The sequence below is a fragment of the Pezoporus occidentalis genome, unplaced genomic scaffold (genome assembly GCF_034315485.1).
Source record: "Pezoporus occidentalis ecotype Australia unplaced genomic scaffold, CSIRO_AGI_Poc_V1 ctg199, whole genome shotgun sequence".
NCBI classification, from domain to species: Eukaryota; Metazoa; Chordata; class Aves; order Psittaciformes; family Psittacidae; genus Pezoporus; species Pezoporus occidentalis.
Window position 1 is genome coordinate 520,613 of NW_026913844.1, and position 121,896 is coordinate 642,508.

The window sequence follows — 121,896 nt, forward strand, 5'->3', positions numbered from 1 at the left end:
CTTGAGAAGCTAACTTACAGTGGAGTTCTTGCTTCTGCAGGAGCACAGCCCCTTTACAGCTAGATAAATAACTCCCTTTGGACCATTTTGCTTCACCGACTTCATGGCCCATGCCAACGTACTCACACACAAGAAAGGATCATCGTGTTAATTGCAATCCTCTTGTTATGCAAAGTCATCAGCAGCCTAATGTCCTGTGTTATTACCAGGAGCTGCAGACACCTCAATTCGAACAGAAGCCAGGATGTGTGCAGAAGACAGACCTGAGGCCTACGGCTGGCTGGCAAGCTGGCTCAGCTCTGTGTGTGCTTTGGGAAGGCAGGCAACCCTCTCATGTTATTGTTGGAGTTAGTGACGGTGATGTGTTTCTTGTGGTCCAGGGTCAAGAGTGCCCCTGGCCCCTTTGCTCGCACATCCTGCCTCTTTCACACGTGTATCTCTTCGTGTCTCCTATTCTCTGAGCCTCCCGTATCTTTTGTCTTTAAGCTGTAGTGGCAGGAGTTGGGTTGCGGGAACCTTCAATTTCCTATTCAGTTCACCACGGAGCAGTAATTTTCTGCACTTCCATAATTAGGGGAATTTTAAGCAAACTACCCTGCGGATGATTACAGCCGGATTCAATTTATCTTGCTTTGATCACCAAAGGACGAAGACGCCACTTGAATATTTGGTTGTGCGCTCTGCCTAAAGAAGAACCTCACACCAGCTGCTTCCTTCCTGTCTTCTCCCTCCACTTCTCCCTTTTCAGCCCCCATCACCCCTCCCTACCAACTGGGAGATTGTCTTTCTGCTGCTTCTTTAGCTCGAGTGGAAGTAAATGCCCCTTCCTGAAAGATGAAGCTCTATTTAAATCAGGATGTTTTCCCAGCTCAAAGGCAGCGTGATCTGATTTTTCGAGCAGGGCATAAGGAAAAAAGCATACTCAGGGAATTTAATTTCCAGGTGTGTCCCTTGGTTTCCTCATCTATAAAGTGGTGGGGCAGAGGAACAGGGCGTTCATTTGCTGTTCTGTTTTGGAAAGGCTCCTATAGGCAGTGTCGCAAGGACAAACTGTAAGCCTGATTTCTTGGGTCTGCAAGATGGTTTGGGAAACCCTATGACATCAAGGTGTCTTTGAAGTGATAATTGGTTCTTCCTGGTTTTATCAGCTTTAACACCCACGAATAAACACAAGACCTTTAGCCATCACCTTTTTGCTTTAGCTACGCTTTAGCTATCTCCCTGATCATCTGCTTTCCGCTCCAGGGCTGGGAATTCATCCATGAGAGAGCAGTCCATTGCAGCATTTAATCCTCTCTAGTTCCAGAGAGGCGAAAATGACAGAGCACTGCTGAAGCGGCTGAGGACACCCTGTGTGTTTCCCGAGCCTCAATGTCTAGTGCAGGCTGCAGTGAGTGGGAAGGATGAGTGACAGGAGACATAGGGAGATGCAATTCAGGATTGCAGAAGAGGACAACACAGCAACTTCAGGTTATGGCAGGAGGTGCACCAGACCTGCCACAGGCCTTCCCAGCATAGGGGAAGATCAGACCATACCTTTCACAGGGAGCTATTCTCAATGGGAGACCACACTTCAAGGGGTTCTGCCTTCCTGTTCCCAAACGTGAGCATGATGGGCTGTCAGCTCCGGTATATTAATAGACTGTTAATGCTTCCAAGTTTCCTGAGCCACGTGTATGGGTTTTCGATAGGTTAATTAGGCCATATTTCAGGATAATTACAGCTGTATATTTCTACACTAATTAAGTGGCTTTAAAACATACCCACAATGCGGCTCAGTGAATCATAATTAAACTTCCTCTGCCTCCTGCTATACGCTCTGGAACTAGGACCCATAAAAGACCCAAGCGCTGCTCCTTGCCAGCAGCAAATTAGAGCTCACAAAAATGATCTTATGGAATGTATCTTTTTTTATAGAATCATGTACAAATTAATTCAAAATGAATATTACATGAGTCATCAAAATGCTTCAGCTGCCTTCTCTTTATTTATATTTATCCTCCCACTTGAACCGTCACCTGGTGGAGACAGTGGGGAACCAGGGTGAAGGCAGAGTGACTCATCCATGCAACGTTTCCCGACAGTGATGTGCTTTGATTTTCCCTCCCTTTGAGCTGGGGAAGGTATAAGGTCCATGGGAAAACTGACTGTGAAATCCACACTTATTTCTTCCACTTCCATGGAAGCCACAGCAAAGCACAGGCTGTGGTTAGGTGCTGGTGGGGTCAAGGAGGCCGGTACTGGGTGCTGTGGGTCTGTCTGTTGCTGCCCCTCAGGTGAAGCAGGTTGTGTGGAGCAGACAGAGCTTACCCAGCCAGCATCAGCCCAAAGGAGGTGAGGAATGCTCTGGCACATCTGGGAAATGAATGGCCAGGGATGCAGGCAGCCCCAGTGGCACTGGCCCGTGGCTGATGTGACCAGTGTGGTCCTCTCTGTGTGCCATCATCTTCTCCAGTATAGAAAGCATCATCTGGTGGCCCTGATGACAAAGAACCTCTTTCTTCTTTCTGGCCTAACTGTAGTCACAGATGTTTTTCTCTGTTTGCCCTCCTTCTTTGTTATTGTTTGTCTGGAGGACTGAAGTTCCCTCCTCTTTCCTTTGCTGTTTATAGCCGCAGGCATCAAATGCTCTTTCAGCCTCCACTTTTGTTAGACAAAAATGCCAGCCCCTTCTCTTTGAGGTTTATCACTCCCTAAAAGATCCCAGTAATACTTTATCTGTACTGGTTTCTTTTGTGTTTCGCAAGACGAGATCTATCCTTTTCTTTGTGCCTCGTCTCAAGTTATTATCACTGCCTCCTGCCTACTGGAAAGCTGCTGCTGAGCCATTCTAGTCTTTTCACTGCCTGCTTGTAGGCACAGTGTCCTGACACTTGGCTCCGGGCACCCACTCTCCTGCAATACAAATAATAACCATCTTTTTCTTCCTTATATCAGATTTTTCCATTTCCAGTAGAACCTGAGCAGGTTCAAACTTACACTTTTCATTCTCCCCGGATTTGTGAACGTTGTGCAGCAGTTTTAAAGGGCCTGGAAAACTGGGATTGGATACAGAGAACTGGCTAGCAGATTTCAGACAATACCTGTCTGCATTTTGAACTGGTTTACTCCAGTTGTATCTACATGCCTTTGATGTGAGCTTGCAGCAAACATTCTAGTGGACGAATTAATAAGTAGATGGTGCAGTGATGGGTGCTCTAGAAACAAAATTAGACAGATAGACAGACAGATCAGTCTGACTGAGGGAAGTGAATTTTAAGCGGTGTTACAGAACATTAAAGGAAATCAAATGTGATATTCTTATTCATCCTGGAAACCCATTCCAGGGGGTGAGTTCAGCTACTCGGGAGATAGACACAACGCCGTGTGAGCAGCATAGCCAATCCAAACCAGCTCTCACTCTGAGTCCTGAATAACTCCTGCTGCAAAGCAAAGCAAGCTCAGGACTTCCACTAGGACCAGGGATTCCACACCCTCTGCCATTGTGTGTGTCACCTCACCTAATGAATAGATTCTGGGAGAGACATCTTCATGCAGAGAGCTCACAGATGCGAATGGAAACCAAATTGGTGGGATTATTCAGCCATCTCTGCCTGTTGACACTGACATGTGAGTCAGGAGCTTCATGCCCTGAGGCACCGCGTTCACTGTGGGAGTAGGAATCCAGGAATGCTGGTTTATCATCAACATACTGCATAAATGCATCTTACTTGTGCAAATCAATTTACTCCCGGTCTCAGGCCTTAGCCTCATCTGCCTCCTACTTGGGAACAAAGAATTGAGTTCTGGGTGGGGCTCATTCCCTATGGTTCATGCCAAAAGCTTTTACTGAGGCAGGAAAACTGCTTGGTTCATTAGTTATTGGTAATGAATGGGAGAGGGAAAAACGCAATGAGACGATTCAGGTGTGGTATAAGGAAAAGCCTTCTGATTATGGTAGGAGCAAGGCATGGGAACAAGTTATCCAGGAGAGTCACTGAACCTCCTCCCTCAGAGACTTTTAAAGGTGGGCAAGGACGTGTTGGATGCGAACGATTCTGTGTCAGGGAAGGAGGGAGGGATGCGATGCTCTCCTGATGTCCCTCCCACCTGTACATGTCTAAGGCAGAAAGGAAGGAAATGAAATTACAGGTCAGCTGAGGCAGGCTTCAGCTGCGATGAAGATGTTTCAAAGACATCACTGAGCGTGGAGAACGTGAGCCTTGGCAATATGCAGGTTCCCCAGGATGGGTGGTACCTGCCTTAATTCAAGACACAGACCCATCGGGCTTCAACCATCACCAGTGCTGAAGGTGGATTTTTAAAGCTGTTTGGAAGCTTTGGGTACCCTGTTCAGAAGAAAGGGAGTCAACCTTCCCCTCTGCTGCCCATCCAGGTTCCTGGGCAATGCTTGCCACATGCCATTAACCCAGCTTTCACATCGCATTGCCCAAGGGGCTGTTTTTCTGGCTCTGGAGGAAACAAGGTTCTGTATTTTGATGCAACCTCCTAAGTGCCCTGCACTGCTTAGACTGGAAGGCACTGTATAAAACGTTAAGCATTATCATTAAGCACTCCTCTATGTTGATGCTGACTTTTATGTGGCAGGCACTGCAGTCTATAACAAGCTACTGTCACTGTAAAAATATCCCTGTGCATTTGTGGCTGGGCTGGAGGGCAAATCAGGAGAAAGGGAGCAAGCATTTGCAGCTGCTGAGAGGGATGAAAGGGGTTGATGCCTCGCAGGGGTTGGCAGGGAAGAGGCAAGGCTGGATGCAGCAGCTTCAGTAGGGCTGCGGCTGTACCAGTGCTTCCAGCAGGAGTTACAGTTTGCTGCAGTAACTCCATCCCTGAGTGCAAACACAAGGATGTTGTCTCTCTGAATACAAATGGACTTTTTTGGCTGTGGGGACAGCCTGAGGAAGATCAGGCACTTCTTTTCCTGCAGTTTGGACAGCAATAGCGTGCCTGTGGTGACTTCCAGGAAAATTCTGGATCAGGGAGTGTAATGGGGTGTTTGGCACTTGATTTTGAGGACTGAAGGAATCCTGCCATGGGGCAGTTGAGGACTCCCATTCAAGGGGACTCATGGGACAGGAGAGGGCTGTTAGTTCAGGGCAGGGGTGCTGGGAGTGCATCAAGATTGTCATGGAAGAGCTAGAAAAAAGGAGGATGCAATGGAAGGAGGAATATATTATAAGGAAGAAGGTCTTTACTGTAAGGGTGCTGAGGTGCTGGAATGGGTTGCCCAGGGAAGTTGTGGATGCTCCATCCCTGGCAGTGTTCAAGGCCAGGTTGGACAGAGCCTTGGGTGACATGGTTTAGTGTGAGGTGTCGCTGCCCATGGCAGGGGGGTTGGAACTGGATGATCTTAAGGTCCTTTCCAACACAAACCATTCTATGATTCTAATGGGGTACCTTTTGTTGTGCAGAAAGCAGAGCATCCCTGCTAGGCAGGGCTGAGGGTCCAGGCTGCAGTAGAGTGCATCCCTGGGCACTCAGTGCACACTACAGAAGAGCTCTTGAAGTGTGGGTGAGATCAACAGCTCAATAATGTCCAAGACAGAAGAGGATCTGACAACTGCACCTTCTTTCAGAGACAGCCCTTCCTGGCAGACACCTCCTCTGTGTTGGAGGGCATGGAACTGGGGCTTGGCTACACCCGGTGCTCCCATCTCCTGCTGCTGAAAGGGGGTGTGATCCCCCCAACAAGCCACAGCCACTTGCCTTGCCTTTTGCCAATAAGGCTGGTAAAAGATTAAAGGAGAGAGCAGCGGATTTGTTCTAGAAGCAATGCTATCACCTCGGGCAGTTTTAATAAACCGATAATCAAATAAAGACCAGACTACAATAAATTAACATCTTTTACCAGGAGCAAGGCAAGGCTATCCTTTTAAAGCCATTGTCAGCGTTGTAAGCAGTGAGAAGGAGGAGGGAGGAGAGATGAAGGAGCAGCCGAGGGGAAAAGCAGGGGGAAAAGAAAAAGGCATTTAACCCTGCTTGTTAGACATGTGAATCCCACGTCCAATTTCCAGCGGCCTTACACCATGTGTGAGCGCTGATAAGGCCCTGTGTGAAATTGACAGCTCGGTCTGAGGCGTCTATCTGCCATACACCATTTCTTTATTGCACAGATAAAGGAGCGAGGCTGGCTGAGCATGACTGCGCGATTAAACTTCCCATCCCAGGAAGGAGAGGTGAAGAAAGAAACACGTTCCTATTAGGGCCGCTATTAGTTAATGAGCAAGTGTGCGTGTGTGCGTGATGATAGAGTGTTTGCACACCCATACCTGGTCCCAGGTTGTGTGTGAGTGGAGCAGAATGAGGGTGGAAAGGCAGGATGGGGAGCGGAGGGAGTAGAGGCAGTGCAAGCACCGTGCAATGCAGGTGGGCTTGGAGATGTGTGTGAGAAGCAGGTAAACAGGGAGCAAAACCATGTTTTGCAGTGTTTGTGAGGACAGGAGGCGCTGGAGGAGTGGACCATGCTGCTGCCTGATGGATCGGCTGCCTGAGCTCAGCTCTGGAGCTCTGCATTTTGGGTACTGAAGCTTCAACAGCTTTGCTGAGTAGTGTTACACTGCCTGGCACGTTTCCTGAGGGTGTTATCCCTGCGCTTGTGATGCTGCTTTACTTACATCTCTGTCACTGGTGCAGTCCCCAGCTAAAAACACTGCTGATCAGTAGGGCGATCAAAGGGGAGAGATATACAGCCCTCAGGCTCTTGGATTCCTTGACTCCTTTCCCCAGCCAGGGAAGGTCTGTTCTCTGTGCCTGGACAGTGGACTAACATGGCACTATGTGGCAGGCAGTGATATGGCCCCTGCTCTACCCTCACTGCTGGTGGAAGCCAATGTACTGGAGAGGAGAGAACAAGTGGTCCAGAGGGCTTCGGAACTCTTGGACTGGAGCAGGCCTGTTAAATCAGAGCAGATGGCCACGTTAGCCCTGCGGAAGAGCAGCAACTCTGTACTCATCACTGGCCACCCATCCAGTCTCTGCCTTCCAATTTTCCCTGCAAGCCTTTGACAGCTGCTCCCAGGGAAATTGCACTCGTGTGGTGAGCCGGGGTTAGAGAAACGTATCCCTCACCTCCTTTTCATTACCAATAAGCACGCGCTCCCTTTGTCTTCTAAAGCAATTTCATAGCCGGTGCACAAACACGGAGCCATCAAAGGAGCCTTTCACTGGGCTGGCACGAGAGACAATGGGAAGCAGATACACCTTCATCAACAAAGAAGCGCATTTCCATTTTGATAACAAATGTCTCTGGCTCCCCGTTGAACACCTGCATCTTGTTTTCCCTCTGTTTTCTCTCTCCTTCCCCAAGCCAGCGAGAGGAGGCCGCCAAGCAGAATGGTGCGTACAATAGCATCTCCCCCTTCCCTCCCATTGCCAGTTGTCGTGCTGACAGATCTGATAGGCCTGCTTGCCACGCTTTGCCTTTCGTTCCTAACAGCAGAGAGAAATGCAGGCCTTATTTTCCTCCCTTCAGCGTTATCATCCTCTTTCATGTTCTCATTACAATGCCACCATGGCGATAGAAAAGAAGAGATTCAGGAGCTGCCAAAAGAGCCGCCAGCTATTTTACTGCTCCCAACAAACTGACACATGGCAAACTCTGCGTGGGCATGTACAGGGGTGCTGACCCATTAGGGTAGGTGAACATGGCCCTAACCATACAAAGGCAAGCAGAGTGCTATCATAATTAGATGATGCCCCCATTTCTTCATTATTTACCTGGTTTACCTCCTCCCTAAACTAACTGGCTCGAGCAACCGCCCAGCAGATCTCAGTGCACGTTGCAGAGGGTGAAGAACCCTGGTTCCTTTTGCTTTTGCAAGGCTGACATAAGCAAGGCACTGAGTTTCCAGCCATCTCCCCATCTGGGCTGATGCTGTCCTGTGGTTCAGGTGTTTTCCATGCTGCTTGAGCAAGACCATCATCTGGTGACTTGCCTGCATTGAGGACAAGTTGCTCGGCATTGTGTTACAGAGGGAAATTATCACAGACAGCCTTTCTGGTTTGGTTGCTGCCTCCCAAGCCTTGCAGTATTCATGTCCCCACATCTGAGTTCAGCTACTGCGGATCCTGGGAAAGGCAGGCAAGGAAATGAAGAGCTCCAGGGCTTTGTCCTTATGGACACTCTGTAATGGAGCACTTGCTGAGCACAGGAAGGATGAGTTTCTCCCTCCAGGCTCTGCTGGGAGAGCGTCCTGAAATGTAGTTGGAAAGATGTGATGCACTATACAGGTTCCTCCCTTTACTGCTACCAGGGAAGGGCCCCAGTGCCAGGAGCTGTTCAGAACTCTGCTTAGTCTATTTTGTCTCTTCTACCAACATTTCTTGGTCTGGCAAATTTTCCATCCTCAGCAGAAGAGCAGTTTCCTGATCAGATTCATCCTGAGGGGATGAACAGATGCCTTCTTTCATTGCAGGACCTCTCTTGGCGACATGACATGGTGCAGGGACTGAGAGAGAAGCAGAGGTGAAAGGGGAAGCTGAAAGAGAGAGAAGGATGGGTGAAAGACAACCTAAGGAGGGGGAGGTCAGAGTGTAAAGAGGGTAAGGAAACACACAGGAGACCTTTTTATAGGTAGGAGGGAATGAAGCGGGGAAGTGATGAAAACAGGGAAGGAAACATTGAGTATGATGGATTGTTCACCAGGAATCCAAGATCAGAATGCCAACTAAATTAGGGTATTATAGGTCACTGAACAGAAATTGCACAACGGCTGAGTCTCTAACAAAGGTTAAAACATGGAACAAAGGCAAATAATGACACAATCCATAGTCAGTGACCATAAACTCCGAACAAAAAGGAGGGCGTTGCGGAGATGATGGGAAAGCAGAAGAAATCATTGCCTGCAATCAGTGTTCAGTGGGTCAGATTGAAACGAAAATGCGCTTTTCAGAGCTTACATCCTAGATGCAAACACAGACGTAGGTTTGACAATGTTTCAATAACATTAATGCACTTAGAGCACTCGGGAGGAATGAGAAGCCAACATCAGCTTAGGGACAGGCAGAAACGTGCCTAAGAGGTACAGGATGAAATATGAACATTAGAATGAAGGAAGGAAACCCTGGTTTCTCTGAGCTGCTGAATACAGCTGTCTGCAAAGTTTTCAGTGAAATCTTTGGTTGGCAACTATCAATTTAGCAAAATTGAAGCCCTTTCCATTGAATAAAGGCAGTTTTGCTGAACTTCTGGGTTCTCAGGTTTATGCAAGAGGCAGGTTATGTAGACAAGATGCTGGGGAAGCAGCTGGGTTGTGACATTAAAAGCCAGCACCCAGAAACCCTGACTCCCCCTAATCTTATGCATAAACCACCCCTGATCTCCCGGACAGGCTGTCCTTTAGGTGACTTTTGGGGTTGCTATGGCAGCAAAATTGATAACTCCCTTCTAAACAGGCATTTCAGTGTTGCACAGGACGATCAATGATATCCATCATGCCTGCATCCCATAGGTGCCAGGGTATATGACCACCATATCCACTCCAGCTGTATTTTCCAGGAATCCTTATATCTGCATGCTGCTAGTTGGACCTTGTCTCCTCACAGTTTACACTGTAAAGAGAAAGCTGTAGCCTAGCATGTGGAAAGTGAGTGAAAGACACACAACGTTCTTGCTTTGACAGAGATGTTTTACTTCACCTCAGGTAAATCTCTGCAGAGGGTGGCTATGACCATGGCTGCTGCTTGTCAGATGCTCAGTAGTGCACTGCTCTTCAGGAGGGTGCTTTGGGTCCTGCGTGCAGTGATAGATGCTCCTCCAGCTTCATATCTTGTTCTGCTGTGAGTCTGAGATAGTGAAGTCTTTGCTGGATTTCTTTAGGGTACTATCTTTTAACACCTCAGATCTGCCTAGCAGCCAATGAGGTTGTATAAACAGAAGGAATCTGGGGATGCAAAGGATGGAAAGGCAGCCCACGTGGTCTGTGACATAAAACCAGGGCTCACAGCGGCTGTACTGTCTTGGATGAAACAAAAGAGAGTGAGAGCACAGCCTGGATCTACAAACTCCAGGCTGCAAGAAATCCAGGTGACAGCAGCATGTGGAAGATCTTGTTACTGCTCTGGACATCTCTAGGGTCACCGTATCTCACCCTGTTTCAACACAATCACGTCTCTGCAAAGTAATGTTAAAAGCAAACACTGCTCCTCTGCCCTCCAAAATCCCAGGCAAAAAGGCAATGATGAGATCCAGCTGCAGCTGCTTGTGCTACAGCACTTAATAAATGTTGACATTTTTACAGAGAGAAGCGTGTGTTCTATTGGTGTTAATGTGATCTACACAGGATTAACGGGACCCCAAACGTTGTTCTCTCACCATGCAAACAAAGGCATATTTGCTCTTGCAAAACTTGATTCTAGCTTTCCTTCCCTTTGATGCTGAGATGATGCAGCAGGGAGGGGATTAGCCCTCCCCAGCTCCCCAGACCTGGGCATCCACTTTACACCTCCAAGCCCCGTCCCTGGCAGCGTGGCCATGCTGCCCTGCTCTGTTTGTCGAAGCAGTCGCCGTGCTGCTCAGCTTCGCTTTCCCTCGTGCTCCCTTTTGACCTGCCTTATTTTTAGCTGCTTCTCACAGCTCTCTGAGCTGCACGTCTTCAGCTTTGATTGTAGCGGCTGAGGTAGCAATAGCAAGTGCAATTTGCAAGCTACGTTTCATGGATGGTTTAGAATAAAACCCCCTGCATTAGCCTGAGCAGCTCCTTAGCGTTCACAAAGCTGCTGCTTATCACGCATGCATACTGCATTCTGCCCTCTCTTCCACTTACTCATAGGAGTGACACCATTAGCTGGACTGGCCCGGAGCTACTGTTTTGCGCTCACAAACAAACCTCTGCAAACAAACCTCTTTTTCAGTGCTCTCCAGAGTAAGAAAACCATGGCTTTGTACTTCAGCATCCCTCGCCAGTGATGGAGATGAAGGCTCCTCCTTCCCGGTCTGACAGATAAGTCATCCTCCATCCCAAAAGGGTTACCACAGACCACGACCCTGTCTGCCAGGTCCTGTGCTACCTGTCAGACTGTCCTTCTCCCCAGACAGGGCAGTGTCTGTGACAAGTCATCCCTCTGGGACTTGCTTTGCAGTCAGTTGAACCTAGCTTAGCACTGTGACCAAGCATGCCACCAGGTAAAGCACCTCCAGCCGAGCACAGTGCTCTAAATCACTGCTTATACCTCTGAGTCTTTTCCAGCCTGCACCTCCACCCTCCTTCCTGCCTCTCTCCATGGGGGATGAACAAATAACCATGACGAGCCACAGGGATGCTAAAGGCAGGCTCTCATTCTCTCCCGGGACTCATCCGTGCCGATGCAGTCACCTTCCTCTCCATTAATCCCATGGAAGCTCTGCTAACTGCTGCGCCACAGTCCCAGCACTGGTAAATCTCTCTCTTGCTCACAGCTGTTTATTCCCTGGTTGGAGCAGCTGGGATTTGCAGCTCTATAAAAGTCTCTGAGCACCACTGGGGCCCCCAGGCACCCTCATGAATAACACTACTCAGTATGGAAATGATCTGACTGGAGAGGAGACCAGGCAGTGCCCCTGGGTGCCATTGTTGTCTCTTGGCTGAGGGGACCTCATCTGTCTGGTGTCAAAGCATGAAGCCCGTTTCCTTCACGATGGTTTTGTGTGTAAAAGGGAGACTTTCCCCTCACCCTCCTGGCTCCTGTGCCAGCTCTGTCCTTCCCAACTCACTGTGTGCAAGCTCCCCAGCACCATGTACCCAGACAAAGGGGGGAAATGCATTCAACTTACAGGGCATGGCAACTCAACCTTAGTGGTTTAGGGTGAGGAGAAGTCTACACATGAGACCCAGGAAGCACTGTCAGTACCCTTGTTAATGTCGTGCTGAGGCACAGGTTGCTCATGGAAACATGCAGATAGAGGAAATAATGCACATCACAGTCCTTCCCCCTATAGCCATGCATGATTTCACTGTTTTTCCTTGCCATCCACTGCCACCCCTGTCTTTCTACCCTGCTGTTCAGTGCACGTCCAGTACAACCCATGTCATGCTGTTCTCAGTGGCTCAGTAAGCAGATAGCTGGTAAATACACAGGAAGCTCTTGTCTCCCCACATCACCCAGTGCCTGGGGAAAAGCTCTGCGAGAACAGGTTCCATCCCACTTGTTCTGATGCCTCCTCGCCTGGGCACCGCACCAAGCTGAGTTCAGCATCCGTGTATTCTCCAGTGGATGAGCAAGGAGGGATATAGCCAAGACCCTATCAAAGCTGGAGTCAGAGGAACAGTGAGGTCTGCACCTCATTAAGTGGAGTTAGGAAGTGTGACGGTGAGCTACAGGCTGCTGGGCATTCATGTTCTGCAGAAGGAAAGGTCCTGAATGCAGAAGGAGGGGGGAAGTGAAGGGCTTTGCATTGAGGAGTAGAAACAAAACACGGATAAACAGCAAGACCAGCTTTATCTATGGCCCCTAAGGGATCTCTGTGCAATTCAGACTTGCTTTGCTCTTTCTCCTCGGGATGGCACTGGCACAAACCTCAGCAACCTGTCTGTGCATACAGTTTGGTCCGAAAGCAGTGCATAGCCGTCCCAGAGGACTCAGTACTGCTGCTCTGTTGATACTGCTCCTGGTCCTAGTGTCAGAATGCTTTCTGCTTGCTCAGGAATCTCTGCCCACCTCAGGGCCTTGCCTCGGCATCTGATGAACCTGCTGATGGACCTGCAGAGCACCTGGCCCCTGCGCCAACACCTTTGCCATTGCACCTGCCTGCGCTGGCACCTGAAGCAACAGCCTCCGACACGTTGTGTGTGCAGCTCCAGTCCCTGCGACACCAGGGCACGTATCTTGGCACAGAGCTGCTGGGAGTGCCAACGGGAGCCTCCCAGCTGGCGAGGGGCTGGGGCCAGATGGTGGGCAGGATTAGAAGCGTTTGATTCTTCAGAACGCATCAGAAGCGTCGATGATCTAATGCCGCTCCAGATGTGAAATGCCTTAACCCACAGGGAAGAGATCTGTCTTGGGAGAAGGGACAGTCCTTGCCAATTCCCTTCCTGGAAAGGAATTCTCTTGCCTAGTGGGGAGCTGTGGTCTGGGAGTGTATTAAAGAAATCACAGCAGGTAGCTGGCTCACTCTTCACTGGCAAGCCTTCCTGCACAGCAGCTCCCACACCCCTCCATACAGTCATTTGGGCTATGAGAATTTAAAACACGCCTTTATTACAGGGATTATTATTGTAAGTAGGTTAAACCATCATTGACAATGCCAGCTATGCTGAGGAGGAAAAAATGGTGACTTGAAGACTGGTGATGTCAAGCAGCTGCCCACCTCCCCTCCCAGCCCCATTCTGACTCATTCAGACCTCAGGCAGATGCCTCTTGGCTGTGATCTGCAGGGCACAGAAAAAGCATTATAAATAACCACTATTGTCCCAAGATAGCCATCTCTGCCTCTTGCTTCTTCACCCTCTCCCAAAGGCAGATTCTGAGGCCCTCATTTGTGCTGTAAGGAGAAGAAGGAGAGGGCTGCTCTTTTCTCTCTGCATTCCCTTTGCTTTGGCTTTGCTGCAGCAGGGCCACAAAGCTGTGCTCCCCCTGCTTCCGAACCTTCAGTGAAAGGCAAGGGAGAGCTCAGCTTGGGGTGTCTTTGCCCACTCCAGCCTTGCATAACAACAGCTACCAACGTACATGTTGGCTTCACATATGGGTTTGATCCATCTCCGTGTTCCTGAGCATCCCTAAGTGAAGAAGTGTTTTACCATTCAGGGAAGTATGTGCCTGAGTAGGGTTTGTAAATAAGAACTGAGCCTCTGCTCTGCAGGACCCAGAGGTTTTCCATGGGGCTAGCCTGAGGGACTTAACAGATGGGGGCCCTGACGGAGGGGTGGATGGAGAAGGGGGGAATGCAGGGAGCACACAGGCACCCACCACGTGAACACAGGCTGGTTTCTGGCTGCGTGTGAGCATGAGGAGAGCAAAGCTGTTCTCCCAGCCTGATGTACAAACGTCAGTGCCAGGGGGTATTTTCCAGGAAGGATTTCTAGAGGAGGGAAGCAGAGAGTTTCCTGGGGCTGGTTTATGGTCCTTTCCACCCTTGCCAGCTGTTTGCACATGGAATTGTTTCACGCGATTAAGCAGGTAACAGCACCTCTAAGCCCTGTGTCAGATATTATTGTGCAATGAAATAAATCCCTGAAGGCAATCGTCTTGACACACACTCTGATTTACACCCTGCACCATAAAGATAATTACTTTTCAGTGTGAGATATAAAAGGTAGCATAAGAAGCTTGTGAAGAAGGTGCAGTACCTGCTAGTCACAGGAGTCCTGTTAATCACTGGTTTACAGGATCAAACAACCATTGGTACAAACAGGGACTAACAGGTCTAATGGGGCTGACTGGGGAAGACTGAACGGTAACAGGAGGATGAGAACTGTGGCCTTTTCCTGTCTCTCCATTTCCTAAACAAGTATATAACACTCATTAACCCCCTGATGCCAACAACAACAGAAAACATGGCTGCAAGTGTGGCTGCAACTGTATTAGAAGATGTTAAGGCTGTTGAAGAGGAGAACCAAGAAGGATGCCTTTGCTCAGGAGGGAATGTAATGTCTAAGAGAAAGGAAAATACTCCTATTCCCCAAATAAGGGCCCTGGGCCAGGTTGAGGCTTTATTCTGCCTCTGTCCTAGTCCATGGAAAAGGGAAGTATTGAGTTCAGTAGTCACTAGAGCTTATTGGTAGTTCATCTTTGCCTTGCCTTCATGCAGGAAGTCTTCCCTTCTTTCTCATTTATAACAGAGGCACCTCTTTGATTTGAAATCCCAGGAAGAAACAAGATTTAACCACGTCTCACTGCCAAAATGCTCATGCCATGAGCACAAGAACAGCACTGGTTTCTCCTCCCTTTTCTTGGAGGCTGGTGAGACTAATCCTTTCAGGGCATGAAAAAGGGCAGAAAAGCCTGAGGCAAATGAAAGTCTCAGCCCCCACCTCCTTTCCCAGTAGAGAAGCTGTGGCCTGAAAGTGCAGCTCTGTGTGGGCTCTAAGAGTCAAACGAGGAGTTAGATGTCCTGTTGACCATCAGTGACTGAAGTGAGCTGTGCAGGATATGAAGCACTACGTTTCTCAATGGTTCACAACCCTTCAGCCTTGGCAGCCCCTGCAATTCATCACTTAACGCAAAGGAATGCATATTAGAAATGACAGGTAGATTACACTCTGGGTAGAGCCAAACCTTCTTCATTTGGGTCTAGAATTGGTTTCAGGCTGCGGGGGACCTAGACAGTGATGAATAGTTGGTGTGGTGGTCACTGCTGCTTACACTCACAACTCGTGGAGTGAGTGGGTATTCATTAACATCACTGTATTAACCTTCCAGTGACAAGTGACAGCAGCCATCATGATGCATTTGGGCTACAGACAGCACAAGACAAGCCCGAGACACAGCTGGAGGTCCACAAAGTGGCTCCTCTGAGCTGCCTTTGCTGGCACACACCGGGGACATTGAATTGAGTTCTGTCCCACTCTTATGCCCTTGCCTTTTTGCTTGACTGAGCATTGGTGAAATAACCACTGTGATTAGGAAAAGAGGAGAAGAGAAAGAAATTAATTACTCATAAGAAACTTTTAAGATCATGGGTTAGACGCTGCCTTCTTAAAAGTCTCCAAATCCCCATGAAAAGCCAGGTCCATGCAATGCACTTTACATACTAACAGAGTCTAATTCCCTGTCTGATAAAAGCAGAAGGAAAGATAAAAAAGCCTGAAGGCAAATAGGATTAATTGTGTGTCAGAGGTGCCTAATTAGAAAGAATGATGGACTGGAAGGCAACACACAGGAGGCACAAGCCAGCCCAAGCTGCTCTGAAGGGCCTCTTCTGCTTCTGTGTTATCCAGGAGCATCAGCTGTATGCAGTGTAAATGCTTTAGCATCAGTTCCCTTTTTCTGATGTTTCCCTTCAGCCAGGGAGCTGGGAAGCCCTTCTCTAGTACCTCTCGTGTGTCAGTGTGACCCTGGGAAGATTTCATCCATCCACATGCTTCTTCGTTCCATCTACTTTTCCCCTGAAAAATCGATGTGTTAAAGAACTCTTGCTCCTTCTCCTCTTTCCTTCTTCATTCCAGTGTCTGCCCTCCCCAGCCTTTTCTCCCACAGGCATTTTGAGCATCTGAAGCTTCTAAGTCAAATATTTCTCTTCACTCTCCCCTTCAGGAGACCCCTGAGTCCCTGGCCCCCTATGAGGACACAGAGCTGGCTTCGTTAGACATGCCCCATGCTGGTAGGAAAGCCAAGCTGCTCAAGGGAACTCAGGCCATGAGCCAGGCAGTAGAGATGGGGAGAACCTTTTATCTCTCTGATTCTTCTTCTAGTGTGGATCAGGCCATTCTGTTTGTGGCTCCAGGGCCCTACCTAAAGAGGTACAGTAGCCCTGCTGGTTTGAGCAAAGAAGAGGAGTCCAGCTGACACAGTCAGTAGAGATACCAGTAACTAGCTGGAGTAGAGTTACCTTCTGGCAGTGTCCCATTAGGAGAAATGCTGCCCAGAGAGAGAGTATGGGTTGCCATAGTAAATGGAAATACATGGCCAGCAGTGTTGTACTGGAATTTTCCATAAGGGAGAGAGCAGCTGGAGGGGAGCTGGTTATTACATGTGATGGGTAGGTGCCAGTCTCTTCTCCTGCTTGAGGGCTCAGGGAGCGTGAGTGGGACTAATTTCATTTCACCTAAAGCGTTCAGTGAATCCTATTCACCATGTAAAATCCATTGCAGTTTTCTCATTAATCCTCCAAAGCACAGACACTTACTCCAGGCCTAATCCCACTCCGCTATTGTGTTTCTCTACTGCAGCCTTCCCTCATCAGCTTAACAAATTCCCTCTATTTCAATGGAATATCCAAAGCTGGGCATTAAACTGAAACTGTCTCCCAAGGGCTGCTACCCCTTCTTCCTCGGCAGCCTCATTTCCTGGCCTGGGCAGGGAAGAATCCTGAAAGCAGACAGGAGAGATGGAGGTCATGAGCTGTGACATTCAAAAATTGCTTCTCTGAGCCTGTGTCAGGTGAGACAAAACCGTATCATGTCCCAGGCAAATGAGAATTGATTGCACTCGGTGTGGGGTTGGGATCTCATTTTTCCCCTTTGTCTTGCGTCTGGGACTGGTTCTAACTCAGGGGGCAGAATATATCAAGAGGCCACGCTGGTGATAGGGCACTGGATGCAATTAAAATCCTCTTCAAAGGGCTTTGTTTCAGAGGCTCAGCTCCAACCACCAATAGATTCCCCCATCCATCAATTTTAAGCAGGTCCTTTCTATGCATAGATACTGCAGGCCAAAGTGAGCAACGTGCTGGGGACCTCTTAAACCCCCAGCCGCTGGCCCTCAGCCCTTCTGCTCTTGTTAGCCTGGCAGCGACACAGCACAGAGCTGCTCTCAGTAGAGTTCATCCAAGGACTTTTCCTTCTTCTGACTTGCTGCCTGGTTTCCTTCCCCTGTGCTCATTTGGGTTTCCTTTCCTCTTGCCACACAGAGGCGAGACTCCAGAAGGACAACTGAGCAAGTAACTACACACCCTCATTCAATTGCAACCTGCTGTATCCCAACTATTGGCCCATTCACAATCCACTGGGGACCTAAGGTGAGCTGCACAGCTCAGTTTTCCTATTCTACCTGTCCCTTCTTTAGCTTTCAAGAGGCACCTAACACCTAAATAAGTTTCATATCCATATCTGGCCTTAGACCACTTGTCAATAGTACAGCCTAATACCATTTGCTGTGTTTCCATTTTTAAGGTATGCTTCCCACGTAAATGTTTCACTTGCTTTTGAAATTACTTTGATCTTTTCTGCAATTTTTTTTACCTCTTTTTACTGCATTCTGTGATCATAATCCTGCTTTATGTCCTGCTATCTTTTGGATAGGCCAAATGCCTACACGCGTTTGGTTTTCAGTCTGGCATTTTCACTGTGCAATTGCTACATGAGCACACTTCTGAGGGAGAGATTCACAGTGGAAATTAAGCACAAAAGACTAAATGCTCCTATTGAGCTATGCGCTGTTGTGTTGCTTTGTTAAATTTTTAAGAGTATTCGGATGGAAATAGTCCCTTTTTTTGGCTTAGTTTTTACAAATCTCTGAGGAAACATAGCATTCTCCTGGAACAGGCAGGAAAGACTTGTCTTTTTTAATAACAGTGAGAAGGGAGAAAAGAAATAAACCCAGAAACAAGCCATATATCCCCTGAAATTACAGGCATCCCACTAGAACTAACTTGGGAATGATGGTGTAACATGCACAGAAATGGGGTAGAAGCAAAAGGGGTGGGAAGCAAGTGTGGGTGAAAAATAGGCTTAGAGGAGATTAATATGGTGCAGAAGGGAGAATGTGTACGCGGCGTATTGTCTGTGCCTGTGCTGTGAGACAGCAAGAGTTTGTTTCCATCTTTATCACATCCTGATTCGTAAAGCGAGCTCACCCAGCCAAGAGGATTGCTCTGCTGCTGGCTTCTGAAGAAACAAAGGAGATCTGTCCATAAAGGACCAGTCTGAAACACCCAGCATTAACCTGATAGTCACATTTCCATGCAGGCTCTCCTGTGGTTTATTTCCATGCATTAGTGAGCCACTTCTGCTGCCTTAGATTCAGGAGGGGATTTAACCTGAACATGCATGATTACTTGGGGAAAGGCCAGCTGAGGTGTCGAATTTGCCCATTACATATGCATATAATCATGATGCGTGCTATGGATGGATGCTGAGTTTATACAATCAGCCCCTGATCAGATGGGCCTGAGGCATTACTAAAGCATAAAGCACAGGACAGGCCTAGGGAACCCTAAATGCACAGGCTCAGCATGATCAAACCTGTCTGCCCCTGTTACACTTCAATCCCATCTTCCTGCCCATCCTTCAAGACAAAGTACAGCCAACAAGACAGACAAAGCAGCCACCAGTGCTGCCTGTGAACAAAGCATTCCATGCTGATCCCAACATTTAAAGAGGAAGCACTCTTCTCCAGACCCGGCTCCAGTCCACAGGCAGAGGAGGTTTGATGACAGCCCCCCTGTTTTCTCTTTACCTCCCTCCCCATCACTGTGAAGTGGAATGTTTCCACTGTGTGTTTGTCTGAGTTGCAGAGTTATGGCTGTTATTAAGCTTGGATACCTTTATAGACTTCTCCACTTAGAGTATACCAGTGTACCTACACACCCGGCCCTTTTGCTTTAGTTTAGTTCTCTCCTTCCCTGCACCACATCAAGTAACTTCTAATACATGGCTGAATAAATGCATTCAGATAGTGCTGTAATGGAGAAAAATTCAGTGTCTAATGAAGAGATTGTTCATACCCCAGGACTGTAAAGATGAATGATGGTGACTACAGTTTGAAAACTCCTTTTAGTTTAAAATATTGCTCCCTCATAAAGAAAAAAGAAGGCACAAAGAAAAATAATCCCACCCAATCCTGTATAGTTTTTACCAGGAAGCAGCTGCATGCGCACGGAACTGTCGTAGCCAAAATTGCTTCATACATCATAGACCAACACCAGGCAGATAATGGCAAACAAGTTCTGATCAGGCAGTGATTACTGCTCTGTGCTCCAAGCACTGACTACAGCTTGGTTTTTCTTTAACTGAACTGATTTTTTGAGGTTGAAATTAAGAATGCAATCACATCGGCCAGTCAGATGAGGTGCCAACCTGAAAGGAAATGCGTACAAGAAGTCAGTCCTTCCTCTCTCATGCTTTTGTTTTCTGTTTGGAATAGAATCATAGAATCATAGAACCATAGGATCATCTCCTTCCACATTGTAGCTATGGGTGCTTGTGCTTAAAGGAATACATAAATAAGGCTCATCTTCCTGACCTGATACTGAGAGAAATCAAATTATCTCAAAATCACCTTGCACCTGATGGAAATCTGTAGTCAGATGAGTTATCAGATTTCAGACCCTGGCAGAAATGGGAAACAGAGAGGAGGGAGTTATGATGAGATAATTTAGTTTAGTACCAATCTGCTCTACCCCAGTTTATCTGATGTGATGCTCAAGCACCCATCATCTCCCATGCAGTTGGAGTTGGTGTGTGCCAAAGCAGGGGAAGAGTTGCTCATACAGAACAAAAGGCAGGCTGATATGAGGGATTTGGGAGGAGAGGGGTATGCCAGGGGATGCAATTGCAGGCAAGGCACAGAGCCTCTGAGCACCCTGTCCACTGGTCAGGAACATGTAAGGAGTGCTCATCCTTCTGGCCAGTCTTGCTTAGCCACATAGGTCCTTTGGACAGGATATAAACCTCAGCAGACACCAATGGACATCTGCTCAATGCCATCTGCTCTGTTACACCCTTCTGGTTGTTAGCTCCTTCCCCTGGGCATCACTTCATGCTCTTTGCTTTGTTTGGCTTTGTACTGCTGGTGCTTACAACCACAACTCACAAAGGACATGGGATCAAATACCCTGGCACTGGAGGTTTAAGATGGAGCAGGGGAGATGCAAAGGCAGGTCCTCCTGGTGCCAGTGCGATGTCATATGGGATCCTCAATCAGCCCGTTTGGCCAGCCTCAAAACTCTTCCTTTCTGCCAGTATTGCATCTATTTAGGTCATACGAGTTTCAGGACAGGGACATTTCCTACCTGGTACAGAACCCAGCTGGGCAGGACCTGCAGGGACACAGTGCAAATAATGATCTAACGCAACAACTAAATTCTGTCCACTACCAACAGAGCTGTGGCTGAGCAGAAGGAGGGAATAGAACCTGCAGAAGGAGCAAAGGGGTCCGAATCTGCCCTTTCCTCTGCCCATCCTGATACGGATACAGCTTGAGCCTCCGGGGTTACTGTGGTGACCAATACTCCAAGGGAAGAAGTCAAGTTGACCAGCATTGTCCAAAGGTTCCGAGGCCTATAGCATGTCAGTGCTATACCCAAGACGAGTCCTGATAGGGAGGTTCAAAGTAAGAAGCAAATAATACTGTAAGAAAAATCATGCACAGATGAATCTCCTGCCACGAAGACAACAAGAAGTCAAACTTTCACCTTTCATGGCTGAGACAGCACATTAAAATTAATTGAATGAGCCCCAGCTTTCATGGAAAGGATGTTCTATGGCTGTTCATCTGAATCCTTCCTCCCCTCGAAGATGCTGCTGTGTCATTAATCCAGACTTGCCCTGCATATACTCTTTCTTGTAAAGCACAATGAGACACACAAGACCCGGGATCTGCCAGGGTTTGTTATTGAGTTTGTAATATGCGATTGGGGAAATGATTATAATATTACCAACTGGATTTCATCTGTCCCTGCACATTCAAACGTGCGAGCTGAAACGAACGGTGACAGGAAAATGCTCTTGTTTGCACACAAATACTTTAATAGCTAGCAATTTCAGAAAGAGAAAAGTAGGAGGAAAAAGGAGTTGAAGGGCAAAGAACTCATGCATTAAACTCTACAGTGAAGTTAACTCTTAAGAAACATATCATTAAGGCTTTCAATGTGCCTTGAAGAGTGGTAAAGGGTTAATTCCCCCCTTACATCTCTTATCCAGCGACCACTACTTTGCATGCCTTTTAAGGCAGCCAGGAAATTACATTAATTCCTCTAATGTGTGCGATGCCACAAGTTCTTTTTTTAATTATGATGATCAAAATATTGCTTAAAATTAAAGGCAGCTGCATTTGTTTCTGACGGATATCATAATTGCAATTGTAAATTGGGGAATGTAATGTTTCCTGGTGCTGCTGTGAGTAATGGTTCTGAAATCATTATGGATAGGTAGATATAAATAAACCAAGAGATCTGTGGAAAGGGAGCAAAAGCAAGCTAAAAGGGTAATTAGCAGAGCGAATGGGAGCAGGAGAATCCAGCGCTCACAAAAATCTACAAATTCTGTGGAGTTCTGTGACCGTTATTTGTAGCATTTTGTGAAAAAAATAAAAAGGAAAATTGCTTTCCTAAAAGGAAGGAAAAAAAAAAAAAAGGAATTAATTTGAACTCTGTATTTATCATGAGGTTTCTTTGCTGTCTGTTGTTATACCCTGCAGAGAAATAAATTCCTCCCCGTAAGACACTCAAATCAAACACCACAGATGATAGAGTCCTGTTCCTTTTGGTTTGCCCTACCCTTGGGCTAGACTTGGAGCAATGCTGATGCTTTATGCTGACTGCCCTTGCTTTTCCCGGGGGATCAGCAGGTGAAAAGGGACTTGTCCTGGGGCTCCGTCATTCCAGTGATGAAAAGACAAGTCCCATCTTTACAGAGGAGGATCAGCTGCTTCTTTTCACCTCTGGTCCTGAAGAGGAAATGGGGCTCCTTGCCTCAGGGCTATGCCTAATCGGGATGCAGTTACCCTCTGAGAGAGGAAAGGAGTGGTTTTACACCCAGGAAGTGTTTCTATTCCACACAGCTATGGAAGAACAGAAAGTATTCCTAAAATCCCTGAAACACCCAGCAAGGCTGCTGCTGAGCTCACTGTGTAACTGAATGCACACCCAGAACATAACGAGCCAATTCGGGATGGGTGTAAATCCAGAGGAGTGCACCAGACATCAGTTTAAGCCATGGGGTAGAAAACAGAATCACAGAACAGTTGTAAAAGGTATCTTATATTTGCCCTACCCCAACACCCACCTCTTTAGGCTGTGAAGGAAAGAGGTAAAACTAATAAAAGAGGTAAAACTAAGGGGGGAAAGACAAACTAATCTGAATTTTCGAGTCTTAGGCTCCATTTTTTGTATTTAAAGGAAAAGAAATTAAAGGTTTTCTGGTCTTGTGGCCCTGACAACTGTAAAGCAGCCAGCTCAACGGCGACATTTGTCAGTAGACCCTGAGCAATAACAAGCAATCACGCTCCAGCTGGCTCACCATCAATAAGCAGGGATGGATTATTAGTAACAATTCTGTAGGCTTTAGGAAGTGAACACTGAAAAAGAGCAGTTGCAAACTGGAGACCTCGGCTAAACTCGCTCGTCCAACAGCTTCAGGTGGTGCTGCCACGTAACTGCATCCTGAGTCCCATACTGGAAATAGTGGACTGAGCCGGTGACTCATGGAGTGGATAAAGAGATGGAAATGGGAGAGCAGCCAACAGCTGTACGGGCTCCTGCAACATCCCCAGATGGAAAGAAGCTATCACTGGATGCATTGACCACAGGGCTGGAATTGTTCCTGGCACAGGCAGGAACACACAGATCTAACACTCTTTTGAAGACACTTGCTACCCATCACATTAGAGGCAGAGGAGACTGCAAAAACCAGTGGAGCTCTGAGGTGCTGGGAGAGACCAAACCGGGCTTTGATTGTTGTGCCACAAAGCCTGCAAGCACAAGTGGAGCTGGAATTATCTAACATCTGCTGAAGAAATAGGTGTTGTTGCATGGGTTCCAGTGTCACCTTAGCTGGAGCAAAACAAGCACCAGAATTTGACCAGTCAGGCAGAATTCCAAGAAAAGCCAGTCCATCCCATAAAGCTGATGACCAAGGAACACTTTCCCTCTACCGGGGGCTGGAGGAGAAGCTGAGACTTCTCCGGGTTCATTAGAGAAATGGGATCATTATTTTCCTTCTTCAGCTCATAGAATCACCTCCGGAAAGGCTCTTTTGGCAGCCAGAAATGAACTTAACAAGGACACTGACCGATTGAAGAGCCTTTGTGGATTCTGTAAACAGTATTGATTTTCACATTCACTAAGAAATGAATTAGATGCCAATTGTATATGAACTGAGCCATTGTCTCTTGTACACAGTGTGTCTCCCTCCCTGTATGAATAGAAATAGGTCTGCAAAACACAGCGTACCCTCAAGCAAAGAAAGTGTTGAGGAGGGAGGGATTGAAAAGGTGAGGTCTCCAGTTTAGTCCTCTCCTATTTCAGTAAGTGCCTTAGGGAAAGCCATTTCTCAGCTGATCAGGTTGCTCTATAAAACCATAGGGAAACAGATTTAAAGTCCATGATCACTGTGGTGTTGATGTGCATGGTTATAGAGTACCCTTGCACCTCCTAGCTAACTGCATGTTTATTCTCTTGCTTGACAAATGGTAAAGTAGACATGTCATCGAGCACCACTAACATCTCTGGGCCAGTCACGATGACCTTTCCCTTTCGGAGCTTCCAAACTACTCTTCAGGACAGTTGTCCATCTCTAGGAGATGAAGGGATGCATACCACTGCTGTGTCCCATCATGTGCTGGCCATGTTTGACAAGGGCAGACCTAAGAGCCATGACAAATGGCCTGACCCCATGTCATAAAGCTCTGTCTCCTACTCCAGCATTCATTATCACCAGCACGAAGAAGATCTCAGACACTGAAGCCAGGGCTGGTTTAATTTTCTGCAGGCCTGTAATGATTCTGAACCCTCTGTCTAACATCACTCAGCGTGACTGCTTAATTACAGTAATTAAGGAGCATGGTAGGAACCTGCGCACTGTGAAGGAGGCACTGCACTCAGGAAATGGATTCTCTGTCAGTCGGGTCCATTAGGAGCTGAGCCTGCTTTGTCACTTCCATCTCTGGCAGCAGATGATGCTCAAGTCTGGGAGCTTGGGGGGCCTGTCTGAAACACACTGGACTGGATGCCGTGTCCGAGGCAGGGGACATGCAACTTCCCATCTTCCTTCCTTCCTTCCTTCCCATTCCCAGGACTGCTTTTGCACTCCAAGAACAAGCCCATTGAAAGGCCCCTCCTGGCTACTCTTCATCAGGCAAAAGAGTGTTTGTTAGTTAGGGAGGTTTCCCTGGGAGAGATGGTGACAGTGACCATCACCCCCAATAAGAGTGCAAATGCTCACCATAGCTTTACCACCGAGTCACAGGGAGTCTGTGCATAAGCCAGGATGGCCTTTCCAGTCCATGGCATGTTAAGGAAGTGATTAGAGCTTGCTCTCAAGGTAGGTGTGATGTCTTTCTAGAGAAGCATCTCACTCCTGACTATTGTCCAGCCACTTAAACAGGTTGCCTTAGGTCAGGCAGTGCAAATCCTCTCTATCCTGCACCATGGGTGGCTACCGCATGCTCACATTAACTCTGTGACTTGGAGCTGGGTCTCCCAAGCACTGGTACAAACGTTTTCCCACACCACTGAACACGTTCGTTGCAGTCCTGGCACGTAGCCTGCCTGCAAGGGCTCCTTTGGCTGCTCTCACCCTGCTCGTCACACCTGATCTTCCCTGAACTGTAACCGAACGCATTTCACACTAGGTCTGCAGCAGGGGTGTTGACCTTTCCATCCTCATGTGGTTCAGAAACACCTTCCTGCCCGGTGCAGTGCTCCTGTGCGAGCTCACACAGCTTTGTTCACACTTCAGCAGGGGATGCTGAATGTGGCCAAGGGACACGGATTAGAACCCGGCCCCAGCCAGGGCAGAAATAATCCTGGCCCCACACTACTGCACCGAGGCAGATCTCTGGCTCCGAGTTAATGAACCATAAATTCCAGCTTAATGAGTTTTGTACTGAGGAGAACAATTAATGTAATTAGTCCTGATATGAAAATGATGGTACTTGAGCCTGGATTACAAGGGGGAGGGGTGGATCTGGGGGTGGGAGGAAGCTTGGAGAAAGTTCATTTCATTCTACGGTGCTGTTCACCCAGAGGAGCAGGCTGGATGCATTCTTGGCAGGCTTTAAAACCTCACCTCCCATCCACCAGAAAGAGAAAGAAAATAGAGCATGACAGAATAGAGCAGAAAAAGAGATCAGGCATCCCTGTTTGCAGCAGAGATGTGGAATCTTTAATGCAGCTCCTTCCTGGGCTCTCCTCTAATTTGCAGCTCCCCCACTGCACTCCACACTGGTGGTGTATCGTCTGCCCTCCACAGCGCCTATTTATTGCTTCTATATGAAAAGCTCTTCAGAAAGGTGACCAGCTCCAAGTGTAAAACAGCAGCTCTTAACCTACACAAGTGTTTTAATGCGTTCTATATACGCAGTGCACTCTAAGAGGTAGTAATACCAACCTTTTAGTTTTATACACACAGATTCATATGCAGACTTCTATGTACACACAAAGTGAAGCTGCAGGAGGTACTGTGTTCTGAGTGAAGCATTGATCATAGTACATTCAGCACTGGAGAAAGAGACCTCAAATCTCATCTTAAGTGCTAACCCTGCTTGCATATCTGATATCAGTGGGGAAATAGAAAACAAGCATGAATGGATGTGCTTCACAGCATCTCTGTCTGAATGGGCATCTTTTGCACCTTGTCTGTGCAGTGTCTGTGATACTGGCCTGGGTGTTTGTGTGCCTTTTTGACTTAGATGAGCAAAGCCCTAGCTGGGCATTGGTGGGAGTCTCCATCCAAATGTGTTATGACTGCCACACATGAGATAAATCCATATTCCTTTCCCCTGTTTAGAAAGTAGATACAGCCCTGGGGGGAGATGCCAGGATCCAGAAATACAGGATAAACTCGTCTTTGTGCAGAGGGGCTAAATCGTTCCAAAAGATCTTTATCCAGATGCAGAGGCTCTATCCTTGTGCAGAGGAGTTTTTACCCTGGGGCTGCTGGGGCTGTGCAGTCATGGGGCTGTGGTGGAAATCCCCCCCTCCCCAGGAATGCTTTCCTCTTCTTGTCCCCTGCCCTCCTGCAAGACAGCTTGTTTTTAACCAGAGGACCCCCTTTAAAGACGGGGATTTATTCTGTTGCCTGTTTCTCATGCGAATCCAGCTATTGCTAATCCCAGATTAACCAGGGAGCACTTCCCACCAGATGATTGCCATGTGCTGCTGGGAAGGAAGCATCCAGGACACCAGCACTTGCTGCTCACTGCACTGTGATTCACGGGTGCTAGTGGAGCATGTAATGAAGCAGGGACAGAGATGGAGTAGTCTTGTTCTCCGTGTGCTATGGATGGGGTAGAGGAGGGCTCCTCATCCCTCTCTGAGAGCTCCCATGCAGCACACCAGGGTTCAACAGAGGCTCTTGATCACTCCCTTGCAGCAAAGGCAGCTGCAATGCACGTGTTGTCATAAAAGAGTGTTCAATGCCTACCTGCATATGGAACCATATGGAATGCATAGGGAGTGCTTGCCTGCAGAAGGAAATCAGGGCACTTACAAGAGAAGTGGGCTAAAGAGGAGGGGGCCCCAGGCATGCCTTTACCTGCACCTTCCCTAAATAGCTGCTGGCCCAGAGAACTGGTTGTGGCTGAAGCTATTCCACCCACTTGCACTACAGGGAGGAGGCTTCCCACAAGAGTAGGAAGTAAAATGAACTAAGTGAAAGGGGCATCTCTCCTAGAGCACTTGGGCAGCATAATTATGTTTGCATTGCTCCGAGGGCAGAGCTCTAGTAGTGATGAGCACCAGGCATCATTGCCTTGCAGGTCACCTGAACGCTGCTCCTCTGCTTACCTTGAAGTCCCATGTCCTTGCTAGTGCTTCAGACAGTGAAGGATGCAACATGAAAGGTGGCTTAATCTAGTCCTGAGGACAGCCTTTGCTGAACTCAGCCAGGGAGGAGGGTGTGTGCACATGTGTACGTTTTGGGGTTGCGAATGTGCGAGGGATGATGGATGTAGTGAACAGCTCAGGAGGAAGCCAGCACCGGGCGAGAGGAAGAGATCAAGCGCCTCACACAAGTTTCACAGCTACGAGAGAAGCTGTAACTCTTCAGTTCATCTTTATTTGAGTTCTGTGATCAGTCTTTTCCATCTGCAAGAGCTCGGGTGTCAGTGCCGCCAACACACGAAGCAGAAATGATGACATTTCACCCCAGTAACAGGCAGAACGGCTTCACGTCTCACACCAGTCAGACATGGGAATAGAACACCAATTTCTCCCATGTACTGCGAGCCCACTGGGTGCATGATCACACTGGACCAGTTTCCTGTTCGACTTGTTTGGCAGTCTACACCCAACAACGCTACTGGATGGCTCTGTTCCCGGAGAAGGGATCTTAACTTGCACCATGGCAGGAGGAGAACACCTCTCATTAGCATTGCTAATTAGGATTTCTGTGCCTGCAGGGTCACCACAGACATGGGTAGGTAGTGTTAAACCCATGGCAACAAGTGCAGCGAAGTCTGGGAACAGCCATTAGGCAGACACTGTAAGGAAATGGAGGGAGGAATAAGAGCCCTGACTCTGAACCATTTCTAAATGCAGCTTTATAAAACTGAAACAATGGACTTGAACCACACTGTATCCTTCAGCAGGGGCTTTCTGCAGGGGTTCCCCCTCCTTTTCCTAGGGTACAAAGGAATTTGGTGGTGTGTGGAGGCTCTTTTTTGCCATTTTTTTGGAGACCAATGCGGTCTTAAGGAGAAGAGAGACAAAGAGAACCAAGACATTCCTAAGCCTAATATAGGTGCTGACACAAGTCAAACTACTGCTTGAATTTATGCTTTTATGGGTTGAAATCCTTTTCCTTTGCTGGAAAGCACAGTAAACCCCTTTGTGGCTGCGATTCAAAGCTGCACAAGGCAACTGGTTTCTCTGTAACGCTGCAGTCCATATCTCTGCCTTCCCCTTCCTTATCAAAGCATCATGTCTCCAGCCACAGGCAGCACAGAAAACCACCTGCATCGTGTTCCCTGCCTCCTCTGGAAAATGGTCCCTTATGTATTTGAAGATCTGACTGTATTTCACTTCTCATTTATATTCTTAGATCAGTCTGAAAGTGCACCAGGTGAAGGCTCCCAGTCAAATCTACTTTAATTGCCTCTGTGCAGGCAGCATCCTGCTATCACAGGCAAGCCAGTAGGGAAGTGTCTCATGGACTTTTCCTTGCTTTTTCTCCATGGTCAGTGGCACTGGGTTGATTCTAGGATTTCAGAGACCCCTGGATTTTCCAGCACCTCATCACCTCTCCAAACGGAGTGACCCAAGACATGTTTGTCACACTCCATGTTTCCCCTGCCAAGGTGAGTGTGTTGGTTGTGGCTCCAGTTCAGTTCAGAGCACACCCAATTTCCAGCTCTGTGGTAAACAGAAAGTACCTTAAGGTACGGTGAGAGGAAAACAAGAGAGAGAAATACATTATCTGAATCAAGACACGTAGCACTCGAGTCCATTGCTGTAAGGAAATGACTGGCTGAATTCCCTAGAGACTGGCAGAGGAAATGTGAATCCAAATTACTCTGAAAAGGGTTTCATCAGTCAAGACCAAAAGGATGGTATTGGAAAAGTTGTGTTTAATGCTCGAAGGCTATGTCTGTACAGTGCCCTGATCCTCTGGGAATGAGAGTGCTCCATGCACTAGCACGTATGAAAGCCGCTCTGCCTGTCAGAGGTACTGGCCATTTCATCTTGGCCAAGAAACACATCAGTGCCCTTTCATCCACGCCTCACCCAGGTAGGCAGAGCCAGGTCACCCACCTGATACAACAGCCTCTCAACCCAGCGTAGAACCACGTCCCAGCAGGAAACTACCTGCCATTTCCCACCTCAGAGGCAACAACCTTGTCCCCGCGACCAGCTTCCATGCTGTCTCCACAAAGCACAAAGTGGCAACGTGCACCAGGGAAGCAGGGGAAGAGGGAGGGTTGGTTCTCCGAGGGTGTGCTCTATGCCATGCAGGGACCCATGCACGTGGCGTCATCCTCATGCAGTGCTGTATTGCCTAACTGAAGTATGAACATCTCTCTTATATACAGATCTATTTATTAGCCTGCAGGGAATCCCTGAGGTAGTGTGAACACAGATGTGCTTCTCCGTGGAGGAAGAGGGTCAAGCAGGGTGAGTCTTGAGGCTGCTTTAGATGATGGGAACACAGAAAGTGCATAGAACAACTATAGCTGTTTAGATTTAGAGATACAAAAATAACATGGTGCCTCAGTCCATGTGGCAGAGCAGGAGCTGGGCTGGAAGCATCCAATGCAGTAGTGATACCTCCTCTTATGGGGAAGGTTTCATCTTCTTGGTAGCTCCCTTCTTATTTGTGCAGGTAGCACTGACACTCTTATCGGTGTATGGGCAACAGGATAATGGTGTGGTTCCCAGCTCTCCCTCCCACATGCATTTTGCTCAAACATCTTCATGGTTTCCAGAGTGATATTAAGTGTGCAATGTCTGCAGACTGCCAAATACCCAACCTGAGACAAAGGGAAGTAAATGCCCATTCGCCAAGAAGGCATATCCCTTGTTCAGAACTGTCCCAGCCGTCATCTCTTCTATGCCATACCTGGGTGAAACAGATGAAAGTTATCCCTGAAGCCAAGCTCTCAGACAGGATGTTAATGCCTTTTTCTCCTCTTCTTTGCTTTTATACACATTTAAGTGTGCATCTATATTTATTTTTACTCTAATACAAGTGAACACAAATGTGATGTGGAGATGAGTTCCATTCTTTAAAACACTTTGTGGTCACAGGAATATACACGTTCGCGTTTACACACTCACACGCATTCCAGTATCAAAAGATTTGTAGTCCCAAGAACCAAGATGCTTTAGAAAAAAGTTAAAAGGCCAGATTCTGCTCTTGGCTTTGATCCTTCATTAAGAGCAAGAGGATTACCTGAAATTGTGATTTATTCTTTATATTCTGCCTGAGTTCGTTCTGAAATTCCAATCAACAGATGCAAGGAAGAGAGGGGGAAATGCTAGTGGGGGGTCACATTAGGCTTTGAAAAGGAAAATTAGAGAGAATGCTTTCCTTCCTATATTTTTTTCCCTTTGGGTTTTGGGTTATAAGATGGCTATTTAAAGGATGCTTTCTCCAAATGTGTTGGCTTCAAAATATATCCCCATGCCATCTGGATTTAAAAGAGCCAATCCAAGATATTGGGAGTGGGAGCAGGAGGGAAAAGGGAGAGAAACAAAACCCCTAAACCAAGACCTTGTCTCTATTCTTAGGTTGGTTTTGAGCATCTTTCATTATAAGCATCTTACTATTTGGTTCAGCAATCTTGGCTGTTTAGCTCTTCACAACAGGGATTTCCTGTCCCCATTGCCAAGGAGGAAAAAATTTCTGCAAAGGAGGGGGAAAAGCCCTGCTACAGCCTCAGATTTAGCACTGGCTGTGCTGTAAAACTTCACCCAAGCTGAAACAAGGGCTGTGAAGAATCCACACCCAGCTACTCTGGTGCAAACAGTGCAGAGACTGGCACAAGGGAACCTATGGGCATTGAATCAGGTTGGGCACATCCCATCCAACACAGGGCAGCTGTCACCCACACACACACATGCACGCACAGAGCTAGCTTGATGCAGGAGGGCCAGGGTGAGAAAAGGAAGATGCAAGTACTGAATGTGATGTGGGCGATGGCAGAGTGTTCCCTTGAGCATAAGCAAGCCAGGCAGATACTTAACCTAACCATGTCAGTTACAATCGCACCCCAATTTCAAATGCCATAAATGAAACAAGCGATGGCAAAGGAGGGATCTAAAAGGCCTTGGTTGTTGAGCAACTGGCCCAGGAGAAGTGAGAAACATCAGCTTCTTCATTTTGCAGTGTTGATGGTTTAAACATACTGTTCCTTAGGACAGATGTAAGGAGCCCGGGAGCCAGGAGGTGGGCAGCAGAAGGAGATGTCCGCATGATGAGGATAAAGATCTTGTGGAAGATCTGACATAGGGGTGTAAACGTGAGGGATCTTCTCCAGATATCGATCTTCATGTGAGTAGCAGCGGGTCAGGTAATCACTCGCATTCGATACCTCTGAGTGACACTTTCCAAAGTTCTGGAAGCAGAGACAAAAGTCAATGGGTGAGAACTCTGGCATCAGTGGTCACAATGCACACAACTCCTTCAGTTCCTCGCTGAGACACGTAGAACAAGAAGGATGGAAAGTTAAACAGTTCTGCTTCCTGCTTCAGAAAAACAGAAACCCAGGTGATAAATCCTCACATTCCAAACTCATCGTCTCCCTTCCTGAAATATCCATCCTGCTGATGAACATGGATAGATTTTGCACGGTTTGCCCCTTGTCTGTAAATGTACAAACACCTCTGGACAAAATAAGCACTTGGCCAAGCAAGGACAGTTTCTTTTCAAGCTTCCTAACTCTTTCACAGTTGAGCTTTGGAAAAGCAGTGCTTGTATGCATCATTAATCTGATTCAGGCTCATGTTCTTTTACTTAAAGGGCACATGCATCTGACCAGGGACTTCGGAGGCAAAATATGTGTGTAATGTTTACCTGGTAGACAGGAGTGCATGTGCTAAGCTTTACCCGTGTGAGCAATCCCACTAAAAGCCTTGGGGCCAGTTTTGTAAGTCAAATCAATGCAAAGCGCTCTCAAGACTAAGACTGCTCTGTGGTCCCACGATCTTCCCTCTGATGGAGTGCATTCTTATGGATGCATTCTTAAATGAAGCCAAATGAAATGAACCCCTCTCGGAGTCCGAAATGCTTTGGTTTCCATTGAGGTAATGGAAAGGCTGCTTGTTGAGGTGCAAGTATTGCAGAGACCCTTTTTGTCCATGCAAACAGCAGCACCAGGAGACAGAGACCCCCCTGCTCCACGCCTGTGTAAGCTCAGAGGAGCGCAGAGCCCAGGACTCCGGCTCCCCAGAGGGTGGCAGCAGATGGGAAGGATTCCTCCCTGCTCCCAGACCCTTCACTCCCGTTTGGAGCCCTACGGGATGACCCAAGCAGGAGGGACATCTAGCGAGGACAGCGCTTTTGGTCTTTAAAATCAACCCACATTCAGTTGCTAATCTGTTCTCTAAGAGAGAGCAAATGCATTAGCAATCGCCTTTTATGCCAGTGGTTTGGACGGCGGCTGGTTGAAGCAAGTAACTTGCCCTTGAGTCCTTCCTTGTTCCCTTTCAAAGTACCAGAAACAGTCAGTTTAGTGGAAAGGACAAGGATGTGACCCTCAGGAGAAAACGCCTGAAGGAACAGAACAATCTACTCTGCTCGTCTGCTGCCAGCTCCTGGATAAATATTTCACCAGGGTGCTTAAAAAATCTGATCAAAAATGAAGTGTCGACAATAATTTATTGATGGTCCAGGCTGCTCGAAGAGGCTACAAGCGAGTCGGAGGGCTGCACAGCTAGTGCAGCGTCAGGAACAGCCTCACTAAGAGCAATGAAGGCTGCTAAAGGATGGGAGGTTTGTCTAAGCACCAGGAAAACTGCAGCAATGCCAAGGCCAAACTGATGTTCATTCCCCTTTCCTTGGCAAAACTCTATATCCCATCGCTTCAGCTGTTAAAAAGTCAGTGATCCTGACCTGGCCACATAACGAAGGACAAAAGGCTCTTGGCCCCTTCTATTTAGAATTGCTGCATGGGTATCTGCAATTTAGGTGGGCCATTCCCACAGCTACCTCCTGAGGGTTTCATCCACTTCTGGCTTTTAAATGCCAAGTGAACACGTGGAGAGGTGCTGCGCAGCATTATAGCTGTTAAACTGGAGGAACCCAAGCCAGGGGACATGAGGAAGCTTCACTAACTCCACCTTAACCTCTACAACCTCTTCCTGCGGCTTTAAGGCACCCTTCCAAGTGGCAGCTAAACTTAAGAGAGGAAGTTCAGGCCTCTACAGAGTCAGATTTACTCTGTACACATACAACCCTGTGGCTAGAAAACTAGGTAGGCCATGGCAACACATACTTCAAGCCTGGAGACAGTTATCTTCATACAAATTCTATAGCATTAAGAGGGATTCATACCATAAGGGGAGCAGAGAACAAAGAACAGCTCTTTGTTATTCTTCTGATTGAGCCAGCTGCTAAAAAGGGATAAAGAGAGGTTAACAGGTTCGGGAGAGTGTTGGCTAGCAGAGAGTGGGTAAATGGTTTTTCTATGCTTAATCTACTCTTAAGGAGTCTCAAATGCAACAGAGCTGCTTTCCATGCCTGCAAGGGGGGAAAATTATTAGCCATGCTCTCCTGCATTATTATAGAGGTAAGTCATTAACTGATTGCTCAACTACCTGGGTAGAACTAACCTGAAAGGGAAGCTGTCTTAATGATTGAAACTTAGATGTAGCAGGCAAGAAGGGTCTTTTAGGAAGGCGAGCAATCTTTTATCAATTAAATGGTAGGGTGGTTTTATATGTTTTTTGAGCATGCAACAGAAAAGCATACAGCTTCATCCTAGTATGGACACTCAAAATGTCTAATACACAGAAAGGTCTAACAGGAAAGATGAGTTAACATAAGTTAACTTATAGAATCATAGAATAGTTAGGGTTGGAAAGGACCTTAAGATCACCTAGTTCCAAACCCCCTGCCATAGGCAGGGACACCTCACACTAAACCATATCACCCAAGGCCTCATCCAACCTGGTCTTGGATGCTGCCAGGGATGGAGCACTGGGTATTAGCATCTAACATTGAAAGAAGCAGAAGGGGTCATGAGACACTGTTTCATGGGCTGCCTATTGACAATATACTGTGTTAGTAAAGCATATTTCTTTCTGTTTATCTGTCAGTTAATGTGGGCATGAAACAAGCATCTATGAAGTAGGACTAGAGCAAATAAGCAACGTTTTGTCAGTACTTCACTTTGGCCAGGTGAGTGTAGGAGCAAGTTCTTTCTTCATTCTGCATGGATTGGAGTGCGGCCAGAACAGGGCAGCTGGAGAACACCAGCATCAGGGTCAAAGAAAGAGACTTCCCTGTCTCTTTTCACCTTCCTGCAGCATGTGAAGCCAGGAGCCACATTGCTCCATTTGCTCCCTGATCTCATTTCTAACTGGCAAAAGTGAAGAGAGCGACACCAGCCTGATGTTTTTTAACATATTTAGCAGCTGGTGCCCTTTGACTTCCCTCCCCATTCCCACTGTGACTTTTCCCAAACCTAATTTTTCTTCAACAAAAGTTTGAAATTAAATTAGGGATAATGAACTAATTAAATTGAACTGGCACATGATTCTGCCACCTTCCCCCACCTGACTTCTCCCACTTGTCTTTGTTTCCAGCATGATTCCATACCATTCTTCATTATCTGGGTTACACCCTCCCCTCTCAGTTTTATTTTCAAGAGCTTGATTAAAGGGGATGTCAGTAATCTATCCATTTCAGACAGCCTGGTAGATTAGCTTTAAACAGTCTTTATTTGATTGAATTAGCTTTCATTTCTGCCATGACTTACTCTCAACCCTTCTCCATCCCCTATATGCCTTTTCTTCTCTATCTCTTTGGTAAAACTAGGTGTGCTGCAGACAGCTTTCCCTGTGATCTGACCATATCCTGTACCTTTAATCATCCCAAAATAACGAGTTCTTGCTGCTCCAAAAGTGAAAAACTCCTTCTTGGGGTCTGGAGGATTCCTCTGCTATAGTTTCAGGAAAACCTGAAGACTCTGGTTACATGTGAGAGCTGGAAAGATACCGCTACAGGGAACTGGGTTTCTGTTATTGCTCAAAAGCTCAAGAGCCAATTAATAACCTCTCATGCAGTTTAAACTTGTCTTTAGTCTTGCAGCATGGCTCACAAACAGAAGTAGGCTGTTTTTCCTCTGCTTGGCCGAACAAGGCAAACACATTGCACATTGATGCACTGATCCGATGTATCAGCTTGTTCCCTGAGTGGGAAAAATCCCTGCAGTGCAAAACTATTCAGACTTTGGGCTGCCACTGTCCCGACCCTCTCCATGAGTCGGTTTTGAATTTTGGGATGGACAGAAAGAAGCAGTTCTGTTGAGTGACAGCAACTGAAGACAGTTGTCATAGTGTGGACCAGCCTGTGGAAAGGATGTAGGTGTTGGAAGATGGAAAATATAATGGGAACCGAAAATGGGCAGCAGTTAAGTGTGGTGCTGGGAGCCTCACATCCTCCTTGAATAATCATTGTCTGGAGTGAAGAATTAACATCAACCTATCGGGGATGAGCAGGAACAAGTAGCCCTGAGCTTGCTTTTAGGAGTGTCCTCCTTTTTGTGAGGACAAAACAGAGAGCAAGTGGGAAGAGAAAATGAAAAGGTGAGTGTGAGGAAGGCTGAAATTCCCACAATATAGGGCAAGGACCTACGATGAGCAATGCACCCGCAGACACATGCAGGTGTTACAGAGAAAACTTGCTCTTAAAGTTGCATTCCTTCTTACAGCATGCTTTGAACATTCTCTTGCTGTCTACAGTACGTACCTGTTGTGCATTCCTATAGGGTCTTAGACCAACAATAACCTTAAACGTATCCCTCCTTGCTGTTTCTCTCCTGAGTCCTTCTGTCTACCCTTTTGGAGTCAGAGCAGGGCTGTCATCCTCATGTACAAATGGGAAACTAGCAAGCAGCCACCTGAGTTCTTTGCTTTATTTCTCCTGCAAACTGAAAATGGGGCTCCTGACCCGGGTGTTGCTAGGAGGGAAGTGTATTAACTGGGAATTGAGTCAGGTCTGCTACATTAGGTGGTTAAGACATCATTGGAAAAGCATAAAACCATCTCCCTGCTCTACGGCGTGTCTGAGGAGGGAGGTTTTGTGGCTGTGAGATTACACCTTCAAAGCACCATATGACTGGCTTTATTTTTACTTCAGAGAAAGTGGGAGGATTTCCCACTTTGGATTTGGAGGATTACTGTCCTTTCGCTGACAATAAAATCCCCCACCCCAGGGAGGACAAGGCAGGACCTCCCAAGATGGATTAGGGAGCGCTTGTCTAGTGGTCCTCCAGCGCAGGCCAAGAAACTGCTGGGAATTGGAGGTGCATCTTGCTCTGGGCTGGCTTTTCCATCCTCTCCCTGTATGCAAGAGGCTGGTGGTGCTGCTGCCTGGGAGCTGTCAGCACCTGTCTCCAGTGACAAACAGATCCCACAACCAGATGGAGAAAGAAAAACCAAACCAATTCAGCACTTACTGTCCGCTCTCGCTCGTTACGTCTACGAAGACCTTGATCCTCATTCTGGGAGCAGGGGTGGGTGAGACACCGCAAGAGAGAGAGGTTACCGTCCTGGTCCGGGCCAGGCCTGCTGCAGACACTTACCTAGGAAGGCTTTTGCTACAGCAAGGGAACTACAGGGCTGCTTCCGACACAGGAACACCAGGGACCACAGGGATAAAGGCAGACTGAGCTAACCCACTGCACATCACCTACCCTGGTCTTTGTGCTCCACCTTCACCCACCTCTTAGCATGGATGTTCCTAGCCTGCAAGGAGGCACTAATCAATGTATGTCCAGTGGGACACTGTTTTTTTTCCTGCATAGAACTATTCCTCCTCAAGGATACAATTCCCTTGCCCTTTACCAAATCACCTTCCTCCATCCCCAAGCTACTCTGTGCCTCCTATGATCTGCTCTGGGTGACATGGGAGGGATTTGATGAGCTGCAAAGCACCTTATTTCTCCCTTTGCTTTCTTCCTTGTCTCCCTGTCTCTTCACTGAGTGCCCCTGTGTGGCTGTAGCCCCATTAAATCTACAGCCCCTTCCTCCAGTTTAAAAGGGAGTAAAATAAAAGAGAAGGAGCTGCAGTTGCCAAACTCTGGGAATACCCAGGAGCAAGGGAGAGTTATAGGCAAGGAGGGGGCTGCTAATGGAATTTCCTTGGCCAACAGCTGTTGGTATCACCCAGCAAATATCTCCCAGGGGGTGGGAGAGGAAAGAGACCTGCTGGCTTTAATAACCAAGAAGAGGGTATGATTATAGGGGAAGGCAATAAGAAGCGCTGAAGACATTGCAAACACTGTTCCCTTTCAAAGGGTCACTGGTAGCTAGGGATAGTCCAGAACAATCACTTGAAGGTTTAAATGCAAGCTGAGTCCTAATCAGCCCCTGCTGCAAGACCTGAGCTTGATGACACTTAAAGTGGTCAGAAAAGCATAAGAGAAGGGAACAGTGAGGTCTGGGATCCAATTTTGAGAAGAGCTCCAAAGAAAACAATCTTTCTCCCTCTTTCAGACATTGAAATGCGCTGTCTGCACCAACCCCGCACAATACAAGCTCTTTTATTTTAACATCCGTGGTTCCTCTCTGTCTGTCTCTTATTCACTGACTCTTTTAGATGCAGGAACCTTTATGTGTTCTCATATCCTCTCACATCCTCTCCCACCTTGTTCTTTCACACATGCACATATGCTCCATCTTATCTATAGTTGCTTCCATTCACACAAAGCTCCTTGCTTTGCTTTTCCTTTCAGTAAGGCCCCTTTCCTTTCTCTCCTCTTGTATTTGACTAGCTTGGAAGGCCCTCTTAACATCCCCACAAGGTTTTAGGCTTCTGCACATCCTGGTATTGCTGCTCCGCTTCACACTGTTGAGCCTCATAGAAATCCCTGAGACCAAATCCCACCCCAAGAGCTGTACCCTTCAAACCCACCTCATTGCTCCCTGTGTCTCCAGCCACAGACGGAGCAGACCCCTGCTCTGAAACAAAGCCATTAACCCTTTCCCCTTCCCACGTGCCTTGTCTCACCGTATAAAGCAAAGGAAAACACTGCAGAGCATGCACGGGAAGCAAGACAAGGCAAAGGCATTGCTGTCAGTGCCCCCAGAACAAGGGTACCAAAGGGACTGGCCATTGTGGGCAGCGTGCAGGAGGTGGAGGGTGGAGGGAGGAGGATGAGGATGGATTCGATGCATATGAGCCACTCCACAGAAGGGAAAGAGATGCAGGGGGGGAGGCACTGACTTCAAAGGGGAGCAGTGAGGAAGGCAGAGTGTGATCATGTACCTGGAGGCCAGAATCTGAGGGGAAAGGGCCTAGAGTGACATGCGCTAGCGTAAGTTGGGCTGGATAGTTGCATACTCGACTAGGTCTCCGCCAGCATGGATGGAGGTCCGAGGACTGGGTGACGAGGCCAGAGCGGAAGTGTCCAGCTCTGCATAGTGGACATCACAGTCCTTGTTGCCAGGGTTCTGGAGAGAAGAGAGCAGCAACGTGGTGGGGACACAAGAGGGAGGAGTCGGGGTTGAAGTGGGGAGGCACGGGAGTGAGAACACAGGAACCATGCAGAAGGTGGGGAGTGAGTGAAGGAGACAGGAGGGGGTGTGTGAAGGGTGGAGGGAGAAAGGAGAAAAGGGTGAGAGGGGGGAGGAAGAAAAAAAACCCAGTTAAAAAGAGGGAGGTGGGGAGGTGATGAACAGTCAGTCAGGTAAAATCCCAAATCAAAAGGTCCCAATGGCACTGCTCCCTCCACCACTGAGCTGAGTGACACAGCCCAGCTCGGTAGCATCTGCCCCAAGCAGCATCTCGCTGCTCTTGTCCTCCCGTGAGCCTTTCTAGGATCAACGTTTTCCTTAGCTGGGGTGGTTCAGTGAATCTAAACTTTATCTGATATCTGAGCTGTCAGTTTTGACCCAGGAATCTGGGGTTCGTTGCAGCACACTGGATGCAAATGCATCAGTATTGGGGACATGAGTGAAAATCATGAACTTTGGGTGTCAAGAAGGAGATTCCTAGAGGCAGTGGTCAAAGACATGAGTGGGTTTGCAGTGGATGCATTACCATAGGGAAATGACACTGCTGTGCAGCATGACATTGTCATTGTAATAATGTCTAATAGATGCTAAAAGCATCCTTCTTTGCCATGAAAATATTTATGGGTATCCCTTTACTAAGTGGGCTTATCAGCAAGAAGTGCATGAATGGAATATTATCCAGTTTGAGCAGGAATGATCAGACATCTTTCATACCTTACAAATAATAATGGTTGGAGAACCCTGAAAGGCAGAATGCCCTGGAAACTTCACTGCTTAATGGGGAAAATTAGTCACCAGGAGGAGCCCTGGTGTCAGTATTGAAGGTGGGAGGGGATACACTGGCTACTTGCCCTATGGAGTTTCTTTAATGCTCCCTTTCGGGCCTGGTTTCTTCTTCCAGCCTTAGCCAAGTGTCTGCTAAGCCTCTCTGAGAAGAGTTGTCTCTTCCAAATGAAATCACTTCCCAGTTTCTCCCTCCATTCTCCAAAATGGCTGCATCACTTGGCAATTATGCAAAAGGTGTTTAATTTGAAAAAGGTTCTCTTCTCTTTGTTTGGAAGCATCCTCAGCCACATACCAGCTGTGGCAGAGCCATTCTCGGAAGTTTATAGCCCTCTAATGAGCTGTTTCAGTGCCTGTTGCTGGAAGGGGTTACTCAGTCAGCGATTCTCTCTGCTGTGCTCTTCTGTGACAGGGTTTGGTTCCACAGGGATGAGGGGAAAGGGGAGCACTGCTGCAGTGGCATTTCCAGTATCCAGTTCCCCTGTGGTGCTCAGCGAGGCTGCATGCTGGAGGACCACAAGGCTTGAGGTCCTCCCTATGTCCCAGCATTGGGGAGGTGACCAGACAGCAGTGCCGAGCTGCTGGTGCGAAAGCTGTGTGTCCTATGGCCTTTCTGCTTCGTGTCTATGGATGTTTGAAAAAGCAAGTGATGCCAACTCCATTCTTAAACCTAAACCTATGCCCTGTAGAACTTTCCCCATGACCTTTGTATCTCAGTACCTCTTCTAGTCCCAGAGAAAGGCAGACTAAGTCTTTACCTCCTACATTTGTATCCTGTCTGCTTTGCCTCACTTCTCTCCTAAATAGTGCTTCTTTCCTACTGGGGGTGTTTTCCCCATGGATATCCCCTGCTTTCTGCCACTCTTAGGCTTGCTCCTGCTCTGTGCTGCTTGTTTGGAGCAGAAATGATTACAATATCAATAATGTGACTTGTATACAAGGCCTAGCACTGCCACATGCAAGTGCTCTGTGTAAATCATCAGCATCGGCACCCTGGTAATTGCCCTGTAAACTGAAAGGAATTATTTTGCTGTCTATAGCAATGGAACTTTCCTTTCTACCTGTGCAAATGGGTATCGCTGACATGGACACCAATCATACTTCTGCTCCTACATGCAAGCGTGCTTCCACCTCTCTCGCTCATGCTCCCTCTCACACGCATACCCACAGGATCTAAGTGACACACAGGCACACAGCACACTTGTACACACGCACGTGTTACTCTGTGCACTGACACACATGGGTACCAGCACTCTGGCATGCACGGCCTTTGTAGCTGTTACCTGAAACACGCACTTGCCTTTCCATCCCATTCACTCTGCTTAGATATCCTCGCATACATCACAGCTTTCACCCTACAAGAGCTCAGAGACAAATGCTGCAAGCAACCCCATTGCCCTTGTGCTATTCTACACTATGTTTGTGTATTTCTGTGCTGTTAGCCTCATGCTGTTTCCTACAGTTTGCAACACACATATTCACTTACAGCCTCTGACACGGGGCCCATCCCTGCTCCCTTGTGCAGGTATCTTGTCCCTGCAGACTTGCCCCAGCCTGTCCCCTTCACCTGCTCCCCTGCCAGCGTGCATCTGCACACATCCACACGTACCTGCACACCCTCTTTGTGCATTCCTCCTCCACTTGCCTTCGTATCTCCTGGCACCTCTCCCATTTCCCCTGCCCTCGCTCTTTGCCACCTCTAATCACTTTCTGACTCCCATTCTAGTGCTGTGAAATAGTCAACCCCAGGCAGTGGCTTTCATGCCGCCTTGTGATGAATCTGGTTTATCCCAAATTACAAGGTTTTGCACAATTCATTGAAAGCTGAATGCACCCGCCCCATTTTCCTGCAGAATCCATTCCCTTCAACTCTCATCTTCTTCACTACCCTCCCAAGCCAAATCTCCTGACGAAGTACATGCAGAACAAGAATAGCCTGCCTTTCTTTTGTGCCTTCCCCTCTAAAGGATCCCAGAACCGCATATATAGCAGAGCAGCTGCCTACATCTGCATCTGAAAACAGTGGGAGAGGGGCTGTATCAAAGTGAGGTTGGCAGAGAACCAGTGAAGCTGAAGGAAATGTGCTTCCCTCCTCATCCTCCAGCTGACCCAGCTCTCAGGCAAAAAGGAATGTGCAGGTCTAGCGTGCATTGATCAGTCCCTTAGCATGCTGGTGGAGTGTGACTACTGGGATTGAACCAGGCGTGCTGGTATTGGTTTTGGTAACCATCACTATCCCTGGAGGTTTCCATGCAAGTGCTATCCCAGCCAGACACTCCTCAGCATCCCCTCTGCAGGGAAGAGAATGTGTGTGACATGAACAAGAAGCCTTTGCCATGCTTTAGGGGTGATGCCTGTGAGTGGTCCTGCAGAGGGGTGGGCAAGCGCTGGCTCCTTGCGCATGGGCAACGTGATGCACACCTGGTGCTGGCTGTGGCAGCGCGTACTGCCTGTGTTATCTGGGCAGAATCCAGCAAAACCAGCACTCTTTGGCAGCAAACCCACACCCTCCTTCCCCTTGCCAGTCACGAACCTGAATAGCCTGCTGTCTGCCCAAAGGATGCAGTGATTTAGCAAGAAATGGGAGCGAGCCTCATCTTGTTCCTGCGGCAAGAAGCCAAAGCGTGGTGTGTGGACGCGATGGGGGAGCCTGATGCCACTCGGAGGGACTGCCAGCCAAGCTGACCAGGGGACAGGTCCAATGCACAGCTGTGCTAGTCTTGTGCCAAGAGCGGGCAGAGCGGTGGTTGAGTCACCCAGACACCACATCCCTACTGCACAGGGAGCTCCTTCATGGGCCAAATGAAACGAGGGCTCCACAGTCCATCACCTCTTGGCTAAAGCCACGGGTAAGGAGCAGCGAGTGCCAAGCATGGGGCAGAGAAATGCATCTTCTCAGACCAGAATTGAGAGCAGCAAACTCGGTTCCCATGGTTACGGAGCAGCTACCCATCAGGCCCCATCTCACATCACTAACTCTGCCACTTAATTAACTGACTGCTCGTTATTTCCTGAAATGAGCTCCTCCATCCTCCTGCTTGCCTGAATTTTGGCTCTCAGATGCTCCCCACAAAGCCGTCCATCTCAGTCTAGCATCCTGTACCTCATTTAAAGCTCAGCTACCACTCAGCAAGGATTAGAAAGAGCTAGAGACAAGCCCCGGGACTGAGGGAGGACTCCAAAGGGAAGCTTTTCTTTAGGGACATCAGTCAGGTTCAGCTAGAGTGAAGTAAATAGGATCACATCAACACAGCTCAGTATAGAGCTGTGCCTTTTTATTTCCAGTACCCTCAGGATCTGCCTTGCTGCAGACCTCTTCTAGCTAAAGGTCACTGGGCCCTGTCCTTCTATTACCTGCACAGGAATATGCATTAAAGGGTCACACCAGGATGAACTGGAGGGAGGGTTTATAATTAGGTTCATAAAATATTACTCCGCTATGGGCTGATATTTATACTTGATATTCTCAGGCAAATGGATTCACGTTGCTGAGACCGAGAAGCACCACTCTTGGTGTGGAGCACTGTGAATAAGCCCTCCTGGAGGAAGAATTTGAGAGAGACCTGCAGCATCAACATGGGGACCCCATGTCTCCCATGAAGGATGAGGGGAGCAGCCCCATGCCATGGGATGAGGGAGGGAAAGGATATTGTCCAAGGTCTTGGAGGAGGAAGGTTTTCTGTTTTCTCCTTGGGGAGGATTCTCACTCTGCCTGTCTTCTGCTTCCCTTGACTTTGCCCTTTGAATCTACTATTTCCTCCTTCAGCATCAGTCATTGAAAACCAGCATTTCCTGCATGGCTGCTAGTATCCCTCTGCTGCTGCTGCCTCACATTAGCATCTCCCTATCTGGGGCTGAGCAAATCCACACAAAGGGGGTTTAAAGAGCTGGTTGTCAGTTGAGAGTCAAACACGGGCATGCTCAGTCCCGTGGATAATTACAGGGTATTTTATAGAGGATTGACCCATAAGGCGCAGCTCTAGGACCTATAGAAACCAACAGCAAAGGGGGCAAGTGCTGAATTAGCATCAGTGGTATTTGAGAGGTGGGCTCAGATCGGAGTGTGGAGGTTGCCTTGCTCCAGGAGAGGATACTCCTATATTGGGAAGGCTGTTTGTTCACACCCGTGGGTGGTGGGGCTCTTTTGCTGTTTGGGGTGAAAGGCAGTGAGGATGGGGCCAGGCAGCACTATTAGCTCCCTGATCTCCTTACCAGTTTGTCAGTGTAGGGAGAGGGCTCGGTGGCTGCCATGTCGTAGTATGGAGCCTGCAGAGGGAGTTTCTGGATTTCCTCCTCGTGTTTCATGTTGTCTAAGTGAACAACCTATAACAGACGAGAGAGAAGAGGGATGAGAAGAGCAAGCACTGTTCTTCTGTCATAGCTCAGGGCCACATCTGCACCACCACCAGGTTTCACCATGGAAGGCAGTGCATCTTACCTTCTCCCTTCCTCCAACCATATGATTTGCCTCCCATTCTCTTTCTTTCATTCCCATACCCCTCACTGCCACCCATGACATTCAGAATGGTGGACATGCTCGGAAGTGCTCTCATCTGAACACCACCGCATTTAAAACTCAATCCCCACTAAAGTAAGCAGGATCCCAATTATAGCTTTCAAATAGTGCCAAACATTGGGAGTTCCGGGCAGACAAGTCCTCACTTTCTGACCCTCAAACTTAGGCCATGGGCGATTTTCCTCTTGCAAACCCAGTGTTCCCACTGCGGACACTGCTTGAAGTCGGTTTTCCTTGCCAGAGGAAGGAGCTTGCAGCTGGGTTAGGGAGCCATACCTGGATGTCTTCTGCAGTCAGGTGGCTTTTCATCTCCTGTTTCCTCTTTGGTGGAGGGGCAGGTTTGTGGGATGGAGGCAAGTCGATTCTGCAGGTAAAGAAGTGGTTAGAGAGGAAAGGGGTCTGCTTGCTTTGGTGTACGTGACAAGCCGCATCCTGCATGCGCCAAAGAGTGGGTTGTGTTTGGCACCAAACTGCCAATATAACCATATACATTATTCTCTGTAACCCCTCTGTGCCCTCCTTCTCACCCCAATTAGAAGTGTTAATAGAAATCAGCATTCTGTTCCTAACTCCAAGCAAATCCCCATGTCGGATTGCAGATCCTGAGCTGCAGCTGGGCTACCTGTCTCCCAGCACTGCTTTGGGATGGCTCCAAACCATCCCATGGGAGGAGGCTCATTCAATGTATAGCTGTAGGGTACCAGGAAGTGTCTGGCAGTGTCTGCAAATCAACAGGGTAATGTCATCCCCCAGTTCCGGAGCTTGCCTGCACTGGCAACCCCTGCCACAGGCTTCCCAGTAGGGCTTTGAGTCTTCCTTGTAGACGTGCTATGCCACGCAGGCGTATTCATCCCTGACCCCAGCCAGGGGATCAACTTTTGCCCCAGAGCATAAGGATTGGCAGCCTATTATAATCCCAGCCTAGAGACTGCCTCTGCGCATTCTGATCACATGCATGGATGTGCCTAATCCCTTTACAAAACTTATTAAACCTGATCCACTAATTGGCTGCCTCCCCCTCCCTTCTCTCTGTACAATCTTCACCACATCTTCTGACAGAGATGGGTGACTTTCCTTGGCAACCCAATGGATTCTAGCTTGGGATCGGAGCGTAGGGGTGAGTGGGAAGGTAAAATGGGTCCCCAAGGCTCTGCAAAGCATTGGCGTGATGGCTTTAAAGGAAAGAAATGCTGTTACCTTTTGGAGGCTTTGGAGCAGACGGCAATAGGGGCAGCACCTCTGCAGACTAGGGCACCATTGTGTTTCTATTCTCAGCTAAAGTGGCTCTTCACTGTGCCTGTGTGGAGGGCCATTGTGGGAAGTGGATTGTCTGAATGCATCTCTAGCGTAGCACTGATGCTGTTGATGCAATTTCACCTTGTGGTGCTGTAGTTTTGTTTGTGTGCCTTTCTGTTCCTCCTCCTGCTTTCCCTGTTCTCTCCCCCCCCCCCATCTCCACTTATCCTCCAATGCCCTCTCTCAAACGGGACTAAATGGAGCACAAAATGTGGCCAAGATGTATCAACAATGAGGACGGGTGTTGTGGAAGATAAAAGCAACTTCTGGCCTTTGGGCTTTCCGTGCCTCCCCTATGAAGTGGGGAGGAAGGGAGTGGGTGCTCTTGTGAAAAGGCAGTTACAAGATAGAGCTTTTCAGGAAGAGGCCAGGATAAACAGTTCTGAAGAGGGCTCTGTTCCTGCTGCATAGCCTGAAGTCCACACCACCGAATTCCCTGCCTGGGATCCGTGCTGCACAGCCTAGGGCAGAGCAAAGCAAGTACCTGTCAAAGAGGAGCCCCCGGGGCATCCCCTTGCCCTGCCCTTGTATTGCCAGAGTTCAGGTCTTCAGGCTGGCACCTCATGAACAAAGCTGGAACGTGGAGCGCCTGTGACTGGATTCCTTGGGATATCCAAGGTGCTCAGGCTCTATCAGAGACCCCTCTCTGGGTCAAAGGAGTGAGCCAGGGGGTGGCAGACAGGAAAGCCAGTTTGCTGACCAGCTTTTCTCTGTGCAGGTAGTGAAGGACCCGTGGTGCTCTCTGTAGCCCCATCCATCCTCTACTTCAAGCGCGGGGCTACTTACAGGTCGTTGTCTGTTTCAGTGCGGTCCTTTTGTTGCCTCCTGTAGACAATAATTACGGTGACAGCCACGCCAATGATGAGGACTGCTGCGATGACACCTCCCACGATCCCAATAATGCCTCCTGGGGCACCCTGAGGTAGTGGCTTATCTGCAACACACAGGGAAGCACAGGAAAGAGGGTCAGGGTACCAGACAACACAAGGGTAAGGCGCTAAGAGCAAAGGTCATGCTGAAACGTAGTTTTCAGAGCTCAAAAGGCACAGAACTCTGTAGCTGCAATTGCAGCCCATGTGTTTCCAAGTGCTAACCGCTTCCTTATTCCATTCTGCAATCCCCCCTTGAATTAGGTGGTTATTCCTGGGCCTGCTGTTCTGCTTTTGTTCTGTCCTCAAAGAAAGAAGGGCTTAGGGACTAAAGGTGCTTCCAAGATGACCCCCCATATGGTGCAGTGGGACTCATATGGATGTGCTGCTTGAGACAATAGTATCAATAACTATCTTGAAAGCCTTCTGCAGGACCTTATCACAGTGTCTTCAGTGAAGTCCTGGCACTGCTGAAATGAAGGAGAGCTTTGCTATTAAAGTAGACCTTAGAAGACCTGAGGACCGAAGCTCAGTTTGTCAATGTGGAGTAGAGCTATGTACACCCCTAAACCATACCAGAAAGAAGTCCTGCATGGAGGATTGAGGGGCGAGGGGATGATGTATCACATCTTGCATTTCATTTCCTCTTTGCCTCATGGCCAGAGAGCTCGGTGACTTGGGCCAGCTCCTCAGTGGCTAACATGGACCTCATTCAAAGGAAATCTATCCCATGGGCCTGACAGGAAAGCGCTTTGAAACATACGATAAAAGGATTTAATTTGCTCTACCTTCCAACCTAATTAAACTTGAAAACTAGCTAATTGGTACTTTGTACTTACAGCTCCGGCAGTGATGAAAGAAGGAGATAATTGGAATGGAGGAAGAAGGAGGAGGAGGAGAAGGAAAAGGAATTCAGGGGAGGGGAGCGAGACAGAGATGAGGGAGCAAGGTGTTTCATAGAACTTGTCTGTCACGTCTAATTCTCGTACTTAATGCCCTGGCTGCTGTTAGAGGCTGAATACTGGACTATACTGACCTCGTTCCGCAGCAGTTGGCTTTGGGTATCATAGTGGTAGCCTGTATGTCCACTAAACCTAAGGTCTCAAAATTAGGCACATCTTACACGTGTGCATGGTTATAAAACATCCGCACACGTTCCCAAATCACACAGGACAACTTACACAGGCCATTTCAGGGTGAAAATCTGCCATGCACTCCCACCTCATATCCATGGATTCATCACTTGCTTAGCTTGAAGGCTGGGCTCCCTGAAATCACTTACACCAGGTGCAATTGCAGAGCCGTGCTGCTAAAAGCCTGTTCCCACATCTCACCTCTTCACCTTTCAGATTCACTCCTGTCATCCAGAAGTGAACTGAGATGCTTAAACCTTTCCCAGGGAAAAACCCTTCTCTGGTCAATACTGACAAATTGCACAGCAGAGAACTGGCATGTTTACTGCATCGGTACAAAACACTTGAACTCCCAGCACCATGCTGAGAGCATTTTCCCTGGGAAGTGTCTTGACACAGATCCCTCACACCCCTTTCCATGCAAACCTGGTTTTCTCTTGCCTCCATCAGTCAGCATCCCACACCTTCCCTGTTCATTAATTAAGAGCTTAGAGCTGTGTGTCTTCAAGTGATGCTGTAGTCATCAGCATGTGAGGCTCCGCTCCCCACCGTCCTCAGCAGTGGCAGTCACTTTGCTTCCTCTTCCTTTCTCCATAGGCCACGTTATCTTGTAAATCATATTTCTGCCTTGAGACAGCTCACTTACAGCCATGCTCAGGCTGACGTGTTGCAATCCAAACCCCAGGGACAGCGACGGTAAAGAATCTTCCAGTCACTTTGGCTGGGGCATTTCCATGATGAATTGGCCTCTAATGGCTCTCTGGATGGCAGGTAGTGAGCAGAGAACATCAGCCTCCTGCTACAGCTGTAAATCAGCAGTGTGTATATGTGTGTGGGGGAAAGGGATGGAAGGAAGAAGAGGGAAAGGGAAGTAAATAAAGCCAAAATGAACCTCCAGGAACTTGAACAGGGCTGTGCACTAGTGGAAAAGGGCTAGGAAAATCTAAAGAGGGGAAAATGCAGCCATCAGTTTGCAGAAGAGAAATAGAGGGCACTGGGTAAAGAAAGTAAGGGGATGAGGAGACGGAAAGGACAAAGGAGCACTGTGAATGCTTTGGGGTGTCTAACACCTTGTCCTTCTTGCCAAGCCAAGGTATGAACGTTCTGGTGTAGGTACCCATTACAGCTGCCTCAGATGGGGCTCTGTTGCTTCCACAGAATGGCAAATACCAAACAATGACACAGTCCTACAGCAACAAGCCCTGCCCTACACATGCAGGTCTCCTTCCTGAGGACAGGCTGAGCCCGCCTGCAGAAGTGGTGGCGGCATCTTCACAGGAATCCAGCTAGGAAGCTGTGAAAGGCAATGGGATCATTGCTGTCAATAGGAGGAAACACCAAGAGATGAGGGAGATAAATGAGAGATCATGAAAGTGCAGAAGAGGGGAAAAGAAATGGAAAAGGTAGAGAGAGACCTTCCTTTCTGCTGCCTCTCCCCTCTCTCCCCCCTTTTTGCTTTGGGTTTTTTTCCTGTTTTAAACCTTCTTCCATCAGCATCCCTGCCTATTTCCTCAACCTCCCCTTCCTGGGGAAGAGCTATGGCTAGCATATCACCTGCAACCCAGCCTATGCCCTTCCTTCCTCTGTGGGCACTGCCTCCTTAACAGGTAAAGCCAGAGGCACCAACAGGGCTTGTCTGGAGGGCAAGGGGGCTGCAAGAAAGGATGCTGTAAGTGAAGCAGGAGGACGCCTCAGGAGAAGCTAAGAACGGGGAGATGAGGGTTCAGTTACACTGACAGGGCTTTCGTGCAGCCCTGGGAAGGTGTTTGCAAGGCTTGCGAATCAGGATCAGAATAAATTGGCAGGGCAGCTCAGGGGCCTCCAGACTGGAGTGGGAAAAGGCTTTGGCAATTAAGAATGCAAAACCCCTTGCTCTGTGTCACGCTTGGATAATTTAAACTCTCCAAAAAGTTAGTGAGAAGCAGTTGGCAGTGAGCTTGGTACCAGAGAACCCAAAGGGGTTGAATGAAGAGCTCAGCCTTATCTGGATGCCTAAGGGCTGCTGGGAACTTCTCACTCCTGCTGGAAACTGAATTAATTCACAGTGTTACAATTAAGGAGAAAAGAAGGACACTCCCCCCCCCAGCCTCTTTCAGAGCGGTTTCCTTCGTTACTTTGTTCTCCCATGGCTATTCTGGAGATAGAAGACACAAGAAAGGAAGAAAAGCGGTTGTCTATCCGTAAAGCATCCTGCCCACTCACCCAATGGGGTGTTTGTGCGTGTGTCCGGGTTTCCAAAAGCAACTGGTAACAGATGAAGACCTTCCTACCAGCTAGGTCAATTAAAACACGGTGTGAGGTGCTGATACTGCAATTCCTCACTCCCCGTGCTCAGTTAAATCACACCCAGAAGTTCAATGCTGTCTGTTGTTCCCATTTCCCAAACAAGTGAAGAATGTCCACTAGACAAGAATGTCCATCCTGGAGAGATGCACTGGCCACAACCACAGCGCTTAACTGAGGCATAGCTTCATAGCTGTGGAAAAAGCCTTGTCCAAACAGCCACAGGGCTCTGTCTGTATGGACAGAGCCGTGGCTCACATTTACTGCACGCAGCCATGGTAGTGTTTCAAAGCACAGAGACAAAGGGACAGAGCTGTCCACACGTGCTATGCCCATGGGGTGAAATAGTGCAGCTGCAGAGCGCAGTAGTAAATAATAATAGAGGAACAATGAAAGCTCTGGAGAACCAGCTTGCAGGAGAGCAAGAGAGATGTTCCCAAAGGGAACGTGAAGTGAGGCAAAGATGGATAAACTGGAAAGCTTCCAGAGGAGGGTATTCCAGAGCGGAGGGAACGACTCAGTTGCTCTTGGTGGAGGGTGATGTGAAGGACTTTCTAAAAGGGAAAGGAAAGAAGAGACAGAGGAGGGTCTGTCACTCTTTTGAAAGTAAGGTGTCTTTCCTTACAGCTACTTGTCTGGCTGGGACATTTGCATCATGAAGCAGCCTGGCTGTTGCTGGGATCAAAGCATGTGAGCGGGATACATTACACCCCCACCAAGGGCCTGTGCCTGTATGGGATTGACTTTATGTAAAGCTGGGATTGGCCAGACAGTTCTGTGATTGCTGCAGTTTGGGTTTCACACCTTTAATGTCTTCTTTCTATCCTGTCTGCCGTGTAGTCAGCTGCCCCAGGGAGAGCCTAAGCCCCATCTAATTGCTGATGCATTAACCTGCATCTCCCAGGTAAATCTGGAAGCCGAGTCAGTCCCTGGGCCCAGCTCACTGCAGCTCTTTGAGCTCTGTGGTTTATTTGAGCACCACTTTGCTCAAATGGAGCTGCACACTCTTCTGTCTTTGCCTCCTCCTAACTTCAACCTGATCCCTCAATGCTTCGCAGAAACCCAGCATGACAACATACACCTCTTCTGATAGGACATTTGCTCAAAGATCTGCCTGCATCTGTATCCAATTGCAAAGCAGGGTTCCCTTTCTGTTTATCACCTCCCCACACAAAACAAATCCCCATCTATTTCAAGGCTGGCTGGCCAAGGCACTCAGCAACACGCTGCCTCGCTCGCAGACAAGTTGCAAATCAATAGGAAGGAATCGTGATCCTTTTCTTTATGCTGGCAGCTTTGAAGCTCTTCTCACTGCCAGCCTTGCTGGAGTTAATGTTACCTTGGTACTCAACTGCATCCCTGTTCACAGGCATATACGGCTTGCAGATATAAAGCAGCCTGTCCTGGTACAATGCCAGCTCAAAGTAAGCCTGTCTGTGGCCTGGATTGTCACCCTGCTCCAGTGGAAAGGGGTTAGCACTTGCTGGACTCTTTCTGCTGCTAAACCTTTGAGCAAGACGCTGAGATCAGATGATGCATATTTATAATACACCCCACCTGACACATTCCAGGGAGCCTGAGACACGGCAAGTTCACAGAGCTAAATTAAACTGAGTTGAAAAGCTTGGCAGAACAAATACATCCCCAGTTTGGTTTAAAAGACAAGAGCGAGATTGGCTGATGTGAGGCACGCTCCAACAGCATACACATCCCCAGGCACAAGCCGGTTCAGAGCCTCGTGATGCTTTGTGTTTGTAAAGGGTTAATGGAATGCTGTTCTCAGGGGAGCGGAGATGTGAGCTGGTAGAGCTGATGGGCCAAAGGGTGAGATGAACAGCAGGGCTTGCGAGTCACTGGAGGTTTAAAGGGATCTGAAGTATGAGGGAGGAGAGGTGGCATAGGTTTCTCTGGGGGCAGTTCCCTTCGCTGTGTATGTTAAGTGAATCCCTGGCAGGGACAGCTAAGCATCCAGAGGATAAAAGGGACTAAGAAGGAAAAGATGCTGTACACCATTAGCGTGAGGTTAAAGTTCCATCCAACCCCCACCCAGCAGCAGCATTTCCTTCACCCATCCGAGCTGGGTCCCGAATCTCCATGCCCTTTCCTTTTGTCCTGGCCTTAAATGGAGTGGAGAAGGGGACCACGACATCTCAGTGTTCATCCAGAACCAGCTCTGCTATCAAGTGTTGTTCATCTGCTGACATACGCCGGGAGAGGAAGAAGGGGAGTTAGAAAGACGGGTAAGAGGAGTGATTTGGTTAGCAAGGGTGGTTGGCAGGGTTTTCTGAGCAGGAGGAGTGCCTGGGCTTCGCTTGGCAAGAGCAGCCCTCCCCATCCCTGCCTCCCAGAGACTCCTCCAGCTACAAAAAGAGCTCAGGACTGATCTTGCTAACAACGTGCTTCTGGCTCTTCAGTGTCCCCAGGGGCAGTTAAACAAGCAAATGCTCCTGACTTCTCTCTGTGTTGTCCTTCCTCTCCCTCCCACAAACGGGAATCCCTCACAACTGCCAAGCCCTCTATGAGTGACCTGATACATGCCCCCTCTAATTCCGCTCTCTTGAAGTTATGGATATTCTCTGGGTCCCAAGTGCATTCGGAGCATGGGTATCCCACTGCCGAGGTACTAATAGCAGCATCCTTTTAAGATCCCTGCCCACTTTGCTTTCCCCTGTAATTTTTACCAGCCCAACTTAAAGACTTTGCAAACCACTTTGCCCGTCCCTGATGAGGTTTTGGGAGAGTTTGGCAATGTGGTGTGTGGATCCAGCCCTCCCTGGGGTGCCTGCTTTGAAGAGCATGCCCAACTGCAAGTGGACACATGGATCTGCTTGATATTAGTAGAGATTTCACACACATTCCAGCAAAGACAATTGCTTTGCCATTCACCAAGGGTGGAGGCATCTCGGCTCTCTCCAGTTAATGACCAGCTTTCCCCCTTTCCTCTCCTGCAGGAGAAGCAGCAGAGTCATCCTTGGTTAAGTAGCATCTGGTTAAGTAGCTGCTGGCTGCAGAAGCATGTCTGGAATGTGGCTTTAACCCCTGGTGACCTTCCCTTGCAGTGCTTCCCAGTGGCCACGAAAGAGGCTGGGGTTTGGATAGCAGCAATAGGAGCAGTGTGTTAACCCCATGGGATCCAGCAGAGAGGAGGACTTGATCCTTGCAGCTGCCCTGCAGACACCTCTTACTGAGTTGGTTTTTCTTCCACTCCTGGAGCAAAGGTGTTAAGCAGCACCTGGACACATGGTTTGGGAGCTTAGGAATGAGGGCCTGTTATCTGTGTGAAAGGACAGAGCTTGGCAAGGACATCACTGTGCAACAGAAAGGCCAGATGCTGAGGGTGAGGCAGCAAGCAGCCATTTGCAGCAGTGTCCACCCTTAGAAACTGAGCTCTGTTTGTGCACATCCCTGTGCTTTCCACTCAGCCAAACAATGTCTACATTAGGTCTAGATTGTAGGATGTCCCTGTCTCTTCATGCCACTCAATGGCTCTAGCAGAGAGTCTCTAACCCATCTATCCAAATCTCTGCCCTCTCTTCATCCTGCTTGTCCATCTCCACAAATCTCCCTGCCTTCCCAGAACCGGGGGCTTCCCAGCTCAATGCAGCAATATGGAGAGTGCCCAAACCTGTTTTGGAGGAGAAGATGGGCCCTGGAGAAGATGGAAAATGTTATCTGACATTTCTTCTGCCTCCCAACCCTTAATTTTAGTTCTGCTTCATTTCCTTGCAACTCAGCAGAGTAATGAACAATCAAATCCCTTTAGCAGTTTGTTTCTTCTGCTGTACAGTTTCAAGGAGGTGATGACACTTTAAATTGCCTCTCCTGGAGGAGGAAGGGGCCAGATCCTGAACCCCATTACACTGTAGTGTGTCTCTCTTGATCTTAGCAGGCCGCCCAGGGCACATCGTGGTCCCAAATCCATGTTTAGTCAGAGATGCAGCCTTGCTCCCTCGATGAGTCCATTAAGGTCATGCTATTACAAGCAGCCACCAGATGAATTGTGTCAGATAGAAGGTACAGGCACTGCAGCTCAGACTCTCATCATTTGCGTTAATAGAGTTAATTTGCTCAACAATCTCCAGCAGCACTCCTGGGTATGTCTCACTCTGCTTGGCCACATGCCCTGGGTCCTATTTGTCTCCTGTTGCCTCCTGGATGCTTACAGCACAGGGCAGCTGTATCTTGGATGTTCCCAAAGGATGAGATCAGTTCCCTGTTTGCGTCTGTGCAGAGAGAGGTGCAGACACAGGGTATGTGCTGCAGGGCAAGGAGGAACCGCTCTGCTTCTGTGTCATCTGGCCAAAAGGGCATGAACAGTTGTGCGAATGGAAAGGTGGACAGGGCTGCAGTTCTCTTACTTCCCCTGGTTAACTGCTGCCTCCTCTCCTGCTCCTCACATGCATCCTCCTGACCAGTGGTGCTGAGGGTGAGATCTGCTTCTCCCAAGCCAGGGCTGTAACTGTGCCTGCGCTGATTTAGCAATAACATCCCCAGCTACCTCTATTCAATCCTGCTCCAGAAGAGAGACAATGGGGCAGAAAACAACTCAGACGTGATGCTTCTGACCCTTCTCCTGTTTTCTCCCTTCTGTTAATAGGAAACTCCTAACACACCTTCCCTCCTAACTTCTCAAATGTCTACAGGACAGTCCCTGCGTTAGCGTGGAATTTAAATCAATATTTAGCCATGTAGACTTAATTCAGCTGGGAACTTCTTAGCTGGCACATAGGGAGCTTCCCTCATGTCCAATATACATCAAATGCAAAAGCTGGAAAGAGAGCGATCAGTCAGTATGCAAGAGAAGCTGTGAAGGACAGGCGATGGATACAAAAGCGAGGGTTCCCCTGGGGAATACGACGGGAACAAACAAAATCCCTGCAGTGCTCTATAGTCACTTTACCAGATGGATATGGTCAAGGGGGCAGTAACGATTCAGAAGAAGGCAGGAGATTTGAATAACTATTCATGATCTCTCTCTGGAGACCAACAGCCATTTGTTTGTTGCTTCTAAGATGACAAAACAATTGCCGCATGTTTGAGGATGACAAGAGCAAGGAGCTTGCTGGACACCATCTCCTTGGATACTCCACTTAGTATAAGCAAACAGATAGGTTGAAAGTCTTAGCTGAGGAGATCCCTAACTGAGTCCTGTTAGGTTTTACTGTACATTAAAACAGTTGAATTCTAGGAGGGTAAACCCTAGCAGGCTGGAAGAGGACACAGAGAATGTCTTGAATTGCTGGCATCCAAGAAAAAAAGCTAACACAGGTTCCAGTTAATAAAGAATTAATAAAAGGCAGGCATAGAATCAATGCCAATCTACCTGGTTCATGGGAAATAGCTCTTGTCAGTCAAACACAATGTCATCTTTTGCCTCCTAAACCAGTCATCTCGTCAACGTAAGCGCAGAGGTGGAATGGAAGATAGATTAAGACTGGCTAGCTGACAGGTCTCGGAAGGAGTTGTCAAGAGGAAATCACTGTCAGCGGGCACATTTCTACATAGTCTGCAAGGAGGGGTGGTGGTTCTGATGCCACTCGATGCTTTCATAGGGCTGGTGGAAATAATGACCACCTCAGTGCCTTAGCAATCCCTGGAGGAGACAGAGGTTGGTGGATTTATACAGAAGACCATTAATACACCCAGGACATTGTAATTCAGCCATTGCAACGCTCTGGGAAGAGGACCGAGAAGGGAAGAATGCAGAAGATGCTGGAGTATAGCTTTACAGTAAGTGTATTGAAACTGGACCTTAAGCGATGCTTAAGACAGAAACCAGTGCCAACCTGCAGCAGAGAAACAGGGCTGAACACGGAATCTCAGAGGCTGCCAGCACCTATCAGTCACAAGGTGATGCTGCAAACCGCAGACAAACCTTCCCCATCTCTGCACTTCTTTCTCCCCACCCTAATCCTCTGCTGTGTGTCAGCCTTTTTGGCTCAGCAGTCAGTGACCCCCTCTCCGACACAGGAAATGTTATTGGCTTCGAGGAAAGAGCATCCTAGGGAGGGGAGAAGGGTCTCAAAGCCTCTGTGGATGGTGCAGAGCTCCCTACACGCATCCCTCCGTGCAGGGACCGGCTTCACACATCCTCCTCTTCAGCTCCCCCTATTCTGTTGCTCAGGTAACACTTTCAAGGCAGGTCCTCCAAGGAAATTTTTAGGTCAGTTATAATTGGGAAACCTCGTGTGGAGCTATAAAACATCAGTTAATATGCTGGAACTATCTAGTTAAATGCCAATTATAAAACCCCATAAGCTCCTCAACTCAAATATATTAATAACATAATTAGACATTCATTGCTTATGCAAATTAAAAGTTAAGTTAATCGGACATCAAGGAAACCCCAGGAAGTGACCATTTAAGTAACTAATTTCTATTTAATTATGATTTCTTCCTATTATAAAGCCCCCATGCCATTATTTCTCGACTGCTCCACAGTGTTTACCCATTCAGACTTGGCATTCCCACTCTGGTATCCATTCATAATACCAGACAGCTGCTGCATTCATATCAACAGCCATGGTCCTCGCACAGCTGGCAGCAGCTGGGCTGGCTGCCCCTCCTACTTGTTGCTCCTTCTCCTACCTCATCCTTGTCTAAGATATTAGGAAGGGCACAGCCGGTATTAAATGTCCTCCAGGTTCTGTAGATTAAGAGGGGGTAGAGGATGAGGTATGCACCAGATGCATGGAAAAGCATCTGCTGGGGATGGTGACAGGGAGCATATGTTTGTACACATCCCATAGGCAGAAGTGAGCTCTCATGAGCAAGATAAGGATTTAGTTCTCCCAAGTCTGCCCCTGAGCCTTCTCCTCTGGTTCCCTGCACACCTTCACTGAATTCATTTCACTTCTCTGTATCACCACCCCCAAGGGAAAGGGGAAAAATGATGGACCTCAGGGGATGAGTGTTTCATGATCAGATCAGCTCCTTGGGCGGACAAAACTGTGTGCCAGCAGAAAGCTACTGTTCATTATGACTGTAAGGCAGTAATTGAAAGGGCTGGGAGCTACAGCAGGACAATAAGATGAGATGGGAAATGAAGTGGTTTGTCCCTTGAGGGATGGAGACATTTCCCCTGGTGAGCCGAGGCCCTGCAGCCAAGGCCATATGGATGGACTCCCTCCCTCCAAGCAACAGGCAATCAGTTAAACCTGACGGGGGTGAAGTTGGCAATTTTCTTTTCAAAACAGTGAGATAAACAGGCTGCCAGGAGCAGAGAGATAAGGGAGGAATGGAAACATCCAGGTGCCCTCTCCCCATGGGGCTAGCAGGGGCTCACAGGCAGAGGGATGGAGGAAAGCGTTCACTTTGCAAAGGTCCAGATACACCAGGGGCTTGGGTGCAAGGCTAGGAAAAGGCTTGGCACTAATGAAAGAGAGAAACCCTTTCCTCCCACAGCTCCTCAAAGGGCGCTCCCTTTGATCTCTTCACATTTGATCCCTATTAATCTCCCGGGATTTAGCCAGCGCTGAACTGTTCCTCCTGATCTCCCCGGCGAACTACGGGACAACGTTTTCAGCAAAGAGCATTTAGTGCCTCTTTGCAAGCATTTTCTTCCTGGTTCAGACAGAAACCTCTGCCTGCTTCCTACGAGGACCTGTGTTTGGTTCAGCAGTTGTGAAACCCACAGAGGAGGGATTGGCCCTAACTCACCTTGCGCTGGGCTTAGTCAGATGAGGTGAAGGGAGCAGCTCCAATGGTTGGTATCCGTAAATCACTGCCTTTCAGTATCTCAGTCCCTGAGGGGTGATACAACGTTTTTAACCTACATTTTAATAGCAGACACGTTTATCTCTCTGTGCCCTTGCTTTGCCTACACGGCCATGCCTGTGCAACACGGATCCGGCTGAGTTTTAAACAGGCTCATCCTCGTTCTGTTCATCACCTGGCAAATCCTATACAAGCGAGAGAGCCTGCGTCTAAACGCATCGGGGAAGGCTGTGAAACGCATTGTTTGGAGGGGGAAAGAAGCAGCCCCCCTTGCCTTCTGCCAGGCACCACTGAGAGCATCAACAGTGTCGCAGGTCCCCCAGCTGGAATACATTTGCATAAAGCAATTTCCTCTAACAAATACGTTCATACAAATCAAACTCAGGATTGCAAACGCTCTGAAACCATGAAAACAACCTCACCGTACATATTTGTTACTACAAGTGATTCACCCAGCGCTGCTCTAAACCGACAAGTTTCCCTCAGTTCCACTTTTCCAGCACTAGGTCGAAGAGATTTAATGGTATGTGTGACCTTGAGTGCTTTGCTTTGAACTAAAGCACAGATTGCCCCTTACCTCACGATGAAGTTTAGACTGATGGTGATGTATTTCTGGACTGGTGGCCTGCAGCCTGACCTGTCTCCAGTGCTCCCACCCCTGCATATCCAGCCTGGGTCCACATCTCCCAGTTACACTGCCTTTCTCTCTGGCTGTTGCAGCCCTTTGTGCTTCCAGCTCTGAGTCTGCCATGAATGTGGTTTTGAGTGTTGTGCAAGACGTTAACCCCAGTATGGGAGGGACACCCTCCCAGGAGCCAGTGCCCAAGGGTATTGGGCAGGTTGCCTGCTAATTCCCTGATTACACTGGACTCTATGTCACTCTCACTCACTATATATCCTACTTAGGCCACATTCATTGCTATGGGTGGAAATAAGCATAACTCCATTATAGGCCGAAAAGTTGAATATGCTCACACCATTGAGGAACCTGGCTCTGTCTCTCCACCATGGACATTTCAGCCCTGAATTCCATGTACATCTCCCAGGTCCAGGGAGGGAAATTGGATGGCATTTGCTCTGGTTCAGACTGGCTTTCTGCTGCCGGACCATGCCCAGCAGTGGGCAAACAGCCTATGAGCAAACACAAGCCTCTTGTTCATCTCCTCCTGCCCTGATCCAGCTCCAACCCTGACTCTGCTGCCACCTCTGCTGATCGTCAGGGCTCTGAAGTTGCTGTTGGGGCCAGCAGCGCTCTCCTGCAGAGATGTGGCTTTGAGAAGGGATCCAAGCCACGCTGCCATTTTTCCATAGGCTACATGCATTGCTGGCATTCCCGCCCCCAACGTGTTTCTGTTTTGTTCCAGAGAAACACAATACTTAGGGGCACTGCATGGGACTCGCTTCCCGCTGTGTTCAGCTCTCTGCAACCTGAGCTGCTGAGAAGAGGCCCCATGCAATGGGTTTTATCCATCATCGCTTAACTGTAAGACATGGCCTGGGAAACCACCGCAGCATTTCCCAGGGGCTCATCGCAGTAGGACCATGGGCAAAGACAGCCCCTCCTATCCTTCTTTCCATCCAAGAGCCCCATCCCAGCTCCCTGGTGATCCCTTTTCTTTCTCCTTTACTTCCCTACCCCCAAACTTGGCTGATGTGGATGAGCCAGCTGCTGGGGATCCAGTTCTATGCCCCTCTGCATCTCTGTCATGGCTGGTCCTAGGGCTACTGACCTGAACCGCTGCAGCTGAAGCAAAGCTACACCTCCAACATCTTGTCACGACTAAGAGGAGCTGCAGACAGGGGAAAAGGAGAGGAGTAAAATATGTGGGCATATAGACACAGGCCAGCTAGTGGTCACAACTCCCTTGGCTGTGTTGAAGCCTGATAACAAGAGTGTTCCTGGCTTTTGCTCTCTTTGCATCTGAGGAGAGGCTCCCCAAGGCTTTATCTTTAACCCCTTCCAAAGTAGAGGTGCCCACTGTCCTTTATCAGCTGAGCACCAGTCCCTTTAGTGGCAAGGGGTTTTGAGGGAGCCTGTCTGCCAAGCAGCACACAATGCACTGATCATCTAGCCTTGCATCAGAGCCTCCTGCTGCTCTGGCTCATGCTCCATGCCTGCTTTGCTGCTGACTGGGAACGAAGAGTCTGCACCAAACCACTCCTTTCCAGCCTAATCCTGAACACTTCCTGCTCTGTCCAACCCACCTCTTCACAATGGAGACCAGATCAGTTCAGATCTGGGTCAGGATCCCTCTCTCTGTGCTGGGGTGTGCTGGGGTTTGGCTCAGATCTCCAGCACATCATTCATGCGCTGAAGCTGGGTGCAAAATTCCTTTCCCAGGGACTATTCCGCTCCCTAGGCCAGAGCCATGGCAAAACACCTGTTGATATCACTGCAAGGAAGAGCATGGGCATTTTCTCTCATCTCTTGCTTGCTTTGTCTCTCCCTCCCTTGCCAAAGCCTGAGTCTTGCAGAGTTGTCTGCCTTGATCTTTGGGAACAAGGCTTGCTTTGTAGCGTATATTCGCAGTCAGGAGTCTGAAAAGCCAGGGGAAAGACAAACTGCTCTTCCCAACGCAGAGATCAGTAACGGAGACGCAGGGATGCAGTTTGACTGATCTTGCCTCTCAACGGACCTTTAGCATCCCTATAGCATTCAGATGTTTTCAGTGTGCTATAAGAATACCCTACTGTGTCAAATCAAAGGTTGGCCCGTCCCAGTACCCTGGCCCTGCCCGCACCTAATTAACAGTGCCTAGAGGAAACCTAAGAAGAGAGCAAGTGTGTATTGACATATTGCCAATAGCCTGTCCCATCTGCCATAGCTAACAGCAACTTAAGAACTTCCTAAGCTAGAGGCAGTGTCATAACTGTTAACAGCTTTCGATGGATTTTTCTTCCCTAGGTTCTTCTAGGGAAGAACTCTTTCAGCTCAGGTTACCTTTAGACATCAGCAGCATCCTTTAACAAGGGATTTCAACGTTTACATTGATAAGGGCAAACGCTCCCACCTCCTTTTGTCTATCTGGAGGCTGCTGTGAAGAATTCCACCTAATACAACCCAGTCCTCTGCTGTCCACCTTCTCCAGGCCACTCATTGCTTGGCACATCTCTTAACCCCCACCCTTGAGCCTTCATCTGCAAGCAACTCCCACTACACAGTACTGCACATCACGGGAACAGCCCTAGGTCACTGGAAAGCAGATGCCATTTCTGCTCCTGTGACTCTCCTTGCAGCTTCACTCCCAGGTTGCGATCGGCGCAGTCACAGAGGCACAAAGAAAAGGAAAATGTCTCTTTTTCTTTTAAAATTCTTTATTTATAAAAAAGTACATTTTTTCTTTTTTTTCCACAGCTGAGCCACTATTGGGTTTTATACAAGTAAAAGGAAGGGTGATGCAACACCCTGCCCACACAACTTAGAACCATGAAAATGCCTCCCTGGACCCCAAACAAACAAATTACAAAGGATGGAAAACGAAACGAAATGAAACAAAACCCAAACAAAAAAATCATAAAAGTCCATTACATTATTATTCTTATTATTTTTATTTTTTATTTTTTACAAAAGCACTTACAACACAGATTACAAAAAAAAAAAAAAAAAAGAAAAGAAAGAAGTGGGGTTGGGGTTGTTTGTCTGTCTCTAGTCTTTATTCCACAATTTAATTACAGCAAGAGGAGGAAGAAAGAGGGATCAAATCACTGCAGTTAAGGAATTATGCTTCAAAAACAGAAAGGCAAAAGAAAAGAAAAATCAGATCCTCAGTATGAGAGTACCTCCACCAATACCAGCTTATGCTAGCGGAGGATCGGACTCCATAGGCTTCTTACATTCACCCCCAGGTAAATGCCATATGAAAGTCACACTGGTCCAAAGTACACTCATCCCCTTCTCTAAGGCTTGGGTTTCCTTCCCTTGCTGGTGGACTGAATCCTCCCCTTAGCCCCATTGCAGAAGGCAGCACCCTCTGCTCCAGCACCCCAGCCCTGGCTGTGCTCTGCTATCATAAGCCTGGCAGAATGAAGACCAGGCATCAGCACACACGATGCTGGCAGCATCACTTCTCACTGGGTCCTAGCAGAGCAAAGAGACCCCAAAACTTCAATGGGCCTGGGATACCCCCCCATTTCCACGGTATGAAACCCTCTAGCTCTGTGCAGCCTGCAGGCACAACGCATTTGCCTCCTCAGTGGGCTGGGCAATGGGGTTTCCCCTCCGCTCTTGAGCATAATGACTGGTAGCTGAACCTACAAAAAGCTCTGTGTGTGTGTGTGTGTGCGTTTGTGCTTATGCATGGAAAAGAGTAACAGCAAAGGAGAGCAGCAGCTCCTGTTCTAATTTCATTCCCTCCTCTAATTGCTTGAAGATCAATCTTTTGAATCCCTCTCTCTAACCCTCAGTGATTCCTGCTGAACAGTTGTTGTGTTCCTTTTTTGACTCAACATCAGGAAAATGGCTCCCTTTGTCCCTTATGTCTTTGCAATCAATTTGGTGCTACCATTTGGTTTGATTTTTGTATCTTTACTCAGAAATCTTCAGGGTTGGTTTGGGTTTTTGTTGGTTTTTTTTCTTTTTTAATCGTTTTCTTTTTTTTTTCCCTGGCTGAATGAAAATGTTTTAACAACAGGGGTGGGGTGGGGGAATCTGGCAATTAAATAAGGGAAAATAACATCACCAGGGTGAATGGCGATGAATAATCTCAGAGCTAAACCCCAGCAGGAAAACAGCTGGGGTGTCTTTGTACATAAACTACAGGCTTGTTTTGGGTTGTGACATCGATGCGTCTGCATCAGTACCACTCCCTGCATACACACAGGGGCTTGGCCCGAATTCAGCTGCATTTGCTTTGTTGAGATGTGGGTGAGACCCAGAGCGATGTACCACAGGGCTCAGGCTGACCTCCCCTCATCCGCCTGTTCAGCTTTCCCATAGGCACATCTTAACGTCTTGAGGTACCACAAGTTTTGCCTCAAGTTGCCATTCAGGATCAGGGCTTGGGAAGGGAAAAGCACCATGTTGATAAGTCTCTTCACTGGCAAGAACCCAGCAAAGGAATGTGGACAATGATACCTTCAAATGGAAGTAGGGCAACCGGCCATACCTCCAAGGCAGCTTCCAAAGTCTCCCAAATGGAAGCTTCTGCTTGTTCTTTGCAGCGTCCCACAGGGACATTTTACACCTCTTTAGCACCTCTGATGAAAAGGGGGTAGAGAAGCAGGGGAGTTTTCACTTGAGGTAGCCTGAGGGTCCCTGGGAGAGGTGCCTCAGCTGGCCCAGGCTGTGGGGAGTGCATCACCACTTAAAACCGGCAGCTTGACTCCAGCCTGCCAGGATCTGGACCAAAGCAAGAAACTGAGGCACAAAGGGACAAGTGACACCGTCCCCCAAGGTAAGAAGATTGCCCCTCTGCCTTCCCTCGCAGCCCTAGGGACCACCAGGAGGCAGATTGTCCCTGCAGGATGAGTATGGCACCGTCTCCATCACTCTGCTCCCCTGCAGAACCTCCCAGGATACACATGGTCTCGGATTTGGCATCTCTACTGAGCCCACCCTTGCATTGGGGTAGCAACAGGTACCACTTTCTTCCTGACGCAGCTGGAAAACCTGATCTAATTTCCTCCAATGACCCCCTCAGAGCAATTCAACCCGGAGAAGGGAGCGATGCTATTACTGGATCAAAACAGCTCTCGGATGCAACATCAATCTGACTTTTTCCCTGCACGCTTCTTTTTTCTTCTACCTTGCTTCAGTTTAATGGCTAATCATTTGGCTAATTACCACCCCAAGAGTCTCTAGGCCAATTAGGTGACCTTGCAAGGTCCAGCAAGAAGCAAATCACTGCACAGAGGTGGCATTTCTCTATGGCTGTGTGGGTAACGGCACCCATGCAGTAACGCTGAAGGATGAAGGGGGATGCACTACTGAGCCTTGAGCTACCTGAACCTTGCGGGGTACCTCACTGCTGTGCAATACTGTCTAAGGAACTTCCACTCCAGGCTTGCCCAGGTTCTGGATGAGGAATAACCATCTGACCCCCTTTCTGAACCACTCTGATGAGCTAAATGGCTGAGCTCTTTGCTATGCTTGTGCTGGTGGCAAACACGAAGTGTGATGTGGCAGAAAGAGAGCTGGATATAGGCTTGTCGTGGTTTAACCTCAGCTGGCAACTGAGCACCACACAACACCTGGAAGCATCATATTGCTTTGCTATCTCCTCTCCTTTCTCTCAGTCCCACTGTTTTTCTGAGCTAACTCTGTGGATTGTGTATGAATGGGCAATGAAGAAGCCAAGGAGGCTACATATCACAGAATGACACCTCTAAGTGCAAGGCTAACAGCTACCAAAGCGTATTTCATAGAGCTCCTTGTTCATACTTCCTGCAAGCCATACGTTATCTCAGGAGCACTCACACTGGCCCCTTCTCTCCCAGGTTTGTCTGCTTCATTTGCAAGGCTTTGTACCTTTGGTCTTTAGGAGACAGCTTTGCTGTGGGCTTGCACCCTGGGGGGATGCAGAGTCAGTGCAACGTGAACTTGCCAATGAGTTCAGTGGTCCCTGCCTGTGACTGGTGCAGAACATGAAAGAATCACTGCTGGACCCTGCAGGCTTTATAAAGGGTTGTTTTCATCCAAACCCATTTCCTCGTGGAGCATCTCTGTCCTGGGGGAAATGTGCAGAGGAGGGGCTGTGCCACTGATTTCCACTCTGCGCTTGGTCATGGACCACGAGGAGTTTGATGTTGGCGGTGTTGTCACAACCCTTTTTAGATCCTTGTTGTGAAATTCAGATCTAAAGGATGATTCACTTGAGAAACGGGCTTTGTGGAGAATCATCTCTGAACCACAAACGGCGCACGCTCTGAAGCACATCCCTTGTTACATTAAAGTAAGCAGTGGCTAAGGTACAGTGCTCAGCAATGCTGCTCTGTCCTGATCCAGATTATAGGTTCAATCCCAAGAGATCCCAAGGGAATCTCTGTCTGCCCTGCTTTGAGTGGACATAAAGCAGCCTTCCTGTGGCATTTGGCTGCTCTGCCAGAAGCCAGGAAGCCTGAAGGGCTGGCAGGAACAGCAGAAAGATTACAGGGTAACAATTGGATTTCCCATTCCCTCACACCGCTAACACAATAAGAGCAAGCTACAAAGTGGGGATGGCTCAGGCTGAGCCTCAGTTGTCTGGACCAAGCACCACACACAAAGGAAAGCATTGAGGGCTGCCTGGATGAGAGATCTGACCTTCACTCATCCACGTGGGTCTCACTCTCCACCCTCCCTTTTGCAGCAGGATAGCTACTGGATGCTACGGAACAAAACCCAGCGGGTAAGGCAGGAGGAGAATCAGTCCTGCTATTTTCAGATGTGCATGATAACACAGCTCAGAAAACTGGGGATTTCTTTTCAAACAAAACATTTATTTGTACATCAACTTAAAAAAAAAATTAAAACAACCCCCAAGAAGGAAAATAAGCCCCGACCCAGTGAATCTGATCTGGATATGGTCAGTGTCAGAGGGGCCCTGAAGTCTGGAATCCCACTTATCCACAGAGCAGCGATAGCAGCAATCCAAGCCTCCCCATCACAACACAGTAGCTCAAGGGAAGGAGGACAAGATCAATACCCCAGGCTCACTCAATCCTGCCCTGTCTACCAAGGCTCTGCTTAGAAGAGGGATGTGATATTGAAGGAGTGGCAATCAATGCAGACTAAGCAATGGATCTAAAGGCTGGGGTTGTTGCTAGGAGAGTTAAAGGGAAGTACCCCCATGCTCTGACACCCCCTCCTCAAAAAGAAGTGTAAACACATGACAATTAAGTCTTAGTGGTATAATAAAACTTAGGGGCCTGATCCTGTGCTGAAGCCCTCCAAGACACTGGATGGTACAACTGGGAGATCTGCCCTGCCAGGGCCAGGCAGTGGGGCTGTGGAAGAAGCAAAGTGGTATCAGTTGGTCCCCTTCCCCAGGCGAGGTGTGTGCAGGACCATAGGGCCAGAGTTAACTCCTCTGTGGCTGGTACGAGCAACAACAACAGCAACAAGAACAAAAAGAGCCAGTATTTCTCTGAGCCATCACAGGGGGGAAAATGTCAGCAATAAATACTCCTTTCCTTTCTTTTAAAAGAACACTCAAACAAAGACAGAAAATGAAAAGCCAGGAAATAACAAATTGCAGGAGGAAAAACGGCAGCTGTTTCCCTGCCCTGCTATCAGCCCATGCACCTGGGATTTGTTCTAGGGCTTTTTCTCCCCCCTTGCTTCTAATTCTCCTGTTTCCCTTCGGAGTCATTAGAAACTGGGGAGTGGATCTCCCCAGGCACGCAGTGGGCAATGGGATACCCAGACCCCACTGAAAACAAAGAGATTAGGGGAAAAAAAGTCAATCAGTTCACCCTATAATGGCACCTACGTTTCCATCGCCATAATCTTTCCTGGCCTCTGTCCTTCTATGGACAGCCCACTTGACCCCCTCCCAAGGTTAAAAAGCAACAAAGAAGACAACATACAAACAAATTCCAGTGTTTCAGGGGTGCGGAAGTGGGAGGAGGAACCTCGGGGAGGGAAGCGGGGCCGAAGGGCACTCTTTGAGACATGAAGACACAAACAAGGGTGTAATATACAGGCTGGGCAACAGTCGTTAAAGCAAATAGTAACACCTAAGCCACCGACCAATACAAACACCACAGAAGGGGACGAAAAGTCATCAAGGGAAATTAAAAAGCAAAACCAAAAAAAAAAACCGGAGAAAATAATTACCCAACCTCCCACCTCCCCCCCCCCCCAAAAAAAATGATCTGTAAGCAAAGCTGCCCCCCCCTCCCCTCGCATCCAACGTCTCTGCTTGAGCTCCTGGGGCAGGCGTGCGTGTGCAGGGGGGGTGAGCACTGTGCGTGCCAGTGCGTGGTGCGAGCGGCCGCGCACGCCCGGCAGGGATGCAGGGGAGCGGGAGGGCATCGCTCGTGGTGCGTGTGTATGGATGTGGATGCATGTGTGTGTGCGTGTGTGTGTGTATGGAGCGATGCGGTGCCGAGCTACACGTACCACTCCTTTTTGGAAATAAAGGATCCGTCGTTCTGTGAGACCATGTTCTCCGCGATGTCGAGCTGCTCCGGGTCGTATTGGAAGCCGAGTGTCCTTTCGTCGTAAGGTTCGGGGTGCGCCTCCCCTTCGTCTACCGTGAAGTAAGGCCGCTTAGCATCCTCCTCGTATTTGTTGGGGCCCCCCAGCTTGCGCTCGCCTCCTGCATCCTCATCCTCATCTTCATACGTGCTGCCGCCCAGCGGGCCCGGCTTCTTCTCGTCGTCCGAGTCGTCGGGGTACTGGAGGTTTTGGGCCATGGGGGGGTGATGCTGCGGGATGCCGGCCTTGCTGTAGCCATTGCCGTACACGTGCTTCTTTGTGCTGTAGTCACCCTTGAAGGTGTGACGCCGGCGCCGGAGTACCACAAAGAGCACCACGGCCACCACCAGGACCAGCGAGACTCCTCCCACTATGCCCCCAATCACCGGTGTGGGGATGTTCGGCTGCACCATGGATTTGCGATCATCGATTGGAGACGGGGTGTAGGGAAATTCTGGGTAGGAAAAGACAGATGGAAGGGGGAACAGTGTCAAACCATGCGGAAACGCGCCCTCCCTCCATGCTTTCATTGCCATTTTTGTGGGGTGACGGGGTGGGAAGATGAGGGTAAGGAACAGGGAAGGGAAAAAGTAGGGAAAGGGGAACAGGGTGCATCCTCAGAGGGAACAGCGCACGGGAGCTCTGCTTAGCAAGGGGAACGCAGCGTGCTGTGCCAAGCTCGCCAAGCCTCATGCAGGAACAGGCTGGAAGCAGTGTTTCCCTTCCCACCCCACCTGGTTTCTCCAGACGAGCTCAGATCCCACAAGCCCAGTGCCTTGAGTCCAGACGCTTGCCATTTTACTGGGTGAATTTCAGGTCCAGTTTACCAGAGCACACCGACAGCCCCAGAGTGCTCCTGCTGGGGAGCAAGACCCAGACCCCGTTCCACAGTGGGCAGGGAGCTGCCATGGCTGCTCCTATAGGATGCCATGCTAGATCAGCCCCCTTTTCTTGGCATCCCAGCTTGGCTGACCCCAACCAGTGCAGGTCAGGCCAGAAGGCAGCAGCACTTTGTGATCTGCCCTCCCATCCGCCCCACAAGTGATGTGCTCAAGGCCATGGCTGGCTCCTGGACCCGCTTACTGCCCTGGCTGTACCCTGCAGCACAGGGGCACAGCCCTCCCACTGTTCCTTTTCCTTCTGCTACCGCTGTGGCCAGCTGAATGCCACTGCTCATGCTAATCTTGCTCTTGCAGTTACCCTGACCTATTTAAAGAAGCCATAAATCACTCAGAGAATGAAAAGACATCACAAAGAAACTCTTCTCTCTTTCAGTTCAACACCTACGCTCGGGCACAGATAAAAGTTTGATCCAGGACTTACATCTATCTTCCTAACGCTCCCTGGGCACAGTTACAGCCCCTGGCCAAACTCAGCTTTCACACACTGCCTGTTGAGCATCTCTGTCTGTGGGGCATTAAGAACCAAACGGCTCTCTTGGTACTTTGCCTGCCTCTGAACTTAGCAGGCTCCTGGTTCATGCACCCCCCCACACCATGCTCAGACCCCTCACACTGCTTTCTTCCACCCCCAAGGCCTGTCTGCAGTCCTTGTTGGCTGCTCTGGAGCCTCCTGGCCCCCACATTTTAACCCAGCAGCCAAGGAGAGGCACAGAACAGCCAGCAATCTCAGCACACCCTCCCAAAAGAGCAGCCGGGATAGGGCGATGCGGAAGGAAGGGCTCAAAGGCAGCACATTTAAAAGGGATATGAGGCAGAGCCTGCTTCTTGCTCCCTCTTCTTGTACCTGTGGGTCTGCCTGCTGCTGGAAGTCACATTCCTGCGTTAGAACAAGCAGGAGCTGGGCAGGGAGAGGGTTTCCCTGCAGCACAGCTTAGCCCAGCTGCTGAAGGAAGAGGGTAGAACAGAGCATCCCCAGGGTAGAGGCAGCTCCTGAAACAGCTGCAGGGTTTGGACCAGGGTACTGAATTCGAGCAATTGCTGGCCTGATCCTTGTGGCAGAAACGTTTTGCTTGTGCCTGAGAGCTGTTTCGTGCCTGCCTTTCCTGAGACATCATCCCGACAACAGCCTCTTGCCTCGAGCAGAGCCTCACGATCCCAAAACCACACACAGAGCAGCACACTGGGCAGAAAGAGCTGGAAGACAGGCAGATGGAGGGGCTCCCTGCTGTAGTCAGAATGAGGAGCAGCAGGCAGGAGCCAGCATCCCTGTCCAAAGACAGCCTTCAGAGCAGGAGCGAGGGCATGTCTTTCAGCACGGGGCTGGTTTCTGGAAAGCCAAAGCCCCACGTTGCATCAAGAACACATGGCTTGTCATAGCCAGCTGGTTCATACAAAACCCCTCTGCAGAGGCAGCAAGAAATGTCACGTCCATCCCCTGGTAACCCTGGCTGCTGAGGGCTCAGCTTCAACCGCACAAGCACCCATAGGGCTCTTTCTGCCCTCACCCACAGCACCTCCTCAGCCTGCTCTTTGCCATCACAGCCTCACACACCCCACAGCTCCGGTCTGAAGCCTCTTCCTACCCAGAGCAAGGCATGGGCCCCAGACACGGTGTGCATGTCCCTGGAGCCATACTGATCCCCTCTGCCTGCAGCGCTGGAGCACAGACACATCTGAGAGCAGAAATCTGTGCACGATTTCAAAAGGAGCTTGGCCCAGTTTTCTATTAAAAGCCTCATTAACAGCCCAGGCTGGACGCAGGAAGCAAAAGGACGAATGTTTTCCTACCTATTTTTTCCCCTGCCCTTTGTGCTGCCCACCCCTAAGATAGCACTCTCCTACATGCCACCCCCCTGCCACTGCCAACGCCGCGGACACGAACACTAACACGCTGCTGTGTTGGATTTCACACGTTGTGCAGGGAACAAACTATTTTCTGCTCGGATCCCATCCCCATCCTCCTCGCAGTGGCCCAGTTCCCATGCCAGAGAAAACAAAACCAAACTGTGGGAAGAAGAAAGAAAGATGGGAAGATCGCAAGCCAGCAGCCGAAACCATCCCCTCCCTACCCACGTAGCTCCCTCCCCGCTCGTCCACCCACCGCACTCCCCCGGAGCCTGGAAAACCGAGTGGGGATGCTGATGCGGAGGGGGACCAAGAGAGGAAGAGGAGGGGGGACCGACCGGCTGCTGGGGAGCAGGGCAGGGCACAGGCCCGACACCGCCGCTGGATGGCGGTACAGACCGCGCTGCCTCCGCAGCCCATCGCCGTGGCCGCTGGGCTGCAGCGAGCGGCCAGGCCGGGCTAAGCCGATAAGGAATGGGGGGGGGGGTCCCCGGCTTGGGGCAGTGTTTCCGCCTCGCAACAAGGTGCAGCCTCCTGCTGCTATGGTTCGACACCCAGGTAACGTGAACTGATGGATGGCTGCTCCTTCATCAGTTACAGGCTACCCAGGTAACTAGAAATGAACGACCTGCGACAGGTCCAGTCCTCAGCAGGCGCTGCTTCACACACAGCCGCTGCTGTCAGCCCCACAAAGGCGGATTTACCCCTTCGTGCCTGGGGTGCACAAGAGAGCCTGGGCAGAGGGGGCAAAGTGTGGGAAAAGGATCCCCCTTTTTGTGTCCGAGGGGTGCGTGAAATCTCTGGGAAGCAGCACGCAGCCTGAGCGTGCCTGGGGGGGGACACGACACCATGTGAGAAATCCATTAGGAAGAGCCTGCAGAGAATTAAAGCCGCTGTGAAAAGCGGGCTGGAGAAACAGGAGACAGCAGAGCAGAGGGAGGGGGAACAAGCCAGGCTTTAATGCCAGCATAAAAAGCCTCCCCCTCTCCTGCTCTTCCCCCCCCCCCCCCATAAAAGAGGGAGTGCTGTGTGAATAGGAATTAGAGCAGCAACACTATCTGCCCGCTGCCCAGCTCTGCCAGCTGTTGCATTCAGCCCTGCTTCCTGTCCCCGTGCCAGGAGCCGGACCTCGGGGGCAGCAGCTGGGAGCGCAGGGAGATGGGGCCAAGCCCACAGGTTCTCCTCATCCCTCCATGCAAGGCTCCGAGCATCCCCCTGCCCCGGCTCCTGCCCGCTGCCATCAGCACCCAGGGACAAACCAGGCCTTCCCCATCACAAAATACAGGGTTTAAAAACCACGTCTTTCTTCTAATGGCTCGTTTCCAGTGCGAATGAGACGCATGCAAATCATCCTGCCTGTCCATCACCCTGCCTTATCTACTGCTTTTTGAACCTGCTGGCCAATTTCAGTGCTATCTGACAGAAGAATGAGCCCGAATTATCCTATCATAAAGCTCTTGGAGAGAGCTGGAGTGGGATCCTTGGTAGAGGTGCGAGCTAAACCTCATTAGACATCAGAGAACCCATGGGGACAAGAGGCTGCTCTCAAGGGCAGGAAAGGCCCAGATCAGAAAAAGCTTTTTTTTAGACATCAAGTAATTCTTCTAGGATATGCAGATCCACAGGAAACCAGCTTTCAAAAGCCCTTCTGCTTTTCACACTGCTTCGATATTTGAAAAGATACCATTTCCTGTGGACACACTGCTTCTTGAAGTTACCTTTCCATCCTTCTTCCTTCAATCATAAGCGCCAAGGAAAAACCCAGCACCAGCCAAGGTTCTCGCTGTAGCCATGGGCATTGAGGACAACGTCAAACTCCATAAGAAATCACTTTCTTGACATGTATCAGCTCAAGCTGCTCCTGGCGTGAAGCTCTTCCAGAGGAAGACTCTGGATTGGATTTCCTCTTGCCTTGCAAAACCAAACACCCACCGCAATGGGAAGCAGAAGGGGGCATAGCCAGGGTGAACAGCGGCTCCGGCAACCTTAATTCCAATGGGGCTTCCCAGTTCCTAGCTGGTCTCAGCAAACACAGCGGTGATCGTGTGGGGTTTGTTAAGAGACAGCTTGCTGATGGCAAAGCTTCCCTTGCCACTCCAGTCCATGCCAAATTATCCCAGGGCTGCAATGCCAGAAACCTGTAGCACTATCTTCTTCCCTTTGCACCGATGCATGCCCTTCGCTGGCTTCAAGGCATCCTGCTTTTCCTCTCCCTACCAGGGATTTCTGTTCTCCTGCGGAGCAGGGTCATGGGGAGAGGAGGCAGTGGGGATGGAAAAACCACTGGCAGCTAATCCAGAAGTTCAGCAGCTGCCGCTGGCATTTCAGAGCGTGACGGCTTTCAGGCCAGATGCCAAACGTGTCTTAGGTTCTAATCTCTCTGTCAGGTCACCCATCGCTTGTCACTCAAGTGCTGCTCCCCCAGGGGCCCGCTGGCACAGACGCCATCAGACAGGACGCAGCAGACGCTCCATCCATGCATCCCAAAGATTAGCATCAGCCAGACCCCCAGGCTTGCTCCTCTGTAGCCCCTGGCCCTATGTCCTCCCATCTAAAGCAGCCACGAGCAAACACTTGCTGGTGCAGCATCTGGGCTTCGGGTGCACTTGCATTTAACGCTCCCCAGAACGAGCATCCTCTTCAGGGCTGCATGGCAGAGAGCTCCAGCGAGCCCCACGGGCTGTCTGCAGTGACCTTGCTGGGATGAGATCACTGGTGGTGTGCAAATAACTCCCTGATGCAAGCCAAGCAAATGGGGGGGCCATCAGCCCCTGCCTGCATGTTGCACATCCAAGGCCAGGGCTGCAAAGCTTGGCCCTGGGCAGGGAACAGCACAGAGTGTCCATAAGCTTGCTGTATCCTGGAAGAAAGAACCCCTTCCTGGCCTTGGGAAGCAGGTGGGAGCCAATACATACATGCCAATGTGATGCTCTTGCACCCTGCATGCACGCGTGACTGCAGGCATGCAGGTCTGGGAGGCCCGTTTGCATGCCAGGATACAGGCTGGGGTCACACATACGTGTATGTACATGACACATGTGCACGTGTGTGCGGGCATGCAGGGATGCTCATGCAGGTTATAACCACAGCCTTTTAGAAGTCACCTAACCGCCTGCAATAAATAGCTACATGTCACACTACATGGCTTGGCTGCAACTGACAAAGGTCCTGCAAGGCAGGAGAAGCTATTATGGGAACAGATTGCTGGAATAAAATATTAGATTTCCTCTTATCAATCTCTTCAATGTGCTATAACTCTAATAGAAGTGCTCAGCCTTCTCCCTGCCAGCAAATCGCCCTCCCCAGGAAGGGGCTGAACTATCCCTGCACTCCTATCTGGAGCCAGGGCTGGGAGGAAGGATGCTGTGTGGCAGGAGGGGATGGGGGGGGGTCTGTACCCAGGGAAACAGGAGGGGGAAAAGCTGCTGCAGGGTTTTCTCTGCATCAGCTTTCTGTTTTTATTCCTCCCAAGGCTGGCTGCTCCCTAGATTGAACTCCATTTATTGCATGCAGCTCTTGAAAGAGGTTTCGTGGTCCACTGACAATCCCTAAATTGCCTGCAAGACCCAAACAAATGTACCTGTAATAGCTCAGCGAGGATGGCTGAGCCCTCCCCAGCACTGGCCTAATCGGTCCTTAGGGAGAGCTGGATAAACATATTCAGATCCCATGAATTATTAAAGGCGTTTTTTTATGTGGTGGAGGCCTGGCCTGACAGATTGCCTGGTAATCCCTCCTAGCCAGGCAGCTGCGGGAGCGCCCTTCCTTCCCTCTCATTTAACCTCAAACCCCATAACCCGCTCCTTTGGGAATAAACTGAGATTACAGGCAGGCAGACATCAACCCGACATCATTCCCCCCAAACCCCATCTCCCTTGCCAGCACAGCATGAGGAGGATGCTCTACCATTCCTCTAAAGAAACACCAGGAAGGGAGACATTTCCTAAAGCCCAGAGGAGGAACCCACAGGCTCTTGTCCCTAAAGGAGCCTGTGCCCATGCAGGCAAGTCAGGCTGCGATGCTATTGTGCTGAGACAGATAAGATGCTGGCAGGTGGCAGAAGGAAATACGAGGACAAGGCTGTATCTGGTGTTTCGGAACGTGTGCCCTGACACTGCAAGAGACAGAACGACAGCAAGAAACGGACACTCTATGCAGAAATGGAAAACGAGTCATGGTGGAGAGAGCCCATTCCTCTACGTCTTCTGCAATACCCATCCCACCTCCTCCTCTGCGCCTGGGGACCGAGGTAGGAGGCTTGTTCCCCCCAGTTATTGCTTCCAATGTGACCCAAGGTGCTTGTTACTGTGTGGGATTGTTTTCTATTGCTGATGGGAAGCACGTCTGATAGTTTGTACCAGGCACTTGTCCCAGAAACACAGCGCCTTTGGTGGCAACTGCCATTAAATGGCCCGTGGCTGAATGGATTTTGACCTTCCCCTTGGCTTCGGGTGGTTGGGCAGGGATGGAAAGGGTGCTGTGCCACATCTGTCCCCAACAAAGAGCTGTGCTCTTCTCCTGCCTTTCACTGGCTAATGAAATATCCCCCAGAGAAAAGCATACACCAGCAGGCAAGGATCCAGGACAGGAGGTGTGAATTAAAGGCTTGCTACAGTTGATAATGATCATAAATAAATACTTGGTAATTAGCATCTAATTAGCACATCCCATCCACTGACCTCCAAGCACTTGGATAGAAAAGATTAGCCTTATTTACCCATGTTGCAGAAGAGGTGGCGAGGGTGCCAAACACAGTGTTACTGCTAATTTCAGGAGGTCAGCTGCCCAGGCCTCCTCTTTATGCTTGCCCAGCACTTACCACTATAGAGAGTGGGCGAAGAGAGCAGCAGCTTGCCTCCCCTGATAAGCCCATTTCATCACTCCCAGGTCAGGCAGCTCCTCCAGGACCGGGGTGGCTCAAGGAGGTGTCCTGCTACCAGGTCTGATTTGCCTCAGGCTGGACAGCAGGTAGGGGTAACAACCCCAGCACCTTTCCTGTATTTCCCATGCCTTGGGAAGACCCCAGTGCACCTCATTCCCCATCCGGTTTGCAGGCATCACTGCTGTCAGTGGTACCTGCAGGACACAGGCTGCTCCAATGGTCCCTGCTGGGAGCCTGGCTGGAAAAGTGGCCACGTGCCCTGCTTTGTGCTGCCTGCCCACCTTGTCTGCATCCCGTGAGGTGACTGCTTTCTGCAGCCCAGACAATGCTGCTCAAGCGCTACTCACAGCTGCTTGGTAACGTGTGGCGGTCAGACGAGCAAGTGCACAGACCAACCTGGCCTTGGAAGGAGCATTGCCTAACATCGCAAACACCAAACATCATCCTGAACACCAGGCATCATCCTGAACAACTGCCTCATCCGTCTCATGCTTTACTGCCTCAGTGGTAGTCCATATCCTCATCCTGCTCCTTCTTCTACCTTCTAACAGATGTCTCCCTGTTGTGCCTTCGCTTCTGACTTATCCAATAATCTCTCTGAATCCAAAGCAGAAGACAAGGGGGGTTGGAAATTGAATGTATCTTGGTTTAAGAAAGGAAAAAACAAGTAGAAAGGAGAAAAAATCCAAGCCAAAACCAGGACAAGCAAAGAACTTCACTGCTCCCTTCCCATCATGAAAATTCCACCCCTATGAGGGGACACTGGTGATTAAAGCACACATTAAGGAGACATAACTGGTAGCTGTCAGCCACCCGTACCCTTCTCTCCCCACCTCCTCCTCCTCCTCTTCCGTCTCTCAAAGCACACCAAGTGTTTTCCTACCTGTGACATTGACTTCCACCAACCCTGACCGGGTACCGATGGCGTTGGAGGCCTCACAGACATAGGTGCCAGCCACGCTGTAGGAGACGGGCCCTTTAAAGTAGATGGTGTTGTTCTGGATTTCCACGCTCCCTGGCAGAGTCCCATTTGGCCTGGAGGAAACAAAGAAGGTAAATCCATTGAATGATGAGAACCAGGGTCTTTATATGGATTGTTTGGGGTGGTTTTTCCCCCCTTTCTCTGTGATTACAAGGGAGATTGGACATATCGGGGTCACCTCCAAGCCTGACTTTGCATTTGATGGAATACACAGGAATGGGACATCAACCTGACCCTGGTTTACTCCAGTTTCCTGCCCATGGAAGTCTCCTGGGCAGCTTATCAGCCAGTGTTAATTGCAACTCAGCTCGAGTAAAGCAGTGCTGATTTAGAGCCCTGCCACCTATGACCTGCCCATGTCAGAAGAGGTGTGAAACTGGCATAAGGCAGAAGGAGATCTGGAGATACACACAATGAATGAACAAAATCAGACAAGAAATAAAACCAACCCCCCTGTGTGTTAGGAAAAGACACACATGGCCTGGTTATTCTTAATTACTGAAGCAAAGTAAAGTAATTACTTCTCTTAGGCAATTAAAAATTACTCAAGTCATTCTTTCCCCTCCTCCCACCAAAGATGTGCACATATTGTCAGCAATTTGTAAGAAACAAAAGGGAATAATGGGGGTATAATTAGGTCTGTAAAGAAGTGCCTAAATGCACATGCACATATTTTGCATGTCTACGTGTACACATAGGCACATATGTATAGCAAACACTTCAAGTCTTTCTCAGCTACATCAGGCCAATGATCCCAAAGATGTTAGAATACAACAGCCTAACGTTGATCCTCTGCCTATAGGGCCCTGAACTAAAGGGCACATCTGAAATCTGTGGTGTGTGATGCTAAAAAAGGCTATTGCTTCCTTTAACAGCAACCCTGACTGTTGCTCTTCAGGGATGGCTAGCTTTTACATTTCAACCAGGAACCAAACATCATCCATCTTCCTTCCTTTCTTCCTCTTTTTCCCCCCAGTCTCACTTGCTTTCTCTATTTTCCTCTTCTTCCACCTCCATTGTCCTTATCTTCAGCTGAGCTCCATCGTTCCTTTCCATCCTCTCAGGTCAATAATCCTATATACTGTCCTAACTGACCCATCAAGTGTGCCAGAGAGACTGGGGAATCAGGCTGAAGCACTGTCAGGCTTTGAAACCCATACTCTGTAGCTCCTTGCTTTCTCTCTCCATTATTCTTCCCACAGCTCCTTCTCAAAGCAAAGTATTGATGCTCCCAGCTGTACGTCAAGAAACCCTTGCAGGCTAAAGACAGACAAATGGACATATGCCCAGCTCATAGAGAATCCAATAGGAAAAGAACTCTTTCCAGCGTTGACAAAAAAGGCATCAACCAGATAAGCACATGGGGACCAACTCAGTGCCTGGCTCACAGAGATGCTGTTCCCAAGAATCCATTTCTGCCAGAGCTGACTTTATTACCCACACAGTGTATAAACCAGGTGTGCAATGACACATAATAGTCATGCAGTGCCATGCTCAACCCTAACACCTGCATCCCCTGTTGTGGTTGAACCTAGTTGGTAACTAAACCACTTTCTTGCCCAGGGCTGCAGACATCACCTGGCTGAGACATTTGGCACCTGGTGACCCCGTGCTTCAGCTCTCAGCCTGACTTCAGCATCACTATCGTAGCAGGAGCAGACTGCTCCAACAGAGACCAGGGTCAGTGACAGAGCCCCTGCCGCAGAAAGCCTGGTGCCCAGGAGCCCAGCAAGCATTCAGCCTCCAGCCTAGATGTGAGCAATAGCAGAACAAAGGGATGAAATGACTTGCCCAAAAGCACTGCAAAACCCTGCCTTCTGTCCCCAGCTCCATCTCACAGGGCTTGCTTCAGCTCAATTCATCGGTCCTGCTGCACAGAGATAGCCTAAACTGGAATCTCTTCTGCCTTGGTGCCACAAGGAGCATCTTTGCCTCTACCGCTTCCCTGGCAATGTTGCGAGGAACCCAGAGAGTCCCTTGGAGTTTAAGTCGAACTGGCAGAACCAAGAGAGCAAGAGAAAGGGGAACAAGAACTAGAAAGAAGGCAAGAAAAACAATCCTCTTCAGCCTTTCACTGTGAACAGTTTGAGCTGGGAAGCAGAGTTAGGAGTGAATATGCCTAGCTCCTTACAAAGCCATTTTGAGAGCCTCTTTCCTGATGACAAATGCCAGCTGAAAAGAAGAAAGGATCCATTTGATCTTTCTTTTTTAAAGCTACACGAGTGCCTCTAGAAAGAAAGAGGGAGAGAGAACCACACCAGGTTGCATCAATTCCCATCCGACTCCCCAGACACCCCTCACTCACTCTTCAATCCCTTTAGTGCGTTCAAAGCAAAAGCTGAAACCCTGAAGGATCGGGAATTGCTTCTGTTTAATGTCAGTCACAGGAGGATGAGTGTTCCAAGGGGGAGCTCCTGCTCACTGCTGGGGCTGATTCCAGGGAAAGGCTTTTTGACATGGAGATAATTTTGGTGCTATTTGTGCCCCTTTAAGGAAGGGAACTCTTGGGTTCTTTTTCAGCTCTCCTACTGACTCACTTGACTGCTGCTGGGCAAATTATTCACCTTGTCATATCTCAGCTGCTTCACATCACCACAGCAGGATGTTATTCCAGTGGGGTGAGAATAGGAAGTTATCCAGGGTATTGAGGCTGCAGTTGACCAGCTCTCCCCTCACATACACAGGTTTTACCTTGGACATCATCACTGACAGTAATGTGACCAGGCCCTAACTGACCAGAGGGTGACTGAGGTTTCCTTGTTCCTGTTTGAAGATCATATGTGCTGCTCAGAGGAGTAGCACTGTAGACACTTACAGCTTCCATTCATAGGTGTGAGCTGGGGGGTTGGCATCAGATTTGCATATCAGCTTCACATCCTTCCGGTTGAGGAACCAGTTGCCATCAAAGCCCTCGATAGTGACTTCTGGCTCATCTGCAAGGGGATGAAAAAGATGGAAGGGCAAGATGGAAAAGGAGAGGAAAGAATCATGGAAAAAGAAGAGGGAGAAAATTAAGTAGGAAGAGAGGAGGGGGCAGAGGTGATGGAGAGAGATTGAAAGGTGGGAAAGATGATGGGACAAGGAATGTGAGAGAGGATGAATGAAGAAGAGAGAGAGAGAGAAGGGGAGGAAGAAAGGGACATGGCAGAGGCAGAGAGGGGAAGAAGAAAGAGAAAGCATATGATTATTCCAGGCGTCACTTCAGCTTTCACTCTCCAGAAGGAGAGAGCAGCCCCTACTTCAACCCTTGCACCAGGCCAGCATCTTGCATTCAGAACAACCCCCTTTTTGGCCAGGTTTATCCCCACCCCAGGGCCTGGCCATGGAGCGTTCTCTCCAGCCCTGCCCATGCTCACTTACACTGCACGTTGAGGGTCATGCTGTCGGTAAAGCGGTCCAGCTGGTAATTGACCACACACATGAGCTGCTGGCGGTGGGCTTCCCGGCTCGGCACCAGCCGGTACCGGCTGATCACGGTGATGGTGCCATTGCTGTTCCGGATCTCCTCGAACTCCGCTTCCCCTTTGAGCTTGGTGTCCCAGGTGACAGTGCTGGGAGGCTTCCCATTAGAGGAGGTGCAGGTAGCTACCAAGATCTTTTCTGTCCTGCCAGACTTAGCAATAAGTGGCCGCTTGGTGCCCTCCATCCAATTTGTGGGCTTGGCTGCAAGGAATTGCAAAAAGGAGGAGAAGAAAAGGGTTAGGAAAGCAATGCTACCACCCAAGAGACATCGAGCACCACTGAGCCTGCTGCTGAAAACCACCAGCAACCTACTCTGCAGAAAGAGTGGTGGAGGTCCCTTAGAGGCACAGATACACCATGGAAAGTCAGTCCTTTCCTGCCATAGGTTTTCAGCGCTATGCTTGAATGAGAAACCAAAACTGGAGAGCAAATGAATCACGTACACTGTGGGTGGGGTCTATGCACTCACAACCTAAGCTCCACGGACAAGCTCTACTTGTGCATAGGATCTTTCTGTTGTCTTTTCTCTGTTCTCTTGACAGCCACCGGCTCACTACAGCTCACCACTCCCTTAGGGACCAGGTCACTGTTATCGCTCCTGCATTTAAGAGGCAGGGGAACTGAGGCCTGGAAAGAGGAAGAGGCATTCCTGTGAGAGCTCAGTGAACCACCTACCCTGACCACCCTGCTCTTCGCCTCTTTACAGTCAACCTGAAAGATCACCATAGGTGCAATTCACACCCAAGATTCACCTCTGCCCTAAGCTGCCAGGAAATGAGTCTCAGGCTCCTCCAGATCTGTTTAACTGGAGGCAATGGCTCACACGACTCTTACCCAGCACAGTGAGGTTGAGCTGACTTTCCCGGTTGCCGGCTGGGAAGGTAGCAAACTCACAGATGTAAACTCCCTCATCCTCCAGCTCTAGCCGGGAGAGCTGAATGGTGCCATCTTTGAAGGATGGATTCCGGAAAGTCACCCGCTCTTTGTAGGGCGAGAGGATGGAGACCCCCATGGCAGGGTTGTAGATGGCCACATTCTGCTTGGTGCCATTGGTGGCTTTCTGCCACGTCACTTGCGTGATCTTCACATTGGGGAGCGGATTGGTGAAGCTGCAGTGCAGGACCACGTCTGTTCCGATAAACCCCGAGACTGTGTCATTGACTAAGACAGTCTGAGCTTGCAGCCCTGCAATAAAACAGAAAGACATGAATATACCCGTGCTTCTCAGACAGAGAAAGTGAGCAAAAGAACAGTTCTTGGACATCACGCCCATGAATTCCTTCATTTATTCATTTGTCTGCTTCTCCGCATGGCTGATATGAGGCCAATCTATGGCTACAGGCACCCATCATCTTCTGCGACTACCTGCATCCACCTCCACCTCCTGCAGCTTCACTCCTGTTCATAAACACCTTCCTTTCCACAGTCGGTGTTTACACTTCACTACAACCAGCCCTAATGCTGGGGTTCACGGTCACCAAAAGGCGTGAGGTTGGATCGATAACACTTTCCTTCCTTTTGTCTTCAAATTTGGGTGACACTTGATCAGTTGCTGTAAATATGCAGAGCATGCGTATCTGGAGGTTCGTGAAAGCACTGATATTTATCAGCACAGCATATCCTAACATATGCTAACACACACTCAGACATCCATTTAATCCTATTGCAAATGCATCAGTAATTAAGCGAGCTGCTAAGACTCAGCCCTGATTGAAAGAGTGGCAATAGTTCCCATCTAAGAACAGACTTACAGCAGTGCCCATGCACCTTGCATGATCTACCTGCCTAATCTAGATTGTTTCTGTGGCCTTTTATTAACCCCAGAAGTGGCTGCATTTAGGAACCTTCCACCTTCATCCTGCGGAGTAAAGATGAAAGGTGCTCAGCAAAGTGGCGGCTGGTGTTCCTGACTGCTATTCTGTCTCAGCTGATCCCTTCCCTAACAGCTGGAGTACAAGGGCTCCCACCAGACTGGCCCTGAAATTCATCTTTGACTGCCACTGTGTCTTTCCCTAATCTGTATGTTTAGAGATAATGCTCTGGTAATTATACAACCAGTATTTATGTGATAAATGCAATACAGAAGCAAGGTGGTAAGAACAAGAAAAGCGGGTTTTGCTCATTGCTTCTGGCAGAATCTGAAATTGGATGTATTCTGGGAGACAGAGTAAAGGAAAAGAAAGGGGTAATAAAAAAAGAAAGATGTACAAAGAGGGAGGAACATGAAAGGGTAATGAAAGAGACAAAGTCTGGGCAAAGAAAAAAACTATGGCAAGAGAAACATCTCCTAACTGAGGGGACAGAGCATTTCAGAATGCTCTGTTCTTGCTGGGGACAAACAGGTTCCTCATGTAAGCCCAAGATGAATTCCTCAGTCTTAATGCCCCCAGACTCCTGGTGGATGTACCCCGTGATGTACACATGAACCTGAGCAAGGTCTCCCTCCTGCACCTTCACACGCACACCAAGTGCAGGCATACATAAAGCCTCACCCACAAGCATCACCTCTACCATCCCCTCGGCATGCTCCCATGTTGTCCTCTCACACCACGCCTGCAGCACTCCGCCTCATCTCAGTCCCCACATCTCATCTCTAAGCCTCTTCTTTCTCCCCTTCTCCTTCCCACCACGCCACGCCTATGACCCCGAGGACAAGCCTCAACAATCCATCCCGGCCATGAGACGCCATCAGTTGACCACAGTCATCAGCAGTTAAGACCGAAACTCAGTCTCTAGAGCTTTGTGTGAACTTGCCCCCTTCCCTGAGTCAAGTGCTGGTTTGCCCCACACCCTAGCATCGCAGCTGGGTGCTCAGGAATGCCTTTCAGTGCCGCTCACAGCCACAGCAAAGCGCTGGTGCCCTCATGTGCCTGCATGCATGAAGACTATTCCGACACCGGACCAGCCCGTGACCTGTGGGACCCCAACACACACCAGCCTTCCTGATGGAATGAGGGCACTGGATGTAGATAACGCTATGCTGGGATGAGAGGAAGACGGATGGCGAGAGGGGAGATGCCTCCAACACGCAGCATGTGCTGCTCCTTCTACCCTGCAGGTGAGAGGCTCTTGCAGAAGTGCCCACACCCGTGGAGGTGAGCAACACCATTTGCCAAGCAGTCTGGCTCGGAAGCCTTCAGAGCTTCACAAAGCGTGTGGGAGCTTGCCGGAGAGCAAAAGCAATCACGTAGCAAAGGCCCTGGGAACAACCTGCCGCCCATCTCCTGCTGTAGGTGTGCTCAGCACTCCCTCTTTCTCCCAAGGCTGGAGCAGAGCGGATTCATCAGCACCGGTCCCCACCTCTTTCATGAAGGGCCCATGCCCTGGAGCAGGACCTGCCCACGGCTGGGGCGATGGCGCAGCTGGCTGCGCTCCCACACAAGCTGCCTGACCCCCCACAGGCCCCAGCGCTTCCCTTTGAACCCAGCTTTCCACATCCCAATAAAAGAGGCCCCGTTCGCGACAGGAGGAAGTCAGCAAAGTGAGGGATGAGCCGAACCCCAGAGAGGACGGATGGAAAGCCACCGGCATCTCCCCAGAGCTCCCATGCAGGGCAGCAGCCTGGTCTCTCCCTAGCAAGGGCTGTGGATAGGCACTGCATGCAGAAGGCTATGCCGGGATGCAGGCTACCGCTGCCCAAGGATGGGTACCTAAGACATGCCTCTTAAATAAGGATATTGCCAGCCAGCCTGCTGGAGAATGCGACATACATCACAAGAGGGAGATCAATCCAGTCCCTCACTTATCATTGCTATGTCCTTTCTTCAAGCTATGATTTCCCTGCAAATTAATGAATGATCCTTTTAAAAATCAAGTGATTTTTCTTGACTTTGAGCAGTGGAAACAATTCCCACTCCTGCTCTCCCCCTTCTACCCTACCACTGCCATGGGGTCCATGTATCAGTGCAGACTGCTTGGACAGGAACTGGAGAAAAAGCAGGCTTTGGTGCTGACAAACCAGACCCTTGCAGAGCCCTCTGCCCAGGTGTAGCCAACTTTTGGCTAGGGAAAAAGCTGGTGCCAGTTCAGGTACTGCCTGCCAGCAACACCACGCTGCCAAAGCTGGGATTCAGGCTCCTACATGCAGCAGCTTTAACAAAAACACATTCCAAACTTTCTAAAGGCTTCAGGGGAAAACGGGGGAGAATAAAAACAGCACGAGAACAAAACAAATCAAACAAAAAATACCCCCAAAAAAACCCCAAACACCGTGCGGAAATCGTGTTTCCTTTCCAGGTGACTGAATAACCCATGGCTCTTTTGCAAGAGAGGGTGAACCCTTTCTGTTGTGCTCCTCGAAGGCTCTCGTCAGGAAAACAGCTCACCCATTGTTCTGCTCCATACCAGGGCAACAACACCCGCACCTCAACAGCAGCGATGAGGAAGGGGGACAGATGGAGTAAAGGGGTTTTGCAAGTTGCTGGATTAGCCTTCCATGCTCCCATCCTAAAAGCAGAAGCCAGAGGGCAAACTAGCGGCCGCCATGCTCTGGGGAGCAGTTGCTTGCAAGGTGACTGAGCTGGGATGGCAGGTCTTCCCTCGCCCCGTTACACACTCAATAGTTCATCAGGGCAAACGCATAGATAATTGATGGTAATGAGCGTGCAAGGCTGGGAGAGGAGGAGAAAATAAAGTCCCTAATCAACCTCTGGAGAGCCTTGAACATGTTAAGCAGGGTGCGTGTGGATGTGCAGCGCTGGGGGCTCGCCTTGCTGCTTCTTTGCTCAAGGATCGGTGTGGTCGGTGTGGCAGGGAAAAGGCTCAGATACATCCTCCCATTTGGGGTGCCTATGCCAGATCTCCCAGTGCCCACCAATCCACTCTGATACCTCCCAAGGGGCAGCCAGCACACACGGAAGCGTTAGGTGTATGGGTTGAAGCTTGCCGAGGTGTGTTTTACTCGTTAGTTTCTTGGTGTTAGCTTTTGTTCAGGACCAAAAGCAATAAAAAAGGCCCAGCTGAGTGCCAAAGACATGCTGGTGCCAAGACCTCATTAGTGGAGACCTCTGAGATCCTACTCCTCCACCTGGGCCTCTGAAGTGGTTTGCGCTGATGCCTTTCCCCACGATCCCAAACCCAGATATTTACTAGGTCACCCAAGGCCTTGGGGGCACCATGCAGAACTCAAGGTGCCCTGCGGCACAGGCAATGGGCTGGGAAGGGAGGTCTGGACTCCTTGGGCGTGAGGGGCGCTGGGGAGGGAGCAGATGAAGTGGCAGCTTGTGGCTCTTGAACCTGAAAACCCTTTCTCCTAAAAGCCCGCAAGGTGCTGTTATTACATCAAGGCTCCCACACCTGTAAATCTGGTTCTTGCTCCCCCATATAGAAAGCTCTGGAAATGATCTCCAGGCCCTGGCAAGCTCTGTCACAACAGTGAGCCTCCAATCAATGCCTCTTTGTTAAGAACCATGTGAACTCCACGCTGCTTTGCACAACCTTGCCTCGGCTGAGTCTCTCACCAATTTCTCTCCCTCCTGTTCCCTGATACTCATCTCACCCCAAGGGCATTGAAACAGCCCTTGGCAGCAAGCGTGATGAGGCACCCTTCAGTGTGGCAATATCACGGCTGATGCAAAAGTCAGAGGAATCAGTACTGATAGTCTTTGCATCAACTTATATAACTAAACTGAAGGTCACAGCAGCTGGACCTTACAAAAAGCATTTCTGAATTCACCTTCCAAGTCTCCCTTATTCTTACATGGAAACCAAGGTCTGAAACACAACCCTTGTGGAACAGAACGCAACCAGATTCCAACAGCCCAGAGGAATGCCGCAGGTGTGTTAGGCAGGGTGGGAAATGGGAAAGAAGGTCCTAAATCCCAGCAGGGGAATTTCAGGTGGCAAGAAGCAAAGGTTTGAGCTGGTGCTGCGCCAAGATGTTGGGGTTAATACCTGTCCTCTTGCCAGAGAGACTTTGTATTGATTGCCAGGCATTCAAATCAGCACTCTGCTGCTCTTCCAAAAGAGCACAGTGCTTGCCTCACCCTGCTTAGTCAATGCTTGCAGCCGACTGCAACGAAGGAGTGGTCTCCAGTGATTCACCAGCATGCACTTCCTGCAGCAGCAGACTTTCACTGCAGGTCTCACTGTCATGCACTGATTCAGTTCTGCCCCACTCACTGTGGAGCTTGTACACCAGAGGGGTCAGAAGAGGAAGACTGAGTTTCCAACGCAAGGGCCTCAGAAAGAAGACGAATGCAAAAGATGTGGCAAGATTATAGCTCCAGGTGACATGGCTGCACATGAAAGGCCTGAGATAACACCGTGATCGGGTGGGGGCACACCCAAGCATCCCTTCCCCAAGCTGAGAGCTGGGAGCTTTATGGGAGCTGAATGGGAAATGGCAGTGTGCACACTGGCCCGTCTGGCTTCCATCCAAATCCCTCTCAAAAAAGAACCAACGGGCTTGGCTTTGGCTTGCAAATGGGAAACACAAGGTCTTTTACTCTAGGTCACTGGTTCATATTCAGAACCAGCAGGCAGCAGCAACAGCAGAGATGTTATTGTCTGAGGTCCAGTCAATGGCTTGTACTGAGTGAGGTCTCTTCACTGGCTGTCTGCTGGGACAGGGCAGTGGAGATGCCTTTGGGATAAAGCAGGGTTGCCTTCTGCCTATGCAGTTATTTCCTCTTAGGATAAATGGAGCTAAAAGTAGCCTCAGGATCCTCTTCAATAAAAGATCGTCCCCAAAGGGCCTGATCCACTGATGCTCCACTTGCTCTCTGTTAAGGTGTGGAAGGTCTATTCATTGAGCCACCACTGGGATTCACACAAAGGCCCCAAATAACACCGAGGCCATGTTTGTCCCAGGCGTTCTTCACAGAAATAGATGAAAGAAAAGCAGACGCCAGGGTGAGCCTGGCCACAGATCAAACAGGCAGTGGAAAGCCGAGATGAACACCAGGCTGGACCATTAGCTCTTGCTGTCTGTGCTTCTGCTTTGCGAACGCTCTCAGTTGTAGCCAACCTTCTCGTTCTCTAGGAAAAGGGCTGCCAACCAGAGGAGTGGGAACGGAATAACGATGCCTGCCTTTGCTCCCGGCTTCCACTCCGTGCTGTACCTCTCCTGGCTTTCACACAGATGCTTTGCTTCCCCCCCCCCCCCCAAGTCAAGGAGGGGAACATGCCCCATGGCAAACGCAGGAGGGCTGGCAGAGCAGCTGAAAGAGCTGACACAGCACTGGGAAAGGCCTTCCTGCAATAAAGCTGTGAAACCCCATGCTCAGCAACAAAGCACAAAGGCTCCTCAGTCACCACGGAGGAGCCGGCTCCGCTGCCCGTCCCGCCCCGCAAGCATGTCGGCTAATCCTTGGGCAAGAGCTGCCAGTTCCCACACACCTGAGCAGCGAACCCGGCTGCCCCCAGCCTCCACCTGACATGTGCCGGCACTGGGACCACTTTCCCATCCACACAGCCTTTCCCTTCAGCTCTTTTCCCACTGCGAGCTCTTACTCATACCTATCCGGTGCCTGGCTTCACAAGACCGTCATCTCCTATCCCCTGTGGCCTTGTGCAACTCACTATAGCTAACTCACAGCTCCCTCTTCCCCTGCTACCTGTCTCAGTAAGCCAGGAGAGGATTGCCTCTCAACTTGGGTCTACAATGCTTGTTTCTTTGACTTTGCCTTCCTTCCATTTTACAACAGCTCCTACCCCTTTTGTGGCTCTCCAACATCACTTGCACCTTCTCATCCCTAGCCACTATTCCCTCTGGAGGGGCATCGGTGATACGCCCAGGATCATAATTCACTAGGGAAAGCAGGCAGCAGGCCACGAAAATACAAGGGTGGGCAAAGAGCAAAGAAATCGAAGACCCTTCTCTCAAGAGCCATCTTATTGCTTGCCAGCAAGGAAAAAGCCAGAGTCTTCTTGCTTACCAACTCTGAGCTGTAAACAAGAGGGAAGACTGGGAAAGAGGACCACAGTCAGAGCCAATGCTTATTTGGTGGTTGGGTGGGGAAGCAAAGGCAGAAAAAAACAGCACAGCTGGAAAATCAAGTGTGGAGGAGGGGGGAATGCTGAAGCATTAAGCAGGGGTAAGCTAATTAAGCTGAGACTGTCCCGAGACCTTATCTTGATGGGCTCAGTCCCCAAACGTACATGAGTATTTTCTCTGCCCTGCCTCCTTCTTGGACTTCCTTGTTGCCTTGGATGTCGTTCAAGGAGTCCAGGTCCAGGGCTAAATATTCTCGCTATTAAAGCTCTCCAGGTGCTAAGGAGGAGGGATTTAATGAAGAGCTGTGAAGAGGGGATCAAGATAGTAACCCATAGAGCGTCTCATTTCCGAAAGGGAGGAACTCGAGACTGAAGAGATTCAACACAAACAAAAATAAACTCGATGGCACAGAAAGAGGGAATAGCAGATCCTTCCTTCCCTCCCTGGGCTGACAGCTCAGAGCAGGAAGCCGGGGAGCTCTCAGGGCTCGGCCGGTCGTGACTCACTCGCCTCCACAATGGGAACGCGACAAAGCCGAAACTCTGCTGACTCAGGCGTGACTTCAGCGCCAGGGTTAATGGCTGGCAGCCCTAAGCTGGCTGCCCCCACCAGCCCCTGGGTCTCTCTGCCCTCGCTCAAATCAGGCCTCTTTTATCAGAGGGGTAGATGCCAGGTCATGGGAATTTACCAAAGGACACAAACCCTCTGGTCTTCCGTCCAAGACATGGTGAAAAATGCACCTTTGCCTGCCAAACCATGCTGGTGTTCACCAGACCTGCAATTTCTGTGAAGAAGACCAAAAGTCCCACTTTCCTATCGTTTAAATGCATGCTAACCGGTCACGGCTTTGTGACTGTGGTCTCGCTTTCCTCTTGTCTTTCTTCCCATTATCCTTTTAGTATATAATGTATTGCTGATATTGCACTATCTCCTTAAGTTAAAGGAAAATGTTTCCTACTCCTGCAAGTGGCAATGCCGTGCTCTGTTCTACTATAATTTGTTTGGGGACAGAAACAACACAATTTTTATGTGACCAGAAAAACGTGATCCATGTTCTGGCGGCTCATGACCCATCAGAGCTGACAACTAGGCAAAAGCTTTCAAACAACACATGGCACCAAACAGATGCAATGGACAGACACCCTTTGCCAGCCGACTGCCTCTCTCTTAAGGGGTGGAAGGTGTCCCTGCCCATAGCAGGGGGTCTGGAACAAGATGATCTTTATGGTCCCTTCGAACTCCAAACCATTCTGTATTTCTATGATGATCTTGTCCAAGGAAAAGTGAAAGAGACTCAAGACCTCCCGACTTTGACCTGTTTAAGGCCTCCTGCCCATGAATAACAGGCTGTCAAGAACAGTGTGTACATATAAACCCTATCTCGGTGCCCTGCCTTATTCCCAGCCTGCTGCTGCTCAGCTTTCTTATCACCAAGTCCTTGTGCAGGGAACTAATTTAACCTCTTCCCGGATCTACCATCTCCACAGTGCAGAGGGACAGACACCAGCCTTTAGTCCTACCTGGGCCCCACCTGTAGGCATAAGTCTTCATCTTTATGAAAAGCTTTGCATCTTCAAAAGGCTTTTCAAACAGTAACTAATTAATCTTCCAGCACCCTGAGAGGCAGGAAAGTATCATTACCCCTGCTTTCAGGGATGGGGAAATCAGAGGTGCTGAATGACAAAGAGATGTGCCCAAGGCCACCCAAGCAAGCACTGGCAATCCCACTTGAATGGCTCGGTTTAGATGTGGGTACCTGCATATTATGGTGACAATTCTCACCTAAGGAAGCAGGTATGGAGGCATTTGTGGTGAGGCCTCACAGCCCCACCTACCACTCATGCAAACAGAAGAGGTCACCCTCATTTTTATGGCTGAGGAAACCAACCAAGGGAGATGAAGTGGAAAACTTAACTCTCTTGACAGCGCCTGGGAGCAAAACTAAAACATTATCCACATCAACAGCTAGACTAAAGGCTCCCAAAATGCGGCTCATGTTTTTCTCAAGGAGCAAACTGGCTGCAACCAAATCTATGTCATTTTGTGTAAGAACACGCCAGAAACTGAGAGCCACTGAGGCTGATGGTGAGTGTCCCGTTCAACCTCTGAGCAAAGCCAGATCCACAATCCCATTCCCCACTGCCCCAAGGAGCACTGCAGGTTTGCCTCATCTCCTGCCTGCTGAAAGTGGCTGCTGCTGCTCCTAGCCCAGGTTTAGACCTGGCACAGCCCGCTACAGCTCAGCAGCAATGCCACATCAGTGAGAAGAGACACGTGAACAGGCCAGATTTGGGTGCCTGGGAGTCCTGTTGACTCCAGACCTCGCAGCAGATGGTGGGGTTGAGTGGAGGGCGGCTGGCAGAGATACAGGCTCTGTGCAGGATGGAGATGCATCACTCTATCTATTAAGGTCACAGCCTCCATCCAGGCTGTCTGGGGAATGATTGCTGAGCTTCAGAACGCCTGCGCAGGGGGGTCTTAGGAGCCTGCTGAGCTTGTAAGGCTCAGAACTGTAAACAAGTGGCAAGACCACCCATTAAAGGCAGCCTGGTCTGGCCCCAGTGATGAGCATCAGAAGTGGGGGAGGAAGGCAGCGAGGAGGCCTCCCACAGGGGGTCATGCTCCTGCCTGCCACACAGCTCTGGGATACATGGGGCAGTGGCTTTGCTTTCCTGGGGATGGCAAGGGAGCCCAACATGGTGTTATCCACTCTTACCTGCACAGAAAGGTGAGGGCAGTCAGCAAGGGCTCACTGCACTGTGAAGACATTTAGCACTTAGCCCAGAGCAGAGGGCAAGTCGGGAGGAGGAGGAGTTCAAAGGGACTTCTGCAGGAAGAAGATGGTTTGTCCTGCAGAGAGCTTACAAAATGGGGACCACACTGCATTTCCCTTTGGGTACCTCAATGGGAGCAAGGCTTGGTCTTTCTGGTGGGACAAGCAGGGGTAATGGGGGACTTTGAGTTAATGAGGGTTTCTTGGCACCTTATTATCCCCTCCTCAAACAAGGCAGCTTTGTGCTTCCAGGTAGCCCCAGGGAGGAGGTGGGTTGTGATGTAACACTCAGGGGAATTCGATGACAAATGTCACTCAGGAGGAGGAATGACAGGCTGTGCTGAGTGACTCATTGGGCCTCCTATGCCCAGGTATAGAGACGTCCCTTCATACACATCCTGTGAGACATTTCTGCTATGCAGCACCCAGAGTCTGATGGATGCATCAGCATCTATATTGGGTTTCTGCTGTTTGGGCTGGGTTTTGGGGTCTCTCTCTGCACGTCTCCCTTTTTTCCCCATCTGGGGATGCCTGAGTAGGAAGGCTGGGATACCAACAACTGTGATGGGAGCTGCAGGTCTGAATCCCAATAGTAGGCTCTAAACCTAACTGTTCCCTAACTCTAGATTCATGAGAAACAAGCCAGAACCAAAAAGCAATCAGTTCCCCACAAGCATCTATTAACAGTAGACAGGATGGAGCAAGCCGAAAGTCAACATTCCATTTTCAGCCTCACACTGGAGAAACTAGGCCCATAGACCGAGGGTTAAATAGCTCGCTTGGCCTTAATTGCCATATTTCTTTGACTTTCATAGCTATTTTATTGACTTCTGCTGAAACTGCATCAGCACTAGGCTCCCTGTCTCCTTACAGAGCATTAAGCTGTGCTCCAAGGGCTGGCTGCTCGGAGGGGCAGATGTATTTCCCTCTATGCCACTGGGGAGAGCTCCAGTGAATCATCGTGGGCTTCGAAGACCAAGAGGTCAACTGCTCTCTCGGGGCTCCTGTGTGCTTCATCCTAGCTGAAACCAGGGGCTGACGAAGTGGCCACAAAAATGGAGAGCATGTGGAAAAAAGCACTAGATCTAGTGGAAAATCTTCCAACACGGCATGTTTTTTCTGATGGAAAGTGCCATTTAGTCCAAGCCAAAGCTGTCCTCTGGAACGTGCTGATTTTGGCAAAATGCAATTAAATAAATAAAAAGCCTTTTGATAAGGTTGCATTGGCCAGCCTTGGGACTGAATGTTTCCTTTTTTTGTGGTTTTAGCTTTTCCCATTGTCAAAAAAAGGGTTTTCTTGTTTTAAGTCTTATTAAACTCATTGTAGAACAACTTACCCTTTTGGACTCTCCTCTCTTTCAAATGGAATATGGTAAAACACTGACCGGAACCACAACCAGAATGAAATGCTTTGGTTGTAATGCAATGGCACATTTTGGAGCAAGCCAGGCCAAAGTTTCCCTTTGAAATTTCATTCCCATGGACATTTTCAGTTCGTTTCAAAAGCAGAAGGAAAACTCATTCTGAAACACCCGACGTCCCCACTTGCAAGCCTATTCTGTGTGTTAGCCATCTCCACAACCGACCTTCCCAACAGCTCTCACACCCCAAGAGAAAGCACCTCCCGCCTGCCTGCGCATCTCCCCACCTTCATTTCCACAGCCCACTCTCAGCTCCAATCCATCTGGATTCATGTCCTTGGGTTAGGAGTCAACTGGGGACTTGGGACAATCCACGCAGCACAGGATGGGACCGCGCAGCCCCGCTCCACAGGGTGCCCCGTTCCGATGCGTGTCCCTCTGGACTCCATTCCTTCTTCCTTCCTGACAGACGGATTTGCTCCCACCCTCCACCTGCCTGCTGTGCCCACCTCCTCCTCCGTCTGCTGTTTGTGTCTTCCCACTTGCTAACAGCGACATGGGAGGCTATTTAAGAGAACTCGTGTTCTTTTCAGATTGGGGTGGGGAGGGAAGCAGGAGAGAGAACACAAACCAGACTATTGCGTTTTTCAGCAGGCGTGACAATACGGACACAGCTCCTGCGGAACACTGTACCTTTTTAAAGCCAAACTTTACCAAGGACAGACGCTCCCCAATTACCACAGCACCACACAAGAGCAGCCCTGCTCCCCATCACGATGGGGAAAATGGCTCTGGTGCCAAAGCGCTGTGAGCAGAAGCAGGGAGACTTGTAGGTCAGATGTGATGGAGTTTCCTGACCTATCATGCGTGGTCCTAGAAACACTGATAACCATCACACAAGGGAGGGAGGAGCTGTGCAGAATGAATCCACACCTCCCCTGGTGTCCTGATGCTCCACAGAAGGATAGGACAAGCCTGGCCAGGGCTCCCCTCGGTGCTTCACCACCTCTGGGCATGGCAGCTGGGCTTGAATTGCTCACAGGCTGTCACCTGTTTGTCACCCCTGCTCTAGAGCAGGCATTGCTTGAGCTAACATCTGTTAAGAAACATCTTTACTTGTTGCTTAGGCACCAAGGTGACGGATACAACACATCTGGACGCTTGACTACGCAAGAAGATGGATGGAAGGATATAAATAGCTAACAGCAAAAGAAAAGAGGACAAAAAGTCCCATCTCCAGTTCGGTAAAAAATGACCAGAATAGAACTGGAGAAAGACTTCCAGAAATATCCACATGGGTATTAAATGAATGCAACAAGAAAAAAAAGAAACCAGGGAAAAGAGATTAAAAGAAGCTCCTTAACTTGTTTGAACATTAATTCTCCCATCCTGCAAAAAGAGTTGATGTCACCTGGATGCCACAAACCAATACTGGCAGTAAGGTACCCAAGGTACCCAGATACTTCAGTGTGGGCGGGGGAAAAGAAAGGTAAGTAGATAGATGTCATGAACTCCTATTAGTGTGGGGGTTAGAGGGTTCAAAGGGTCAATCCAGTTAAGGGCAGAGGTTTCAGGGGCTGTGCTTGGCTGCAGAGACTCTGAGAAGAGGCAAAGGTGGGCAGAAACACATCGGTTTTAAGGCATGTTGTCACCTTGTGTGAAGACGGAGCGGAGCAGGACGTGTCCTCTGGCACAGCACAGTGCCACGTAGGAATAGCTTAACTTGCTCATTAAAGGTAAGCTCAGGGACTGGAAAATGGCACAGTCATTCTAAGTAAAAGACTCTACTTGTGCTAAGCAGCACAGTTGGTTTAAGCAAGGGGAATACTGCTGCAAGGCACAGACTGGTGCCTTGCCAGTTACCCACCAGTTGGATGAAATGAAAGAATCATTAATTAAACCAAAAGCTAAGTTTCTTCCCAGTCCTGGAAAGGCACCAAACTTGAGAACTGACTGCTTCTGATGCTGTCACAGCACCACATCCAACAGCCAGAAGGAACAGGTCTTTGGACTTGAGCTCTCAACAGATCGATAGTGTGGCGAGCAGATCGATCCACGCTGGAATTGCCCAAGCAAGAATGGGTGATGGGTTCTGCACCCGAAGTCATCCTGTGCTCAGACCCAGCAAAACACATGGGCAGAGATGGAGGAAACAGCGCAAGAGGATAAGAATGATGTGCCCCAAAGGGAAATGAAGAGACTTCATTTAGGGGAGAGACACACCTTCCTCAGCGGAGATCCCATCAGAAACAAATAACACCCCTCACATGGAAAACAACTGCCTCTTTGCAGAGCTGAAGGCGATCTGAAAGGGCAGCCCAATCTTATCCCCAGGGCTATTTTCATCCCTCTGGGCTATACAAGCACTAAGAAAAGGACTGGCAGTTTTTGCTGTGGATCTCCTCAAGGGAAGGACTCAGACAGGGAAGCAACAGGAAGCCCAAGAGGAAGAGGAAGTTTACAGTTGTCCTCAGAAAAGTGCATGTGGCATTTTCCCTCCGAGCTTCCGTATCCCTTGGGAAAGCACAACAGCTTACATGCAAGTCTGCACAGGACCCTTTGGGAGTCTGAACCTCAGGCCTGACAACCGACTGGCATAGTGTGAATCTAAAGTAATTGCATTGTTTGCTCTGGGAATACTCGTGATATGCTTGGCCTAACTGAGAAATCAGACTGTGAATGCTCCTACTGTAGGATCTACAAATCCTCTGCTCGTTCACATCCCTTGGACCTCTTTTTTCTCTTCTCTTGTGCCTTTTCTTTCCATTGCCCTGATCCTGGGAAAAGGTATTTTGAGTTTTGCCTTCACTCTCTCGCTGTGTAATGAAATCCTTGTATCCTCCAAACATGTCTTGCACTTAAGGGGTTCTCTGGAGCAGACAATGAGGTAAGGGTCCCTTGGGCATAAAGACAAGTTATCTGCAGGCAGCTGTTTGGGCTGCAGGGTTAAGCCATTTTAATTACCTGTAAGCAGAGCACCAGCCAAAGCATGGTCAATGTGTAAAGCAAGCCCTGCTGTCCCAGTGGGGCTGGGATGTCTCAGGAAGGCTGCCTGCTGATCTTTAGCTAGATTAAATTCTTCTGTGAGCGCTGGCCTACAGTTTGATAGCAATGGGGATAACTTCTTTCCTGCACCCTCGAGTCCGTTGTTTGGTTTGGGGCAATGTCTGTGATCCCAGAGCACTGCAACTGCAAACCTCCCATCCGGATTACAACACGCCCTGCAAAATCCCAGGAACCATGACTTCAGCAGGGTTTGAAGCTGTTGCTTTTCCATCCCTGCCATTGCAGAGAGGCAGATCCCACTCTCTGAGCCCTAGAGCTTCAGGAGATCAGTGTATAGTCCAGGATGTGTCATCCCCAGAAACAGTTCTCACACACTGTCCTCAAACAAAGTGGTGCCAGGTCTACCACTCTCACTATGGCTCAGGCTTTATAGGAGGAACGCAGGACTGAGCCGTGCAAGGGGACTCACTGTCATGATCCTATCTCACCCACCCAGCAGGATGCTTGCACCTCTGGGCTCCATCTGCTTATCTGAGTCCATCTGTCCCAATCCTACCTAGCCCTACCCAATTCCCAGTAGTTACCCATGGCTTCTGGTCCCCTCGTATCCCTGCCATCTTCCTCAATGGCCACAGCATACCCATGTGGAAGAAAATGGTGTTTGGGTGTGTTTATATGTGGGCAGAGGGAAGGGAAGGAACAGCTCTTTCCCAAGAGACTAAGATGGGAGCCAGTGCTGAACAACAGCTCTTCCCAAAGCAGGGATGGCCGTTTCCCTGCTGGGTTGCCCTGTCCCTGTGTGAAGTCACCGGAGCCTATGGCAGCACTCCTCACCAGAGGCTCAAACAGCCCACACATGGCATACTGCTTGGCAAGCTGTGCTGTGCCTCTATGGCACTCCTGCACATGCCTAACCCCCCCCCCTCTGCTCTTCCCTTGCCTCCTTCCCAAGGAGGGCTGCTTAATCCCTGCAGATCCATGGAATACAGTGATGCTCCCCAGGGTAAACCTGTCCCCTCCCAGCTGGCAATGGCTCAGCTGCACGGACCCCACATGAAGCTGCTTTGCTGAGGGCAGCATGTCTTCCTGGCTCCTTGCCTCCTTCCCTTCTCCCTCCGTACTAGGGAAGTCACAGCTTGGTCCCACAGGACTCGGGGTCTCCAGTATGGCCCTGTCATGTGGGAAGCCGCACCCTGACCTCTTCGAGCTCTGACTTGCTTCCCCAAATTCGACTGGTTATGGGTAGGACAAGCCGGAGCCTGCCTCCTCCTCCCCATCCCTTTGAACACAGACACGTAGGCAGCGAAACACGCTCAACGCAGCTGCGGGATCCAGCCCTCCGACTTTGGGGTGGGAAAACCACAGCTCCATGAGTCACCTGCAGAGACAGGGCCTGCAAACGTTCCCGTCCTCTTCCCTTGCTCAGTGGGACAGACGTGCTGCCAAGACACCACGTCTCCCTCTTCCCTCCCCAGTAACTGGTGGGAGCACCTTGGGGGGATATAAACTGCTTTGAGAGGAGGATCCTGGCCCTTAGGATGGGTGAACTGGAGGCTTTCATGCAACGTGATGTCCTGCTGTGGAAAAGGGGGAGGAGGGAAGAGCCAGGGATGTCTGGTGCCACAGCAGATAACTACAGCAGGCAGCTCCCTGCAGAGCAAGCCGCAAGTCACGGAGGGCTGATGTGCTTCAGCCTCGACTGCAGCAAAGGAGCCTGCCTCAGCTGAAGCATCCATGCTCAGCATCGACCCCTTCCCTTTCCCCCTTCCTCAGCCACCCCCTCTCCTCCTCAATTCCATTATCACCCTGTTCCCCCCTCCTTCCACTGGTGGGGATGAGGTGTATTGGGTGTGGGTTGCTCCTGCCTAGCACTGGGGGAGCCATCTGACAACAGAGCGGTGCATGTGCAGAAAGCACGCTTTGGGAAGAGGAATCCACGCTCTATTCCCATGGATGCACTCCTCCTTTCAGGGCTTGGCACAAAGGCTTTTCAACTTCCGCAGCCCAGCTACAAATCCCCCACAAAGGCCATTTTCTCAGGCAGAGAGACAATAGAGATCTAATGCAAACAACCTCGTATAGTTAGCACAGGGGGAACTAGCCTGCCCCCATTGCTGCCTCTCTTCTCCCTCCGTGGAGCTGATGCTAGCGCGACACAATGTGTAATTAGGTTAATGAGCTAAGCATGGATTTTAATTGGGATTCCCTGATTTACTGGTCTCTCTCCTTCTTTTGTTTTACCGTTGGGGAAGGTTCCTAAAAGCTGCCCTTGCTAAAGGCTCTGATATCAGAAAGGTCTTACGGATCTTTAATTGTATTTAATCATCAAGGTAACTAATGATCCTTGAGCAAAATGGAGATTGTATCTAGAGTAGTTCCAGTCTTGCCCTTCAGCATCTGTTGTGTCTGGGCAGAGGCATTCTGCAGGCATGTAGGAAGGGGGCTGAGACAGAGAAAGACAAAAGGATAGTGGATTCCTAAGGCCTTGCCTGAGCTACCCAAGAGGACAGGAGGCTACAAGCTATTTCATTCCAGAGCCTGGAGCACTAGCTCATGGGGGATGGCTGCATCCCTATGCCTCCAACCATACAGCCTCAACAGGTGCTGAGTGCTCACGCTCCAGCAAGTTTACTCCCATAAGACAGAATCACCTGCTCCTGCTATTCCCCTTTTTCCGCCTTTGCTTCCGTTTGGCACCATTTCACGCCTTACTTTTTTTGCAGGGACATTTCCAAAGTTCAAAACCCTGCGAGGGAACCGGGGAGAAGGGGAGCAATGGGCAGCAGGTTACAACACATCCCCTTCTCCCTCTCCTAGGCCACAGCCACGCAGCTCCCATCCCAGGTGAAGCCTGCAGCCAAGCACCCCGTTTCTCCCAGAGCACAAAGCCTGTCCAACAAGAAACTGGGCTGCCTGCTCCGACTTGCCCCGCAGATGCAGCTGTAGTTAGAAACGTCAGCGGGAAAGCAGAAGGGCCATGGAATCAGTCCCTGTCACTTGGGACCTATGTGCAAAGCAGGGAGAGGTGTGCGTGTCGACAGAGGGGGTCTGTGCTGGCTTGTTGAGGAATGTACTCTGGCTTCCAGGGGTGGTTCAGCACAGGAAAGCCATGGCCCTCCCCAGTTCCAGCCTCAATAAGGGTGGAAGGCTAAATACAGCTGCTCGGGTGTGAGAATTGAGGACAGCTGTAAATACTGCTTATGATACAGGGGAAGGACCAGTGGAGCCTGGTAGTGGGGTGCTACTTGGCATGAGTCTTCTGCAGAGGCAAAACCCAGCTGTCACAGCAGGACCCACCAGGAAGGTTCCTTTTCTCATTCCTATTCTGGTGGGCTCTCCATAGTTGAGCACAAGTGAAAGGTCCTGGCGTGCTGCTAGACTGAGCCTGCTTTTATACTGTCACTGTAAATTAGCCCCAGCGTGGCTTCAGACAGGACCCAGATAAGCTCTGTGAACTGTGACTTGCAGAGAAAGACGTTGGGTTGGGCTTGCATTTCAAACGGGGTTCACCGCCTTCCTCGAGCTTGGAGCAGCCTCAAGTCCAGGTTAAGGGTTGGGGGCAGAATTCCCTTCCTGGAAACCCTGGGCTCCATTACCATGAGAAAGGGACTGCACAGAGCCAGTCCTGACTGGGAATCTGCCCCTTCCCACTCTGGAACAAGCCTCCTCACCTGGCAAGTTTCAGCTTGCTTGGGCCGTCAGCTTGGCGGATCTCATTTCTAGTGGTTTTTCTCTCCTTTATTGCCTGCTTATCTGCCCTAGGGCTTGAGAAAAGGCTGCCTCCTTTGCAGCATTAGCAAACATGCCAATTTTCCCCACTTGGAATATTTTATACACAGGCCCTTTTCTCCCACGCTGGCTCCCTACCCACCTTCTCTATCCCACATTGGGCTATGGCTACCGCAGCAGCCTGTCATGCATGGCAGGCACAGGCGGGCAGGCAGTGTGCTTGTTCCCTGTACTTTACCCTCCAACCATAGCACAACTGAGCAAATAGGAGCACTAGGTGTGAGATACGGGGAGAGGCAGGGTGCCAGGAGCTGTGAGGAAGGAGCGTCCCCCAGAACTATGGGATGAGGAGCAAGCCAGCACAAAGAGAACAAGAGGGGAAGAAGTCACGGGCTGGTTTGTGCCTGCCCACAGCGATGTGCACTGCAGTGGGGAGAAAGGAGAGGGCTGTAAGACTGGGGAAGCAATGCCATGACACTGGGGTTGGTCGTGCTCCCACTAAAACTCCCCTCCCTGCAGGCAGAGTGGGGTCTCGGGCTCCCTACCAAGGATGATCTCTACAGACCCCGATGCTGGGAATGGCTAAAGCTGATTGCAGCAGCAATGAAGATCTGGATCAATCCTCTCCTCCCTCCCAACACATAAAATCAGCCCGGCTGATTGTGTCATTTATTCCCCAGCAAACAAAGCAGCCAAAAGAGAAACCCAGCCCATAAATGAGAAATCCTGGAGACACAGCTCAGCGCGGAGCAGCTGGGCAGAGCAGGAGGAGAGCAGGGATGGGGCTTCCTGGCCTGACCTCATTCGTGCAGGAGCTGCTGTGGGCTGGAACACAGCAGAAGGCACAGCACCTTCATCCGTACTTTATTAAGTACTGTATTATTAAGCCCACACTACCCTGTTGGGATGCAGATGCTGCACAGGGTGCCCTGGTGACCAGCCCCCACTGACAACCAGCTCCAGCACGCATCCAGCCAGGGCTATATTGCACCAAGGAAAGCCCGGGGCTCTCTTTGGAACCGCTCAGCATAGCCGTGGTGCCAGGGCCTGCTGGCAGCATCCGTGCCTTCTCCCGGGGGATGGCATGCAGGGGAGGCAAGCTGTGCTGGAAGTGCTTGCCTTGGGGTCCCTGCCAGCACAGTGATTTCCCTCTCGCGTGTCAAGGGCAGCAGCACAGAGCTGGCTGCGAAGCTCCCACTCCGTCTCTCAGCTTTGCCTTCCCAGGAGGAAGGGAAGCAGAGCGTCAGGCTCAGGACCATGCACAAATGCACCTGACTTGCACTTTCTCTCTCTTTTCCTTTCCTGCCACCCACGGCATCGTCTCTTGCTCTGCCCTCCCAGCACCTCTGCACACAGCAGCATTGTTCTCTGCTGCCAGCCAGAGCATCCTGACAAATTTAGAGCAGCGAAGCTCTGCAACGGCGCACAGGGAGCCAAGTGTGTGGGAAGGGGAGAGCTGAGCGGGTTCACCTCACCCCATCTCACTGCAGAAACCTTCCCTGCCTTGGAACATCTGCACTTGCACACGGATGCAAAGGCACGCAGCAACTGGAAGCACCACGATAGGAGTTTCCTGCCACAACTCAGCAAAGAGCCCGTGCCGTGCCCCTGCCTGCCAAGGAAGGATTGGGCCCAAGCATGCAGTGTGCTTGTTTGAAAACTGAGCTTGATCCTTTGCCTTTGTTTTTCACAGAGGTAGAAACAGAGCAAAAGATCTTGAGGGAGGCAGTGAAGTCGCTGACTGAATACACAGGCTACGAAACCTCACCAAGACACTGTGAAACCTCTGAGCCATTGTTCAAATAGATTTCAAATAGAGTCCCAGGCCTTCATGCACTGAAGGTGATGAAGAAAAAAAAGATGAACCGACAGGTTTTCAGTGTACACATTGAGGACAAATGGCTTTTTCATTGATAATGCCAGGGGATGAAGCCAGAGGATTCATCAGCATGCTCTGGCATCCCTTGGGACTGCGGGATGCTGCCCATAGCAATGTTAAATAACGCATTAACAGGAGCAGAAGTGCAAGCAGGGTGCAAGGCCTCCCAGCGACTGAAAGTACCACATAAGCTGCTGCCAGACGCACTCAGGAGACTTCAGCTTTCATAATCAACCCCATAATCATCACTCTAAAGACGAACGGAGAGTAACTCCTGCAGTGCGGACACCAGCCAGGTCACTTGGCTTGGATTGCCCTCTGCTTCTGTCCCAGAGGAAACACCGCTGGGAATTACCCCCAGAGAGCACAAGCAGCTGAAAGGGAGGCGATGGCTTAGCTTCTGCACAGTCATTGCTGCTCTTATCCTCATCTTTCTGTGCACAACCAGACCGAGTGCCGGGATGCCACCATGCCGGGATGCTGCTATGCCCTGTCTGCATGGACCGATTCCATGTATTTCATTTCCCACACTCGTGTTTTCTCTTCCCATCACACAAACACACTACTAAAAACGCTGGAAGGCACAAGGAGGGATTGAGAGAAGCAGGGAAGGGCAGAAGGAGGCTCCATCTCCCACTCTGTGAAGCAGCCCAGCATCTCCAGAACATGATGCCAAGCTACTGAACTGGCTCCTACAGTTGCAGTGGCAGAAAGGTGAGAGGAGTAGAAACCCTGCCTGCACGAGCAGCCCCTCATGGGAAACACAGCTCCTGCTGCTGATCATTCAGCAACTTAACCACCAACTGCTCAAAACACATGCTCAGGGGACCTTGGCCTAGGTTTGCTAAAGGGAGCAAAGAAAGGTTTTCTAATCGGGTCTTCCAAGCTGGAGACCCAATTTCAGGTGAGCCTGTTCCTCCCACAGTGACTTAGGAAGTGCTGGCCTCCTTAACAGGTCTTAACATGGGCAGCCCAAATCACAAGCTACAAGGGGAACATGGGCTGAACCTATCTCCTCCTCCAGAGCCTCCTTGGCAGTAGGAGCTTAGTTCTTGCCCACAGTTCTAAGCAAAGCACTTGTCTTTTTTCTTCTCTGTTTGCAAAACACCCCTCTGTGAAAACTGACGCTGCCTGGGGATCACATTTCTGACTCATCACTTAAAGATGATGTGTTTTGGCCCAACGCTCAATCCAGCCTTTGTAAAATGATGCCTGACCTCTTCTCTCTGCCACCCCCTCCTGCCCTCCTGAACAGCCAGGCTATGAGACAAGAGGCAGGGGTAACCCAGATGTATTTGTTGCACTGACAGTGTGATGATGCAACGACCTGTCCATCACAAAGGAAAGGAAAGGAAGAGAAGGGAAAGGAAAGGAAGGAAAGGAAAGGAAAGGGAGTGCTGGACCAGCCATTCCCAGCCTGGAATGTGCACTGGACCCGGGGTGTGCAGGGGGAGGGGAGATCTGCAGGGAGGTGGTTTGATCACTGCTCCTGCCATGAGCACGAACAAAGCGATGGGGCCAGGAATGCAGAGCAACCGACAGCATTTCTATGCTAATGAAAGCTCCGAGTTAGATCCTGCTGCCTGTGGCAAATTGGAATGAAAATCCAGGCTTGAAAGGATGCAACTTTCATGTCCGACGAGCGGCGCTGGGCTCCAGCACCAGTCCTTCTCCCTCGGTTTATTTTTAATTGACTCCTACTAAGCCGGAGTACATGTTCGTCTGTTCCAATGGGAACAGCTGTTGAAACTGAAAATCAGCATCAGAAAGTGCAGACGTATCTAGTTTGCGGTGTTTGCTTCTTAGCACTCCATTTCCAAACCTCAACAGCCTGCCCAGAACAAAGGATGCCTTGGCAGAGCATTAACCCCATCCTGCAACCCTTGCATCCCCTTGGGCTTGTGCAGAAAGGGCTGCGGGCTGGATCCTGTGCTGAGCATCCCCTCTACACTGATGGATGTGGCGGTGCAAGGTGAGGCTGGAAAAGCTCATAAAGCTAACTATGCTTCAGCCAGCCCCAGCAGGGAGTGTTTTGATCACCAGGGGCAGAAGCAAGGTCTCCATCCTTTGCATAACTGTCCACCGAGAGGCCAGCACACAAAACCCTCAGAAACAAGACCTGACAAGGCACTGGCCCCTGGAGGTGAACTGATGGACTCCATGACCTAATACAATCGCTGTGTTTTAGCAGGCGTGGTGTTCTGGCCATCAGGCAACAGAGCTGACATGCTGGTGCTTGGTCCGCCTCACAAATAAACCGTGCCCTCCTACACAATGAAAACACCAGCTGGCTAAGTCTTGGCCATCCCAGTCCTTAGTCTCAAGGGATAATCCAGACACCAGGCACTGCAAAATATACCGGAGAACCCCACGGGTTGCCAAGTTCCTACAGCAGTCCCAAACCAACAGTTGGAGCAATCGGGCTCCAACTTGGGAGCTGTGCTCTGCAGAAGGATAGGATCCATCAAGCAGGGATCGAGCTCTCTGCTAACACAGTGCTGGTGGTCTGGCTGGCTCTGCGTACAGGCAGGGTTCACTCCTATCTCTCTGGAAAGATACCATGTACTTTGATGTGAAGAGGGGCTCAGCAAATTCCTAAGGCTGGTGTGCCAGTGTCTTTCCCAAAAGAAAGGACAAAAGGGGCCATAAAAACTCCACAGGGACCAGAAGAGGCAGGATGCTGCAGACCAGCCTCTGCTGCTGCAGTAGGTTCAGGGCTTGGGGCAAGGAGCATTCCTGGATACTGCTCTATGAATGTTACAGCCACCATCTTCCAGGTTGGCAACAGCCCTCTTAAAAGCCTGTGCATCTCTTCTCTTCTCTTCTCTTCTCTGAGCTCAACTTGAAAGAATCGGAAGAAGAAAAGTGCTGCAATGCTCCAGACAGCCTGACCATGGAGTCCAACTGTAGAAACATTTCTGGAGGCAGCAAGAATTGCTAATGGGAGAATCAAAGCTCAGGCTTTCTCCCCTCGGAGTCTGAAGCACACTAAGAGCGGTAAAGGGGCTGGATCCCTAATACCAACAAAGCCAGAGGGAAGACTTCCTAAGAAAGCTAGATCCTGCTTCGGGAAGGCTATTCCTCTCGCCTCCTCCCTGCATCCTCAGGAGCAGAATCCAACCATGTGAAAAGACCTGGAGGAAAACCCCAAGAAAGAACAGGAGGAGGAGGAGTGGATGAAAAGATAAGCCTTTGTTAGCATGCGCCAGCAGGACTTTTCCTATACCCAATAATCCACACCAAGGGCATGCGGGGTGCCGGTCGCTGCAGACATTTACCAGGGTGCTTTGCTGGGAGCTGAAGTGTTTAGGAAACCTGTCACTGTCCGATGTCAGCCTTAATCCTCAAGTAATCGATTGATTCAAAGCTGACCCTGAGCCTTCCCTAAAGCCTGCCCCTATCTGCCCAGCTCTAACAACAGGAAAAGCAGTTTCTGTGTTTTGCCAAGCAAACAAATGGAGCTCCAGACCTCTGATTAAATATTAACTACCCTGCACAGACCACAGGCAACGTCCACAGCTATTCCTTCCTCCAAAGGCAGCTGCAGCAAGACACAACAAACCAAAGCACACAGAACCAGGCAGCAACGAACGGTGTCATCCACATCAAGAAGCTTCCCATGTGTGCTTGAGTCAGCTTGAAGCCAGGAGGCATTTAAGAGCACATTTCACTGGGCTGTCAGTGCATGGCTCTCCCGGTCCCACATGCCTCCCAGCACCCTCCGCTCCTCCCTGCACCGCATGAGTGAGCAGGCTGCAGCCCGATCCATCGGCTAATGACGTCAATGATCTTCGCTTTGGATCTCGCTGCAAAACCCTCTGTGATGCCTTTGGGAGGGTAAACTGGGGACTAACTCATTTGCCCCCTTTCATCCCCTTTTCAAAGCCCAGTTTGGGAGCAGCAGAGGCCAAACAAGGACATTTAGAGACAGAGAAGGAGGTGCTCAGCCAGCCCTGTGAGCCTGCAGCCGAGGAGGTCAGCGAGGCCACTGTTGCTACACCGGTCCTCGGGCACAAGTGTGGGACACTGGTAGGAGCCAAGGTCAAAACAGCGTCCCCATACCAAACCCATTCATTTCTTGCAGCCCTGTTAAACACCTGATCACACCATGGCAGCGATTTGTGTTTCACAAAAGGACAGCACAGATCTCCTGCATGCTACAGCCTTCACCTTCCTCCTCCTCCCAGATGCTTCTCCATAGGGCTCCTCATGGGCTTGGAGTTAAGCAAGTGCTGAAGGGCTGCAGGCAGTGGAGCTGCCCTCCTTTGCTGTGCATATGCTGAGGCAGGTATCTGCAGCCTTCCATGACTGCAGGTCTCACTAAAGCCAGGCTGAGGTGGGGCAGCCTGCAGCACTGGCTGGGCTTTGCCCCACGAAGTGGCTAGGTAGGGCTAACACCACCTGTGTGCCCCATGCGTGTGTCTTTGAAGGCTTTCCCCCGGGGTTCCCAGTATCATTTGACGCCCTGGAGCAACAGGACAAAAGGTGATTGTTCCCCATCTTCTTTCTAATTATGATTAGAAATAAAAAAGCAGCTGTGCTCCTATTTGGGCCCTCAGCCAGCCCTGGTATCCCCCCCCCCAGCCTGATTTCACAGACATATGCTCAGGTTTCTGACGCACAGAGATCAAATAACCCATCACTCAGGGTAAGATATTATCCCCTATTACCAATTCAATGCAAACAGCTCTCATCTTCTCCAGATTAAAAGCCAATTAGAGAACCTTGCTTTTCAAGGGGAGAGGAAACCGAGAGAGGGTTTTTCGGTGGGGTTTTTGTTGGTCTCTCGCAGTATCTCCCATAAGTGTTATCGACGAGCTCTTTTCAAACAGCATTGATTTTGCTCAGAACCCTTTGGGATTCACGTCTCCGGAGGGGAAAAAAAGAGAAATGCAGGGAGGACAACAGCACAATCACAACAAGCCACATTCTAAAAAGGTAAAGGACATAAATTTCACTCGCTGGAGGATCAGCGGTGTTTGCTTAAGTCAGCAATTGGTGTTTTGGGTTTCAAGGCTTTCTCAGGGCAAGGGAGCCTTTACTTTCAAGGTGAAGAGCAAGCTCATAAATCTGGGAGAAGCTTCAAGACCAGAATATGCTGATTCCCCACTGCAGGGAGGGCAGAGCCAACAGGAAAAGGGCATTTGCTCTGCAAACAAGAGGCAGGATGAGTACTTGTAAATCGCTAGTCACAAGGGAACAGGTGACATTCAGCCCTGCTGCACTCAGATCTGGGATACAAGGGGAAGAGAAAGGTGACTTTAAACCAGCTCTGCACTCACAAGGGCCGCGTGAGCCCCTGGTTTCTCCTCTCAGGTCAGGTCTGATATTCCATTTCCTACAGCTCTCACTGTGCAAGATTGATCCTCAAAGCAGCAGACTCAGCCCTGGCCCCAAATGCCTCCTTCTTGCCCTGGTAGCAGACACATCTAAGAGACATGTCCGGCGCAGGGATAAAGCCGGAGATGGGAACATCTCCCGGCTGGGACTGCAGCCAGCACAGCAGGACTCCAACACAAAAGTATGCAGTGATAACTCTCTCCATCGATCCCGCTTCCCTCCATTTAGTAGGAACAAACAAAAAGCCTCATCATCGAAAACCCCAGACTGCCTTTCCAGCGAGTATCATACCCAAAGGAGCTCCGTGCTTCGGCTTCCCCCACTTGCTACTGTTTTACTCGCTGCCTGTTGACCCCCTGCCTCTCTTAGGGCACACACTGCTCATAGCCCATTACTATTAGTTCGCAATCAGTGCACAGGAACCGCCCCAGGCTTCTGTCTGCCATAGCCCTGCAAAGCCCTGCCACCCAGAGCAGCCTTCTAGTGAGCGTGCTGCAAGGTGAAGGGGGACTGAGCTCTCGAGGGAGGGCGTTTAGCACACCCCTCTGCTTCAGCAGGTAGGTGGATGACCTCCCGAGGTCCTCTGCAACCTGAATTATCGACTGTTTCTATCGGGATGCTAAACGAGCACAAAAACATGTCTGTCTTTCTGTCAATCTGCCACTTCGCATTCATTTCATCTTCGTCTGTCACGTGTTAGCCCAGGTCTTGCTGTCTATGAGCACAGTTATTTATTGTTTCCCCTTTTGCTTTCCTTCTTAAACCCACCTCCACTTGAAATACAACCGACACACACACAGAGGCACACACAAACAGCAGTGCACCATTTGCACCAGGCTTGCTCTTTGTTCCAGGCTTGGTTAGTGAGAAAGACTGGGAGTAACTTGGTCTGACAAGTGACTCTTTGCATTAACACCAACAGCCAAACCGCCGCAGCCTCCTCTGGGCTGCACACACACAGGCAGGGCGAGGGGATCTGCCCAGCTTCCCTGCACGGTGCACAAGCAGAACAGGAGGCCAGGCTGTGTCTACACCGCCAGCAGCACATCCCAGCCCGTTTCCAGTCCGCACTTGCCCACCAGCCAACGTGTTCCCATGCAACCACAAGTTTTGCATCGGGAGAGGAGGGGCCCGACCACAGCCCAACAAGGAGGAACCCAAAATCTTGCTCCCACTGTCTGGGCTGAGCACGAGCACAAACCAAATCGCCCACAGCAGACATCCTGAACGCCCTTGTGCTTCAGCATCGCGCCGGTGACTTCAGCCTGGGAAGCAGTGGGACACAGGCACGGTGTGCAGGGGACTACAACTGCGTCTCCCCAGGGTTAGGAAACGTGCCCTAGTGATGGGCAATGGATGGGAATAGCACCAGGGCTGGGGGAGAAGCTGAAGAACAAAAGACACCTCCCAGCACACACCTGCACAGCCACAGCCCATCCTGCCGCTGCACACATGCACTGAGACTCAGGAAGGGAAAGGGGGGCGAGCAGGAGGAGCCTGGGGACAGGCGGGCAGGGAGGGAGGAAGGAAGGGGGAGGATCCCTCCCTCTCCCCTTCATTTCCGCCCAAGAAGGAAAAAAAACAAGGAAGACTTCTCCGTGCCTGGATATTTTTCCCATCGTCCCCGGCTGCCGCTGGTGAAACCCCATCTCAAGCCACCCCATCGCCATGGCAACGGGCCGAAAGGAACAGATGGTCCTGCCGAGCCAAATCCCAGTTCGAGGGGAGCAGCACAGGGGCCCTGTGGGGCAGGGGGGGTCACCCCCATCGAGCTCCTATCCCTTGTCCTCCAGCCATGGCGGGACATTGGTGCCACGTTGGGGTGGCCTCACATGGATGCTCAGTCCCAAGGGGTAGGAACCCTCTAAGACCCACCATGGGTTTCTCTAGCTAAGAGAATAGCTGTGTTTACTCAGGCATCTGGAGCATCTCCTTGCCTGCCTTTAGCAAACCTGACATCCCAAGATGGGGGATCACACAACAGGCAAGAGTGGGGCCCAGGCCTGTCCATCTGTGAAGTGAGCAGACACAGAGCTCAACTGCCACAGCCTCGCCGCATCTCCCAGATGGATTCATCCGAGCAGACCAGGGATGAGGACCGGGGTGGGTGAAGATAAATCTCAGCCACTAATCTCCTTGTGGATTAACTCTCAAGCCTGTCCGCGTGGGGCCATGGTGTGGGGCTTTGGAGCAGACAAACGACATCTAAGCTCTGATGGAGGCACCCGTGACTCTGGAGTATTTGAGAGGAAGACCCAGAGAGAAGAAGGTATTTCTCAGGGGTACAGACCTCTTCTCTCATTGGGTTTGCAGAGTGAACTCAGTGTGGTCAGCCCCATCACTGGGTGCACTATGGGGGAAAGCAGCAAGTGTGAAACCACACTTCAAAGACTACACAGCTGCCTGGACCTGTAAAGGCAAAGGACTCTCTATGGGGAAACACCAGTTAAAGATGCCAGGGAACATCGCTGCAAGAAATCAAACGCTAAAGAAGCAGCTTTACCTTTGGGAACCTCAGCTCCTAGCCCAGGCTGTCTCAACTGCTCAGGCCCATTCTCTCCTGAAAACCCCAAATACTCTTTGGAGTATTGGACTCAATGGTCCATTATAAACTCTCCAGAGCCAGTTTTGGAGCTGTTACCACCATTAACACAACTTGCTCTAGCTCCAGACAAGTCAAGGCTCTCTGGACCAGTCTTGCAGCCGCTCTTCTTGCCCACGGGAGGGTTCATCCCACGTGTTTTTCAAGGGCTCAGGGGCCAGAAGAAGCTGAGGACGCGACGCAGTCATCCTAGGGTGAGAACTGAGCATGTGGGGCCCTAAACCCCCATCCTTCTCCCTGCTCCAAGGAGCCAAGCTGCTCCCTTTCCCGCAGCCCTGGCACGCTCACAGATACTGGCCTCGGGGGCCCAGCCCGGCCCAACCGGCTCCCAGCCCACACCCGTGAGAAGAGCAAGAGCCCATCCTGCCTCTCAGGTGTGGCCCTTCGCCTGCGGGCTCCCGCTGGTGCCAGCTTGGATGCGGCCACTTGTGCTGGTGAGGGGAGGGAGGCAGGAGCTGCTGAGCATCCCGGCGTCAAGGGTGGGGAGGGGGTGTCCGCTTCCTCTCCATCAGAGGGGGTTTCACAGATGTTTTCTGCTCACATCTGGGTTCGGCCCTTTCCTCCCCAGCCCTGCAAACCCACATCTCTTCTCTGCAGAACAGGTTGGGTGCCGGAGCCGTGCCCGCTTCCCACGCTGCAGCCTGGCCCACACCCTCCCCCTGCCCCAATAGCCCATCTCTTGCTTTCCCTCTGCTCTCTATCCCGGATCAAAGCTGCCTCCCCTCCCTGTATTACCAACATTATTCAGCTGCTAGATAAGAAGCTCTCTAGCAGCTCTTTATTAATCCCAGTGGAGGCAGGAAGGAGGCAGAGTGAAAGGACTCAGCATGGCCAGGACAGAGACTAATGTTCCACGAAGCACCTCTGCAAGAGCGAGGCACGTCTTTTTCCCAGCGAGTCCCATGGGAAGCTCGGGTAATAATTAACAATTATTGAACTTTAAAACCTCCATCTCTCACTCTGTCCTAACCAGGATTTTGTAATAACTCATCCAGTCTAAAACACTCCCAGCCCGGTTTGCTGGGGCACAATGGAGCAGGAGGGCGACGCAGACAGACTCCAACGCAGGCAGTTGCTGAGTCGCTTTTACACCGAGCTGCCATGTCCCAGTTCCAAGCTGCCAGAGAGCTTGGATAGGAAAATCCTTTCTCCCGTTCAATGCATCTTGCATCTCCTTTGACCACAAAAAGAAATGGCTTCTTGTGGGAACTTCCTAGGGAAGGTTCCCCCTCCACCCTTGGAATCCCATAGACTCTTGCATATGGCTAAAATTGTAATCTACCCGGGAGATAGACTAGAAAGCTTTTACAGCATGAAGACACTTGTTTAAATCCATCTGCTGTCTGAGGCAACTATAATCAATACCATGTGATGGCTCACACGTGGAACAAGTTGCATGGTTCATAGGGTTTGCATTGCTACCTGCCCCCTCTTACGGATGCACCACAGAGTTTGCGAAACGCATGTTCATGCAACAGGCAGGGTATGTCTGTAATCTGCATCCTACAGTGGGGCAACTCCGGTGTTACAACAGCTGCTCACAGGATATTAGTGGCAAAAGCAAAACACCCTGCAGATACCTAAAGACTTCAATTCCTGTCCCCAGCATGCTGCCATCCTTCCAGCCTAAGCATTTACAGAGAACCCACCAAGGACAGGGCACAGCCACCAAGGACAGGGCACAGTGTGAACCCCTGTCGCTTGTCCTGCCTTCGAATTAAACCAGGCAGGGAAGCCAGGGGACCATCACCTATTCCCATCACACACCTGGAGCAGTAAGAAACTGGGCCCAGTGTCTGCACTGACAGAATATGCGTGTGGCGATCTATGCAAAACAATTCCCTGTCTTCCAAACTCCTCGGGTAAGGAGCTGCTGGCTCCTGGCTGCTATGAAAAATGACAAAATAAAGGGGAGTCACCTTTCCCTGTGCTTTGCAAATGGGCTCCTGCCTGTATAAGGTAACGTCAGCAAGATCAGTTGTGCAAGGCGCCCCGCGGACACAGGGCAATATGAGCAGAGAAGGAGAGGGACTGCTTTTGACAAGGAAAGGCACACAGAGGTGAAGCGAGCTGGCCAAGGATGTTCCAGGGAGCTTGTGGCAAAGCCAAGAAACGATGCCAGCCCTTCTGAGCTCAGCCTGCCTTTGCCATCACCTCCAGGCCATTCTTTCCCTTTAAGTAAAAGCTGATTCACTCCTGGTAGAAGTCAATGCGAGGCAGCAGATATTCCCACTTCCAGCGAGGAGCTGCAGGGTACTCCACGGGCACGGCAGCAATTGGGATGTCAAGGATACAAAACCATATATACACCAAAAAATTACTTAAGCCTTTCATTTCCCAAGTGAGCTTAGGGCTGGTGAAAGGTCTCAGATCAATAGCAGCAAACCTGCAAATTGGAGTCCTCCCCTTAGCCACGGAAAGGGTACAGCTGAGACAGCATCTGCACCAGCAGCCTGCCCACAGCCTCTGCCAGCCTGCCTCAGCTCTGACCTTGAGGAGCTGCCTTGAAGTGCAACGGGGAAACTCCCCCTTCCTCCCTGCTTCCCATGCAGCCCTGGCCTTTTGTCCCTCAAACACCGCTGGTTCACTTCACTTGGGTACCTTCTGTCTAGTGACTCTTGCCAAGCTCATCCCACGTGCACACCAAGAAGACCTGCTTCATCATCGCAGGTAGAAGTCCTAACGGGTTCACTGGGATTTTGCAGCACAGATTTTGAGGCAAAGCCAGCCTTAGAGAGAGCTTAGCTACCAGGCAGGCTCTGGGATTTCAGATGGTGAGATGCAGTTTGCCTGTCCATGTGGTCCATTATAAACAGGCCTTTCTTCTCTCCTGCCCCACTGCTGTACATGCGCTCAGCCCCATGCCCCAGGGACCTCTGAAAGCTGCGTTATAGGTTCTCCCCATACAAAGTTTGGTTCAATACAGCCGTCAGGCTTTGGCCACATTACCCCTGCTAATTGGAATTACAATAGGCAGACTGCAGCTCTCTCTCCATCTCTCTGCTGCTTGTCATAATGTAATCAAAATCCCTCTCACTCTCTCTTTATCATGGAGCGTGACGGCAGTAGAGGCACTGGCACCCACGTGGCCTGCAGAGACTACGGATTCCTGCAGATCACACTGGGGCTGGGATGCTTTGCCACAGGGTGGAAAAAGAGACCCCCACTGCCAAAACTCTCCAGGAGGCCTTTGCCAAGCAGGTTAATGGGTAGGGACCTGGCTGGGCACAGCAGGGAGACAAAGATGGGGACTGAGGGGTGATGGTAGAGCACATCCCGCAGTTAGGAGGTGCAGAGACCAGAGGCAAGCACAGACTGATTGTAGAGCTGGACACCAGCTGGGTGTCTGGACAGGAACGGGCCAAAGCTTTGTGCTCACACAGGAAGCTGCCTACTTCTTGCTTAGCCCTAGCGCAAGCAAAGCTGAGATAGCATCTAAAGGCTTCAGCTTGGTCAGGATCCCCGCCACGCTAGGTGCTGTGCACAACTCCCTGCCCCAGCAAGCTCTCCAGCCCGCTGACTCACAACCCCCTGCCCTCATCATCCTCGCTGCTCCCCGCCTCTTCGCAGCAGCTCTGCCAAGCAAGAGGCCGTGCACGCCTCGCTCACACCAGCCCCAAAGGCTGGGCCAGTTTACGGGGCCGGGGTGATGCAGAGCGGGCGCTCGGTGATTTGTTGAGCACTATCACAAGGCAGTAAGGCAGGGCTGAATTAGCCGGGCGGAAGAAGGACCGGCAGCCTGGACCCACTCAGCTCCCCAGCCACTGGCCATAAACAAAACTTCCATAATTAGAGTGCTTGGGTGGAAACGCAGCCTCTGAGCATTAAACTCCAGGAGAGATGGGGGGAGCGAAACCACGTTTTACTATTCACACCACAGGCGAAAAGGGTATTTAAAAACCAGGGTGCACTGTTCCTGCCATGCCCAGAAAGAAGAAGGGGTTTTCTTCCTATAGCGGGATAGCTGAAAATATCAGCCTCAGCGTATCCACTGTTCCACCATCGTTCTGGTGTAAGCTGGGAAACCAAACTCCCACCAGGACTGGGGGGAGACAGGGATAAAGGTTCCTTCCCTGGCAAATTGCTAGTTCAGTTCCCAACTGAATCAGCAGCGAATGCAAACCAGCTCCTCTGAATCCTGAGGGGTGACTTCTGCACTGTCCCTGCTTCCTGGTGTCTGGGATAGCATCCCATAGGAGATGAGACAGCAGCAGCACCCTCATGGGAACAGCAGTCTGGTTTGCTGGGCTAGGAGCCCGAGCTGGGAACCAGACACAGCAGGGATGGGACACCAGGGCACAGGATGTCAATGAAGGACGTGGAGTTAGAGCCAGAGCAGAGCTTAGCCCGCTGGAGCAGCATGTCCCAGCTGTTCTGCATGGCAAGGGCACCTGAGCTTTGGGGTGGGGAAGTCCATGCACCAGGACAGTTTTCCTTCCTGATGCTCCACTGTCCCTGCAGCTGGTTCGTGCTTCCTTCCCTGTGCAGGGTGGGGAGTGGGGTGGGCTCTGTTTTTGGCAGTCACCTATCGATGATGATTGACTGACCGCAGGCTGACTGATGCTGCACGGCAACAGCCTGCCATAGGAGGTGTAATGATGTGAGAGTTCTCAGCCTTGCTCTCTAAGGGGTCCTACAGGACCCAAAGATAAACTGCCTTCCCCTACAACCACTGCAGCTTTCCTCCTGCTAAACTCAGTCCTGCTCCTAACTCCCTCCCAGATCCTCACGCACTGAGAACATTCCTCCTTTTACAAGCTGTGCTCTGTGCAAGCCTCTCCCCCTCCCAAGCCTCCCACCCCTTACCAGGACTGCTGTTATCTTCCCAAAAGGATCCTATTCAGCTTGTATCAAAGGGATGCATGAGCACACCCATTAGGAATCAGAGCATCAAGCAAATCCCCAAACAAGCCGCCTCTAAAGATCAGAGCACGCTGTAATCACTCCCTCTTCGAGGAGATCCCAGTAAGTCCTCCCCCACTTTCTCTGGGTTCTTTCTGAACTCAAGCACATGAGACGGGTTTGCTAAGCTCAGCTGCAGCACTAGTAAAAGCCTCTTCATTCAACTTGCACACAGAGCTCCTGGCCTCCCTGCAAACCCTCTCCTCCATTTCAGCACACAGATGATGCTCAGAGGCTGCCCCAGCCCTTGTGCCCTGCAGTCAGAAGGGCACTGCTACTGCTCTGCATCTCACATCCTGGGTAAGAGGGGCTGCTGCAGATGCCACAAGCGATAGCAGCAGGTCTCCTCACCCTCACCATCCTCTCCCTGCTTCCCTATAGGAGACAGAGGGAAAGCAATGCCAGCCCAGGGAGAGGGGAGCACTAGCAGCAGGGTGGGAATGCCTGCACAGGGCAAGCACCAGGACAGAAGTGGCTCTCTGGTACATACATGTTGATTCACGTGTTGGTGCACATGAGCATCTTTCATAACCATGGCCTCAAAGAGAAAGGCAAGGAGCCTTTTCTAAAGCCTTTCGTAAGACACCATGTGCTTTACCAACATGACACAAGCACAGCACTTGGCTTTGACACTGTGACAATAGGTGTCCTGTAGCTGTGGATCCTGGGCTGCCCCTTTCTTCAGCACCTACCACCAAGGTCTCATCCCCTTGGTACACATGAATGAACTCATCCTCACGAGTGAGATACACAGAGCTCCAGTGCCTCCAGCTGTGGGGTGCAGTGCAGAGACAGCAGCACTGCCTGCAGAGCCAAGAGGGGTCCTGTATCCCATGGAAACTGTGGCAGCTGACACAAATTACAGCATGGCAAGGATGCTGCTATGCAACACATCCCTGATCCTAATGACCATACATGGGCACAGTTTTGGTTCTCCTCTGCAGCCAGGAGATACCCCTTCCTGCAGCTTGATCCCCAGCCACTGTGATGGTGCAGCTCACGAGGGAAGAGCATGAACAGGCCCAGTAATGAACAGCTTGTGAGGCTGTCTCCACTCTACATCACCAAATCACTACCTGCTGTTCCTGCTCCGGCCCTTAAAACATCATCGCTTCTCAAATGGCTTAGTGACATAGGCAAGAGCAGCAAGGAAACACTGTGTGCTGCAGCCTCCCTGGAACAGGGGTGATCTTCCTCTTTGTGCTACTTCCAGCCCTTAAACTGACTTCGATTATCCATCCACTTCCTCTAGTTTTGGCACCCCCAGGCTAGGAAGGCCATCAGCACAACTGCTCTAGTGGGAATGTGACTCCGGGCTTGCCTACAAGGGGTCTCAGTGCTGATTATGAAGGCCAAGAAAAGTCAAAGAGTAAAGCCCATTAGATGCCTTTCCCTAAGAAAAAAAGCAGCCATAGCTTGATGCAGCTTAGTTGTCCAGAGAAAACAGTGCAGTCCTGACTGCAGGCTTTGTATGGATTTTAATGTGCTGCCAGCAATGAACACCCTTCTCCTGCTCTGCCAGCATTCGCATTGATGGGCAATAGCACTCATCAGCCTCTGGCGCAGTGGATGCAGGAAAGCTGAGGCTGTAGCACACTGAGACACTGGGACAGTCTCTTTCTTTCTGGTCCCAGCACAGTGGGAGGATGAAGAGGTGTCTGAAGGCAGCGGAAAGCTCCATCAGGGCCATGGGTTTGGATGAGGGGTTAAGTTATGAAGCCACACTGTGCTGATAACTCACACAGCGCCAGAGTGTAGGCTCAGCTTGTTCTTTTGCAAGGACAGGGCAAGGTTCATCATCCCTGGCTGCCCTCCTCTGCCCTGTGCCACAATGTCTCTCACAAGCCAGCATAACCATTGGGTATCAAGCTGCTTTACACAGAAACCTGAAGAAGATAGTGACAGAAACCCTGACCTTTCTCCTCAAACTATCCAGCCCTCTGATTGTGCCTCCCAGTAAACCTTGTTCATCGTATTAAACTCTCCCCTAGGTCTATGACTTCTGCCCATCATGGACTGTTTTTGACCCCTGGCTTTGCTAGGATGCTCAGCACAACAGCCTTTAATTACAGACCTCTGCTTGAGTCCCACCAGCCTACTTTCCATTAGACCCCGAGCCCATAGACAGAACTCTGCCCTCAGACTGCTCCCTTGGGCTGTCCTTCCTAGAACAGTGAAAATGGTCAATGAAAGGCTTCTCCCCCTCAGTCCAGAGGGTATCAGAAACGAAACCTGGTTTTGCTACCTGTGGGATGCTCACTACAAAAAGCAGATACTTATAAGGGCAGGTGAAACCCAGTGTCCTCCCCAGCATCCCCATGATGCGGCTACAGACCGTGCACTTGCAGCAGCCTGTTCTGATTCCGTGTCTGTAGCCTCACACAGAGAACAAGGCTGGTTTTGCTCTCAGGTGGCCACAGAGCGCTCTGCTCCAGCCCCCTCGTCTCCCACACAGATGGGCCTTTGTGCTGGGAACCGCTCTCGCCTGTCACCAGAGCAGAAACGCTGGATGGTAGCCACTGGCTGCGAGCTGCATGGACCCTCTGTCACTCCTGGCCATGCCACCGGATGCCTTGACCTAGCAGGGAGAGAGGAATGGATCTTCCATGTGAAAGGGAAAATAGACTCCAATTCGGTCTGATTACGGGGTTTTCCCAGGTAGGGAGAACTGCTGAGAAGAGAGATGGAGGCAGAGTCCTCTTGACTAACCAGGCTTGGAGCACCTGCTGTCACATAGCCAGGTGGTCCATCTGGTACCTGCCGCTGCTTCAAGGCAGTGATGTGATTTGCAGGTCCTTCTGTAGCATCCCTGCATGGCTGGGAGCAGATGGAGGCACTTTGCTACTTCCTGCAGTTAGAAAGGCAAACAGGCTGGGATGGGGAATGGAAACCCCCATCCTTGTGTTTTCTCTTTCAGGGAGGAGAGTCACAAGGATCTTGCTGCTCTCCCCACCTGTGGGTCAAATGAAGATGGAAAGCACCAATCTCCAGCTGGCTCAGAGAGGTTAGATGAATGGTGCTTAGAAAGTCTTTCCTCCTGCATCACACCAAATAATGTCAAAGGAGGATTATAAACCTCCTGCAGGGACAGCTTTATCTTGGAGGAATGAAGAGACAGTTCATCAAGTTGGGTCAGTCCCTCCTATCCATCCCAAAGATGCCAAAGGGACAAGAGGCTGCTGGCCGGATTTCCCCTATCCCCCGCTGCTGCAGACCTATACCATACAGCCTCCCTAGCCTGGGACCCCCTGTCCTCCTGGCTTGGGCCTGAAGCTCACTCTCCCCCATCCCATGCCCAGGAGCTGCTGTTTGTCTGCTTTGGGATTGCTGCAGAGCTGAGAATTGCTGCAGCTTTCGTGATGCATCAGCCCCAGAGATGGGGAGCAACAGCGAACGGACAGCAAGGCGCTGAACTCCCCATGCTTCCTTGGGTGCCCATGGAGACAGGGACACACAGAAATGACAGCATAGGGCACGTAAGGTAACAGTGCTGAGAAGGGCAAATTTCGCTTCCCATTTCTATGTGTGATACAGACAGGGTTGTAAAAGCAGGACTTTAAACCTCGCATGGTGGCACGCTGGAAGGACACAGAGGTGCCTGTCTGGCTGCCACAGAGGGGAAACTGTCCTTCCTCCCAGGGATGATACTTCTGTATTTGAGCAGGTCAGGCAAGAGTTTCTCTTCTGCTATGGAGCTGAGGGGTTCCCCTTGAAAACCAAGCTGGGAGGGCACGTGCCTATTGTGCTGAAAGGGTGAAGTGCATCAACCTAGGCTGAACTAAACCTTTACTGGAGAAGTGAAGAAAACTGTAAGGCCAGGAGAATAGCTGCATCCCAACAGCAGGCAGGAGGAAAAGAGAGGTGCGTCTCATGAGAGCTGTCATTCCTTAGTTAAAAAAACTTCACCTGGAACAATAATCTGGGTTAGGGAACCCTCACTGCAGAGCTCTGAAGTCTCTGCGCTGGGATGGCTGAGCTCTGGTAATTAACACAAGAGATGTCTCAAATGCAAACTGGGTCCCAGCTCCAGTGGCTGGCGGCTCGAGCTCACCCTGCATCAGAGCAGCCCTGATTTAGTCTGACGTAGTTGAGAAAGCAAGAAGATCTCTAGGGCTCGCTCAGACGGGAGTACCTTTGTCCTTCCCTCATTTGTTTCTGCTTTTTGCACTGATATGCCTTGCTGATGGCCTGTTAAAAGGACTGAGCAAGAGCCATCATGACCTCCAGCAATGATGCTGCAAGATGCAAGCCTTTTCTTAGAGGGTTGCGGCCATTCTATCTGAGGTCTTACCAACGCATCCCTGCGGCATTCCCAGGCACCATATGATGGGCTGTCCCTACCCTTAGCAGCGCTAGCAGAGGGCAAGGGGTGCCGGTGGAAACGCAGGCCTGGGAAGCAGGTCACGACAACCGGCTCTTCTGGTTCCCTTCGTGATTCAGCCGAGGTGCGAGCGGTGCCCAAAGCATCCTCCTGCTGCCTGCCTTTAAACTTAGCTTTGTGGCTGGTGCAGCTGCAACCCAGAGGAGGGGTGATGCGAGGAGAGAGATGTGCCAGGCTCCACCAGCACCGGCATCTTGTCAGCCACCGGCTAATGTTGAGCATTTGCCTCACGCTAGAAGTGCTGCTGGATGTGCTAATGCCCCTGCTTCTCCCCATCTATTCGCAAATGGATCCGTGTGCACTGGCCTGGGAGCTCTTGCTTGATTAACGCTGCCGGTTCAGAGAGCAAATAGCATTAACCACAGCCGTCCTCTGGCTCTGGCCATGGGGCAGACACCCTCCTGCTTGTGGGCTGAGCTGGCTCTCAATACAGCCTGCCGCCTCACCCACACTGACACATACATGAGCTCATCAATTCGCACCAGGTTAGAACTCGGCGGGTTGGTTCCACTGCAACGAGCGAGCTTTAATGAGAAAACGCCAGCAGAAGGTGCACCTCTGCTTCCTGAAATAGCCCGATGCCGCTTCTGAGTTTTGGGAGGAGATGGGGGGAGGAAGGAAAAATCACAAACCAAGAACTTAAACCAAAGGCTGAACACAACTCTGGCGGCTTTCTGGCTGCGTTAGGACAGTAAAGCAGCTCAAGAGTACAAGATGGACCAGATCCTGCAGTGACACACTGTGACTATTCCCAGCACTCCACATTGCTGTCGTACCTCCCCAAAAAGGAGCTCCCCCCCACCATCCAGCTGCAGCCAAGTTTGACCCAAGGCCTCCAGGTCACTTGGGCTCAGTCAATGCCGCTTTCAAGCGCCGTGATGGAAGAACCCTGTGTCAAAGGCTCAGACACCTCTCCAGCTCTCCCCTGCTGGGGATCTCAAAGCACTTTGCAAACTAAGACTCACAGGCCCCTCTCAGAGCCCAAGAGGTAGCCCAGTGACAGCAGACAGGAATTTGCCCACAGACGGAGCGGAAAGCTTGGAAACAGAGGCCCGGGTCTGCAGATGCAGGACCAAGCACAAGATGAATGTCTCTGCTCTGCCTGGTTGCATCTCAAGCTGTACCGAGTTTCATGGCGGGGATAAACAGATTGCTAAGACTTGGAAAGCATAAATTCAACTGCAAGTGTTCCTAACCTCTAAAGATCTGCCTTGCATCTCACATCAGTATCCTGAAGCCCTAATGCTGTAGCCTGAGTTGATACCTGGTTAATGGTTCCAAGCGGATAGGCAGGCAGATCTGCATGGAAGGCTGCAGGAGCACTGAACTGAATCCGTTCTGGACGATTGAGCCGATCACATTAAAGACAATTTGTAAAGCAGATTTTTATAAGGGGCTCCTTTATAGCTTTTACAGCAAGGAACTTTTATTTCCTTATCAGAAAAAAAAGCTAACATTGTCAGAAGGGGGAGGGAGGCGGCATATGTGGATTGGAACCAGATGAAGGTGAGCATGAAGGGTTTTCCAGAAAGCAGGTAGTGTCTCCTGCCTTCCTCTCATCCTTCTTGGCTGCTAGGTACCAAATCACAGTTTCCAACAAAGTCCACAGCCACTGATTCAAAGCTTACATATGGCTTGTTATATATATATATATATGCGTGTGTGTATATATATGTGTGTGTATATATATATCCTCAGCCAATTTGGGCCCAATGCATTGCAAACTTGAGGAACTACATACCTCAGTACGGCAGACCTGTGGTTTAGTAAGGACCGTCAGGCTGCCATGGCTTTGTGCAGCAGCTAGCACAGCATTGTGCTGGTCCTTCCCTGCAGCTCTGGGATGCATCCACAGCACAACTAAGAGCACAAATGAACGAGGAAACATACACCATGGGATCAGTCGTTCCTGCAAACGTGGTGCATCCACCACTAAACTGGTCCAGCCACGTCCCACCCACACAGGCTGCGGGGTACTCGGTGAGCATGGATTGGGGTCGGGAAGGATTATCTTCCCGGAGCATTGCAGAGCTGGCTGTACCCTTCGCTTGGCAAGGCACCACTAGATGCACCACTGGCTTATCCTGGCAGAGCTGTCAGCGGGACAGTGCAAGACAAACTACCAGGCTACTGCAGAGTGGCAGGAGATGTTTGCCTGACTGCTGGCAGCAAAGCCTTGAGAACAGCCAAAAATAGGATGGGGGGGGGGGAAAAGCCTTTTTTGGCAGCACAAGGTGAGATACCAGGCTGCGCCAGGGTCACTGTCTGCGTGTCTCCTTGGTGAAAGCTATTCCTAGAGGCACTGAGGGAGCAAAAACCCCTTTTGGTTTACCCAGCACAGTCACTTCAGCATTACTGCAGCTCTAATGCCCTTCACAGGGGTTGTGGGGAGGGTTGCCTGCAGGAGGCTGCTTGGTGGAGGGATGAGGAAGACGGAAGACCAGGTGAAGAATGGCATGGAAAGTTGTGAGACTCCTTGTGAGGAACCAGAGCGCAGCCAGGCACCTGCCTGGAAGCAGAGGAGTGCAGGGAGCCTGAGGCTCTCCCTTCCATCACCTCTTTCTGTAATGCATGGCAGATCTCTTTGTCCTAGGAATACAGAGGTATACCCAGACCTGTTTTCTCATCACTCAACCTTTTTCATCTCAGAGTCTCCCTGGTTTCACGACTGCCATCCCCTGCCATTTCACCTCTGTCCTCATCCATTTTAGCTGGACCATTGAGTCACTGTGCTCTGTTGCTCTCCCATGCACTGGATGTAATCACCTCTGTCTTTGCTAGCACCAGAGACCCATGGGCCCTGGCACTGATGATCGGTCCTTTGGCCCAGACCTTGTTAACTGCAGCCACATTTCAGTCCCAGCCCAGCCAGCCTGGCTGCCCCTCTAGAATGCTGCCCCAGCCCAATGAGAGGGCGAGCGGAGGCAATTTCACCCTGCTTTCGCTGCAGCTTCTCTCCAGCTGCAGATCCCACTCCTTCTGCAGGCACAGGCTGCCTCGTAGCTCTGCAGAAGGCTGTGTACCGACCCAGGGGTGGCACATGTGTCAGCCACCAGCACTCCAGACCCAGCCACCACGAGCTCAGCCTCAACAAGGCAAACATCGGTCCTATTTGCACTTCCCAGCTCATTCACAAGCGCTGTAAACCCGGACTGAGGGTCCCCCTTCCATGTCTCCTACAGCCGATTCCGGAAAGCCCTCCAGGATGGCATTAACCCACTCTGCACTGGAGCAGAAGAGTCGCCCGCAGGGCACTTTGCAAAGTGGGTCACTCTTCCACTTCAAAGAGGTGTGCAGGACAGAACAAACGGGGCAGGACCGAGCCCTGGGGTGGGGACACAGGGGCTGTTCTGCAACCGCCGGGGTGGGTCAAATGAGCCGGGGAGAGTCGATCCAAACCTTTGCCCACCTCCTCCTTCCCAGGGATGCATCAGAACCAAAGGGATGGCTCAGACACCACCAAGACACCCGAGTGCAAAAGCAGTGAAAGGAAGGTCTAAAACCCGGTTAGCAGCCCATCCCCTCCACAAAAGAGCCCGTGGGAAGTGTGTGTGTGTGTGCTGAGGGGAACGGGGGTTTCGGGGATGCTGGACAGCTAAACCCTTCCTTTCTCTCCTTCCGAAACATCTGTGCTCACTCCCCAGCTGGGTGGCTCCCTCTCCCTGGCTGTTATGTCTCGCTAGACGCTGCTCGATCCAAAAAGCAAACAAACGGCCTCAGCTCCCAGGACTCCGGAGCCCACTGCCTGCAGCTGCTTCCAAAACAAACGATCGTGTTGTTCCTTTCCAAGCCAGCCATGAAACCGGCCCCGACTCCCTCCCGCCCTCACGCAGATGCTTCCACACCTGCTCCAGACCCGGGCGCGCACCCCAAAAAAGCCGATCCCACCCCTACCCGCACCCCGTTTCCCCCCACCACCACCACCGGCACCCCGCAGCGCCCCGGCAGAGCCCACCGCCTCCCGGGGGGACCGGCCGGCAGCGGCTCACCTGGTAGGAGCGCGGCCGCCAGGATGCAAACTCCGATAGTCCACCGAGATGCACGGCAACTTGTCTGCAGCCGTGAAGCCATGAGAGTTCCTTAGGAGAAATGGGCAGGGGTCGGTCTGGCAGCGCCGCTGGGCCCACCCCCCGCAAAACCCCTCCCGGACCCCGGTGGTTTAAGTTCAGGTCTGCTTAAGGGGAATCAGGATTGAAAAACTGTAGGTGCGGGAGGACAAAGAGGTGCTGCGCCCGGCGGGAGCACGGCGGCCGGAGGAGAGCTTCGCACATCCGCAGGGGCCCGGGGCTCGGCGGGACGCGGGGCCCCTGTCCTCGGGCGCCGGGGCAAGCGCGGTGCCTTCCTCCGGGAAGCGAGCACGGCCGCAGAGCCGGGCGGGCGGAAAAATGCGGTGGGGAGGGAAGGTGGGGGGGGGGGGGAATAAAAAAGGGAAGGAAAAAAAGGAAAACGAAGAGGAAGGGGGGCAGGAAAAAGGAATCGCGAAAAGCGAGGGAGAGCCCTCGGCGGGCTGCAGCCGCCGCTCGCAGCGCGGCGGTCCCGTGGCTCCAGCGGCGGGGCTCGGCAGCCCCCGCCCGCTGCCTGCCCTCCGCTTGCCGGGCTGCTCAGGCGGCGGCGGCGGCGGGCCGGGTGCGGCGCTCCATGGCCGGGCGGTGGGCGCGGGGCCGGGCCGGCCGCGGGGCGGGGGATGCGGGGTGCCCGGGCTGCGAGGCACGGCCGGCGGCTCCGCTCGGCTCCACACGCACGCACGGTCCCGGGCGGCAAGGGAGGGAGGGGGGGGGGGAGCGGCGGCAGCGCTCGCCCTCTCCCGCGTGATGTCAGCGCTCAGCGGAAGGAGGGCGGCAGCGTTAACCCTTAGCGAGCGCCGCGCTCCGGCAGCCGCCCCGCCGCGGGGATGGCCGCTGCCCGCCTCGGCCTGCGGAGGGGTCGGGGGTACCGGCGTGGCCCGGCCTCGCCTCCCCTCCCCTCCCCTCCCCTTCCTGCCTCTCCTCGCCTTCCGCCCCCCTCCCGTCAGCCGGCTGCTGTTGGCAGCTGGCCTTTGTTCGGAGAGCGTCCGGCGTACTTGCAAGCGGCAACCTGGGGGTCCCAGGGCGCCGCTCCGTCGCGTTTCCTAAGGTGCTGTGCACCCAGGGGTTGTGGGCTCGAGGCTTGGTTTCCGAATTCCCTTAGGGATGGTGGAACGCCTGGGGCAGCAGCATTGATCCGGCGTGCAAAAATGCCTTACCTAAACCGCCCGGGAGATAGACAGGGCTATCAGATAGCATCTAGGTTTGCACTCATAAATGCTTTGGGTGCAGACCCTAAAGAATACACAGTGTTTTCGTGGGGCCTACTGAAAGAAGGACCTTGTTCTGGACACGTTGTGTGTGCGCTGATAAGCGAGGGGATTCAGAATCAGCACAAGGGGCTGATGCACTGGAGGAGGGAGGCACTGCTTTGCTGTGCTTTGTAGCAGCCCTTATTATGTGGACACAGACGCAGCCTTTGTGGATCTCTTGCTAAGGAGGTATTTAG

General features: G+C 50.4%; 1 protein-coding gene and 1 long non-coding RNA gene across 5 annotated transcripts; one reads left to right on the forward strand and one right to left on the reverse strand.

The window, feature by feature from the left end:
- Positions 1 to 30,164: 30,164 nt before the first annotated feature.
- On the reverse strand, positions 30,165 to 121,113 carry NECTIN1 (nectin cell adhesion molecule 1). Of its 4 annotated transcripts, XM_062617618.1 has the most exons (10): positions 120,375 to 121,113; positions 79,311 to 79,661; positions 78,375 to 78,677; positions 77,830 to 77,947; positions 74,916 to 75,067; positions 46,071 to 46,218; positions 44,265 to 44,352; positions 43,685 to 43,795; positions 36,631 to 36,675; positions 30,165 to 31,566 (listed from the first exon to the last, which is right to left on the reverse strand). In XM_062617618.1, exons 1-10 carry the CDS (start codon positions 120,454 to 120,456, stop codon positions 31,348 to 31,350), a joined length of 1,617 nt encoding a protein of 538 aa, XP_062473602.1. In that variant the 5' UTR covers positions 120,457 to 121,113; the 3' UTR covers positions 30,165 to 31,347. The 4 variants fall into 4 exon arrangements, with proteins under 4 accessions (XP_062473602.1, XP_062473599.1, XP_062473601.1 ...); XM_062617615.1 differs by lacking the exon at positions 36,631 to 36,675 and having other exon boundaries at positions 120,375 to 121,111; XM_062617617.1 differs by lacking the exons at positions 30,165 to 31,566; positions 36,631 to 36,675 and adding an exon at positions 38,471 to 38,626 and having other exon boundaries at positions 120,375 to 121,109.
- Positions 33,579 to 45,556, forward strand: LOC134163064 (uncharacterized). The gene is made up of 3 exons (XR_009964549.1): positions 33,579 to 33,738; positions 34,268 to 34,349; positions 42,943 to 45,556. It is a non-coding gene; the product is annotated as an uncharacterized LOC134163064 (long non-coding RNA).
- Positions 121,114 to 121,896: the final 783 nt, after the last annotated feature.

Excerpts from the sequence above, each read along its gene's own strand:
- NECTIN1 (XM_062617618.1), bottom strand. The coding sequence starts at position 120,456 with ATGGCTTCACGGCTGCAGACAAGTTGCCGTGCATCTCGGTGGACTATC. Across the intron at positions 75,068-77,829 it reads CACACCTATGAATGGAAGCT|GCCAAATGGGACTCTGCCAG; the intron begins GTAAGTGTCTAC and ends TGTTTCCTCCAG. Across the intron at positions 36,676-43,684 it reads CTCCCTACACTGACAAACTG|AATGAGGATCAAGGTCTTCG; the intron begins GTAAGGAGATCA and ends CCCTGCTCCCAG.